This window comes from Ylistrum balloti, unplaced genomic scaffold (assembly GCF_031769215.1).
Source record: "Ylistrum balloti isolate Yb309-2 unplaced genomic scaffold, AGI_CSIRO_Ybal_v1 Utg370292, whole genome shotgun sequence".
NCBI classification, from domain to species: domain Eukaryota; kingdom Metazoa; phylum Mollusca; class Bivalvia; order Pectinida; family Pectinidae; genus Ylistrum; species Ylistrum balloti.
Genome location: NW_026782221.1, coordinates 1,472,091 through 1,579,293, shown reverse-complemented (window position 1 = coordinate 1,579,293; position 107,203 = coordinate 1,472,091). Strand labels below are relative to the sequence as shown.

Here is a 107,203-nt window from a genome sequence, read left to right as displayed (position 1 = left end):
GATTTTTCGGTTGATTTGGATCAAATACCTATACGTGCACGATAGTGTATGCTTATCACGTGATTACATTGTTCCGTACAAAACTATACCTACATGGTATATGATGATATACATTTTTCATGTGATTACATTATTTTTTGCTATGTTATCAAATCTATACTTGAACTAAGATGTTTTTTCAAATATCATTCAATTCCTTTATTCTGTAGCTATACGTGCACGATAGTGTATGCTTATCACGTGATTACATTGTTCCGTACAAAACTATACCTACATGGTATATGATGATATACATTTTTCATGTGACTACAGTATTTTTGCTATGTTATCGAATCTATACTTGAACTAAGATGTTTTTCAACTATCCCTCAATTCCTTTATTCTGTAGCTACACCTGCATGATGGTGTATGCTTATCACGTGATTACATTGTTCCGTACATAGATATACCTATATGGGTATATGTTCATCACGTAATCACATTACTCTGTCTTCACATGTATTCTTGTATGATGGTAGATATTTATTATAAGATTACATAATTCCGTCTCATGATCTTCACTAGTACATAAACTTGACAAAGCGTACGATTCTTCTCAATCTGTCAAGCGTCAACATTATTCTGTTATTTGATTTCCAATGGCACATATTCTTTACGTAATTATTGCATTTATACTGTACTTGTAATATGGTATGCAGTATATCTATCACGTGACTTCTGACGTGCTTTTGATATATACATAGACGTGATACTGCATGTATACTCGAGACGTGATGGTTTATTGTTACCACGGGTTTACATTAGTTTACAATGTGAAATAATCATGCTAGTCATGTGACCATATTATCCTGTACCTTTACTCGGATATTGGTATACATTTTTCACTGATTAGACAATTCAGTTTGTCTTATCGATATTGACACATACATAGATGTGAGAATCTTTAACTGGGTATTGCTACCACGAGGTTTACATGATCAATGGTACGTATTTATCACGTAATTACCTTATCCTACTTGTGATAGCCATCAAATCGCTTCTCTACCTGATGTACGATGGTGATTCTGGTATATCATGATTGATTCACTTTATTACATTAGTTTGTCTTACAATCTCTACATATAATATATATATATCTATCATGTGATCACATTATTTTGTACCTATGCATGACCAGATACATACATGTTTCTAAAGCATTATTACATTATGACGGTATTTATGGTACACCATAATGTACTCATCTACTCATGTCAGTATTGTAGCGTTACCTTATCATAATTGTATATACTTACATTTGTATATATATATTTTTTTTTCCTATTGTATGTCATCCTTCTCTCGTGCACCTGTATCCCCCCATGTCTCATGATGGAAGCTTTGTCCATCATTTATGTACATAGTATTATCTCGTTATTCTCCTCATCCCTATCTCCTCTCTTTCTGCACAATTACCTCCCCTGTCTCGTATTTCGCATGGAAACTGTTGAGCTTATGTCCTCCAATATTACCGATCGCGTCGTTTGCATCATTTCTTACTCTATCCCGACACTAAACACACTTTTATTCCTCTTAGGATCCTCATCCGTAATCTGAATGCCTATCTGTCATAGTCTTTATTGTGTCCGGATAGGTCTCTTTTACAATCGCGTATATCTCGCCTACTCCCGATCGTGTTATTATACTTACCTAACCAGGTCTCAACTTGTTGACATGTTACTTCTCTTATGTATGTTACAAGCTTTACGCTTTATAATCAACACACTACAAGTCTTAAGTAAATTGAATTGAAGTTTCAATCGTTCGTCAAAAGTATTGACGAGTGTCTTATCCTCTTCGTCCAACCTTTGTATATATTTATTACTTCTTCAACTCTTGCTCCTTCTCTGTGGCGATATTGAATGCAATCCCGGACCACGAGATTATGAGTCTGACTTAGCATCATTTTCTTCGTGTTCCTCTAATTTTTCAACATTGCTCAACGAAGCCAAGTACACTTTTGTTCACCTTAATGTACAGAGTATAAAGCAGAAATACGATATTCTATTTAGTGAATTATATAACCTTGATATCCTATCTTTTACTGAAACTTGGCTCAGTCCTGACGAAACTACATCAGATTCAGACTTTCCTGGTTTTTCTCCCCCTTATTGCTACTGTAGACCAGATAGACAAGGAGGAGGAGTGTCTGTATATGTTAGCAACAACTTATCTTCAAAGCGTAGGTCTGACCTTGAAATACCCACATTTGAGTGCGTATGGTTGCAAATAAGTATATCTGGCAAATCAATTTTATACGGGACGTTTTATAGACCTCCTAATGCACCTGTCTCCTGTTGGGATTATATTGCCCACTCCATTGAACTCGCTTTCAACACTGGAATTGCTAACATTATACTTACTGGCGATTTCAACGCCAACCTGTTAAGTGACAATAGTCACTCCATGCACCTACGCAACCTATTAAGTACTTTCGATCTTTCACAGAGCATCGCCAGTCCAACCTTCTACACAGAATCCTCTTCCTCCCTCCTTGATATAGTATGTGCAAATGACCCATCTTTAATCAGTAGCTGTCATGTTGGTGATAGTTTTCTCGATCAGCCCTTGAGATATCACTGTCCTACTTTTGGTAGCATTAATATATCTAAACCTACCCAGCCATGTTTCAAACGTAGTATTTGGCTATACGATCATGGTAATTACGACGACTATAGAGACAGACTTTCTCGAATCGACTGGGACTCTATCATAGACGGTAGTGACATAGACCGAAGCACTGACCGACTTACTGACATTATACTTAATACAGCCATATTATGTATACCGTTCAACACTATAACTGTTCGAAATAACTCTCCTGCATGGTTAACTAATACTGTTAGGAAAATGATGCGTAAAAGGAAATACTTACATCGTAAGGCTAAGCAATCTGGAAAAGTTGATGATTGGGCTAAATTTACAAAAATTAGAAATCTTTGTGTTAATGCTATTCGCCAATCCAAATGTAATTACTTCAACAAACGTTACAATAAATTAAATAACAGTACGAATACTAGTGCAAAGGATTGGTGGAAAATCGTTAATAGCTTCACGTCTAACTCTTCTTAAAAAAAAGACGATTCCTCCTCTTTCTGTAAATAATAAGATTTTAGACGACGATCTCGATAAAGCCAATGCTTTTAACACTTTCTTTTCTTCTCAATCTACTATCGACGATACTAATACCCACCCCCCTGACTTACCTCAATCTCTTCACAATCTCAATGACATAGTTATATCCCGACAAGACGTTCTTGACGCGATACACTCTCTTAACACTAGAAAGGCGGCTGGACCCGACATGATTAATCCTCGAATGATCAAGGAAGCCGCTGACATCCTAAGTTACCCGTTACAATTATTATTTAATTGCTCTCTCGTTTCTTGTACCTTTCCATTTTCGTGGAAAAAGGCCCATGTTACGCCAGTTTTCAAAAAAGAAGACCCCTCAATTATTAGTAACTATCGTCCGATTTCTCTGCTGTCTATTGTTGGCAAGCTGATGGAAAGATGTGTCTATAAACATGTCTATAACTTTCTCATAGATAAATCTCTTCTAACACCCTACCAATCCGGCTTTAGATCTGGCGATTCCACTATTAATCAACTTTTAACTATTACTCATGACATTTTTTCCAATCTTGACAAAGGTGTTGAAATAAGATTGGTATTCTGTGACATAAGCAAAGCATTTGACCGGGTCTGACACCGAGGTCTTCTATCCAAATTAAAATCTTTTGGTATAACTGGAAATCTCTTTACTTGGTTCTCGAATTATTTGCATAATCGTTGTCAATGTGTCGTAATCAATGGTAGACAATCCCATTTAACCAATATTTCAGCAGGTGTCCCCCAAGGGTCGATCCTAGGTCCGTTACTTTTCTTAATCTTTATTAGCGACATTGTTTGTAATACAAATTGCAATATTAAGTTGTTTGCTGACGATACATCTCTATATGTCATCGTAGAATCACCGCAAACGAGCGCTAACTTGTTAAATAATAACCTTAGTATAATCAATGAATGGTCTAACACTTGGCTTGTTAATTTTAACCCCTCTAAAACCGTAACAATGACAGTAAGTAAAAAAGCTAATAAACCGCTTCAACCCTCCTTATTTATTAATAATACTGCACTAACCGAAGTCACTTGTCACAAACATCTAGGTATCACTCTATCAGCTAACGCAAATTGGACTGAACATTTACAACAAATCACTAGTAAAGCCTATACAAAACTCAGTTTCCTCAGGTCACTCAAATTTAGCATTGACAGAAAATCTCTTCAAACTTTGTACTGTTCTTATATTAGACCTTTATTAGAATATGGAGATATTATCTGGGACAATATAACATTAGGCCAAAGTAAACTTCTAGAAAATACCAGCTTGAGGCAGCTAGAATCATGACTGGAGCTACAAAACTCACCAGTCATGACCTCTTATATTTAGAATCCGGCTTAGATACCCTCGTTAATAGAAGGAAAAAACATAAAATTATCAAATTTCATCAGATTGTTCATGGTCAGTGCCCTCCCTACCTAACCAGCATGCTTCCTGAACGTCACTCTAACATCCACTCTTATAACACAAGGAGAGCCGATTCTTTTTACCAACCTCCATGCCGAACTAATCTCTTTAAAGACTCTTTCCTACCTTCTTATGTTGATCTATGGAATGCACTCCCCGATGCCATAAAACGTAATCCGTCTACTACTACTCTAAAAAGATACCTAAATGCTGATATAACAACTGTTCCTAACTATTATTACTTCTGTAAATCTAGACACGGCCAGATTCACCATGCTCGACTTAGGATGCACTGTAGCTCACTAAACGCACACTTATATTCTCGTAATCTTGTTAACAATTCTCTATGTTCATGTAACCAGTCCGACGAAACTACTGAACACTTCCTCCTCCAGTGCCCTAACTACCATCATATCAGAATTCAATGCTTCAGTATTATACCCCCCGACATTAATGTTAATACCTTATTATATGGTAACCCTGATATGCCAGATCAGTACAATGAAAATATTTTTGACTGTGTCCAAAACTTTATTAACCGTTCTAAACGTTTTAATTAAGCTCTAGCGTATCTAGTGAGTTTGTGTATACTACGAAGTAATCTCAATTACAGTACTGACCTGGTTGTGGTATATTGTACTTTGTTGAGTGAACCACAATCAAATATAGATCTATAGCAGTCCTAAACTCTTGCTTCGTCATCCTACAACGGTTTCCTCCTTTGAACCCATGCACCCTTTCTTTTCCCCTTCCCTGTACTTATGCACCTACTTAATTACATTATGTTGTCAGTGCTGTCCATTGCTCATGTAATTAGATACGGAGACAGATTAATATAAGTACATTGTACTTGTTTCTGAATCCAAAATGCATATTTGCTTTTGTACTGTACTCATTTCACAAAATAAAATACAGTTTAAACTAAATACCTAGATTAAATTTTGACAAAAAAATTGTAAAACTTCAAGCACTTCTTACTTCTTGGTGGGCAAAATTAATGTTATTAAGTCTCTCTTGATTTCACAACTCAATTATTTATTTATTACCTTGCCAAACCCATCAGAAAAATATATTGCTACAATAAATTCTTTATTATTTGATTTTTTGTGGAATGGTAAGAGCAATAAGATTAAAACAGATGTCATTATTCAAAATAATGGTGGGCTAAATATGATTGACTTATATTCTTTCATTCATGAAAAAATTATTTATGTTATCAGGCAAATGGTATCTGATCCTTAAGTCAACTATAGATCTAAATAAGTTGTTTAAATGTGGAAAGGATTATGTATATTTATGTGGATCAAGATGCCGCAATCAATTCTGGAAAGATGTTTTCAAAGCATGGGATAAACTAAACAAATCTAAGGATATATCGCTAAATAGACAAAATTGTATTCTCAAAACACCCCTTTGGTATAACAATGATATTAAAGTTAATAATAAATTTGTCTTTTATCCAAACTGGTTTATGGCAGGTATCTTGACATTGAATGATCTGATGAAAAATTCTGAAAACTTAACATTTCTTTCTTTTGAAGAGTTTCTACAAAAGTTCAGAATTAACACTAACATTCTAGAATTTCATGGATTAATAGTTGCAATTAAACGCTATTTAAGAAATCTCGAGTTCAAATCAGAAAGACTTTCGCATCCTTTCATACCACAAATATTAGATATATTCTTCAAGAATAAAAAAGGTGTGAAAGATTTCTACAAGCATATCATAATTCCAGCGACTATGCCTACTGGCACCAAAAAATGGAATTTGCAGTTTAACTTTGATTTTGAAAAGTGGTCAAAAGTATATAATCTTCCCTTTACAGTCACCAAAAATCCTAAATTAATATAGTCGCAGGTCAGAATTATTCCTCAGATCTTAGTAACAAATTCTTTTCTTCATAAAATAAAGATAAACCCTAGCCCTATGTGTACTTTATGTAATATAGAAATAGAGACAATTGTGCTTTGCTTATGGGAATGTAGGGAGGTGCAAACTCTTCTTCAGAAATTTGAACTTTATTAGATCTACTTTTAATACCATTTGCTTGTAATAAGGAGTCATTTCTTTTTGGAATAGTTTCACAACAATGTAACTCAGTTGACAATGAAATTCTTATTATAAAACTATATATATATATAAAACCAGATGTATTAGTAACTCTTTGAATATAAATGCTCTCATTGATGTGATTAAAGATAATTTTGTAGTTCAAAAATATATAAATAATAGTCAAAAGAATCATATCAAAATGCAATTTGAGTTAGGTTGGAGAAAATGGAAGCCCTTATTAGACTTATAAGTTCTTAACCTTAATATTATTTCACTGGCTCTAATTATCTCTGTACATGTATATTTATTTTGTTGTAATTATTAATCATAACGCTAACTCCGCCGACGACTCTTGATTTGCTGTTATTATTTAAATATTCTTTATTTACATGTAGAATACATTATACAATACATATATGTGTGTGTGTATGAAGAGAACAGTACCTCCTCCTCTCTACCCTCCTTCCTCTTTCCTTTTTTCTACCCTTTCCTATTCTGTCTGTCTTGTTTGTCTATTTGTCTGATGAGCGAATGGTGTGTGTATGTCCATGTAAGTGTAGTATAGGGAATCAGTTTTGATCGATGATCGGATATTAACAGTAAACCTAACATCACTGGTTATTATTTTGAAACCGATCATCAAGGTTGAAATTTCATAATTGATTAGTTATAATAGGTTGTGTTTTCTGTTTAGACATTGATTATAATTAGGTAATCACCTGCACAACACTATGTAAGTGTATGTAAGTTTGTGCGAAAGTTTATGATAATGTTTATATATGTATATATTTGAAAACTTTCAAAAACAAAAAAAAATTAAAAAAATAAATAAATAAATAAATATACTTGTACTATTGTATTGTATTATGTGAACTTGGAAAAATAAAAAAAAAAAACAATGAAAAAAAATAATAAATTGGGTGGTCGATCTTAATTCTAAAACTCGTTTACAAAATTTCAAATGAATTTGTCCAACACTTTCCATATTTTCATGACCCCATGTTTCAGATCAGTATAGTACTATAGGTTTCACTAAGTCATTATATAGTCTCACTTTTGGGTTTGTTCACAAAGCTCCTGCTTGCATTACCGTTACAGCAGAGTCGGACAAAAGTAAGGTATCGCCAGTGCATATCAGGACGAAAAGATTCACTAAGTATTCTGCTCTGTCTGAAATTAAATTTTTAATTGTTCCAGCGGAAGGACCGTGACAACATCATGCTCTCTACATGATTTCCATTTGATCTATACGCTACTATTCTTACGACATTTGCTATCATAATTACATACATCATTAAATATACAAAAGCTAAATGCTATTCAACAATGAACATCAGATATTAATGGATCAAAATTCATTATTTATACTGGAACATATCCGACGACACCAATTAATAATCACTAAAGCTGACATCACTATATGTAGTTTTACCTATTAGTACATCCTTTTCCGACCCGACCATTAGCGATATACATATTTTGTTTACTAAAATAAAAGAATTCATAACTTTCGCTTTACATTGACTAGACCCACGTAAAGAAATAATACATAGTTTCAACTGTTCAAAATCATAGAGAGACGAGTTTAACTCTTCATTTCCATATAGGTTTAATGAGTGAATAAAGTTGTCATCTGGTTCTACAAAATCATCTCTAATTTGTGTTTTAGCATTAAAATCTCCAATTATATCGACCTTGTTACCATTTTGGGAGAATTCTATCATATCCCTTTCAATTTCGTTGCAAGCTTCGGGAGATGCATACTTTTCCAGCGGTATATATATATATTCGAGTAAAAAATCTCCATTACACTTCTGACACAGTTTTAGGAAAGATCAGCATGGACTTGAGAGGTTTCTTTTAGATAGGATTACTAAACCACCAGATGTTTTGTGTGCATTAGTTCTACATTTAGCATAATATTCATAGTCAGACGGTGATTGTAAATCTCAGCAAAAACAAGTACATCATGTGTTTATATGAAGTTTTCAAACTTGGGTAAAAGTATTTTAGACTTAATACCGCAAACATTAAAAAAAGAAAGCTTGAAAGTGCCTTTTGACCATAATGGAGCATCACGGTTACGGATTGACCTCATGTTGCGTCTCCCTATAAGGGGCAACTGTCACTGCGGAGGTCTGGCTCGTGACGAGAATCACAGAAATGATTTTTTTACACTAGTAGGCACGGCTGTTTGCGGTCCATTTACTGATGAATGCCATCCAGCTCCCCTGTGAGAGAAGGCAGTATGATATCGGCAGATGTGATGGTGACTGGGAGGCTGATGATGAGGTGGAACATAAAGACTATGTACAGCTTATCACCTTGCAGTCGAGCGTTCCTTCCATGCCTTCTTGCTTCCTTAAACACAGGATTTAACAAATGTCACCTGTCATTTATTTCAGGTGGGCACTGTTCGAATACAGAAAAATATCGTTTTCTCCTTTAATTCTAGCTTTGGACACTCCCACCATCCACCCTTTTGTGTAATTATTATACGTGTTGCATAAATCTGTCAGTGTGGGTATACACTCATTTGCATACATAGTACACAGTTTCACTTAAAATTCAATGCAATTAACAAAACCAACCATTCGAGAGGTATTCATGATTAGAATAACAAATCTAGTAGCAAACTTTTCACGAAAAAACTGAAATATGGTGAGATTTGAAGCTATTTAATTCATTTGCAACTGTATTTCTACGGGATGTCATCGGTTACGTCCGCTTAGCGCTAGTCGCGTCGCAGGCATGTGAGCACTCATGTAGAAAAGGGTCATGATTAGAAATTGATTCACCACGGCATTTTTAAAAAGATATTTTTTCACCTACTTTTGGCCATGCTTCTATTCAATATAAATAGTATAGAGCAACTCGTACAAATTATTTCTCATTAAGATTAATGATTTACATTTATTAATAGCAGTCAATAAGTCAATTAATCTATATAATTCATTTGCTTTGTTGTTGCAACATCAATCTATGTTCTTAAGCAACAAATCCGTGATTTTTTCGCAAGTCCAATATAATGTGTTCTTTCGTGTAGTTTTAAGTTGTTTCATTAAATATGTATTACTGTGTTTTGGCATCATTTTAATATTATTCTCTAATCGTCCAGAGTATTGTATTGTCGCGTCCGTTACACATGCTGCCGGAATTAGTATCGTCTGTATCTTATAGTAATGTATCTGTATTTAGTGCCGTTTCGTTTCGTCTGTATTGTACCAGTAATTGTAATGTCCAAGTGGTCGGTTTTTGTGGTGTTATGTTGTTTCATTGGTTGTTTTTATTGGGCGATTTGGCGGGATATTTCTTTGTTCAGGTTTTTGTCTCGTCAGACTGAGGCGTTCCTTTGAACAGACTGGACGTGTTTAACAAGCCTAATTGTATTGATATATATTGAACTAGACCGTCTCTTGGATTGGTGTAGCTCCATGGTCAGTTTAAGGACATGGGCTTTGAGCCATTATTCAGGTATATGTGTATATCGGTATGTGTATGATTATAATTTAACTTTTAACTCAATATGAATTGTAAAGATAAATGCATCTTTGCATTGTAACTATATATTTATTTGATCAATATAAATATTATCGATATAAAAGTCTATGATAATCGTTGTAAACGTCTAATTTGTAAATCGTAATACTAGTAGTATACGATTGATAAGTAATAATTTTATTAGTGCTGTGAGAGTTATTTCCTTTGTGTGTGAAAGTTAAGAAAGTATGGTTAGCTTGAATGTGTAGTTTAATATTATTTGTTAGAGAGCTTTTAAGATGTCCTGATAAATGTCGGAATAAATGTCGTACCTAACCCCCGTGACCTTGTCGTTATTTCACCACAAGAATATTACGATTACAAACATAATCAAATCTTCTTTTAACCAAGTCTTGAAAGTCAACGATGTCAGATAAAATCAGAAAGCTATTTCTACTTTTACTAGTTGTTTCCAAAGCTAGAAAATGCATGTTTGTATCTAATTTGATATCTGATATTATGATTATCTAGAAATGTGTTAATTATGACGTATAAAATGATATTTTCTGTACGCTGATTGTATTATGGAATATTTACTTAGTCTGACACTCGAGCTAAACAGAAACTCTCACTAGCCGAGAGGTATTTTGTGGCTAGTATCTTACCAGGATTACATGTTCCCTCTCTAGGAAATAACTCGTCCTCGAGTGTCCAGTGGTCACAGCGTTACTTGTGAAAACTTGTGAAAATGACTTTCCATTGGTTCGCTGATGCTGGTGGGGTATGGCTAAGTATTATTTCCGGGTTCCTACATAGGCGCCATTTGTGGCGGTATGATCATAACAAAACCGCTGGGTTCGATGTTTAACTTTTATTAAAAAAGAGAGACATTCTGAAACATATTAGATAAAATAAAATCAGTCTCTCACACACAAATGACATTTACTGACGAAGTCCGTCATGTGTCACATGTCCAGTCCGCAGCTGACCACAACACACGTACAGCACACATACATACGTACAAAGCGCAAACAAAGAAACGTACTCGCGCTATACCCGGTAAGCTCTTACCTGTATACATGGACAGGTAAAACGTAACGCCAGTTTTACGGAGAATACACCAGTAATTAAAAACTACCAATTCAGTATGTTGTACTAAACGTCCAATAAGTACATATATATCCAACAGAATTTGACAATCAATACTGGGACAAATAGCATTGCCACCTTTAGATTAAAGACACGCGTAGTGGAACTCGGTTCACTTAAACTTCAAATACGACTAGGACACGTGGATACAAATAATTAAAACGTTTTCATTTCAGTAATAATTACCATAACTTTAGTATGCATATCTCCCACTAATTTCCATTCATTCTAAAACCCTTTTCTATTTCCCATAGTTGACCTGGAAATTCCTAATTGCATTTCTTTTTCCTCTCAGTATACAAATGAATGGTGTAACTGGAAGATAGTTGACCACTCTGTCATCTACGAGAATTTCATTCGTGTACGTTAAGTAAACCTTACAAATTTGACGTTGATTCAAGAGTACCCCGCTCAATATGAAGTGCGTTCTGGACCCATCAATATCGTGTGTGCCCCCCGCGAGCTGCATTAACTGCACGAACTCTTTTGTGCATTGAATTGCCCGATCGACAGCTTTTGATTGACAGCACGGGCAGTATTCGCCTCTTTGTTTACGTTTCGCTACTCCGACATTCGGACTAAGACCACAATTAATTTCACTATACGTTTCCTTGTAACATTAAAATTCATAACTTAGTCCCAAAGTTTCATCTGCAAATTTCTATTTTGCCTGACCAAGATCAACATCTGAGAAGCAAAATGTAAAAGTTTCAACCCATCATGTTGGGCATTTTCTGGAGATATACCTCCATGTGTGTCACCAACGTCAATTATATACATTCGGGTCAGGGGTAAAGGTGATAACAGGACTTTTTACACCGGATCCTGCAGCACAAAATACATGTTCAATATGAATGATTTACACACTGACAGGTAGATTATCATCTCTATGACACATCTACATCAAATTTATAGGCAATCCTCCAATTCAAAGAGGCATATTATTTTTTTCCCTAATATACATACATTTTTTAGGGACTTCATTCGTGGGTACTGAACCCGGAAGTATTTAATTGTGGTCTTAGTCCATTCTCCGACAATGGTGAAACGTTGCTGCTGGAGAACTTGCAACACCGATCTCGCTACTCAGAGCGATTACAGGGAGGTGTTGTGTTCATACCGTTTCCCAAACCACAGACGAAGCCTGAGAAGTACAAATCGTGGCTCCGATTGTGCGGACGGCCTAAGTATCAACTTAACGAGGAGATCCTGCGGTTTCCTTCTAGAGGAAAGCATTTTTCTTTTTTAATTTTATGTCTACTCAAAAGTACGTAAATATTCAGACTTACTTGTACAATTTTTCAATGAATATCAGTATTTTTTTCACTCAAAATTTTGCTAGCATAAGTTTTATAATCCTCTCTCATGTGCTAATAAGCCGCATGTTAATGTGTGTATTTACAAACAAACTTTATTTCGGACGGACCATTTTCGGATATTTATTGACTAAAGGGAAATGAAATTACCTGGACATGTTTCTGCTCTTTTACAAAGTTTTACTTTGTGAATGGTCTGTGATAATATGAGTGTTTACTGTTTAACAGTTGAAATGAAATCTTAGTCTTCCAATAAAGTATTAATATTCTTGATGAAAAAAAAAAAAACATTAACATGATATACATTAAAAAAAACATTTTTAAGAATTTAATGCTAGCTAAGAAAATAACCATTATATCAGTGATGTATCTTGGTGGCCATTTTATAAAGACTTTATATGACTGTAAAAGCAAACTTGTTTTGTTTGTTTCTTTGTGGTTTACCACTTCATTCCCACTTGAAACAGAGGTTAAAGGTGAATTTTCACGGGAAAGAAATTGCTGCTGCCGGGATTCAAACCCACAACCCTCTGCACCCTTCTGGTCGTGAAGCCTATGCTCTACCAACTGAGCTAACCCTGCATGAAGACTGTTTTTATTTTTATTTCATTTATTCTGCTCCATAGAAAACTATCACACCACTTGAACTTTGTTTTGTTTTTTTATTTTTTTTAATTATTAGCGAAAATGTAAAAGGGATATAAACCTATACGTATTCAACATTGTGTGTTGTTTAAAGAGAATCTTCAGCGAAAAATATTTTTCTTTTATAGATATGAAAATATGGGTTACAGTGACCACTTTACAAAAAATCAAAATTTTCAAATTCCCTAACGACCGGTATATTTCTTTATTTAATGATTGCACTGCTACCACATATAAAGTTAGTTTAAAAAGTGAAAAAAAAACGTATCGGAGTAATGTGGCGACTTACTAGGTTCTGGCAATATGCGTCAAATGAAAAAGACCGTTTTTACTCCTTCAACAACGGAAAGGGCTGTTATCAATAGATACAAATTTAGTATTTTGAATTCCATATTGATTGGTGTATATATTGTCTTTGAATAAATGCAGTGATTTGCCATATTAACCTTATTTGTAAAGGAAAACCTCATAAATATTCGACTGAAAACGGGTCGTAGATGGTATATATCCCCAATTTTTTCCGCTGACTGGAGAAAACATGGCCACTAATTTCAACTGTATCATCGTCTCTTGTTTGGAAGGACACTCGTTGAAAGTATGACCCAGACACGAAACCTTTTAATTTTTTCTTCAACGATACGTTAGAAGTATAATTAAGTCCGATATCATCGGGAATGACGTTCAATGCTGACGACATTTTGTTTGTCGGAGATGGTGAGAGTAGCCTCCCTTGATTTTCGGTAGGCGTGGTTATTTTTGCGTTGCCGATCGGCCAATTGATCAGGATATTAACCCTCCTCATTGATATCCGATTCCGTTCCTCATCCAGCGTCAATGCCAACTGAGCGACGTTGATTGGAGGATTCGGCCTACGTCTTATCCCTCTGTCCAACTCGTCCCATAAATAATTTTCTATTAGGGAGAGGTCAGGGCTGTATGGGGGCCAGTCTAGGGTGGGGACGTTGTTTGCAGCGAGATAACCACAGCAAACCCTCGCTACATGCGGCCGGGCGTTGTCCTGCTGAAACGTCAGTTGACGCTGCTGTACTAGAGGAACAACATGCGGCGCTAGGACTTGATCTTTATAGCGGATGGCCGTGAGATTTCCCTTAATAACTTGATACCATGTGCAATCCCTCCCCATACCATGACCGATCCTCCTCCAAAGCGGTCATTCTCTATCACGCAAGCATCTGCATAGCGCTCGTGGGTACGTCTATAGACACGGTGTCGGCCGTCTGCCCGGTAAAGCGAAAACCTGGACTCATCTGAGAACAGGACCCTTCTCCAACATTGCACTGGGAAGCGTCTTACGGAATGTGCGTTCAGCCATTGCATTCGTCTCGCACGTCGCCGCGCATTAAGCTGTTGTCCAACATGTGGCCGCAGGGGTCTTAGACGGAAGCCACGCAGTCGAGTACGCACTGTCTTTGGATCAATTGGAACATGATGATTGCGTAGGTGCGAAAGTCGCATTGCCCTATCCTGCCGACGCGTCGTCACACGAGGGCAACCGCTTCGGGGACGGTCTGCAACCCTTCCGGTGGCATGTAGTCTTTGGATGAGACGGCAAATGTTCGATGGATGGACCCCAAATTGATTAGCGATCTGATTATGCGGGGTACCGAGCATAAGAAGTGCAATGGCACGACCTCTGTCAACTTCGGACAGTCGTGACATTTTTGACGGTGAACTGTTTATGCTTAAAATGTGGGAAATCAAGACGGATATGTCTGAAGATTCGCACACACAGATTTTGAACCAATCCTTTATACTGGGTTCGAGATATCGTGCTTATGTCTCTTATTCTTTTGTACAAGCGGTGTGCGCAGTTTAGTTATGCATCAGTGATATTTATATGGTACCATAGGGACCCAACTCAAATGCACACATTTGTCAAGTTTCAAGTGTGTACGTCATGGATTTAATTTACAATATTAACTTTCTGCTAATTGCGTGTTTTTCCCTCTCAGTATATATAACATAAAAGGAAAAAAAGAGACTCCAATAACATTTTCAAGTTTTATTATATTATTGTAATTAGTAACATAGCATGGACCCAATTATATTTCTTGATGGTAATAATGATCTTAATACTTGATGGCTTAGGTCCATCAACTGACCACATTAGTAGTGAGTATATAGTCAACAGTTATCACTAATAATTAAAAGTGAATATATTTCACATCCTAAATGTTTGTCACTTAATTGATCCTGTGATGATTAAACAATGAGATTGTCCATGCTGTGTATTTTGTATGTATATAAGGAAGTGCAGATCCTAGATTTGTCATATATTCCCCGTCAACCACCAACATGGCAAATGCGCAAATTCAAGTGAAGTTTCTCCGGAACAAGTTTGGTAGACAGAACATCGCCTACAATGGATACATTTATTGTGTGAAGAACAACAGAGGTGAACGTGTATATTGGAGATGTACCCCCAACTGCCCAGCTACCCTAAGTACCTGGAAAAACATCCCTATCAAATATGGCCGCCATCCCCACAACCACCTACAGGAGCATGCCAAGACCGTCGCAAGGGAGATTATGGAGACTGTTCATAAGCGCTGCGTGGATGAAGTTTAGCCCATCCCCAGAATCTATGAGGAGGTGGTAATCAAGCTTCGATCTGATGTTTGTAAGAGAACACAGTCAAACAACTACCCACATTCCAGGCCACTAAGAACGCTCGAGGTATCCAGACTCCTCAGCTACCCAGGACCATTCAGGACATCAGTATAGAGGGCAAGTGGCCCAAGACTTCTGGAGAGGAATTCCTACTAGTTGATGGTGACCAACCCAGGATTTTAACCTTTGCTACATCAGACAACTAGATTGATCTCTGTAATGCTGACAATCTTCTGTTATGAAACATTTTACACGTGCCAAACTCAGTTTCAGCAGATCTACACCATCCATGCTATGATCGGAGACCACATGTACCCACTTGTATACAGTCTACTTCGCAGCGACATTCAGGCAACATACCAGCGATTCTTTACACTACCCAGGACCAAGATGATGGAACTCCAACTCAATCCAACCACAGTTTTCCTAGACTTTGAGACTGCTGCCCAGAACGCCACCCGCGCAGTATTTCCAGCTGTGAATTTGAAGGGCTGTTTCTTCCATTATACTCGGTGTATTTGGAGGAAAGTCCAACAGACAGGACTTAAACAACTCTACGCAAACAACGATGATGTACGACAGCTTGTGCGACGAGCTGCTGTTCTCTTAGATCGTGTTGAAGATGTCTGGTTCAATGCGCTTGAGGACCTAGAAGATGCAGATATACAACAGGACACCACCGATTACGTGGTCGTACAGTGGATTGACCGAGATCGACAGCTATGGAACCACTTCGAGACCCAGGGACCCAGGACAACAAATCACATAGAGGGATGGCATAGTAAATTGAAGAAGAAAGTGAACACGCCCACCCAAACATCTACAACATCATCCGCGTCTTTCAGAAAATACAAGCAAGCAACGAGATAGCACGCATTCAACACACAACAGGAAGACAATTAAGACTAAGAGCCGAACGCTACCGAAACATTGACAATGTTGCATATGTAATTAATTCTGTCATGCATTGCTACCGTAGTTTAGTTCTATAGTCTATCCATGTAATTGTATAATAAAAAAGTAAATTTGCTAAATATCTATTCATTTCAGTAATAATTACCATAACTTTAGTATGCAAATATGGTACCTACATCCATCTTTGTATCCCAAAAACAAAAGATTAAAAAATCCCGCCCTCCCTACGACCATGAGCCTTCACGTCATGAACATAGAGTTATCTCTCTTCCTCTTATCTTTATGGCTACCGGAGCGGGCGGACGTGCTATAATCCAGCTAAGTGCCTTTCTTTCTTTATAGCTTAAGTTTCGTTTATAGCCGAGTAATTAGTTTCTCGTCTTTTTGCTTTAAACCCATCTGTACATTAACAGTCTTTTCAGACTTTTAATAGTTAATTATCCTGCTTTTTTAGGTCTTTATTCGGCCTGCTTTTTTAGGCCTTTGTTCGGCTATTGTTATGCTCCACGTACCGAGCGCGTGACCACGTGTTTTGCGCCGTTCGGTTTTTCGTGGAAGTTTTTTTCGCTATTTTTCGGTTGTATTGATTATCCGACCGCTTTTTTTGTTTAGCTATTTTACGTTTCGTTAGCTTTTACTTTCGTTCGTATTTGATTTTTTTCACTCCATTTAGTTTTTGTTACGTTTATTTGTGTTAATAACTGTTGTTATTTGCTTATCGTAACAATTATGGCTAGTTCAGGGCTGCGTCGTGGTTCGGCACATGGGTGTTCCTATTTCTTTGGAGAGCAGGACCCCCATGATGCCTGTTCCTTATGCCGGCCTTCTCGCCGGAAGAGGGATTCGTCCTCATCTTCCGGTAAGAGAAGTAAGTCATCCAGGTCATCTACCCCGGCCCTGAACCGGTGGGTGAGGTTGTTACTGCTGGGGGTGTTCTCGCTCTGAGCTCCGCCCTCGAGCATGGGTTGACTCCCCCTGTCCAGGCGTGTCCTGGTGTAGGGGGGGATGCAGCCCGACCCTGACTCGGCGCAGTCAGTGGCGACGGGGATTAGTGACACGGAGTTCACTAATCCTAGTGTCAGTGCGGGGTCTGGGTTCCTACCCTCACAGGTCTCTGGACACGGGGCTTTTTGCTCAAGTCCAGATTTTCAAGTGCATGCCACACATGACGGGCAACTGGCCCCTAAACTAGCACAGCTGGAGTCGAGAGAGCTGGCTGGTGCTCGAGGCCAGAGAGCACCACAGGATGGAGAGGTTGTTGCGCCTTTCCATCCAAGTTCTGTCGTATGTAGACTTCCTGACAGTGAGTCTATACAAGGTATCTGACTTGCCTATGGGTCGGGTACCAGAGACAGAACAGGCCGACATTCAGGACAGCTGCCATGAACGCGGCGTTGAGGGCATCGGCGGCCTTACAGGTCTCACTGCTCGCCAATGTCGTGTTGGCCAGGCGATTTTCAGTCTTGAAGAATCTCCCAGTCGATGAACCTTCTTTCCCGCCTGTTGACTGTCCTCTTCCCTGGCCCTACCCTGTTCGGGGGAGCTCTCCCTTCTGTTCAGAAGGATATGAAGGAGGACTCGGTCGCTCAGCTCTTTTGGTGAAGAGGTTTCGTTATGAGAAGGCCAGCGCTTCGCAAGAAGAGACTAAGTTTTCGGCTGGGCAGGCAACAGAGGAAAAGGTAAGAAGGTTAAGAAACCTCCTGATGGGAAGAAGGGCTCCTGACTCTTTCTTCTCCTTGGCCGTGACAGAACAGGGGCTTGGCGGGGTGGACGGCGGTCCTCCCGTTCAGGTCTCTTGTCCTTCTCCCGCAGGCTCAGGCTCCGGCTCCGGATAGGCGGACGATTCGCTGGTTTGGCAGGGACTCGATCTGCCCCATCCGGAACTTCCTGTGGGTGGGCGTCTCTCCGCTTTCCTGCCTCAGTTGCAGGATATTATGGAGGACGCTTGGGCGTTGTCGGTGGTCAAGGAGGTTCTAGGTATCCCCCTTCTTCGGGATCCGCCTCTTACCGCCCAGCCGATTTTCTTTCCTCCTCTGGGGGATTTGGAAAAGGCTCGGGCGATACAGGAGGAAGTAAGGACCATGCTTTCAAAGGGCGCGGTAGAGGAGATTCCTATGTCAGAAATTACTCCCGGTGCCTATTCCCGAATGTTTCTCGTTCGGAAGAAGTCCGGGGCGTGGCGTCCGATCATAGATCTCAGTGCCTTCAACAGGCACGTAGATTCTCCTCACTTCAAGATGGAGACCCCACGGGGCATCATGGCCTCCGTGAGGGACGGAATGTGGGCAACTTCGGTAGATCTGAAGGACGCCTATTTCCATATCCCCATCAAGAAGTCAGAACGGAAGTTCCTCCGTTTCACGTGCAACGGCAAGGTCTTCCAATTCCGGGTCATGTCCTTCGGGCTGACGACAGCTCCTTTGGTATTCACCAAGCTGCTGCAGGTAGTCGTGGGATTCCTTCACTCTCGCGGAATAGACGTCCGCATCTATTTCGACGACTCCCTCATGCTTCACAGGGTGAGGGAATCGCCAGTGAAGGATACCCGGCTGGCCCTAGAAGTCTTGCTCAGAGTCGGCTTCATTCCTTCCAGAGAGAAGTAAGAGGTTTCCCCATCTCAGGACTTCGTCTTCCTGGGGAACCGTTTCGATACGGTTCTGGGCATAGCCCTCCCACCGGTGGAGAAGTTCAAGAAGGCCAGGGCTCTAGCTCTGTCCCTCATCGAACGGTCGCAGGTCCAGGTGCGTTGGTTCCTCAGTTTTCTGGGGTATCTCAAAGGCCTGGCAGATGTGGTCACCCTCGGGAGGCTTCACAAGGGGGCACCTGGTCTCACGTCCTGTGTGCCCTCTCCATCCGCATCCTTCTCCTCTGTCAGGAGATGCAATTGTCCATTGCGGTCAAGCATCTTCCGGGCAGGCTGAATGTGTTGGCGATTACCCTTTCCAGGAGCCGCCAACCAGTGTTGACGGAATGGCAGCTGTGTCCTTCGGTGTTCCGGGGAATTTGTCAGGTGTGGGACAGGCCTTTGACAGATCTGTTTGCCACTTCTCTGAACAATCAGCTGCCAACCTTCGTCTCTCCGGTCCCAGATCCGAAGGCTTGGGCTGTGGACGCCCTTTCTCTGGACTGGGATGGGATGCATGACTATGCATTCCCTCCCTTCAACCTGGTGGGCAGGGTGCTTCAGAAGTTCAGGGAGCATTATTGCTCCCTACTTCTGATAGCCCCTCTGTGGCTGAGGCAGCCTTGGTTTCCGGAGCTCTTGTCGTTTCTCCTTCCGAATCTCCTTCGCCAGCCTCGGTCCAGGACGACACACTCTCGACCAGAGATCCTCCACCTTCACGCCAGGAGGTTATCTCTGAAAGCCTCGCCAAGGCAGGCTTTTCTCGAGAGGTGTCAGATCGCATCACGTGATCTATCAGGGCTTCCTCTTCTGCTGTCTACCAGTCATGATGGAAGATCTTCTGTGATTGGTGTGTCGGCAGGGAGGTTGATCCATTCGAAGCCTCTGTTCAGCTGATTGCGGATTTCCTACTCTCTCTGTTTAGGGACCGCAATCTGGCACCTGGCACTATTGCTGGCTATAGAACAGCAATTGCCGGTGTCTTGGCTTTATATGGCAGGAAGGAGATAGGTTCTTCCTCATCTCGTTCTGCCCTAATCAGAGGCTTCGCTCTGGATAGACCCAGAGTTTGGCAGCTGGCCCCGCAGTGGAATTTAGCCTTGGTGCTAGATTCCGTGACAAGGTCACCTTATGAGCCTATGGAGTCTGCCTCTTTGAAGTTTGTTACTTTCAAGACAGTCTTCCTTTTGGCTCTGGCCTCTAGACGTAGGAGGAGCACGCCTTGTTGTCACTTCCTTCTTGCCTTTGTTGGTCCATAGGCTACGCTGCCGTTACTCTCCTTACTGATCCTTCGTTCCTTGCGAAGAATCAGGTCCCGGGGTTCTCGCCCGATCCCATCAAGATTCCAGCTTAGACTAGCTCGGAGGAGAGAGATAGATTGCTTTGTCCCTGTAGGGCTCTAAGGTTTTATCTTGATAAAACCAGGGGGGGGGCTCCAGATCCCGTCTGCTTTTGCCCATCAAACGGGGACAGCGAGACATCTCCTCCCAGTCGGTGTCTAGGTGGGTATGCCAGGTCATTAAATATGCTTATGAGCACTCGGATGACCAGACTCGGGCGAGGGTGAGAGTGTGGGCTCATGAGGTAAGGGCCCTCGCTGCGTTGTGGGCCCTACTTAATGGGTCCTCCTTTCAGGAGGTCATGTCTGCTGCCTTCTGGCAGGGCAGGGATACGTTCACAGATTTTTATCTGCGATCCCTAGCTTCCCACTCAGAAGATTTGTATTTATTGGGGCCTCTGGTGGTTGCAGTCTGTGGCTGTGCCTCCCCGTTAGCCCCGGGGCTGGTCTTTTCCGTTCCGCAGCACGTGGGTTACCTGCTCGTTCGCAGGGAGGTTCCCCTCCTTCTTTTATGCACTCTGTCCCGCTCCCTACCATGTTCAGTTGTGCTAGATGGGCTGTTTGGCTGCTAGTCACCACTACGGTAAGACGAATTCGCATACTTAAGTTATGGTAATTATTACTGAAATGAAATTTAGGTTTTTTAATGTCAAACCAATTTTCATGAGGTAATACTTACTATAACTTTAGTATGCGAATTCGTCCCACCCTATCCTCCCCTCTTCCTATCTGCCCGGCTGCCCCTCTGCGGGTGCCCCATAAAGGCTAAGAGGAAGAGAGATAACTATGTTCATGACGTGAAGGCTCATGGTCGTAGAGAGTGCGGGATTTTTGAATCTATTGTTTTTGGGATACAAAGATGGGTGTAGGTACCATATTTCCATACTAAAGTTATGGTAAGTATTACCTCATGAAAATTGGTTTTACATTAAAAAACCTCAAGTTAGTATGAATAAAATTTTTAATTGATATACATCGTGTTGTTTTATAAGATGATAATGGAAATCTTTTTATTATTATTATTATTTTTAATCATAATTCCAAATTTAAAAAAAATACACTTGTTAGATATTACTTTACTTACACAATATTGCTTATTAGTGAACAGGTAAATACAGATAAATAATTAACCTGTACTACACAGGTACTAAAGAAGAACAGATTATAATGAGACCTCTATTGTTTTCCAATGTTTATATAATTCCTTTGATCTGGAAAAAGTGGGAGAAAGGAGAACAATCCCCTTCTTTATCCATGGCGTTGGGCTTAGCAGACGTGTTCCACTGTGTGCCGATTCTCATCGTTTACAGGGCGGTATTCCCCGTTCTGCTGGGAATTTTTGTTTATTTCAAAGCGGAGTTTATCGTTTTGTTTCTTTTCCCATTTGTTTATTAAGTTGGCCTGTTTATTTCGGCCTTCGTTTTTTCTCCGCTCGTGTTCAGACACGCGTCGGTGATTTTTCGTATTTTTTCGATTTGGGTTGCCTTTTGTTACGCGTTTTTTTCTGTTAATTTATATTCAGTTCATTCACGTTTTTGCTTATCCTGTTGTTGCTTTACAGCAATTAAATTAAACTTTCGAATTTTTATTTCTTTTGTTGTTGTTTAGTTCTGTGTAGCCGAGCGTCGTGGCCAGTAATGGTCTTCGCCGCTGTACCGTGAGTGGTCACTTTTATAGTGAATTCGACCCCAATTCCTCGTGACCCCAGTGCCGCACCTGCTCAGAGGAGACACCCTGTGACTCCTGTTTACTTGGTTCTCCCTCTGGCAGTGCGGCGGCTACCGTTAAACGTCCTTTCTCTGGCCAGAAGAGTAAATCTTCCGACCGGGGTAAGGGCAAGCGCAAGTCTACCGCTGAATAGTCTGAGGATGTTGCCTACCGCTGAATTGGTTGGTGTCCAGGGATGGCCCTCTATCCTAGCCTCGGTCTGGTTTTTGGGAGGAGCAGCCCGGCTCAGAGTGGGATCGCTCTGATGCCGAATTGGTTGGGACCCTCGTAAGCCTTTTCAGAGCTTGCCTTCGGGTAAGGGTGTGTCCCAATCATTGGTAACTAACACGTTTAGTGTCTCCGGTGTACCGGTAGCTTCTGGTCCTGGGGAGGGTCCATGTCCGGTTCCTGGGTTGTGTGTACCGAGTTCCACCCCTTTCCCGAATCATGATACGCCCCACTTTAGACTGGCGAGTTAAAAAAGGATCAAGCAACAGTTGCGACCAATCCTTACGGTGACATAAGTTCCCGTCCACGTGGGGTGCCAGAAATCTTGTTAATCCGTGTAGCGCAGATCACAAGCCGTCATCCTGTAATGGAAGCATTGCTTGATGAATACCGGGCAAGATTAGTGTGACGATACCTACGAGAGGTATACTCGAAAAGGATCGGTGCTACAGAGAGCACTGATCTGTCTAAAATAGCCAAATGCTTCGTCATCTAATTAGTGACGCGCAGAATGGATTAACGAAATTCCCACTGAAAAAGCTCACCAATGTTACCTATCGAATCCAGCAAACGCATCGTTTGGTAACTAACACGTTTAGTGCCTCCGGTGTACCGGTAGCTTCTGGTCCTGGGGAGGGTCCATGTCCGGTTCCTGGGTTGTGTGTACCGAGTTCCACCCCTTTCCCGAATCATGATACGCCCCACTTTAGACTGGCGAGTTAAAAAAGGATCAAGCAACAGTTGCGACCAATCCTTACGGTGATATAAGTTCCCGTCCACGTGGGGTGCCAGAAATCTTGTTAATCCGTGTAGCGCAGATCACAAGCCGTCATCCTGTAATGGAAGCATTGCTTGATGAATACCGGGCAAGATTAGTGTGACGATACCTACGAGAGGTATACTCGAAAAGGATCGGTGCTACAGAGAGCACTGATCTGTCTAAAATAGCCAAATGCTTCGTCATCTAATTAGTGACGCGCAAGAATGGATTAACGAAATTCCCACTGAAAAAGCTCACCAATGTTACCTATCGAATCCAGCAAACGCATCGTTTGGTAACTAACACGTTTAGTGCCTCCGGTGTACCGGTAGCTTCTGGTCCTGGGGAGGGTCCATGTCCGGTTCCTGGGTTGTGTGTACCGAGTTCCACCCCTTTCCCGAATCATGATACGCCCCACTTTAGACTGGCGAGTTAAAAAAGGATCAAGCAACAGTTGCGACCAATCCTTACGGTGATATAAGTTCCCGTCCACGTGGGGTGCCAGAAATCTTGTTAATCCGTGTAGCGCAGATCACAAGCCGTCATCCTGTAATGGAAGCATTGCTTGATGAATACCGGGCAAGATTAGTGTGACGATACCTACGAGAGGTATACTCGAAAAGGATCGGTGCTACAGAGAGCACTGATCTGTCTAAAACAGCCAAATGCTTCGTCATCTAATTAGTGACGCGCAAGAATGGATTAACGAAATTCCCACTGAAAAAGCTCACCAATGTTATCTATCGAATCCAACAAACGCATCGTTCCAAACCACGTATCGTTCATTTTAATCGTTTGAAACCATACATAGGGGACCAGAAACCCACTTGGTTCGACGATTTGAGGTACAGTAGAAACGACAGCAACGCCACTTCATTCCTCGATCCAGCGGAAGAATCTCTCTTAGTTCTACTGAACATAATACGGATGCGGCAGAACACGATGCAGAATCTGAGAATTCTGACGCTGGACGTTTGAAGGATGATTCGTCGGATTCTGTCTCCGACGGCCAAAACGTTGCAAGTATGCGTGGTAGACGTATTGTTAAGTCTGGATGGCATAAAAACTACGATATGTAAAGTTGATGTTCCCAGGTAACCTCGTGGAAGATGGCTCCAATGGATAATGTTCCATATACTAATTTTACTCTTTATGATTTGTATTCGATAGGACACAGTATTGAAAGGCGGTTCTAACCTCACGTATATGTACCACTTGATATTTGTCGTACGTCACAACTGTGTGTGGAAACACTCTTCTTATAGAAGAAGTAGGTACACCGTAGTTTTATTATATATTGTATATTAACGAATGTCATTAATTTAGTAATTTCATGTGATTCATTGTCAGATGTGAAACTGTTAAATTCTTTTGGATTATTAGAATTATGATAACAGTTAAATGTAACCTTTTTAATATTTTGTAATAGTTAATACGGCAGAACGTGTAAGCGTTAATTACGGCGAGAATATAAAGGTATTAATCCATGTATAAATTAAGTACACGTTTTAATTGGTATAATAGAATGGATTTAAATTATAATCAAATCCTTGGGAATATGTATATTGAAATTCTTATAATTTATTTTTAATTCCTTTCTATTTTTAATTTTTGTTTAATTCTAATAAGTAATTTCTAGGACTCCTTGCTTTCATATCGTAAATCCTCCACATAGCCAAGATTGATTGAGTTGTATATCTCTACCTCTAATTTCCCCATTCGCAATCAACTTCTTTGTCTAAATTAATGACCTAATATCCCATTTCTGAGTAAAATTGATTTTCGATAATATTAATATTATATCATGTACATTTACAACAATACTGTAATCCTATTGTATTGTGATATTTTGTTTTAACACTTTTGGACGAAGGCTCAATAAAGGAAAGATCCAACTAAAAAGCTGTCTCCATTATACTTTTACAGAAAAGTCCGATGAAAGACGTGTGCGTTGGATTCTCTTGTCTTCGGACACTGTACCGGAGAAGGTAAATGGAAGGCTGTCTAGTGTTGTGGATTTTTTATCATGAGGGAAAAGGCACTGGGCAGCTGATCGGGTTGACAAATCCCCTAGACCGGAACCTAGAGGAGGATGTCACACCTCTGGATTAGGTCGAGGCCCACCTGTGATTGGTACTCGAAGCCGCCGAGTGCGACTCCCATCCGTCCTTGACGATAGTGAGGTCAATTACGGAGGCACGGAGCACGCTCGGGATTTCCTTTGGCTAGTCTTCCTGGTTTTGTGTACCGAGTTCCACCCCTTTCCCGTATCACGATACGCCCCACTTTAGACTGGCGAGTTAAAAAAAGGATCAACCAACAGTTGCGACCAACCCTTACGGTGACATAAGTTCCCGTCCACGTGGGGTGCCAGAAATCTTGTTAATCCGTGTAGCGCAGATCACAAGCCGTCATCCTGTAATGGAAGCATTGCTTGATGAATACCGGGCAAGATTAGTGTGACGATACCTACGAGAGGTATACTCGAAAAGGATCGGTGCTACAGAGAGCACTGATCTGTCTAAAACAGCCAAATGCTTCGTCATCTAATTAGTGACGCGCAAGAATGGATTAACGAAATTCCCACTGAAAAAGCTCACCAATGTTATCTATCGAATCCAACAAACGCATCGTTCCAAACCACGTATCGTTCATTTTAATCGTTTGAAACCATACATAGGGGACCAGAAACCCACTTGGTTCGACGATTTGAGGTACAGTAGAAACGACAGCAACGCCACTTCATTCCTCGATCCAGCGGAAGAATCTCTCTTAGTTCTACTGAACATAATACGGATGCGGCAGAACACGATGCAGAATCTGAGAATTCTGACGCTGGACGTTTGAAGGATGATTCGTCGGATTCTGTCTCCGACGGCCAAAACGTTGCAAGTATGCGTGGTAGACGTATTGTTAAGTCTGGATGGCATAAAAACTACGATATGTAAAGTTGATGTTCCCACGTAACCTCGTGGAAGATGGCTCCAATGGATAATGTTCCATATACTAATTTTACTTTTTATGATTTGTATTCGATAGGACACAGTATTGAAAGGCGGTTCTAACCTCACGTATATGTACCACTTGATATTTGTCGTACGTCACAACTGTGTGTGGAAACACTCTTCTTATAGAAGAAGTAGGTACACCGTAGTTTTATTATATATTGTATATTAACGAATGTCATTAATTTAGTAATTTCATGTGATTCATTGTCAGATGTGAAACTGTTAAATTCTTTTGGATTATTAGAATTATGATAACAGTTAAATGTAACCTTTTTAATATTTTGTAATAGTTAATACGGCAGAACGTGTAAGCGTTAATTACGGCGAGAATATAAAGGTATTAATCCATGTATAAATTAAGTACACGTTTTAATTGGTATAATAGAATGGATTTAAATTATAATCAAATCCTTGGGAATATGTATATTGAAATTCTTATAATTTATTTTTAATTCCTTTCTATTTTTAATTTTTGTTTAATTCTAATAAGTAATTTCTAGGACTCCTTGCTTTCATATCGTAAATCCTCCACATAGCCAAGATTGATTGAGTTGTATATCTCTACCTCTAATTTCCCCATTCGCAATCAACTTCTTTGTATAAATTAATGACCTAATATCCCATTTCTGAGTAAAATTGATTTTCGATAATATTAGTATTATATCATGTACATTTACAACAATACTGTAATCCTATTGTATTGTGATATTTTGTTTTAACACTTTTGGACGAAGGCTCAATAAAGGAAAGATCCAACTAAAAAGCTGTCTCCATTATACTTTTACAGAAAAGTCCGATGAAAGACGTGTGCGTTGGATTCTCTTGTCTTCGGACACTGTACCGGAGAAGGTAAATGGAAGGCTGTCTAGTGTTGTGGATTTTTTATCATGAGGGAAAAGGCACTGGGCAGCTGATCGGGTTGACAAATCCCCTAGACCGGAACCTAGAGGAGGATGTCACACCTCTGGATTAGGTCGAGGCCCACCTGTGATTGGTACTCGAAGCCGCCGAGTGCGACTCCCATCCGTCCTTGACGATAGTGAGGTCAATTACGGAGGCACGGAGCACGCTCGGGATTTCCTTTGGCTAGTCTTCCTGGTTTTGTGTACCGAGTTCCACCCCTTTCCCGAATCACGATACGCCCCACTTTAGACTGGCGAGTTAAAAAAGGATCAACCAACAGTTGCGACCAACCCTTACGGTGACATAAGTTCCCGTCCACGTGGGGTGCCAGAAATCTTGTTAATCCGTGTAGCGCAGATCACAAGCCGTCATCCTGTAATGGAAGCATTGCTTGATGAATACCGGGCAAGATTAGTGTGACGATACCTACGAGAGGTATACTCGAAAAGGATCGGTGCTACAGAGAGCACTGATCTGTCTAAAACAGCCAAATGCTTCGTCATCTAATTAGTGACGCGCAAGAATGGATTAACGAAATTCCCACTGAAAAAAGCTCACCAATGTTACCTATCGAATCCAGCAAACGCATCGTTCCAAACCCCGTATCGTTCATTTTAATCGTTTGAAACCATACAAAGGGGACCAGAAACCCACTTGGTTCGACGATTTGAGGTACAGTAGAAACGACAGCAACGCCACTTCATTCCTCGATCCAGCGGAAGAATCTCTCTTAGTTCTACTGAACATAATACGGATGCGGCAGAACACGATGCAGAATCTGAGAATTCTGAAGCTGGACGTTTGAAGGATGATTCGTCGGATTCTGTCTCCGACGGCCAAAACGTTGCAAGTATGCGTGGTAGACGTATTGTTAAGTCTGGATGGCATAAAAACTACGATATGTAAAGTTGATGTTCCCACGTAACCTCGTGGAAGATGGCTCCAATGGATAATGTTCCATATACTAATTTTACTTTTTATGATTTGTATTCGATAGGACACAGTATTGAAAGGCGGTTCTAACCTCACGTATATGTACCACTTGATATTTGTCGTACGTCACAACTGTGTGTGGAAACCCTCTTCTTATAGAAGAAGTAGGTACACCGTAGTTTTATTATATATTGTATATTAACGAATGTCATTAATTTAGTAATTTCATGTGATTCATTGTCAGATGTGAAACTGTTAAATTCTTTTGGATTATTAGAATTATGATAACAGTTAAATGTAACCTTTTTAATATTTTGTAATAGTTAATACGGCAGAACGTGTAAGCGTTAATTACGGCGAGAATATAAAGGTATTAATCCATGTATAAATTAAGTACACGTTTTAATTGGTATAATAGAATGGATTTAAATTATAATCAAATCCTTGGGAATATGTATATTGAAATTCTTATAATTTATTTTTAATTCCTTTCTATTTTGAATAAGTAATTTCTAGGACTCCTTGCTTTCATATCGTAAATCCTCCACATAGCCAAGATTGATTGAGTTGTATATCTCTACCTCTAATTTCCCCATTCGCAATCAACTTCTTTGTCTAAATTAATGACCTAATATCCCATTTCTGAGTAAAATTGATTTTCGATAATATTAATATTATATCATGTACATTTACAACAATACTGTAATCCTATTGTTTTGTGATATTTTGTTTTAACACTTTTGGACGAAGGCTCAATAAAGGAAAGATCCAACTAAAAAGCTGTCTCCATTATACTTTTACAGAAAAGTCCGATGAAAGACGTGTGCGTTGGATTCTCTTGTCTTCGGACACTGTACCGGAGAAGGTAAATGGAAGGCTGTCTAGTGTTGTGGATTTTTTATCATGAGGGAAAAGGCACTGGGCAGCTGATCGGGTTGACAAATCCCCTAGACCGGAACCTAGAGGAGGATGTCACACCTCTGGATTAGGTCGAGGCCCACCTGTGATTGGTACTCGAAGCCGCCGAGTGCGACTCCCATCCGTCCTTGACGATAGTGAGGTCAATTACGGAGGCACGGAGCACGCTCGGGATTTCCTTTGGCTAGTCTTCCTGGTTTTGTGTACCGAGTTCCACCCCTTTCCCGAATCACGATACGCCCCACTTTAGACTGGCGAGTTAAAAAAGGATCAACCAACAGTTGCGACCAACCCTTACGGTGACATAAGTTCCCGTCCACGTGGGGTGCCAGAAATCTTGTTAATCCGTGTAGCGCAGATCACAAGCCGTCATCCTGTAATGGAAGCATTGCTTGATGAATACCGGGCAAGATTAGTGTGACGATACCTACGAGAGGTATAACTCGAAAAGGATCGGTGCTACAGAGAGCACTGATCTGTCTAAAACAGCCAAATGCTTCGTCATCTAATTAGTGACGCGCAAGAATGGATTAACGAAATTCCCACTGAAAAAGCTCACCAATGTTATCTATCGAATCCAGCAAACGCATCGTTCCAAACCCCGTATCGTTCATTTTAATCGTTTGAAACCATACATAGGGGACCAGAAATCCACTTGGTTCGACGATTTGAGGTACAGTAGAAACGACAGCAACGCCACTTCATTCCTCGATCCAGCGGAAGAATCTGTCTTAGTTCTACTGAACATAATACGGATGCGGCAGAACACGATGCAGAATCTGAGAATTCTGACGCTGGACATTTGAAGGATGATTCGTCGGATTCTGTCTCCGACGGCCAAAACGTTGCAAGTATGCGTGGTAGACGTATTGTTAAGTCTGGATGGCATAAAAACTACGATATGTAAAGTTGATGTTCCCACGTAACCTCGTGGAAGATGGCTCCAATGGATAATGTTCCATATACTAATTTTACTTTTTATGATTTGTATTCGATAGGACACAGTATTGAAAGGCGGTTCTAACCTCACGTATATGTACCACTTGATATTTGTCGTACGTCACAACTGTGTGTGGAAACCCTCTTCTTATAGAAGAGGTAGGTACACCGTAGTTTTATTATATATTGTATATTAACGAATGTCATTAATTTAGTAATTTCATGTGATTCATTGTCAGATGTGAAACTGTTAAATTCTTTTGGATTATTAGAATTATGATAACAGTTAAATGTAACCTTTTTAATATTTTGTAATAGTTAATACGGCAGAACGTGTAAGCGTTAATTACGGCGAGAATATAAAGGTATTAATCCATGTATAAGTTATTATGGAATTGTACTTTAATCCTATGTAATATGTTTCATTTTTTAGGGTTTTCTATCCCTTCGCTAAATAAACATGATATGATTGAGAACCCTGAGTTGTGTGGTTGATCCCCCCGGAAACACGACTTTTATGTCTGGATTGACTTCTGTCTGCTTCGGGTTGTTATGTCGGCCATCTTGTGAGATGGGCCGTAGTCATTAGTATCACGTAATGTGATTGGTCAGGGCTTCAGCGGCGGAGCCAGTCGCTGAGAGTCTGTTATTAGTTTCTACATCCACCGGATGTTTTTCCACTAGGGTCAAAGGGTATAAAACGGCGATACACGTGCAGTGCCGGGACCTTTTCTGGCCGGAGTTAGGCGAGTTCAGTGGGTTTGCCGCAGTATTACTGATGCTTTGAAACCAGAGCACTGGGGAATTAGACTTAGGCCTTTACGCTTCGAAACCGAAGTGATAGTTAAATGTAATTAAGCCTTCTTAGACAGTTGACACTCTGAAAAAAGAGGAATACCTTTACTTTTTATAGTAATGTCGTAAGGCTGTCACCTTAGTCAGTAAGCTGCGGGGCACGCTCCGAAACCGGAGTGAGGGCTGGAATTCACGTGGTATTAGACTAGTATACAGTTGAATTATGTAGACCGCTCTGAAATCAGAGTGAAAGGGTTTATTTGCTCTCCATTAGTGTAGTGTCAAATTCTGACCATGTAGCTTATAGTTAGTAGCTATTATGTAGGTTTCTACGGGAGGGGGTTGGTTTTTAGCCCGTCTCGTAGGCAGACCAGTGTACTTTAAAAGTTTGGAGTTCAGTAGATAGGTTTGGGCTATTTAATGTAGCCAGTTTTGTTCTAAAAGCAGCAGTATCTGTGGGGGGCGCACTGGACCCCAGTTTATTTCACGTTGTCAGGTTTTGTTGTTTTGCTGCTTAGTTTATTTTTTTTGTCGCTAATTTACATTTTTGTTAAGATTTTCTGCTGGCTTTTTACACCTTGGTTGACCGATTTTTACTGATGTTAAATTGTTTATTTTTGTTTATACTTTGTTATTGCTCCGGCACTATTCGCTGATATTCCATTGACAATTAAATAGCGGAACTTGAATCTTGGCGTTGTTGTGGGTCTTTCCTAACACTTCGACTAATCAGGAGAAAAGAACCGGAAGGTGTGCTTGGGAGTTGACTGTTGGCCACTGTTTAGTAACTCGATTTTGGCCTTGTACATTTGTACACTTTAAAAACACACAACGCGAAGTCATTTGTGTGGCAAACTCATCTCCTGAGCCCGCCTACTACAATAGGAACTAATGCCGAGGAAACTTCTAACTTCTTTGATGCACTTTAGTGTAGGCCAATCCCGGACTGCTGAAACCTTCTCAGGATCTGTCTCATAACCCTGACCAGAAATCAGATGACCTAGAAAGCTAACTTTCCGTCGAAAGATACAACTTTTTGGGACTTAGCTTAAGACCGGCAGAACGTACGCGATTCAACACCTGTGTGATATGATCTAGTCCTTGTTCGAAGGTCTTGGCAAAGACTACATCATCCAAGCACACTAGACAAAGCTTCCAAGTTAAACCTGTAAGGAATTGCTTCATCAAACGCTCGAATGTCCAGAGTATCATCGATGCGGGGCAATGGATGACTGTCCTTAATAACTGATGTCATTCAGCTTACGGTAGTCAATACAAAACCATGTTGAACCATCTTTCTTTTTCAATAAAATAATGGGTGATGCCCACGGACCATTTGAGTTCTCAATCACACTCATTTCTAACATTTCCTTTACTTCCCTCTCCGCTTTTTTTGTTTGGAAAATGAAATTCTGCGGGGGCGCTGATGTATTGGTTTTGCATCACCTGTGTCGATTGCATGGGTAACTACATTTGTATTGCCGATGTCTGATTGGCTGTTGGAAAATGTGTCGCTGTACCGTATAAGGAAGTCTGCAACCTGTTGCTGCTGATATTCCGTCAGATTTTCCTTCAAGCGCTCAAAAAGGTCAAGAAGGTGCTCATGGACAGATTTAACAGTCTTAACTACAGAATTGTTCAGATCCTCACCCTCAAGCTGCGAGACAGCACATACTGGTTCACAGAATGCAGCAACAGTGCCCTTTTTTACAGTAAGGGGTCTTTCTGTTACATTCATGCATCTAAGAGGAATGAATGACCCGTTTGGTTTTACAACAGCTTTAGCAAGAAAAATGTGGCTACGGTCTATGAAGCGCAAGGTTGGTTCAACGACACAAGTTTGACTATTTAATTTCAACTACAGGTTTTCCACGGACAAGAATCTCACTTCTAGGGGATATTGTTATCGTCTCTCCTATAGTCACGCAACAGCAGGTGGCACTCTCTTCCGAGAGAGACAGATGCAGTGGTACGTTGAGCCCCTCGATTTCAAGAGCAAGCGAGTCTAGACGGATGCTGCATCCATTTCTGGTGAGAAAGTCTGCACCAAGGATTCCGTCGTTCTTTATATCAGCAAACTAAACTATATGATTGACGACCTTTTCGCCCTGTTTTACAGCTGCACTTAAACGACCTTGTAGTGGTGCAACCTCACCAGTAGCAGTAAGCAGAGACTTACTGACCCTCTGAACTTCTTGTACCACAAACTCAGGTAATTCCCTTAACAACTTTGTCCGCAGCAACGTAATTGAAGCACCAGTATCAACCAAACATTTAACAGATAATCCCTCCACATTAGCCATTATAAACACGCCCTCGTCATTGGTCCATGTATTATGTACGGACTACTATGAGGTTCGGCCTCGATAATTCATCTACTGTCGGGATGCAGCCCCCCGAGTCCGGCTTCATGCAGTTTTTCGAATTTCCATCAGTTTTTGATTTGGTGGTACCTTTTTGTTTATTGGGATCACTCTTGTGATTCGACCATTTCGGTTTGAAATTGCCCTGATTGTGCACAGGACTGGACTGGTTCTGGGCCTTACGATTGGTATCGGGTAACTTGTTTTCAATTGTATTCTTTGGGGCATCAGTCTCGTGTCTTAAAGACTCGGCCAACTGATCATTTGGTCAGTTGCCCTGATTGTGCACAGGACTGGACTGGTTCTGGGCCTTACGATTGGTATCGGGTAACTTGTTTTCAATTGTATTCTTTGGGGCATCAGTCTCGTGTCTTAAAGACTCGGCCAACTGATCATTTGGTAAAGATTGGAAGGGGTACTGGAATTTTGAAGAGGGACTTCAGCCTTTCCATCGACCGCACGTACTGGCCTATTTCTATATTTGTCGGCTGGCTTATGAGACTCAAGTCTCACGGCCAGGGTCTCAGCTTGGGTTAGGTTCTGTAATTGAGCTTCCCGCAAGCGTAGACGGATGTCCGAGTCTACAATGGCATCTATGAAGAAATCGACAGACAGTTTCAAGAACCGACTACTGTGCCTTTGGGTAAGCTTGACGGGTTAAGTTTACGTATAGACCTTGACAAATCAGACAATGACTCATCCTTGCCCTTAATCTTAGTCTGCAGCTTCACACGGTACATTTCTGATTTACTTTCACTGCCAAACCTCCGCTGCAATGAGGTGAGTTGAGAGAAATCACGGCGACCAGCACTATCAAGATCACTTAGTACTGCCCTAGCAGCATCAGACAGACTCTCCACCAAATAAAGGCCCTTCTCCCCATCATCCCATTTATCGATGTCTGTCACAATTTCAAACTGGGACAGATATTCCTCCCAGTCTTCCTTGCCATCATAAATGACTGGTTTCAAGAGAACTCTTTTAAAGAAAGGTCCCGTAGACTGTACAGTATTAGGATCAACACTTGAATCAGGACAAGTCGGCATTTTAGTACAAGCACGATCTGACGGAGTAGTACTGAAATCAACGCATGTTTGGGTACTAACAGGAGCAGCAGGTTTGTCTACTTGAGTGCTGCTAGCCAAACGGACACCTGTGTTAAACGAACTTGACCCGTTTGCCACGATTTATTGGAACCGTTTTGTGAGCAAGTAGGGTGTCTCCTAGTATATCTGAGGCTAGACATTTGTCAGTATGACTATCAGTTTGACAACATCTGTCGGACATAGAAACACGTGTACAGGGTATCAATTCACTTTGAATCTTGTTCAAATTGTCCTTTAAATTGAAGGTTTGTTCATTGAGTAACTGCACTTCTTTCCTAGTGTTGACTAATTCGCTTAGAAGATAAGTAGATGTTTCAAGGACGTTATTAAAAACAGTTCTCATTTCACCCTGAAAATCTTCAATTAAACACGAAATGAGTTCATTTTCTTTTTCAAACATGTCCAGAACAACTTCCGGAGCCAAAGCGGTAGTATGGGGTACCAACGGAGAACGCGTGGGAGTGAGAGAAAAAGTAGCCATGTAGCGAAACGGTTCAAGAAAATTTCTTATGGTTATGCCCATGGAATATAAAATTAACTAAGCGACACTAACATGGCATCACGTTGGGCGCTAATGTGACAAATAGCATTGTCACCTTTAGATTAAGAGCACGCGTAGTGGAACTCGGTTCACTTCAACTTCAAATACGACTAGGACACGTGGATATATATATAATTAAAACGATGTATTCGGCATGTTTAAAATTATCATAAGTACATGTAGATAAAGTACAAACAGATATATAAGTTCATGGGGAAGAGACAAAGTCAATAAAATCAGAGTGTCGTAAACACGTCTGCACTCTTGGGAGTCCACGCTCTGTCTGCTAACACAAAGGAACACTACTCCCGAAGTCAACTTTCATACCAGTGGCCACTTGACTTACACACTCTAAAACCCATTACAAAACACGATATAAGTCCACTCGTCACACACATACGACCTACAAAGGACGACTCGTCACACGCAGGTACACGGACCGGTTGTACAGGTGACGTAGCTAAAAATAGATCACCTACGTGGACAACGGCACGAGTACGAATACTACAATAAATATCAGCATTCACTCACGCGTGCATGCTCGAACATCATTCGCACCACATAATCATAGGTCCGTGACAATACAATAACTAAATAGTTTTGACCCTGTTACACTGTGTTTTACATCGGTCTGCCTGAAATATGAGTAAAATGGACCCAAATATTTCAAAGTAGCTATTTTGCCAAAATGTTAAAAAAATGTATTAGCTAAAAAACTTGGGATGGTCGGGAAATAAGAAACATGAATTGTTACATTTATCTTAAGCGTAATCAGTGACTTAAAAATAACAAGGCCACGAAAGTAATCCAACTCGTCATTGCTTTTCAACTGGAAAATACAACAGTCTTTTCAAATATCATCATAGAATCTAGTTATATAGTTATGCAGCATCTCTGACTTTCTGTTCAACAAAACTTGTCGTATTTCTCGTAAGAGTTAGCTCCCTTGATACGGACAAAATTAAAATTGGCAATGATTTATTTTTAGCTCCTTTATTCTATATCTTTGGTATATTTTCGTATATCTAATGTAGATTAATACTGATGGAATTCGGGAAACATATTTGGTCTGTGTAAAATGCAGGCCTCCATTCTTCTTAAGTTGAATCGATTAAAATCGGAACTCTTCAATGCGTCGAGTTGCCATGAAACAGTTCGTAAACAGCAATGGCGGAAAACTAAGCCGACAAGTGCCTGTTTATGTAAGTAATTCGGCTATAGATGCCGTTCATTTGTTAAATGATGATATCTAACAAGGTACAACTAGTGTACGTGATTTGTCAATCGAAAGAACAAAATTTTGTATTAGCAGATGTTAATCACATTAGAAGTAGGTAATACTGTACATGTGAACAGAATATACATGTAGTTCGTAATACTACATTGTATGACCATGGCTGATTATCACGGCTGTCAGTGAAAAACCGAATGTGTCATGTATATATATTGCATTTCATAATCTATCTTTGACGAACAAACGTCTTCTTGGTTATTATTAAGAATAATATGATAATGATATGGCATACAATATAATAATGTTAAACCCAAACCCCCAACATTACTCATAGTCCTATAAATATTTTTTTCAATAAAGTATCCAACTAGAAAAGGTAACAACTACAGTGGAATCCGTTCTGCAGAAACTGGATTTTCGAATTATTATCTGTTGTCACCTAATCCACTGGTACTGTTTGCAATGTATTCCCTATAACATCTGTACGTACAGGTGCCAGTCTGTTAACACCCATAACAATGAATCAAATTCTTGATGATAAACCATTTGTTCTGTGTACTGTTTACGTAACCAGATATAGATTTGACATAGTTTAGATTTCAATTAGTCACAGATTTATTTTCAATTAGTCAAACATCAAATGGAATTACCCAATTGGTTGAAATTACTGCATGCTGTTTTGCTTTGTAATATTTCGTGATTCATTTAAATCAAATCACTCAATAAGCATCATGCATCAGTTCGATCCATATTACCTTTTTTATGTAGTTGACATGGTACATCACACACTCAAGTGTTTAAGCCCAACTGAGCATATGCATTACATCACATAAAGGTGTTTTTTATCAATATTGATTTTGTATATCTGACATATTACAACAATTAAAAATATCTATTTATTTTTCCAGAATTTGATTTATCTAGATTACATGACATGAGGATGGAGAGAAGGATAGGCTTAGCAGCATTAGATGTGGAACGGTATTCCAAACAAGGAACAGCTGATCTACAAGTTGGACATATAGATAAAGCCCTTGATGCATTTAAGTATGCCTACAAACGCTCTCGCGATGTGGATGATGGCTATACTGAAAGAGCTTGTGCTTTCAATCTTGGTGCTGCATATGTCGCTGCAAATCAAGCCAGAAAAGGGTTGGATGTTCTTCAGCAAGCAATTCCTCCCGACAACAAAAAGGAGGGGCGATCCAATGGTGACCTCTATTTCAATTTTGGTTTAGGATTTGAAAGCCTTGGAAATTTAGAGGAGGCCATAAGATACTACACAAAGTCATACGAAGAGTATAAGTCAGAGAGAGATAACCTCCAGATGGAAGCAGAATCGTTGGAAAAACTTGGAAATTTACAGGTGAAAACTGACAACATTTTTGCAGAAGATTCATACGGAAAATTGGCGGAAGTTTATGCTCTCATGAATCAACCTGTTAAACAGTTAGAAGCCTTGAACCTTAAAGCCAACCAACAACATAAACACAATAAATCTGCTGAATGTGAGGTTACTGCTGATGAATGTCTCAAGCTTACAGAGCAATGCGGCAGTATAACCCAAGTCGGTAAGTCATTGTATCACATCATCAGATTACCTGTATTTAGAGTTAATGATACTTTAAAGACAGGTATGAAAATCAAGTGAAATATTAACATACTTTGTTTTTATGGTTTTAACGTTCTTCTGATTTTCTGAGGATTTTTTTCATCCCTTTTTTTAGGAAATGTTCTAAATGACCTTGGATTGATCTACACCCAAATGCAGAAGTATGATCGAGCTATTTCCTGTTTCGAGCAAGCATTGCCATTGGTCCGTGGTAGGTCAGGTGACAAGAAGCAAGAAGCGGTTATCCTTCAAAACCTTGGTGCAACCTACAACTTTGTTGGTGACTACCAGAGAGCTGTTGGTTTTCATGAATCTGCTTCAAATTTATATGGTAAGGTTTTAGAGTATCTTATATTTGTGTTAAAACAACCTTTTGAAAATTGCTTACCAAAATAATGTGTCTTTAATATGTACCAGCTATATCCCCAGATAAACACCTGTGCACAAATAGCCACCCCCCTCCATTCCCATGTCTTTCTTTCTTTTTGGAGAATCATCTATTTTAAGATAATAAGCTAAAAGTGGTTAAAAACTAAACCCTCCCTAAACTTTAATACTTAATTTTTACACCAGGAGTCGGGGTTTATTTGAGGGAAAATACACAGAACTAATTAATGCACTACACCCTGCTAAAAATGGTACATATCCTTACTGTTATACTTTTTGTTTGCGCTATTTTAAAATGGCATAATAAAAAAAAATATTCAAAAAATCAGCATCAGAGATTATGAACATTAGACAACAAAAAGTTATGTTTTAGAGACTGAAATATTATAGTCAATACAGGAATTTGTTGTGTGTATGCAGATTAGATTAACTGAATGATCATAGATATGTAATTTGCTAGAGCATGTTTAAATCTAAAGTTATTTCAAAGAGAGGTCATTGTGAAATATTGTTGATATGACAATACAAGCTGACAACTTTTATTGACAGCTGAGCTGAAAAATCGGAACAGTCAGGGACAATGTTTTGCTAATCTGGCCTTTGCACTGAGTCAGTTGGGAGACAAAGAGGGAGCCGGAGAAGCTTTTCTACATGCTCATCAAGCTGCCAAAGACACCGGTGAGTACAAATGTACTATATAAGTCAGTCATCCCCGATTTCCCACTAAAGCCTATCGACTTATAAGTACATCTGATATAAGTTACAACTGCCATCTCTGCCTCGGCACAGCTTGTCTATCAGATGTGAGTACAGATAATTGCCACTAACACGTGCCTGCATTGGGTTCAGAAAGTCAAAGACATAGAAATAATTTCTTCTGGAGTAATAACAGACTTTTGTTCAATTTATCAAAACCTAAAATTATCTGTTATTTTCAAGATCATAGGTAATTTTTTTCAACATTTTAGATTGGGGTTGACATTCTTTTTGCATTTCTCTTTGAGTTGAAAGTTCCATTGAATTTACTACAGAGTATATAGACTTTTTTGTTTCATTTTCCTGCATGTTCATGAATAAAAGAAACCAGTTAACTCATTCAGCTGTCAATGTATCATTTGGCAGGGGACACCCGCACACAGTGGCAGGTGTTGGAGGGCCTCGGAGCAGTTGCGTTTAACAACGGTAACATCCCCCGGGCCATTGACTGTTTTAAACGAGCCCTAGCTGTCATAGCAGCCTCCGAATCTAACACAACAGTACAAGACAGGATTGTAGGGAAACTAACCAACGCCCTCCAAGAACAGATTATAAGGAAATCTGTAGGCACCAGCAAGCATGATGCTCCTGTACGATTTATCAACTTTAGCTGACATTTGACTAATTCATATATATTGTTGTACATCTTGAAGCATCTGAACTTAATCTATTTAGTCAGCAGGTTTTCTGGAATTATTTGCAATAACACTTCATTAATTTCAGTTTAACACAATGATGATAGAATTTAGGAACTCCTTTCAATCAAAGTTCATAATGAAAGTGTCACTGTGGACACTAGAAAAAATTGTTATATTTTGAATATGATGTTTCAGGTAAAGACTGAACAGCGACATCTGACAATGGCCAATATTCTCTCTGGTCGGTCTGTCCAGGCTGCTAATCCAGTGTCTGAACAACCCATCAAAATGGAAACTGCTGATCCAGTACAGTCCTCAAGTAAACCAGACAATCCGAGGTAAACACTGTATTATTGCCTAAAATGTTCCTTCTGTAGTGAATATATTAGTTTCAGAATACAAATGTAGAATCCTTCATGGAGATTTTTGAAAAGGCACAGAAAAACTACATTTGTTTCTTTTAGAAAAATTACATAAGTGAATAATAAAATGACTATTATTGCTTTCAAAAAGTAATTGTCTGGTTTTCATAATGTACAACATTTTGTAACTTTATATTCTCAAAAGACAAGAAGAAAAAAATAGAAAGAGAGACTTTGGCTATAAAATTTAGATGTAGAGAATATCAACTTTTTATTACAATATTAATATAGTGAAAATACATATGTATGTTTATATCACGGAGCGCATCCAACTAAGAATTAATTTAAATCTCTGGGCTCTCTTGATAAACAGCTGATCCCTTTACAGGTTTGTCCCAGTGAACAGACCTGGGTCCCGCAGAGAATTCCAGAAAGTGGCTCGGGGCCTGAGTTCGCTGGGATCAGGCTCATTGAGCATGGATGGTAGTGAGACACTGAGACCTGGCACTCTGATAGTCAACTCGTCTTCTTCAGCATCTTCCTCCTCCTCTTCGTCTTCATCATCCTCATCTGAGGAGGATAGCCAGGATGAAAAGTAAGTTTGGTTTGGTTGTCTTGTGACTTGAAAGTCTCTTTAGATATATATAGATAATATAACAGCTATTGTAGAAAAAATACATGGTATGTATTTTATCTTTTATGTTTTAAAATCTGTTGTAGTTTCAGTCATGGTTTTATTTATTGATAAATGTGTAAATATTCAGACTGTTGAGTGATACTGATACAGGACTTTGGGTCTATTCTTTGTGACACTGTTGGTATAATTTACTGACCATCAATGCACATGATACTTGTATTAATTGTTGTCAGTCATCCATGATGAAAATATTGTTCATCCACATCCAATATTATTTTATTTGTGGATGAAATTGAACAAAGCTTTGCATATTTATTAAGTTATTAATTGCTTTCTTGCATGCATAGTTTAATCTCTCAAGACATTTTAACTTATACAATTTGTTGTGGGTTCATTACTTCTCAGCAGTATTTTATAACAATATTTGTTATCTTTGAGATCTTATAATCTAGTTGGTATATTTAACCATCTTATTTATTGAAGTCCAAAATATTTAACAAACTATATCTTGCTTCTGATATACTGTAACCATATATTTCTGCACATGTTAACACATAGTTTTGTATATCAAAGAGAATATTTAAGTGGTTTTTGTTGCTGTGAAGTACCATTACACAGTGTAACTTAGAATTCAGTGATTTGCATTGAAGTAAATATTGCTTATAATTTTGTTATTTAAAATGGGCACATAAACTATTGAAAAGTATGATAACCTCAAAAAGCCATGTTTAAGTATAATAAATATAGCATGTTTGTAATGAGTGTTATCTAAATCACAGACGAGACATGCTTATAAAGTTTTTAACTGATTACACAGACGAGACACGTTTATCAAGTGTTTAACTGATTACACAGACGAGACACATTTATCAAGTGTTTAACTGATTACACAGACGAGACACGTTTATAAAGTGTTAAACTGATTACACAGACGAAACACGTTTATAAAGTGTTAAACTGATTACACAGACGAGACACATTTATAAAGTGTTAAACTGATTACACAGACGAGACACGTTTATAAAGTGTTAAACTGATTACACAGACGAGACACATTTATAAAGTGTTTAACTGATTACACAGACGAGACACGTTTATAAAGTGTTTAACTGATTACACAGACGAGACACGTTTATCAAGTGTTTAACTGATTACACAGACGAGACACGTTTATCAAGTGTTTAACTGATTACACAGACGAGACACGTTTATCAAGTGTTTAACTGATTACACAGACGAGACACGTTTATCAAGTGTTTAACTGATTACACGTTTATCAAGTGTTTAACTGATTACACAGACGAGACACGTTTATCAAGTGTTTAACTGATTACACAGACGAGACACGTTTATCAAGTGTTTAACTGATTACACAGACGAGACACGTTTATCAAGTGTTTAACTGATTACACAGACGAGACACGTTTATCATGTGTTTAACTGATTACACAGACGAGACACGTTTATAAAGTGTTTAACTGATTACACAGACGAGACACGTTTATAATGTGTTTAACTGATTACAAGCTTGTCAGTGTTTTAGTGCTGATGGTGGTGGTCTATACAATTTAACACTAATTTCCCTGTTGTGGAAATCTACTAAAACATGGTTTATCAAAAGCATTGTAGAAATTGAATTGAAATGTTTTAAGAACAGGAATTCAACATCTAAGTCCAAATTGATATGATTAAAATTGTTATTAATAAATTGTTTCAATTATCAAAGATTTAGAAATTTTAGGTAACACAACTATGATATTTATTATCAGTAATTCCACAACAGTGTTATTATCTTCTAATTTCCTTTTTTTTATTTCCTTTTTAACATTTAATACTTTTCATTGTTTCTGTATGAAAAGATGAAAATGCCTTCTTTATTGTCCTGTTTCTTAAGCTTATGTTTTCAATACCATCATGTCTGGTGTCATTAACAAGTCATTTATGTTTTGTGTTGATTTGTACATGTTTGTCAAAGTGGAAAGACAAAACAGACTAAGTTGTAGCGGCAGGGTATGTTGAGTGTACTTATATGATACTATAGATACAGGTGCTGCCCACTTCGGAAATTACAGATGTGAGGATTACTGGTTTTTTGTTGTAGAAGGAAGTCAAAAGTACATGTAGAAGTAAAACCGGGGGGAAGTCTCCATCCTACCTCTAAATATGGAAGGTACTACATAATAGTATCATCACATCAGCAGGATATATCATTGAATATCTAAATTTCATAGACTTTGATGCTACAATATTGTAGTGATCTAAATGATATTAAGTCAGTAGAAGATAAAATCAATGTATTTATTTCAATGATTGAGGTGAAACTTTTACATGTTTATACTGTTGTGTGATACACACACATGGACTGTGTATCACGAATTTAAATAAAGTGCACAAAATTAATCTCCGTCTAATAATCACATTTTCTTCTCTTATCTAATCTTACAATCCATTCAAAATAATATTTTATCATGTGTACTTAGAGTAGTTATTTGTATAATTGTTGCACAATAACACAACAGCTTCATTTATTAATCAACACCTTATTTAGTGCAGACAGACTTAATATGAAATAACATACCAAAACTCACAAATTCAGTTTTGTTTTCTCGTTTGAGCACACCACCTATTGAAACTATTTGTAATATGACTAATTTATGCTTCATTTTGACTGTTTCAATTATCCTGCCATTTTAGCTTGACATCTTCCAAACGAATTGACACAAAGGCTTCCACCATTCAAAGGAAGCCTTTATTGTCAACAGCATCAGAGAAAACATCATCATCATCGTCATCTGACTCCTCGTCATCAGAGGAGGAAGGAGGGAAAGAGGATGATGAAGAACACATTGATACACAGGCTGTCAAGGCAGAGATGAAAAAACAACTGGCTCAAATCAGAGAAAGTAAGGAAGTTTGACCTACATGGACTATAGAGATACAAACAATTATTGGTACAAATCAGAGAAAGTAAGGAAGGCTGACCTACATGGACTATAGAGATACAAACAATTATTGGTACAAATCAGAGAAAGTAAGGAAGGCTGACCTACATGGACTATAGAGATTATTATTGGTACAAATCAGAGAAAGTAAGGAAGGCTGACCTACATGGACTATAGAGATACAAACAATTATTGGTACAAATCAGAGAAAGTAAGGAAGGCTGACCTACATGGACTATAGAGATACAAACAATTATTGGTACAAATCAGAGAAAGTAAGGAAGGCTGACCTACATGGACTATAGAGATACAAACAATTATTGGTACAAATCAGAGAAAGTAAGGAAGGCTGACCTACATGGACTATAGAGATTATTATTGGTACAAATCAGAGAAAGTAAGGAAGGCTGACCTACATGGACTATAGAGATACAAACAATTATTGGTACAAATCAGAGAAAGTAAGGAAGGCTGACCTACATGGACTATAGAGATACAAACAATTATTGGTACAAATCAGAGAAAGTAAGGAAGGCTGACCTACATGAACTATAGAGATTATTATTGGTACAAATCAGAGACAGGAAACCCATACCTGAGCCACATAACGCACGTCAGAGAAAAATGTTCACAGTTAAATAAAACAAAGAACACAGCAGAGACAGAAATGTTCACAGTTAACAAAAACAAAGTACACAGCAGAGACAGAAATGTTCACAGTTAACAAAAACAAAGTGCACAGCAGAGACAGAAATGTTCACAGTTAACAGAGACAGAAATGTTCACAGTTAACAAAAACAAAGTGCAAGCAGAGACAGAAATGTTCACAGTTAACAAAAACAAAGTGCAAGCAGAGACAGAAATGTTCACAGTTAACAAAAACAAAGTGCACAGCAGAGACAGAAATGTTCACAGTTAACAAAAACAAAGTGCACAGCAGAGACAGAAATGTTCACAGTTAAAAAAAACAAAGTACACAGCAGAGACAGAAATGTTCACAGTTAACAAAAACAAAGTGCACAGCAGAGACAGAAATGTTCACACTCCATGATCAAATTAAATGACATGCCAAAATCAATGTAACTAATTCTGTAAAACCAGTGTACTTGTATTAGAAATAAAAGGCTGACACTTAATTTTCAATGTTATGATGTTAATTGCAGGCTCTAGCTCAAGTTCTGAAGAAGAGGAGGAAAACCAAGCGGAGAAAAAGAAAGTGAGTTTTTTTTATTTATTTAATGGTTAATCTATCAAATGGATACAATTATATGTCAATTTCAAACAGTATTAGATTAAATATTTACTAAATATTTGTGGTAACATATTTGTTTTTGCAGATAACTATACTTGATCAATTTATAATATGTTTAATGTATGTCGAATACCAAAGTTATACCGGAATTTGTTTAATTGGTCCATATCTCATGCTGTTCTGAAGAATCATCAATAAAATGATATTTTATCCTGAAATAAGCCAACCTCCTGAATCAAAGGTAGTGTGTTACTTCTGTAGTATGGCAATACAAACATCGGATTTAGTCATTTTTGTTACGATGGGATTAAACAATAATTGTTTAACAATCAGTTATTTGTAACACAGAGGTGATAATGTTGCTATCACTGTCTTATAATGTCTGTTGTCTATATTTATACAAGAACTTGTTCTAATTTTTTATGCAGGGTACACATGCCTTGGGGACAGTAGATGAGAAGAGCAATGAATCAACATCTTCATCCTCTTCCTCTAGTTCTGATGAAGATGAGTAAGTCTTACATTTGAAGAGATTACCTAACAGTAATGATAAAAACATTGAATTATTTCTCTATTCAATTTAGATTTTAGTCAAGCAGTAATATAAAGACTATAAAACAATTTCCACATTTTTTGTACCTAGTAAATCTGTGGAAACAAAACAAAGACATATGCTTGAGAAAATGAGGACACTTAATACTTGGTTTGTAATAGTATATCTGCGAAAATATTGGATTTACAACTGAGTGACTTTGTCACAGAAAATCTTAAGTAAGGAAAATAACTAATGAACAAAAGACTGAATTTAAAACCTTGAATTTGTAGGTCTGCACCCCAACTGCCCACCTCCCCTCCTTTACTGTCAGGGAAAATGAACACATACGAAGACCCAAGCGTTAACTACAAACAGATCGACTTTGTAAACAAGCAAAAAGGTGAGGTACCATCTACAACTTCAAGCACACAAGACCATCCCAACTATTTAAGTGGGCAGTCTGACCTCTCAAAAGAAGATGATGACGATGAAAGTGACGATGAATTTGATTTTGAGATTTCGGGAAAATATGAAAATATTGAGAAATTAAGGACGCATGACAGCTCTGTTACTGCCCCATCGTCTAGCCAGACAGGTATACAGATGTCAACACTTTAATTTGGTTTCTTTACTTCAAATGTCTGTAGGAATAGCTTTTAGCTAATATAACCAGACCTCAGGAGGGAAATATATATACTACCCAGACATCTGTAAACAAACCATCATAGCTTTTTGTTGAAATATATATATAACCACGACATCTGTAAACAAACAATTATAGCTTTTTGTTGAAATATATATATAACCACGACATCTGTAAACAAACAATCATAGCTTTAAGTTGGTATGTATGATAGACCTCAGGAGGGAAATATATTTATATATAACTAGGACATCTGTAAACAAACAATCATGGCTTTTTGTTGGTATGTCTAATAGACCTCAGGAGGGATATATATATACTACCCAGACATCTGTAAACAAACATAGATTTTTGTTGGTATGTCTGATAGACCTCAGGAGGGAAACATATATACTACCCGGACATCTGTAAACAAACAATCATAGCTTTTAGTTGAAAGTTACTTCTGGTAAAATCTCATCAAAATGTGAACTGATTATAAGGTAGATATTTGTTACTTCATGTAAAATCTGTATGAGAATGATGAATTAAGTAAAAGATAGATATATGTTAGTGCAAGTAAATCTCCTTTAGAAGAATGAATTAAGTACAAAGTAGATATATGGTGCTGTAAGGGATATTTCCTTTGACAAAAGTATAATATGGTAAGTTTTTCAAGATGTTTATGAATTAAAAAGGTATGAGATATCAGTAATGTTATTGTTTAGTGGGTTCTAGTGTAATTCCTCTTTCAATTAAATATTCACAACAAATTCTACTTTATTCCTATATCCTTACAATACCCATTGTATTGTTGCTCTGTATAGAACCTCTTTCTATCAGTATGTATACATCATCATATTTACTCTCCTAAGGTCTGTTGCTAGGCATTAGAAACTTGCACAGATTAAATTATTAACTCAAAAGTGTCATTAATCTGCTTAATACTTACAGCTGCTGGTGAAATGATTTACCTTTTTTTTTCTTCATTATTCGATCTATTAAGACTAACACCGTAAATAGTCCTGTCATATATCATAAACACAGAAACCTGTCACAGTCAAAGCTTTTGACATCTAATGTCAACCAACAGCATAAAAGTTACCAGTTTACCACAGGTTCTGTTTATAAGGAATGTACAAAAATGCAAACTTGAGACATACCTTTCAAAACAAATGTAACAGTACTAAAACAGACATGAATGTGGTAGTTTTAAGTTTCTAGGGCTCTAATGTCATTGGGCACTGAAAATTAGGAAAACCAGTTGGCTGTATGACATTATTTTTAAACCTGATAAATTTACAGCAGAAATAGAAAAAACATAATGTTTCCTCCATTTTAATTTGATAAGAAATAAGCAATAAAGATATCATTTGATATTCTCTACTTAGACTTAAAGATTTTGTTTAATCCCACACAAAATCTAATGTTATGGATAGAATACTATGGATAGCCAATCTAAATGTCTCTGTCTGCAAAAATAGACTTACAGCTGTGTCGTAGAAAAATGGCCCTAATTGGGTCCTATCCGTTGGTATACTGATTTGATATCAGAAAATAAAGAGATCTGTATACAACGAGGTTATGTATATATCTATATATATATATACAGGTTTCAGGAAGTATCTATGGCTATGACAGGTTCAACTGCATGGACTTGTACACTCTGTAGTTATGTATGTGAGGTCATTTTCATTTATTGTGTCATACTGTAAAAGCATTCATTTTCGTGGAGTATTCATTTCTGCTGCTGCTCGTAGATACTCATAATCCACCAATTTATAATGTCCACAAACTAGTAGAAAAGTTATTACAAGTACATTCATTGAGTCTTTTTATATCAACAAACTCAAGTGTTCAAGAAATATCATATTTTTGAAAAACTACAAAAATTGAACTCCACAAAAATATCAGATTTTTCAGTAACTTTGATGTTTAAATGTTATCCTTACTGACAGTTTTGATAATGGTTGTGCTATATTGAAAATGCATGAACTATGATCATGGCTTTAAATGTGTTAACTTTCCTCTATACTAAATGGAAATGAAATTAGAAAACAAAAATCTCTTAAAAGATGTATGTTCATGAAGTATTAAAATTATGTATATTTTTCTGTTACTCACTAACAGTTTGATCATTGATTAAACCTTAAGATTTAAATCTCAAAAAAATCCTTAAATTTTTTTTTAAAAATGATTTTTGTATTTGTTTGAGCTGTTAATTTATGAAATATTAGCTTGATTTATGCCTACAAGTGTGGTTTGATATTAAATCAGTTATGATGAAAAATATTGAACCAATTTGATCAAAAACAATTTATGTAAGAAAGAAAGCAAAAAATGTTGTCATTAGCCAGTAATTGACTGGAAATTATAAATAAGTTCAATAAGAATTATTCGATTCACAATTTGCGTTAAACGTGAAGTAATAAGATTGTTTTGTGATCAGTTTGATCAGAAAGTTTCAAAATATGCAATATGGTTATGTGATAAATCTATGTTGGATAAATATATTTATAATAATTGTAAGTTACAAAATGGAATACCAATAACACAGATAACTGTAGTATACTTTTAGAAGATAAACATTATCGACTGTACAGAAACCGGTAAATGAAGAATGTAAAATGTTATAAGTTGAACAATATTGCTGAAAGTGCTAATCAAGCGTTGTTTGATAAACAGATACTGTTCCTAAGGATGAGGAAAGAGGTATGATACTTGTGTTATGATTTGGTTTGACCATCAAGCTGTGTATTGCTTTCATTAACATCTTAGAATAGCCAGGAAATTATTCAGTTTGTCCTCTTTATTTAAATTCTGCTGTGTATAGAATACATGAGAAACGTTGCTATGATACTTTAGTATTTTTGTGTGTTATAGAATGATGCATTATTTTTGGCTTTCGTGAAAATCTGGGATTGAAATCGATAATTATACTTGAACCACTGTAAACTACACTGTGACTAAATTTAGAATAAGATACTTCATTGCCTTGGCCACTTTGATGGCAGACAACATTAACTTTTAAAGTTTAAACTTTTAAACTAACACTAATATTTGTTTTTTTTATTTTAAAATATTTTTTACTAGATCTTAATGAACACATCAATAGAACCCCTTCACATGTCAATAGAGATATTACATTGTAGTTTAATTGTCCTCTTAAGTAATTAGCTACAGATTCAATAATACCCTAAAACTGAATACAGGTAAAACAAATCATAGCCAGAATATTGTTGAGACAAAATTTAATCTTTAAAAATGTTTCGTGAGAAGTTTTCATTCTAAAAATAATTTGTGTTTGAATTAAGGTTTTGTTAATATATTGATGTTTTTGAATGACGTGTCATTGTGATTCTTAGGATTTTATTGTTTCACAAGGCCTCTGTATTTCTATTCTTCCTGAAGGGAGAGCATATACTTCCTGCATTGTCCGTTTGTTCATCCATCCATCAACAGATTGTCTGAAGTATATAACAAAAACTAAAAGAGTAATCAACATGGAACTGGACACATAGATCTTGATAAGAAGAAGTGCAGTGTACAAGAATCTTACCTCTCTTTTTCAAAATTTAGGAGTTATCGCCCTTTGTTATTTTTCATTCTTAAACACAAAATCTATAGGAGATATCAACATGAAACTTCTAGCGTTTATTCGGGAAGTATCCATCAGTTCTACCGATTCTCTTGTCTATTTGATACGATTAGACTGTAAATAATACTTTGTGTTGGAGACATTCTGTTAGCATGTTTGATGTGAAAATATTGTTTTCTGGTAGTGTTTTGATTTGAAAAGTGTTTTCTGTGAGCATCATGATTTGAGAATATTGTTTTCTGGTAGTGTTTTGATTTGAAAAGTGTTTTCTGTGAGCATCATGATTTGAGAATATTGTTTTCTGGTAGTGTTTTGATTTGAAAAGTGTTTTCTGTGAGCATCATGATTTGAGAATATTGTTTTCTGGTAGTGTTTTGATTTGAAAAGTGTTTTCTGTGAGCATCATGATTTGAGAATATTGTTTTCTGGTAGTGTTTTGATTTGAAAAGTGTTTTCTGTGAGCATCATGATTTGAGAATATTGTTTTCTGGTAGTGTTTTGATTTGAAAAGTGTTTTCTGTGAGCATCATGATTTGAGAATATTGTTTTCTGGTAGTGTTTTGATTTGAAAAGTGTTTTCTGTGAGCATCATGATTTGAGAATATTGTTTTCTGGTAGTGTTTTGATTTGAAAAGTGTTTTCTGTGAGCATCATGATTTGAGAATATTGTTTTCTGGTAGTGTTTTGATTTGAAAAGTGTTTTCTGTGAGCATCATGATTTGAGAATATTGTTTTCTGGTAGTGTTTTGATTTGAAAAGTGTTTTCTGTGAGCATCATGATTTGAGAATATTGTTTTCTGGTAGTGTTTTGATTTGAAAATATTATAAAAATAGTGTCTTTATTTAAGAATGACATTTAGACATTGGAGTGAATAATCTTCATTGTTTGTCACTGCTGAAGGAGTGACGACACGGAGTTATATCTTTACAATAGGTTATTCTATTTTGGAGGTTACTGATCGGGACTATCGTTTACCAGTTTTTGTGATATTTCTAAAGAACATGTGATAAAAGTCTTGTTAGCTTTGTATTTTGCTTTCACTATGCAAAGAAAAAATTCTAAATATTTTTGTTTTTATTATCAATTATATGGTATCAATTTATATCAATTAAGGTTAAATGTTATCATTCACTTTCTGAACTAAAAAAATTGAGAAACAATATTGATATCATGTTGATACGGGGATGTTACTTTCAATGTCTATATAAAGTAGTTTTCTGTCATCTTAGATACAGGAGTATTCTTGAAAGTTTATGTTGCTTGTTTTATAAAAGAGCATGGCATTTTCATTCTCATTTCTTATGTGTAAAATGTAGATTTATAGATTTTAGCCAGTTTATTATAAATTTAAGAGACGGTACATGAATGTTCTTCATTAACTGTTTGTAAATATCATTACAATTCACGCATTCAGTACTTAAAATCTGTTTATTGGAAACTTAAAAAAATTATTTAAACCTTTACAAACCTGAAATCAGCAAATCTAAATGAGAGAAAAAATTTGATATGTTGACATATATATTTTGTAAAATTGGTTTTGGTGTAAATTGATCAAGCTTATGAAATGATTGTATACTTTAACACCGAGAAAAAACTGTAAGAGTAATATATCAGCAAACTTTGGTATCTTCCTATCTTTTTTAATTTTATAAAGTAAATGAACAAGACATTACCTTTGATCTTTAGCTGCTGCAGCAGCACGTGCTTCTGGTAATTGGGAGGACCACCGCGAGGACGACCCCACCTATCAGAGCATCGACTTCCGCACACAGCAAGGAGGGTTTGCTAACACTCCACTAGGAGATAATGAGGACCACAAACATGTGTCAGACCTACCAAGAGGAGAAAGGTAAATAACCCAATATATTTTAGTTTCCAAATGTAGATGCTTTTTTCGATGTGTCAGCATTATCCATCTCTGTGACAATGTTTTACTCTTCCCAGTAGATTACATTTCTTCGCCATTGTAAACCATTTAACAAATAAATGTTAATGTTGTAGAAAAGATAATAATTCATTATAGATAGTCTTATATAAATACTAACACTCTGTTACTCACAGCTTCAGTTATCACATGTATAACATTAACATGTATGTTTTTCCCTGTAATATATATTTAATTGCATATTTCTCTGCTGTTGATGCCCTCAGTAGACACGAATCTCCATAAAATTTCTTCTGTTCTTATAATGCATGGTAAATAACACAGAAATAGATTGGATTTAGCAGATTAACAGCATGCTGTTGTCTTTTTTCCTTATGTCTTTGTATAACGATGATATATCTGCACCTGTGCAATTGTATATACTTTTGGACTTTTGTATATACTACATTAATTCAATCATTCATATTTATAAACGATAACATAAAATACTTCAGTATAGTAGTCGTTCATGTAGATTTTCTAAATTCTATTTGAAATGGCCTGTACTAGGTTGAGCTTGAAACAAAAGTTACAATGTTATCAATGGCATTCGTTTTTTTTAACTAAAAGCATGCATTAATGTCAATATGTAAATGTTTCGTTAGATACAATGTTTTTTTCATCAGTTAGATGTGAAGTCACATCTTCACCTTAGATATATTATGATTCACCAAACTGCCACTTAGAATGAAAATTAACCATTACTTACTGTTAATGTTTATTTATAATGAATACCAACGTCCTTAGATATTTATTCACACAATAACAATGAAACATTTTTATTCAGTAATTAATGATATACCAATAAATACCATGTTGAACCATTATACCAGAACATATCCACTAATACTTTAATATCAGTGTTACTCTGAATGTACTAGGTTTATCTGTAAATATAGCAGTCACTTATATATACCCTAATGTCGATATGATTTATCAAACAGCTCTGTTGTAGGTGATATTGAGAGGTCCTCTGTTGTAGGTGATATTGAGAGGTCCTCTGTTGTAGGAGTTATTTGAGATAGTCAATAGGTGCCGTTTATTACCGTGTATATATTGTTTGGTTGTTATGTCTATATGTATTATTACCTCGTTACTTGCTTTCCAGCCTCGCTGACCAGTATGTATACACCAGTAACTGCTTATCTGAAGCTTATGTGTCAATGTGAATGATTAGTGCTTTTTATCATCACTATTATTATAACACAAGTTACATGTTTCCTAGATGTTGAGAGTGATGTTTTTGTAGATATGTTGTACACACTTCGATTTCTATGATATTTCTTAAGAACTCTCACCAAACAATCAATGGTAAGTAAATATGTGTGTACACTAAAATCACTTACATTACAACCGTCATTCCCGGCCCACATCGACTGTCAAGTTTTTCATGTAACAATCAGAGTGAAATGAAGGGAAGTTACTGTGAGAGATCAAAATACGTTAACAATGGAGGTAGTGAGTCTTTTTTACTGAAAAAAAGAAAATACCCACATGTCAACATAATCGTAATCCAATCAATTTATAATACTAATGAAAGGAATAAAAGGAAGATGTAAACGGAGAATCTTGAAAAAGTACAAGGAGAATAAGATCAGGTGTTCCAGAAGAGTAAGCATCTCCTGCTCCACCAAATAAACCTTGGTCAGTCCAAGTAAGTGATGTCACATTGTCAATTGACAACAAGGTAAACAACAAGGAACCAGCAGGCAAACTTACAAGCATCAAACATGTCCAGTGCCATATCACACTATTGGAATATTTCTCAATGAGATCATTATGACGATCGTAAAACTTCCCTATTATGTTCATCAGCTTTCATCTTTTGAAATCTAGTGTTACGAGTTTGTCCGTCAGCTGACGACTGTTTGAACAAAAGTTATGATAACTGCAACAGGCCCTTGAATATCGAATCACACTACTTTCTCTCGAGGAAACAATGCAAATCATTATAAGATATTGATGGATTCGAGTATTAACTTCTTAGTAATGAAACCTCGGGTTTGTAACATAACATTTCTTGTTAGAAATGCAATAGATTAATACTAGAAGGGCTATAACTGTGTTATAACATAAGTATGGTTGAGTATAATGATATTGTACCAACACTGACGCTGTATTGTCTATTGTTACACACTGTTGTCGTGTCTTGACCGGCAGATGGACACATCTTTTGTTTGTATCGCTTCATGTTTCATGTTGTTTCTGAAAGTAAAATTTCGTATAAATGTGAATATATTTTGTTTGGACTGTAAGTGACTCGTTGGTCTAATTGTTATAAAACTTCAAACTGATCTGTAATTAAAGAAAGGTCATATGTAATTAAAGAAAGGTCATATGTAATTAAAGAAAGGTCATATGACCTATATTGGTATTGAAGATTTGTTGCCATACTATTGTACTTAGTTGAAGACTCCAGAATTTTACATATATAGCTACATATTTTATTTGTTAATTTCATTTTCATATTTTCAAGCATACTTACTGCTTAGAAGATATATAAATATATATATATATATATATATATATAGTAATATTTCAGGACTTCATCCAAAACTAATCACTATTAAAAGTTAATTAACAATGAAATAGAAAATGACATTTGAATTCAGAATTTTCTATTTTGGCTTTCTTTTCTATAAAAAATGATTTTATTTAGAGTAGACTGTTAGTAGTAGCTGATTTATCTGTTTAACCTGAACACTAACTTGCTTGCATCAGTTAAAAGAGAAATAGTTAGATTGTCACTTTTGATAGATTTATATGAAAGTAACAATTAGAATGAAGAAGCTGTTTAAGATTTATGCTCTACGTGTATTTGTCATAAAAACACGGCATTTTGTTCACAAGCCAATAAGACACCCTTAAAAGCCCAACAGGAATAATATGTAGACAACCTCTCCATTTTAAGTGATGTTTGGGTTTTATTTCCATCTTTCACCTCACATAACTTACATTAAGCTGTGTCCTTAAGCATAGTTGATCTTCACCTTTCTCCGATACATTGTCACGATTAATGGTTTCTACATTGTATGGATTCTTTAGCTCCGAATATTCATTTAAATCTCAGAAATAGATACATAACGTGTTTTAACAGAATCATCCCAGTTCTTGTGTTTCCTTATGTTTAAATGATTTCATATACAGATACGTTACCTAAACACATTAAGTGCTATGAGGATGCTAAGGTTCAATTTCCATTATGAGTAATGTTCGGCACATTGTTTATATGATATAAGGTCAAACGAAAATAGTTGTGTTAAAAAGATTATTTCATGGAATATATTTCACGTTCTTGGGCAAAACAGATTTATTGAAATAGAAGGGGAGACAACTGCTACATAATATACATGCAGAGTTATTTAACTTATACCATGGGTTCCACTGTTTAGTTTAGAACTTGGTAACAGTGAGATTATTGATTATATGATACAGCCTCAGATAACTGTAGAATTAACATCAAAATGGTGACGTACAAAAGACAATACCTGCAGCTGTTGTTTCCATCACACAATGATTACATGATGGAGAAATACCCAGTGATGTAATGTAGGCAATGGAGTGTTGTATGGATTATCATATCACTGTAGTCAAGTAGGGATAATGTTGTTATATGTAGGGCTGTCACTGACTAAACACATTGTGTAGGGCTGTCACTGACTAAACACATTGTGTAGGGCTGTCACTGACTAAACACATTGTATAGGGCTGTCACTAACTAAACACATTGTGTAGGGCTGTCACTGACTAAACACATTGTATAGGGCTGTCACTAACTAAACACATTGCATAGGGCTGTCTCTGACTAAATGCATTGTGTAGGGCTGTCTCTGACTAAACACATTGTGTAGGACTGTAGTGTCACTGACTAAACACATTGTGTAGGGCTGTCACTGACTAAACACATTGTATAGGGCTGTAGTGTCACTGACTAAATGCATTGTGTAGGGCTGTCACTGACTAAACACATTGTATAGGGCTGTCACTGACTAAACACATTGTATAGGGCTGTAGTGTCACTGACTAAACGCATTGTGAAGGGCTGTAGTGTCGCTGACTTAACACATTGTATAGGGCTGTAGTGTCACTGACTAAACTACATGTGCACAAATTCAGAGATGTTTTGTGTAGGGCTGTAATGTCACTGATTAAACTACATGTGGACAAATTCAGAGATGTTTTATGTAGGGCTGTAGTGTCACTGACTTAACTACACGTGGACAAATTCAGAGATGTTTTATGTAGGGCTGTAGTGTCACTGACTTAACTACACAGGACAAATTCAGAGATGTTTTATGTAGGGCTGTAGTGTCACTGACTTAACTACACTGGACAAATTCAGAGATGTTTTATGTAGGGCTGTAGTGTCACTGACTTAACTACACAGGACGAATTCAGAGATGTTATGTGTAGGGCTGTAGTGTCACTGACTTAACTACACAGGACAAATTCAGAGATGTTTTATGTAGGGCTGTAGTGTCACTTTTGATGTTACTAACTAAACAAAATCATGACAAAGAATTTGATGATAATTATGGGCCGTAGTGTCATTGATTAAGCAAGATTCAATCACAAAGTGGGAGAAATTATGTGTAGGGCTCTAGTCACTGGCTAAAACCAACTCTGTACAAAGGGAAATATGTAAAGCATTTGTGTCACTTTTAGACAGTGAGAGATGGTATGTGTAAGGTTGTAGTGTCACTGACTATAAACAACACTTTGACACAGTAGGAGATGATATGTGTAAGATTGTAGTGTCACTGACTATAAACAACACTTGATGGTAGGCGTCAGGTTGAAGTGTCACTGACTTTACATAACTCTTTGATAGAGTGAGATATGATATGTGTAAGTTTGTAGTGTCACAGACTTAGACACAAGTGGGAGATAGTATGAATAAAACAGTGTGTCAAAGATGGGATGGTACGTGTGGGAATCAAGTGTGACTAAATATATAACTGTGGCAAACAGATATAAATTTGTGTATACAATCCTTTTTCTTGTTGACACCTTACAGTATTTTGTTCTATAATTGTATTTAAATCATAACGTAGGCATCACTGACGAGGCCTTGCGATATCGCTGTCTGAAATTCAAAAGTTAATTAAGATGTATTAGACTCTAGATTGATATTGAAAGGTGCTAATTACTTTTGTGTCTTTTGTGCAGTCTTCAATACTTAAGCTTGAAGATGCTGTCGTCGAATGTTGCTTCCCGAGGTTTAACCTAACCTGCATACTTTGTTTTAATTCGTTGAGAAGTGGAACGTTCATAATATACCTGTACCCATGTACCATATACTTGACTTTCTTTTGAAATTATTCAGTATTTAAAATTATGAAATGCAATTCATTAATATCTAGGCACTTTCCTATCTGGATTTTGACATCGGCTTTGACATTTGACCAGTGATTTTGACATCGGTGTGGACATTTGACCAGTGAGTTTGACATTGGTTTGGACATTTGACCAGTGATCTTGACATCGGTTTGGACATTTGACCAGTGATCTTGACATTGGTGTGGACATTTGGCCAGTGAGTTTGACATCGGTATGGACATTTGACAAGTGATCTTGACATCGGTATTGACATTTGGCCAGTGAGTTTGACATCAGTTTGGACATTTGACCAGTGATTTTGACATCGGTTTGGACATTTGACCCGTGATTTTGACATCAGTTTGGACATTTGGTCAGTGATTTTGACATCGCTCTCGACATTTGACCAGTGAGTTTGACATAGGTTTGGACATTTGGCCCGTGATTTTGACATCGGTTTGGACATTTGACCAATGAGTTTGACATCAGTTTGGACATTTGACCAGTGAATTTGACATCGGTGTGGACATTTGGTCAGTGAGTTTGACATTGGTTTGGACATTTGACCAGTGATTTTGACATCGCTCTCGACATTTGGAAAGTGAGTTTGACATCGTTCTCGACATTTGGCCAGTGAGTTTGACATCGGTTTAGACATTTGGCCCGTGATTTTGACATCGGTTTGGACATTTGGTCAGTGATTTTGACTACAGTTTCGACATTTGACCAGTGAGTTTGACATCGGTTTGGACATTTGACCAGTGATTTTGACATCGGTTTGGACATCTGGCCAGTGAGTTTGACATCGGTTTGGACATTTGGCCAGTGATTTTGACATCGGTTTGGACATTTGACAAGTGATTTTGACATCGGTTTTGACATTTGACCAGTGATTTTGACATCAGTGTGGACATTTGACCCGTGATTTTGACATCGGTTTGGACATTTGACCCGTGATTTTGACATCAGTTTGGACATTTGGTCAGTGATTTTGACATCGCTCTCGACATTTGACCAGTGAGTTTGACATAGGTTTGGACATTTGGCCCGTGATTTTGACATCGGTTTGGACATTTGACCAATGAGTTTGACATCAGTTTGGACATTTGACCAGTGAGTTTGACATCGGTGTGGACATTTGGTCAGTGAGTTTGACATTGGTTTGGACATTTGACCAGTGATTTTGACATCGCTCTCGACATTTGGAAAGTGAGTTTGACATCGCTCTCGACATTTGGCCAGTGAGTTTGGCATCGGTTTAGACATTTGGCCCGTTATTTTGACATCGGTTTTGACATTTGGTCAGTGATTTTGACTACAGTTTCGACATTTGACCAGTGAGTTTGACATCGGTTTGGACATTTGACCAGTGATTTTGACATCGGTTTGGACATCTGGCCAGTGAGTTTGACATCGGTTTGGACATTTGGCCAGTGATTTTGACATCGGTTTGGACATTTGACAAGTGATTTTGACATCGGTTTTGACATTTGACCAGTGATTTTGACATCGGTGTGGACATTTGGTCAGTGAGTTTGACATCGGTTTGGACATTTGGTCAGTGATTTTGACATCAGTTTGGACATTTGGTCAGTGATTTTGACATCGCTCTCGACATTTGACCAGTGAGTTTGACATAGGTTTGGACATTTGGCCCGTGATTTTGACATCGGTTTGGACATTTGACCAATGAGTTTGACATCAGTTTGGACATTTGACCAGTGAGTTTGACATCGGTTTGGACATTTGGCCAGTGATTTTGACATCGGTTTGGACATTTGACCAGTGATTTTGACGTCAGTTTGGACATTTGACCAGTGATTTTGACATCAGTTTGGACATTTGACCAGTGAGTTTGACATCGGTGTGGACATTTGACCAGTGATTTTGACATCGGTTTGGACATTTGGTTAGTGAGTTTGACATCAGTTTGGACATTTGACCAGTGAGTTTGACATCAGTTTGGACATTTGACCAGTGAGTTTGACATCAGTTTGGACATTTGGTCAGTGATTTTGACATCGGTTTGGACATTTGACCAATGAGTTTGACATCAGTTTGGACATTTGACCAGTGAGTTTGACATCGGTTTGGACATTTGGCCAGTGATTTTGACATTGGTTTGGACATTTGACCAGTGATTTTGACGTCAGTTTTGACATTTGACCAGTGATTTTGACATCAGTTTGGACATTTGACCAGTGAGTTTGACATCGGTGTGGACATTTGACCAGTGATTTTGACATCGGTTTGGACATTTGGATAGTGAGTTTGACATCAGTTTGGACATTTGACCAGTGAGTTTGACATCAGGTTGGACATTTGACCAGTGAGATTGACATCAGTTTGGACATTTGGTCAGTGATTTTGACATCGGTTTGGACATTTGACCAATGAGTTTGACATCAGTTTCGACATTTGACCCGTGATTTTGACAAAGCGTCTGTAAGATGCAGTTATTTTACAAGACAATGCCAACATGTGAACATAATTATAATCCAAACCCAAATTCAATAACACTGAGCAAAGTATAACCGAAATAAGGATTCACACGAAGAAAGAAGTACAAGGAGAATTAGACCAGGTGTTCCGGAACAGTATACGTCTTCTGCTTCATTGAAGACATCCGCTATGTAAATCTTGGTCAATCTAAGTAAGTAATGTCACGTTCTCAAATAAAAACAAGGAATATAACAACGGAACAATGATATCACGGTGACGATTGTGAAACTTCCCCATAATGTTCATCAACCTACATCTTTTTACAACCGAGTGTTGCGTAAAATTGGATTTTGGGAACAGGCCGTTGATTTTCGAACCAACTTAGTCATGTAAACGCCATATATATTTGGGATGTATGAATGTTGCTATCCAGAAATGGAAATTTCACAACAGGAAGATTGAAATCATCACTCGTATCATATAGCATGTTGGAAAACTGTCTATGTTGGTTTTGTTATAGGAAAAGATAAAGGCTACGCGGCTGTTGTAGAAAAGTCTGGCGTGCCCTTAATTGCCAATTTTGTGGGTATTTAAGACTGACGTGGGCAATAAATGTCGTGTTATTTAAAGCCAAGCCGTCATCAATATATCTGAGAGTGAAATCGAAGGACTTTGCAAGATAATTGTGACCTGTTATGATAAGCTCTTCAGCCTCGTATAAAAACAATAACAACTAGACCATTAAAGAGGCATAGTTAGTTCTCATAGGTTAGTCAATGGTCTTTTGGAAGATTTTACCACCAATCTCCACGATGATGTTGTCAACCATTTACTTGTCTTAAATCTTAAATTTGAACACATATTTCAGAGTGAAATATTCACTTTCTGTTAAGTAGTGTTTCCTCGAAATCCAATTATCACGACTACACGCCCTTCACGTTTTCATTCCACAGGCAGAACAGTAACAGCATGCCATTCCGTTTTCATGTCCATGAACTTCTCTTAACATACCGACATGATATCCACGGTACAGTGTAACATCCAGACATTCAATCTGAACACTGGACAGTTTTACATGCTGTGCTTTTTCTGCGTTCACATCCTTATGTTGCTTTCTCTTATGTTGGTCAAATTGATCACAACAATTTGTCCCTGTAAAGATTTCCTGGTGGAGTCTATCTGGACTGGTTTATATTGTTGACTTTAATTTGAGCGATCAGTCTGTGTATATATACAATCTTTTGACTCCATCATTGTTAAATAAGTAATAACTATTCATTGACAACATATAACAATATAAATATATTCTACAGCGTGTTTGGTTGACTTCTTCCTCTTATCCGCTCAATTCCGACCTCTTTTATCGAACACTTTGATTTTGGACTTTTGATAAACACAATACATTTGCCAACTCCATTTTTCAATTCCCTGTTTAGCCAATCTTCAATTGTTTGTAAAATATATATTCCTACTCTGTGTCAGTTACTGGAAAGTCTATGGAATCGAAGATGATCGGTCAGATCAGCTTGATAGTCCGTGTCGGTAGATATGATCTGAACACCGAGTCCGTGTCGGTAGATATGTTCCGAACACCGAGCCCGTGTCGGTAGATATGTTCCGAACACCGAGCCCGTGTCGTGTAGATATGTTCCGAACACCAAGTCCGTGTTGGTAGATATGTTCCGAACACCAAGTCCGTGTTGGTAGATATGTTCCGAACACCGATCTTAGTTTCCTTGTCACTTATAAGGTGATGTCTTCCGTCCTACGATGCTTCTCAGGATATTTTTCGCTATGTTTTATACTTGTTTTCGGCAGACGGGGAAATTACTAAAGGACAATATTAGCTTAATCAGATACTGAACATGGAAATGTATCTATATTGTAAACATCATAAGGATTTCAAAGTTTTTCAAACATGTGTTCTTTTTCCTTTTATTGTTTACATTCCTTAGCTAAGGGGGTGTCCGTATTCGGCTTGTATTAATTGTCTCATACGTCAAACATTTTCTGAAAACAATAATAATTGGTTTTATTTTAGATTTGGAAATACGTTGATGTCAGCGTGAATAATATAGAGAATACATTAATCTCGTACATGACTCACTAGCACTACCGAAAAATTGAAAGGACGTAAAACTATATCTATATATATACAAAAGTGGTATAACAATTGTGTTAATGATAATGTATGAAGATATAAATATAAACTTATAATCTTATCTCACAGTATGCCACAAAATAACAAGCACGTTCTGATATGGCGTAGGAGTTTCTAAGACGTACTAGGGACTGGAAATACTGAGTACGATACTAGCATCGGATATGTTTTACTGGAACATCGTTAGTTTTAGAGCGGAACATCCGTGTGCGTGTGCGCGTGCATGCATGTGGGAAATACCAACGAAGTTTAGTTGTCATTATAATTGTCAAAATTGCTTGCCTTGGTTAAAGTTTCTTAAACAGTATTTGTGCGAAACGATGTTTACTTTCCAAACGGATGGTTATGGTTGAGTGAAAATATCGTGACACAATTAATGATATACCGACACCTAATGACTTTTGTTGTGTGAGTGTTACACACTTCACACCATATTCTTACACATTTCAGTAGATACTAAGTCTCGTTTGTGGTGATTGATGTACTTCCGGTATGTATTTCCGGTATAAATGATTTGGCTTTTCTAGGGCGGAAGTAAGAATAAAGGACAGTTGTATGGATCCTTCACATTACAGACGATCACACATTCATAGAAACGCAGAGTTGCTATTGATTTCTGAGTAATTGGCACTCTCTGTTGTAGATGATAAACATATATAGTGTGTCAGGTAAACACTGCTGCACGCGCTCTTTGTTCTCAGCGTATTAGTGGTACATGTTTTAAATGGTCAAATGTGTGTGACGTAAAAAGAAACAATGGATAGTGTAATTTAAATCTAACCACTGATTAACAGGGTCGCATTATAGCCAGTGATACTCTACTAGATTTTTTTTTTAGATAACAATATCGTTGATAACGAGGATACCTGTCAGATATAGATGTGTACGACTCCATGATTACACGGATTTACTGCTCAGCTGTCACAATTTACTATTCACTTTGTGTCTTTCGTAAAACCCTCGAAATTGCATGTATATACTCTACTGGTGGACTTTTAGTCGTCGAGATTTGCCGTAACATGTGTTTGAATTCATTCGGAAGGTGACTTGATACAGAATATACAATGTACACAATTCTAAAATTGGCTGATATTTCAAAATCACGAAATTCATTCAATTATGAGTCTCTAAATTTCGGCATTTTGTTCGATCACTTTGGATTCTTCTCAGTCGCCTCCTGATTTTCAAAACTTAGACATCATTGACGAGTCCTAGAAGGACGAAATAGCTGCGTGATGTAACATCATTGACGAGTCCTAGAAGGACGAAATAGCTGCGTGATGTAACATCATTGACGAGTCCTAGAAGGACGAAATAGCTGCGTGATGTAACATCATTGACGAGTCCTAGAAGGACGACATAGCTGCGTGATGTAACATCATTGACGAGTCCTAGAAGGACGAAATAGCTGCGTGATGTAACATCATTGACGAGTCCTAGAAGGACGAAATAGCTGCGTGATGTAACATCATTGACGAGTCCTAGAAGGACGAAATAGCTGCGTGATGTAACATCATTGACGAGTCCTAGAAGGACGAAATAGCTGCGTGATCTAACATCATTGACGAGTCCTAGAAGGACGAAATAGCTGCGTGATGTAACATCATTGACGAGTCCTAGAAGGACGAAATAGCTGCGTGATGTAACATCATTGACGAGTCCTAGAAGGAACGAAATAGCTGCGTGATGTAACATCATTGACGAGTCCTAGAAGGACGAAATAGCTGCGTGATGTAACATCATTGACGAGTCCTAGAAGGACGAAATAGCTGCGTGATCTAACATCATTGACGAGTCCTAGAAGGACGAAATAGCTGCGTGATGTAACATCATTGACGAGTCCTAGAAGGACGAAATAGCTGCTTGATGTAACATCATTGACGAGTCCTAGAAGGACGAAAAAGCTGCGTGATGTAACATCATTGACGAGTCCTAGAAGGACGAAATAGCTGCGTGATGTAACATCATTGACGAGTCCTAGAAGGACGAAATAGCTGCGTGAGGCAGTTTGATACTACTGTAAAGATGTATTTCACCAATGTGCCATTTGCTAAATCTAGTGACGTCAGATCATGTTGAGCTGTTGAGAGATCTTACTAATGTATTGAGACCCGGTGTCAAGTGACGTCAGGTCTTGCTTATCTATTGAAAAGTCTACGTGACGTACAAATCTGGCTTATCTGTGTCAAATGACGTCAGATCCGGCTAATCTGTTGAAACCTGGTGTAAATGACGTGATCTCTAGCTAAACAGTTGAGACTTGGTGTAAAGTGACGTCATGTCTCGCTAATGTATTGAGACTGTGTAATGTGATGTCATATCTTGCTAATGTATTGAGACCTGGCGTTAAGTGACGTCATATCTCGCTAATGTAGGCGACCTAGTGTAATGTGACGTCATATCTTGCTAATGTATTGAGACCTTGCGTTAAGTGACGTCATATCATACTAATGTATTGAGACCTGGTGTAAAGTGACGTCATATCATACCAATTTATTGAAACCTGGTGCAAAGTGACGTCATATCTCGCTTATATAGGCGACCTAGTGTAATGTGACGTCATATCTCGCTAATGTACGAGACCTGATGTAAAGTGACGTCAAATAACTCCTAGATTTCCGCACTCAAGGCCTCTACACGTAGAAAGACGAAACATCTGTATGATGTGAATTTAATCACCCTTTACTATACATTACTGATATTGTATCAGATACTATGTTATTGATCGGCGTTGTTCATTAATGTGTTTATTGTAGAACATTGTATAGTCGTCTATATCTCAGAAAAAGTACACAATTGGTTTACGGAACATTGACTTAGTGTTTATAAATATTGATTATGTATTATTAAGTAAGACACTTGTAGAGAATATTGACTAAATGTCGCCCATCGATAAGTACATATCATTATGTTTTTATTTATCAATCGGATTAAGTAGCCAATTCTACATAATTCACATCACAAACGAGAAGCAATTGATTATATTATACTGGTAGTTAAGAGAAAATGTCATCCATATATAATTGTGGAACATCGGGGTTATTTCATTGATTTCCCGTGTTACTGTAAAGTGTACGGACCAGTTAGATGTAGTATGTATATCGATAAAGGGTGTGTTTCCTACCAATACAGAAACGCTGATTTCAAACTTCGAATTCTGATGTAGGGTTCATCTGATGTTTCCTCTATATAATTGTCTAATTGCACTAACATATGCTGTGTTGTAAGATTGTTACGATAATCACGTGACAGAAAGTGTGTAGTTGGTCCAGAGATAAGGCCGATACGGTAAAATGTGACGACTGGTAACTCGTCATTTATCTCACTATCTTACTGTCAGTTGATCGTTTTGACAAAGGCCATTGTTGTTCTTCATTTCGACCAGAACCATTTACTACATTACGATCTAGGTAGTCGGTCTAACCTGGTTTCTCCGGCGCGTGACACACGCTTGTCACATATCTATTAGTCTCATGTTGATTGTCACAATTGCATCTGTTAGCATGTTTCAAATCGACACATACACAGAGCTAGTCAAGCCAGAAAATCGATAACAGAGAAATACTGTTAGATGACATTAGATTGGGCGACATTAACTTGCTACTGTCATTGGTATCACGTGACAACACGCTGGGACTACCGACGTTACCATCCATTATCACTGATGACGTCACATTTTCTAGGTGACACGGCCATTATCCTTTATCATATGAACCAAGAGGTGTGACGTGGTATGTCATTATCAATTATGACGTCATAGAATGAGAGGTACACCATTTTCATATGATGAATTTGAAGGCTTATACATTTAAATATGCACAGCCAATCATTTTAGCCTCAGCAACTCGAGGCATAGCCTTTGACATGCCACTCTCGCTGATGACGTCATAAATGAAGCCGGCAAAATTATCTTGCCAGTGTTAATAGTTTGACTGTATGATTTTTATTACATCAAATAACATGATAAAATAATAAGTACGAAAACAGTTTTTGTTCTTGACGTTCTCCTGAGGATAATACAGATATACAAAGTGCCTGGATATATATACATGTTAGTGTTTATAGCATAATTAGAAGTTAACCGGCATCAGTGACTGTGACTACAGGTAGATAATTAACATTTTCTAGATTAGGTAGTATCAACAATAAATTGTATGATATAAGTCATTCTATGTTTTAGACTTTGGTCTCTAAAATCAGTTACAAATATATTCGAAAGATTTTATAATATGTATGTATATTGGGGGAATGAATTGGGATACTACCACTGAGATTACACCAGCCATTGTAGACACAATACTGATTATAACTTGTGTTCTGTGTCTTCTCCTGAGAACTGTGTGGACTGATCATAGAAATGATGTGTTGTAGATATAGACCACAAGGCATATTTCAGGATTCATTTTTGGATAAAATATTTTTTGTAATATTTTCATCCTTGTACTCTGTACTTAAAATTGTTATTCATTAGTATGGCATTTTTACAAGTGTTATGAATGAAATGACTTGGATCGTTTAATGCTCTCGGCGTTGATGTTAGTATAACACTATAAAACATATATTGTTTACTTATTTTTTCCTTTGTGTTTCTCATCTACTTCAATAATATTATAATTTTCACCTGACATGTAGGTAGTGTACATGTCTGTCTTTAACTACAGGCTAGATACTCTCAGAATGTCTTTCTCCCTTTAAGGATCATTTAGCGTTTAGAAATATGTGTTTCAGAAGAGCTGAAGTCTTAACGCGAGCATCATAGCCGACATATGTGAAAGATATAAACCAGTTTTTGTTTGATTGCCGACTAAGTCGGTTACTCACTTTTTTTATCCAACGACAGAGTTATCAGCTTTGAAAGTGTCATTCCCTGTCGTTATAGTCACAGTTAAATAACATGGCATGGCATGTTATATAGATAGGCTTGTATCAAAATATTATTGAGTTCAACTCCCAACATATTAGTTTTGTTCAAACTATATTTATAATGTGATTTCCAGTTTATAATATACATATATATATTTACAGAGAAACTTTTCTACACAACGAACACATGAAACTTGTGGAGAAGAGGCAGGCGACTGACGAAACGGACCAACAGAAGGTGAAGGAATCCAAAACATGTGTTGTGATGTGATCAATGAACCGTGAAATCGGCTGAGGCACCACTAGTGATGATGGACATTTTACTAAAAATCATCTATTTTCTTACATACTTTTCCATGTAACTTGTATATTGTTTAATTATATTAATACTTTCCAATCAAAACTGTTAACACCTTGTTTTAAACCGTTAAGACTTGGCATTCAGATATTTTTTGTACCGAGAATTATCAGGATTCCAAACCTAGTTAGTATACAGGTAAGATCTGAAATAGTACTATCGCTTTCTTGTTTTATAATTGGCGTGGTCAGATGTTTTAACCAAGAATCTTTTTGAAAATGTGCCCGTCCACAAAAGTGCTTGACATATACATTTTAACAAAATAATGTTTTTTTCTTTTATCGATTTAAAGCAATTCTTGATTTTTTTCTGAAAACCGATCATATCAATTTTCGCCACTTTAATATTTTGTAGACGTGTAAGACTGATCGCTTGTCAGTAGATGTAGGTATTGAACTAATCAAAGAGAGGTTTATATCAATATTTTTATATATACATTAATGACCTGCTTTATTCAGTAGTGAATTTCTTAATGACCAGCTCAACCCTCTGGTTGTAGATATCTCCGGGTTTATTATTGAGAGTCCGGGGTGTCTTCCTGGATATAATATCTCCGGGTTTATTATTGAGAGTCCGGGGTGTCTTCCTGGATATAATATCTCCGGGTTTATTATTGAGAGTCCTGGGTGTCTTCCTGGATATGATATCTCCGGGGTGTCTTCCTAGATATAATATCTCCGGGTTTATTATCGAGAGTCCGGGATGTCTTCCTGGATATAATATCTCCGTGTTTATTATCGAGAGTCCGGGGTGTCATCCTGGATATAATATCTCCGGGTTTATTATTGAGAGTCCGGGGTGTCTTCCTGGATATAATATCTCCGGGTTTATTATTGAGAGTCCGGGATAACGTCCCAGATATGATATCTCCGAATTTGTTAATGATAGGCCTGGATAACTTCCCGGATATATCCCCGGATGTGTCAATGAGGGTCTATGCTGTCTTTCCGGATATGATTTTTCCGGTTTTATTATGGAGAGTCCGGACTATCTTCCCATATATTTCTTCTAATTTACTATCGAGAGTCTGGACTGTGTTTCAAGAATTTGATTCAAAATTTTACAAATCATCAAACAATCTAATTTAACTGTCACAATCAATATTTTACTGTCGATTCAAAATTCAAAATTCGAATGGATTGTTTGTGAATGGTGTTATATTAACAGTAAATATTATGGTTGAGATTGACGTTGGATTATTTTCTATCTTGTTTTGTATTGTATTGTTATACCGAGGTTACGACATAGGTTTTAACTACGAAACGTCATTATTTCTTGATTTCCTCCAAATTGAGATTGCAAAGAATATTAACAAGTTATAGCGTTCAATTAATGAAATGTTATAATTAGTCATATATAGTGAATTAAACAGCTGTTTATAGTTGTAGTATTTAAGACTTGTTGAAATACCTGATTATGTTATCGCTGTCTAATTATGTACACATTTTTCATAATCAAATGGATTTTATCTGTAATAGAGACTACCCTCTAGAAGTTCATACTTGAAATCAAAGCCAATATATAGAAAACCTAGAACTGTACATCAGATGTGACGAGTATGTTACGATATTGTAGTTTACCGATTGTATCGTGAATTGTATTGTTGATCGTTTACTTAAAATACAATTAGACCTAACAAGATAAACAAGAATAACTTGTTATTTTTTATATATATATATATATTCATTTAATTGTTTCAGTTTTAGTACATATACATTAGTAACCAGATATGTACAGTTTCTGTATGCTGCCCTAAAGCTTATGTGATACCTGGACATTCTTATCATCATAGACAGGAATGGGAGGCTTTCAACAATAAATCATGAATTAAATCTAACTTCATTTTGTTTTTTGTTGGTGATTCCAGTGAACATGGACTCAATTATCTACACAAATATGTAATATCCCAGAATGCTTATAAATGAACCACGTGACCTGTTTACATTATCGAGATGTAGATCGCGGGATTATTTCTTATGATACAGAAATTTTAACGTTTTTCTTCGAACGAAATTTGTGATTTTTAAAATGAATTCCTTAACGATATAGATATGTTAAAAATAATATCAATCAGCATATTAAGAAATGCTGACAATAAATGATGAGATTCCGTGTTTCGTCAACTTCCAACACTGGTATTACCCTAGATTTAAATGGAAGCATTGAATGATGGTAAGTTGAAGTTTATCGTATTTCATAACTTCTAATGTAAACAAAGCATCACAGCTACGAACAATTGTTAAAATTATTAAACCGTACTGATAATGATGTACATTAAATTTACAAACAATGTCACTATAAACAAGCGTATTCTCCATCAACGCGCACCTGGCACCCAGAAAAAAAACCGGAGAAAGAACCCGGAAAGCTGTGTCCAAAGGCCGGAAAAGCAATTTTATCGGAACAGGTGGACCTAGGAGTAACATTGGACCTGTGTTGTTTTGGAAAAAATATGGGTTGTTTTCACATGCGATCAAAAGACAGAGAAAGAAAAGAATTAAAAGTAACAAATAATGTAAGAACAAAAAACTAACAAACAAACATCAGTGTCCGGCTGCTGAGATGACAGCTAGAAAGTGACCATACAGCACGCGTTCCTGAGGTACGAACACGTGTTCCCGCCCGCACGGAACGTCCGAACACGATAGTCATGCGGTGTCGTTTAAGACAAATTCCCAATATAGTATCGAAACGTGGGATACGTCTGTATGCTATCAGCGCCAACAACAAATGTGGCTACTTTTCATCAGCTAAGATCATAAGACAATAGTATTAAGTCCTTATGACACGAATCATCCCAGTTCGTTTTTTCTTGTTACTTGATAATTTACCAGGGTTAAGAACAGTTTTGGCCGGAACCAAAGAAATACTTGAATTTCATTACGTTTTCGTGAGAACAGATGTCGAGACAAGTTAGACTGACAGTAAATAACAGCAGGTAACTGTTATGCTGAAATGAACAGATGCGATATCGTCAAATTTACTTAAAACCAAGTCTATCTCTATGATTAAGCACAAAGAAGGGAAAAAGCATGGATAAATGAAACACTAATTGAGGAGTTTCGATTTCCCTACATTAGCACGAAAACATAAACAGCTGTCTCTGTATAGAAAGGGTAATACTATTCACCTGTTTGTGTCTCGGTAAACCCAGACAAAGAGACGTTAAAATCACAGGGAGATCCGCTAGCTGGATATTATTTTATAATACAAATATAATGTTGCTTCACAGTGACAAATTATCTCGATATAATGTCACATAAAACCTGTCTGCTGCTTCATCGAATTCATGCGAAATTGCACTTTTATAGTATTGAAAACTTATCGTTATAGGAATTCAAGCAGATATTGATATTGACGTAAACAAAGAAAATATTTCAAGTATTTATTTCTTGTCTCTAATAAATCAGATAATAACACGTAACTCAATGTGTAACAAGTAATATATCAATTAGTCCTTAATTCGATTGGTGGATTTTAAACTACAGTAAATGTTATGTTGATTTGCAAGACCACGTTGGCAGAATAATTATACGTGCATACAATCCACTGATGAAACGTTATCGAATACAGACACCCTATATAATGTCATACACAAGTATAATATTGACACACACTATATAATGTAATACACAAGTATAATATTGACACACACTATATAATGTAATACACAAGTATAATATTGACACACACTATATAATGTAATACACTAATATTGACACACACTATATAATGTAATACACAAGTATAATATTGACACACATATAATGTAATACACTAATATTGACACACTATATAATGTAATACACAAGTATAATGTAATACACAAGTATAATATTGACACACACTATATAATGTAATACACAAATAATATTGACACACTATATAATGTAATACACAAGTATAATATTGACACACACTATATAATGTAATACACATGTATAATACTGACACACACTATATAATGTAATACACAAGTATAATATTGACACACACTATATAATGTAATACACATGTATGATACTGACACACTATATAATGTAATACACAAGTATAATATTGACACACTATATAATGTAATACAAAAGATATAATGTAATACACAAGTATAATATTGACACACACTATATAATGTAATACACAAGTATAATATTGACACACACTAATGCATAATGTAATACACACACTGTAATATTGACACACTATATAATGTAATACACATGTATAATACTGACACACTGTATGTAATACACAAGTATAATATTGACACACACTATATAATGTAATACACATGTATGATACTGACACACACTATATAATGTAATACACAAGTATAATATTGACACACACTATAATGTAATACACTAATATTGACACACTATATAATGTAATACACAAGTATAATATTGACACACTATATAATGTAATACACAAGTATAATATTGACACACACTATGTAATACACAAATATAATATTGACACACTATATAATGATATAATGTAAATACACACACTATATAATGTATAATATTGACACACTATATAATGTAATACACAAGTATAATATTGACACACTATATAATGTAATACTAATATTGACACACTACATAATGTAATACACAAGTATAATATTGACACACACTATATAATGTAATACACATGTATGATACTGACACACTGTATGTAATACACAAGTATAATATTGACGCAAAAGATATAATGTAATACACAAGTATAATATTGACACACACTATATAATGTAATACACAAGTATAATATTGACACACACTGCATAATGTAATACACTAATATTGACACACTATATAATGTAATACACAAGTATAATATTGACACACTGTATGTAATACACAAGTATAATATTGACACACACTATATAATGTAATACACAAATGTAATATTGACACACTATATAATGTAATACACGAGTATAATATTGTTACACACTATATAATGTAATACACAAGTATAATATTGACACACTGTATGTAATACACAAGTATAATATTGACACACACTATATAATGTAATACACAAATATAATATTGACACACTATATAATGTAATACACAAGTATAATATTGACACACTATATAATGTAATACACAGGTATAATATTGACACACACTATATAATGTAATACACAAGTGTGATATTGACACACACTATATAATGTAATACACAAGTATAATATTGACACACACTATATAATGTAATACACAAATATAATATTGACACACTGTATGTAATACACAAGTATAATATTGACACACACTATATAATGTAATACACAAATATGATATTGACACACTATATAATGTAATACACAAGTATAATATTGACACACTATATTATGTAATACACAGGTATAATATTGACACACACTATATAATGTAATACACAAGTATGATATTGACACACACTATATAATGTAATACACAAATATAATATTGACACACACTATATAAAAACACAAGTATAATATTGACACACACTATATAATGTCATACACAAGTATAATATTGACACACACTATATAATGTAATACACAAGTATAATATTGACACACACTATATAATGTAATACACAAGTATAATATTGACACACACTATATGATATAAAAGAAATTATATCTTCACATTACGGAATATGGAATTAGCAAAAAATAATATTATTTGGACTGAGCGATAATTTACATCCGTATTCTACCATACACTTCAATATCCTGCATCACTATCTGCCTACATGCCCGTCGCCGTTAATTTCAAACGCCTCCAGTTTCTTTCTACCCGATCCAAGTCTTTTACAAGCTGTCTGGATATTGTTGGTGTTCTAGCTTTCTTGTTTGTTTTATACCCCCATGGTGCACAACGTCATCGCTAGCAGATCCTGCCGATGTTTTAGTCCTTGTTATCCCACTCACATAATCTCTGCTCCCAGTTTGATTAACTTCATTGTTTGGCTTTGTGTTGTATTTGATCGTCACTTCGTGTTTAAGATGCGACACATGTGTCTACTTGTAAAGCCCCTGATTTGGCCTGCCAACATAGCTGTCGTCAATTACACTCATATTGCATTTTTATGAGAGGAAAAGTAGCATATGTACTTCTAAGTAAACCTGTTACAAAATTGAATGCGACAGTTAGTAAAGTAAAACTATTCCAAATATTATATCTGTGTCATCTTAAAGGAGACTGTAGAGAATTCTTGTTTCTAATACGTTTCATTTTCTTAACTTGTTACCTGTTTATCACCTCGCCAAATGCAAAGATCATTTTGAGGCGGGGTCTCCTTGTAGTAACTGGTCGCTACATCACTGAAAAGCAACCAGGGGTGGGGGGTAAGGATGGGGGCTCGCTTCATAGTAAGGTGTCTCGCCAGTAGACACAATCGATGTACATGAAGCAGAGGATGGTCAACCAAACCTCATGTCTTCTGAATGATGCACATTTCATCTTAATGGGACGGGTTTAATGTCAAATGCTCCAATTCAAATAATGATACATAATTATCTCTCTCCTAAACCAACGGGTATATTTGGTACAGACATATTATAGGAGAATAAAATATTGATTCTCCTACTTAAATGTTGTAAATATTCATGTTTAAGTGCGAAATATAGTTTTCTAATCGCATGTTATCCAGTAAAATCACTCTGATATATGTTTACATATGTCACTTGGGTAATATACCCTGAAGCGTTTTCTATTGGCTGTGCCAGTCAGAAATCGATTCTGATGTCAGCATATGGACAATGATGTTGATTGAAAATGGCGCAACAAAGTGACTGTCTTTTTGAATTTGCCCTCCACACTTAGACTTTGAAACCTTTCATATTGTATTTTTTCTGAGATGTGTGATAAAGGCGATCTTGTTCTATATGTGATTTTACGAAGTTCTTCTAGGAGATTTATTGTATACTCGCCAAGTCTCGCAGAAGAAAACACCAAAGATTCACATGAAATGGAGAATTCCCATAGGATTCTGTATGCATTTCTTCATGTGAGGAATTAAATGCAAATTTCATATTTAAGGCTGGAATATATCTGTCTACCCGTTCTATAAGTGATGAATTTATGCAAATTTCATATCTAAAGGTGAATATATTTGGCAATCCGTTAATTAAGAGACGAATTTTATGCAAATTTCATATTTAACGGTGAAATATATTTGTCTATCCGTTCTTTAAGTGACGAATTTAATATATATTCTCATATTTAGATAGTGAAATATGTTTTTCTACCATTTCTGAAAGCGACGGCTTTAAAGGGAAAATGTGTAATTGTCTCCCCTGTCTTAAAACGTCACTCTAATATACTCATTATACGTAAGAATGAAATATTAGTGCCTGCCTGTCCTTAAAGCGACGGGTTTATTACTACAAGCATTTCGTAAATCTTAAGAGCCCGTATATACGTGGCGGTGTTGCCTGTTATCCTCCTGTATTGGAGATAGTCCTTTGATCAAGTATACACGGAATGATAAGCTCTCACATTCATTTCATTACTATTCATCCCACATCCGATTTAACTCATTGCGACTTCAGATTATCTTTTCTCGCTAGAACGTGTGACAAATAAATGATTTGCCATCACCAACATCCCCCAGGTTGTCAGGCCTATCAACAGTCGGAATGCGACATGGAACCGGTGTTCACTGACGGAGGAAAATGGCGGCTAACTCTATGTGTAGTGTGTCCATAGATATTCCTAAGTGTCGCAGACTTTTTCTAACCTAGCTGCCGTTCAGTTTATATACATATTGCTGGCGTTTTTCAGCTATGTTATAAATAGGAAAAATATTGATTTATATATTGTTCTAGCCATCACTTTCCGTTGCAAGAAATACAGACTTTATGCTTGTAGGTTAAAATAATTTGTGAACAAGCTAGAATTAAACCTGTCTCGAGTCTACCATTGTAGCTTGGCACCCACTGTTGGCAATCCGCCACGGTTTACCTGGCTTACCGCCATTTTTCTGAACATCAAACATTCTGTGCCAACTTTGTAATTTTGCTTTGATTTCTATAAGTAGTAAACCGTTTTTATAGACCGAGTACGATAGTTATATGAACATACTGTTCCTGCACAAACATCCGTATTTACCATCCATACCGTAACGAGATCTAGTGAAGATCAGCGCCAATCGATGACGAATTTCATAAAAATACCAATTGACAACCAAACATGTAAATATATATGATATACTAAACGAATCCTTTTATTTAACAAACATGTTAATCTATGTGATATATTATCCTTTTATTTAACAAACATTTAAACCTCTATTATATATTATACAAATCCTTTTATTTTAACAAACATTTAAACCTCTATTATATATTATACAAATCCTTTTATTTTAACAAACATTTAAACCTCTATTATATATTATACAAATCCTTTTATTTAACAATGAGCTGCCTCTTGACATTTGTATTTGTGATTCTTTAATGATTGAAAAAAGACTTTAATGTAAAACCTGCTCCTAAAATAACAAAATAATACACCTTTTGGACCATAAACATTCGGTATCTTGATTATAATTCATATAGATTCTTGAACTGTTAATTAATCAAATGTCCTTTTACATTTTTTATCCAGTATTGCTTTAAAACAAAACTTGCTGAAAACCTTAACATTAGATTTGCTCCCCAAAATTCACATTTTATAAATTACTCCTGTTTGTTTAGATAAAACGAGGACATGAGAGGATCTAACACAAAAAGGGAAGACAGGGTACAGTAGGTAAAATCTAACGAGGTAGGGTAGATAAAAGACTGATTTCTCACATCAGATCGGGGAAAGTGACAATCGGATGCATCAGCTTTTCAAGAGAACTTTTCAGAATGTGTCATGTTGTTTGTTGACACAGATTTACAATGCTTCTTTTCTTCCTTCTTCATTTCGATTAATATGGATGAACAACACTTTACTAAATAATATTCAGCAATGTACGAGTCATTTGGAGAAGAGGATGTGACTTTTGGAATTAGCTGAAATTACGGAACACATGGTCTTCATCTTACAATTCATTAATCTATTATTAAACATGGCGAATATCACGTGCATGTGCCAAATATCAAGCTTAGTAACAAGTAAATAGTTTCATTCAAAGACAATGCATTTTGTGGTGTTAATTTGAAGGTGATTAGGAGATCTCATATTAAGGAATATCGATTGTAAGTTATTTGTGAAGAAAATTTGGATCTACAATCAGTTTCGATGTCGTCTGACCTGGCAGAACATAGGGAACATGTCACAGAATTCAACAGAAGCGGTAATGATGGGATGTTCTTAAACGGACACGAAACAAGATACAAGTAAATTACGGCAGGCTGCTGGTACCTAACGTTTATTGGCATCATTATAGGCTTCCATAAGTGTTAGAGCTATATCACTGGATGGGTGTCACGAGTATAGAAACGACTTCGCTCACCATTATACAGATACTAAAAGTAAGTCGACCTTGTCGGGGTTAGAGTGTATATGTTTGGCTCAGATGGTATGGAGTTGTTCTTCAGACGGTTTACTATAACACAAGCCCATAGGAATATTCATTGGGCAGTTATAAATACGGAAAAAACATTGGGAATGTCGTTTTGTAAATTAAAAGTAGAGAAACACATCGGAGGTGTCAGTTGGTGATTTAACGACTATGGGAACACAATTGGAAGTATACTGATGAATTACAAATTTAGAAATACATGGAGAAGGCCAAGGATGAGGAATTACTATGGAAACACAGTGGGGATGTCTAAAGGTGAATGATCACAATGGAAACATTATGGGAATGTTTTAAAGGTGGGGAATCACTATGGAAACAAAATGGGTATGTCTAAAGGTGGGGAATCACTATGGAAACACAATGGGGAGGTCTTAAAGTGACGAATCACTATGGAAACACAATGATGATGTCTAAAGGCAGGGAATTTCTATGGAAACACAGTGGGAATGTCTAAAGGAGGGGAATTTCTGTGGAAACACAATGGGGAGGTCTTAAAATGAAGAATCACTATGGAAACACAATGGGTATGTCTAAAGGTGGAGAATCACTATGGAAACACAATGGGGAGGTCTTAAAGTGACGAATCACTATGGAAACACAATGGTGATGTCTAAAGGTAGGGAATTTCTATGGAAACACAATGGGAATGTCTAAAGGAGGGGAATTTCTATGGAAACACAATGGGGAAGTCTTAAAGTGAAGAATCACAATGGAAACACAATAGTGATGTCTAAAGGTAGGGAATTTCTATGGAAACACAATGGGAATGTCTAAAGGTGGGGAATGTCTATGGAAACACAATGGGGAGGTCTTAAAGGTGGGGAATTTCTATGGAAACACAATGGGGAGGTCTTCAAGTGAAGAATCACTATGGAAACACAATCAGGTTGTTAAAAAGTGTGGGATCACTATGGAAACACAATGGGGAAATCTACAAGTAAGTTATAATTATGGAAATGCAACGGAACTATCTTTTGGTGAGATAAACATATAGAAATACAACGGAAGTGTCTATTGGTGAGTTATAACTATAGAAATACAACGGAAGTGTCTATTGGTGAGTTATAACTATAGAAATACAACGGAAGTGTCTATTGGTGAGTTATAACTATAGAAATACAACGGAAGTGTCTATTGGTGAGTTATAACTATAGAAATACAACGGAAGTGTCTATTGGTGAGTTATAACTATATAAATACAACGGAAGTGTCTATTGGTGAGATGTAACTATAGAAATACAACGGAAGTGTCTATTGGTGAGTTATAACTATAGAAATACAACGGAAGTGTCTATTGGTTAGATGTAACTATAGAAATACAACGGAAGTATGTATTGGTGGGTTATAACTATAGAAATACAACGGAAGTGTCTATTGGTGAGTTATAACTATAGAAATACAACGGAAGTGTCTATTGGTGAGTTATAACTATAGAAATACAACGGAAGTGTCTATTGGTGAGTTATAACTATAGAAATACAACGGAAGTGTCTATTGGTGAGTTATAACTATAGAAATACAACGGAAGTGTCTATTGGTGAGTTATAACTATAGAAATACAACGGAAGTATCAACTGGTGAGATATAAATATGGAGAAAATGTGATGTCTACTAATGAGTTATAAATAATGACAAAACGATGTCATCTCATGAAATAAAACCATATGTGTTGTCTACTGTTGTGTTACAATGTATTGCTATGGAAACACAATGGGAATGTCTACTGTTGTGTTACAATGTATTGCTATGGAAACACAATGGGAATGTCCACTGTTGAGTTACAATGTATTGCTATGGAAACACAATGGGAATGTCTACTGTTGAATTACAATGTGTTGCTATGGAAACACAATGGGAATGTCTACTGTTGTGTTACAATGTGTTGCTATGGAAACACAATGGGAATGTCTACTGTTGTGTTACAATGTATTGCTATGGAAACACAATGGGAATGTCTACTGTTGTGTTACAATGTATTGCTATGGAAACACAATTGGAATGTCTACTGTTGTGTTACAATGTGTTGCTATGGAAACAAAATGGGAATGTCTACTGTTGTGTTACAATGTATTGCTATGGAAACACAATGGGAATGTCTACTGTTGTGTTACAATGTATTGCTATGGAAACACAATGGGAATGTCTACTGTTGAGTTACAATGTATTGCTATGGAAACACAATGGGAATGTCTACTGTTGTGTTACAATGTATTGCTATGGAAACACAATGGGAATGTCTACTGTTGAGTTACAATGTATTGCTATGGAAACACAATGGGAATGTCTACTGTTGAATTACAATGTGTTGCTATGGAAACACAATGGGAATGTCTACTGTTGTGTTACAATGTGTTGCTATGGAAACACAATGGGAATGTCTACTGTTGTGTTACAATGTATTGCTATGGAAACACAATGGGAATGTCTACTGTTGTGTTACAATGTATTGCTATGGAAACACAATTGGAATGTCTACTGTTGTGTTACAATGTGTTGCTATGGAAACAAAATGGGAATGTCTACTGTTGTGTTACAATGTATTGCTATGGAAACACAATGGGAATGTCTACTGTTGTGTTACAATGTATTGCTATGGAAACACAATGGGAATGTCTACTGTTGAGTTACAATGTATTGCTATGGAAACACAATGGGAATGTCTACTGTTGTGTTACAATGTATTGCTATGGAAACACAATGGGAATGTCTACTGTTGAGTTACAATGTATTGCTATGGAAACACAATGGGAATGTCTACTGTTGTGTTACAATGTATTGCTATGGAAACACAATGGGAATGTCTACTGTTGAGTTACAATGTATTGCTATGGAAACACAATGGGAATGTCTACTGTTGTGTTACAATGTATTGCTATGGAAACACAATGGGAATGTCTACTGTTGAGTTACAATGTATTGCTATGGAAACACAATGGGAATGTCTACTGTTGTGTTACAATGTATTGCTATGGAAACACAATTGGAATGTCTACTGTTGAGTTACAATGTATTGCTATGGAAACACAATGGGAATGTCTACTGTTGTGTTACAATGTATTGCTATGGAAACACAATGGGAATGTCTACTGTTGAGTTACAATGTATTGCTATGGAAACACAATGGGAATGTCTACTGTTGTGTTACAATGTATTGCTATGGAAACACAATGGGAATGTCTACTGGTGTGTTACAATGTATTGCTATGGAAACACAATGGGAATGTCTACTGTTGTGTTACAATGTATTACTATGAAACACAATGGGAATGTCTACTGTTGTGTTACAATGTATTGCTATGTATTTTGTCTACTATATTTTGTCTACAGTTAGGTTAATGCTGTGGTGTATTTTGTCTACTTAGTTAATGCTGTGGTGTATTTTGTCTACTAAGTTAATGCTGTGGTGTATTTTGTCTACTTAGTTAATGTTGTGGTGTATTTTGTCTACTAAGTTAATGTTGTGGTGTATTTTGTCTACTTAGTTAATGTTGTGGTGTATTTTGTCTACTTAGTTAATGTTGTGGTGTATTTTGTCTACTTAGTTAATGCTGTGGTGTATTTTGTCTACTTAGTTAATGTTGTGGTGTATTTTGTCTACTAAGTTAATGTTGTGGTGTATTTTGTCTACTTAGTTAATGTTGTGGTGTATTTTGTCTACTTAGTTAATGCTGTGGTGTATTTTGTCTACTTAGTTAATGTTGTGGTGTATTTTGTCTACTTAGTTAATGCTGTGGTGTATTTTGTCTACTTAGTTAATGCTGTGGTGTATTTTGTCTACTTAGTTAATGCTGTGGTATATTTTGTCTACTAAGTTAATGTTGTGGTGTATTTTGTCTACTTAGTTAATGTTGTGGTGTATTTTGTCTACTAAGTTAATGCTGTGGTGTATTTTGTCTACTTAGTTAATGCTGTGGTGTATTTTGTCTACTTAGTTAATGCTGTGGTGTATTTTGTCTACTTAGTTAATGCTGTAGTGTATTTTGTCTACTTAGTTAATGCTGTGGTGTATTTTGTCTACTTAGTTAATGCTGTGGTGTATTTTGTCTACAAAGCTAATGCTGTGGTGTATTTTGTCTACTTAGTTAATGCTGTGGTGTATTTTGTCTACTTAGTTAATGCTGTGGTGTATTTTGTCTACTTAGTTAATGTTGTGGTGTATTTTGTCTACTTAGTTAATGCTGTGGTGTATTTTGTCTACTTAGTTAATGCTGTGGTGTATTTTGTCTACTTAGTTAATGTTGTGGTGTATTTTGTCTACTTAGTTAATGTTGTGGTGTATTTTGTCTACTTAGTTAATGTTGTGGTGTATTTTGTCTACTTAGTTAATGTTGTGGTGTATTTTGTCTACTTAGTTAATGTTGTGGTGTATTTTGTCTACTATTTTGTCTACTGTAGTTAATGTTGTGGTGTATTTTTGTCTACTTAGTTAATGTTGTGGTGTATTTTGTCTACTTAGTTAATGTTGTGGTGTATTTTGTCTACTTAGTTAATGTTGTGGTGTATTTTGTCTACTTAGTTAATGTTGTGGTGTATTTTGTATAGTTAGTTAATGCTGTGGTGTATTTTGCTGTGGTGTATTTTGTCTACTTAGTTAATGTTGTGGTGTATTTTGTCTACTTAGTTAATGTTGTGGTGTATTTTGTCTACTTAGTTAATGTTGTGGTGTATTTTGTCTACATAGTTAATGCTGTGTATTTTGTGTTAATTTTTTTGTCTACTTAATGTTGTGGTGTATTTTGTCTACTTAGTTACTTAGTTAATGTTGTGGTGTATTTTGTCTACTTAGTTAATGCTGTTGTGTATTTTGTCTACTTAGTTAATGTTGTGGTGTATTTTGTCTACTTAGTTAATGTTGTGGTGTATTTTGTCTACTTAGTTAATGTTGTGGTGTATTTTGTCTACTTAGTTAATGCTGTGGTGTATTTTGTCTACTAAGTTAATGTTGTGGTGTATTTTGTCTACTTAGTTAATGTTGTGGTGTATTTTGTCTACCAAGTTAATGTTGTGGTGTATTTTGTCTACCAAGTTAATGTTGTGGTATATTTTGACTATGTTAGTGTTGACGTTGTGATATATTCTGTCGTGGTGTGTTAACGTTGTGATATATTCTGTCCTGGTGTGTTGACGTCCTGATATATTCCGTCCTGATGTTTTAATGTTTTGATATATTCTGTCCTTCTATGTTGACGTTGTGATATATTCTGTCCTAGTGTGTTAACGTTGTGATATATTCTGTCCTAGTGTGTTGACCTTGTGATTTATTCTGTCCTGGTTTGGTAACGTTGTGATATATTCTGTCCTGGTATGTTGACGTTGTTATATATTCTGTCCTTGTGTGTATGTTTTCTGTTACAATATGTTGACGTTGTTCAGCCTTCTGTTTGTCGTTTGGATTAAGACAGAAAGCTTTTTCGGACTGGAATTATATGCCTTTTCCCCGAATTTAAATATGTCATTATGCAAAATGCATTATTATACAACGCGGAAGTTCTTGCCTCGATTGCGTGAATTTCCCAAGCTGTTAACGTTGTGATATATTCTGTCCTGGTATGTTAACGTTGTGATATATTCAGTCCTGGTGTGTTGACGTTGTGATATATTCTGTCCTGGTATGTTGACGTTGTGATATATTCTGTCCTGGTTTGTTAACGTTGTGATATATTCTGTCCTGGTGTGTTAACGTTGTGATATATTCAGTCCTGGTGTGTTGACGTTGTGATATATTCTGTCCTTGTGAATATGTTTTCTGTTACAATATGTTGACGTTGTTCAGCCTTCTGTTTGTCGTTTGGATTAAGACAGAAAGCTTTTTCGGACTGGAATTATATGCCTTTTGCCCGGATTTAAATATGTCATTATGCAAAATACATTATTATACAACGCGGAAGTTCTTGCCTCGATTGCGTGAATTTCCCAAGCTTTGAAAATGCCACTGAAATATGATTTGTTATTTATACTGAAGGAAGGTGAGCGACGGGTGCACATGTCTGAATCAAGCGGATGGTAGTGAAGTAGAAACAAGCAGGTAACACGAACTCTGTACACAGTAGTCGGTTTCAATCAAAATCTACATGCCAAAACGTCACCAGCCTTTCTACAGAAATTAATGTGAACGAGGAGTACAGGGTATTGACAAGCACAAAAATCGATAGAAATGTAGATAAAGAGTAATAATTGGCCCACTATGACAGATTGTGCTATTGACACGCTGTTAAGAATGTAATGTTGATATAGATTCTCTCCTTCACTCAATTAGCACCCATCAACACTACTTCCTCAATATGTGATGGAAGCTATGATAAATTGGATGTTAATCCTTAATGAGTTAAGCGTGATACATCTCTAGCGACATCAGTAGTTATGTCATGCTTAAAAGGATTCTGAGAAAATATAAAATTTCGCTCATAGATGCAATAAATAATTAATTTGATTAATGTTTCTGAAAATGAAAATTATGTTTATAAATTATTTATTTTCGCTTTATGACATCAAAAATGTAAAAAAAAATGATAATAATAAAATCGGTATAGTTAATGGTCACAGCAACAGGAGACAGAAATCATAACCATAGAATCTAGGCCAATGTGTTTAATAGTGACGTTATAACTCGTCACGATAGAACAGTGTAGATGTTTCATGTTTTAGCAATTAACAAAACAGTGTGTTTAATAGAAACCAAAATGTACAGTGTGTTTAGGACAGGACCAGGTACGTGTGTTTAATAGATAACAATAGGACTCCAGGTACAGTGTGTTTAATAGGACGTTATAACAATAATTCAAGGTATCAGTGTGTGTTAAACAATAGCAGGGCATGTGTTTAATAGTCAATAACAATGGAGCTGTACAATAATAGTGACGTTATAACAATAGTTTAATAGCACTCCAGGTACAGTGTGTTTAATAGCGACGTTATAACAATAGGACTCCAGGCACAGTGTGTTTAATAGTGACGTTATAACAATAGGACGTGTGTTTAATAGCGACGTTAGGTGTGTTTAATAGTGACGTTATAACAATAGGACTGCAGGTACAGTGTGTTTAATAGTGACGTTATAACAATAAGACTGCAGGTACCGTGTGTTTAATAGCGACGTTATAACAATAGGACTCCAGGTACAGTGTGTTTAATAGCGACGTTATAACAATAGGATTCAAGGTAGTGTGTATTTAATAGCGACGTTTTAACAATAGGACTCCAGGTAAAGTGTTTTTAATAGCGACGTTATAACAATAGGACTCCAGGTACAGTGTGTTTAATAGCGACGTTATAACAATAGGACTCCAGGTACAGTGTGTTTAATAGTGACGTTATAACAATAGGACTCCAGGTACAGTGTGTTTAATAGTGACGTTATAACAATAGGACGGCAGTAACAGTGTGTTTAATAGCGACGTTATAACATTAGGACGGCAAGCACAGTGTGTTTAATAGCGACGTTATAACAATAAGACTCCAGGTACAGTGTGTTTAATAGCGACGTTATAACAATAGGACTGCAGGTACAGTGTGTTCAATAACGACGTTATAACAATAGGACTGCAGGTACAGTGTGTTTAATAGCGACGTTATAACAATAGGACTCCAGGTAGAGTGTGTTTAATAGCGATGTTATAACAATAGGACTCCAGGTACAGTGTGTTTAATAGCGACGTTATAACATTAGGACGGCAGGCACAGTGTGTTTAATAGCGACGTTATAACAATAAGACTCCAGGTACAGTGTGTTTAATAGCGACGTTATAACAATAAGACTCCAGGTACAGTGTGTTTAATACCGACGTTATAACAATAGGACTGCAGGTACAGTGTTTTTAATAGTGACGTTATAACAATAGGACTCCATGTACAATGTATTTAATAGTGACGTTATAACAATAGGACTTTAGGTACAGATGTGTGTTTAATAGCGACGTTATAACAATAAGACTCCAGGTACAGTGTGTTTAATAGCGACGTTATAACAATAGGACTCCAGGTACAGTGTGTTTAATAGTGACGTTATAACAATAGGACTCCAGGTACAGTGTGTTTAATAGCGAAATTATAACAATAAGACTCCAGGTAAAGTGTTTTTAATAGTGACGTTATAACAGTAGGACTCCAGGTACAGTGTGTTCAATAACGACGTTATAACAATAGGACTCCAGGTCCAGTGTTATTAATAGCAAAGTTATAACAAAAGAACTCCAGGTACAGTTTGTTTAATAGCGACGTTATAACAATAGGACTCCAGGTACCGTGTGTTTAATAGCGACGTTATAACAATAGGACTCCAGGTACAGTGTTTTTAATAGCGAAGTTATAAAAATAGGACGGCAGGTACAGTGTGTTTAATAGCGACGTCATCACAATAGGACTGCAGGTACAGTGTGTTTAATAGTGACATTATAACAATAGGACTGCAGGTACTGTGTGTTTAATAGCGACGTTATAACAATAGGACTCCAGGTAGAGTGTGTTTAATAGCGACGTTATAACAATAGGACTCCAGGTAAAGTGTGTTTAATAGCGACGTTATAACAATAGGAGTCCAGGTACAGTGTGTTTAATATCGACGTTATAACAATAGGACTCTAGGTACTGTGTGTTTAATAGCGACGTTATAACAATAGGACTCCAGGTAGAGTGTGTTTAATAGCGAAGTTATAACAATAGAACTCCAGGTACAGTGTGTTTAATAGTGACGTTATAACAATAGGACTCCAGGTACAGTGTGTTTAATAGCGACGTTATAACAATAGGACGTCAGGTACAATGTGTTTAATAGTGACGTTATAACATTAGGACTCCATGTACAGTGTGTTTAATAGCGACGTTATAACAATAGGATACAAGGTACTGTGTATTTAATAGCGACGTTATAACAATATGACTCAAGGTACAGTGTGTTTAATAGCAAAGTTATAACATTGGACTCTGAGTACAGTGTGTTTAATATCGACATTATAACAATAGCATTCCAGGTACTGTGTGTTTAATAGCGACGTTATAACAATAGGACTTCAGGTACAGTGTGTTTAATAGTGACGTTATAACAATAGGACTCCAGGTAGAGTGTGTTTAATAGCGACGTTATAACAATAGGACTGCAGGTACAGTGTGTTTAATAGCGACGTTATAACAATAGGACTCCAGGTACAGTGTGTTTAATAGCGACGTTATAACAATAAGACTCCAGGTAGAGTGTGTTTAATAGCGACGTTATAACAATAAGACTCCAGGTACACTGTGTTTAATAGCGAAGTTATAACAATAGGACTCCAGGTACAGTGTGTTTAATACCGACGTTATAACAATAAGACTCCAGATAAAGTGACGTTATAACAATAGGACTCCAGGTACAGTGTGTTTAATAGCGACGTTATAACAATAGGACGGCAGGTACAGTGTGTTTAATAGCGACGTTATAACATTAGGACGGCAGGTACAGTGTGTTTAATAGCGACGTTATAACAATAAGACTCCAGGTACAGTGTGTTTAATACCGACGTTATAACAATAGGACTCCAGGTACAGTGTATTTAATAGTGACGTTATAACAATAAGACTCCAGGTACAGTGTGTTTAATAGCGACGTTATAACAATAAGACTCCAGGTACAGTGTGTTTAATAGCGACGTTATAACAATAGGACTCCAGGTACAGTGTGTTTAATAGCGACGTTATAACAATAGGACGGCAGGTACAGTGTGTTTAATAGCGACGTTATAACAATAGGACTCCAGGTACAGTGTGTTTAATAGCGACGTTATAACAATAGGACTCCAGGTACAGTGTGTTTAATAGCGACGTTATAACAATAGGACTCCAGGTACAGTGTGTTTAATAGCGACGTTATAACAATAGGACTCCAGGTAGAGTGTGTTTAATAGCGACGTTATAACAATAGGACTCGAGATAGATGGTGGTTAATAGTGACGTTATAACAATAGGATTCCAGGTAAAGTGTGTTTAATAGTGACGTTATAACAATAGGACTCCAGGTAAAGTGTGTTTAATAGTGACGTTATAACAATAGGACTCCAGGTACAGTGTGTTTAATAGTGACGTTATAACAATAGGACTCCAGGTACAATGTATTTAATAGTGACGTTATAACAATAGGACGGCAGGTACAGTGTGTTTAATAGCAACGTTATAACATTAGGACTCCAGGTACAGTGTGTTTAATAGCGACGTTATAACAATAGGACTCCAGGTACAGTGTGTTTAATAGTGACGTTATAACAATAGGACTCCAGGTAGAGTGTTTAATAGCGACTTTATAACAATAGGATTCCAGGTACAGTGTGTTTAATACCGACGTTATAACAATAAGACTCCAGATAAAGTGTGTTTAATAGGGAAATTATAACAATAGGACTCCAGGTACAGTGTGTTTAATAGCGACGTTATAACAATAGGACTGCAGGTACAGTGTGTTTAATAGTGACGTTATAACAATAGGACTCCAGGTACAGTGTGTTTAATAGCGACGTTATAACAATAGGATAACAATAGGACTGCAGGTACAGTGTGTTTAATAGTGACTTTATAACAATAGGACTCCAGGTACAGTGTGTTTAATAGCGAAGTTATAACAATAGGACTGCAGGTACAGTGTGTTTAATAGCGACGTTATAACAATACGACTCCAGGTACAGTGTGTTTAATAGCGACGTTATAACAATAGGACTCCAGGTACAGTGTGTTTAATAGCGACGTTATAACAATAGGACTCCAGGTACAGTGTGTTTAATAGCGACGTTATAACAATAGGACTCCAGGTACAGTGTGTTTAATAGCGACGTTATAACAATAGGACTCCAGGTACAGTGTGTTTAATAGCGACGTTATAACAATAGGACTCCAGGTACAGTGTGTTTAATAGCGACGTTATAACAATAAGACTCCAGGTACAGTGTGTTTAATAGCGATGTTGTAACAATAGGACTCCAGGTACAGTGTTTAATAGCGACGTTATAACAATAGGACTCCAGGTACAGTGTGTTTAATAGCGACGTTATAACAATAGGACTCCAGGTACAATGTATTTAATAGTGACGTTATAACAATAAGACTCCAGGTACAGTGTGTTTAATAGCAAAGTGATAATAATAGGATTCCAGGTACTGTGTGTTTAATAGTGACGTTATAACATTAGGACGTCATGTACCATGTGTTTAATAGTGACGTTATAACAATATGACTCAAGGTACAGTGTGTTTAATAGCAAAGTTATAACATTGGACTCTGAGTACAGTGTGTTTAATGTAAAGCCACTGTTATAACAATAGGACTTACAGTGTGTTTAATAGTCCTATAACAATAGGACTACGACTTTATAACAATAGGATTCCAGGTACAGTGTGTTTAATAGTGACGTTATAACATTTGGACGTCATGTACAATGTGTTTAATAGTGACGTTATAACATTAGGACTCCATGTACAGTGTGTTTAATAGCGACGTTATAATATTGGACTCCAAGTACAGTGTGTTTAATATCGACGTTATAACAATAGGACTCTAGGTACTGTGTGTTTAATAGCGACGTTATAACAATAGGACTCCAGGTAGAGTGTGTTTAATAGTGACGTTATAACAATAGGACTCCAGGTACAGTGTGTTTAATAGTGACGTTATAACAATAGGACTCCAGGTAAAGTGTGTTTAATAGTGACGTTATAACAATAGGACTCCAGGTACAGTATGTTTAATAGTGACGTTACAACAATAGGACTACAGGTAGAGTGTGTTCAATAGCGATGTTATAACAATACGACTCCAGGTACAGTGTGTTTAATAGCGACGTTATAACAATAGGATACAAGGTACTGTGTATTTAATAGCGACGTTATAACAATAGGACTCCAGGTAAAGTGTTTTTAATATTAACGTTATAACAATAGGACTGCAGGTACAGTGTGTTTAATAGCGACGTTATAACAATAGGACTCCAGGTAGAGTGTTTAATAGCGACTTTATAACAATAGGATTCCAGGTACAGTGTGTTTAATAGTGACGTTATAACATTAGGACGTCATGTACAATGTGTTTAATAGTGACGTTATAACAATAGTGAAGGTGTTTAAGGTACAGTCTGTGTTAATAGCGACGTTATAACAATAGGACTCCAAGGTACAGTGTGTTTAATAGCGACATGGCCCGGGTGTTTAATAGCTAAACAATAGGAGGCCCAGCCACTGTTATAACAATAGGACCCAGGTACAGTGTGTTTAATACAGGCCTTCTGAGTGGGAAGCTAGGGATCACAGATAAAAATCTGTTAAGGTATCCCTGCCCTGCCAGAATACTGCAGACATGACCTCCTGAAAGGAGGACTCATTGAGAGAAGGGCCCAGGATGAAGCAAGGGCCCTGACCTCGTGAGACCGCGCTTTCGCTCTCGCCCGAGCCAGATCATCAAAATGCTCGTAAGCATACTAAATCACCTGGCAAACCCACCTGGAAACCGACTGGGAGGAGATATCTCGTTGCCCCTGTTTAATGGGCAAAACAGACGGGATCGAGAGCCCCGCCCCCCCCCCCCCCCCCTGGTTTTATCAAGATAAAACCTAAGAGCCCGACAAGGACAAAGCAACCTATCTCGCTCCTCCGAGCTAGTCACAGCCAGGATCCTGATGGGATCGTGCGAGAACCCCGGAACCTGATTCTTCGCTAAAAACAACTCTATTCATAGCAAAGCCTCTGATTAGGGCAGAAAGAGAGGAGGACTAACCGATCTCCTTCCTGCCATAACAAGCAAGAACTCTGGCAATAGCTGTACGATAGCCAGCAATAGTGCCAGGTGGCAGATAGCGGTACCTAAACAGAGAGATTAGGAATTCCGCAATCAAATGCAGAGGCTTCGAATGAATAAGCTTCCTTGCCGACACACCAATCACAGAAGATCTGACACCTCTTGAGAAAAGCCTGCCTTGGCGTGGCTTCCAGAGATAGCCTCAGCGCGTGAAGGTGGAGGATCTCTGGTCAAGAGTGTGTCGTTCTGGGCCAAGGCTGGCGAAGGAGATTCGGTCTGGTGGGGAGAGCCAAGGGCTCCTCCACCAGAAACGACAAGAGCTCCTGAAACCAAGCTTGCCTCGGCCACAGAGGGGCTCTCAGAAGTAAGGAGCAGTGATGCTCCCAGAACTTCTGTAGAACCCTGCCCACCAGGTTGAAGGGAGGGAATGCATATGCATACGTCCCTTCCTATTCCAGAGAAAGGGCGTCCACAGCCCACGCCTTACGGTCTGGGACCGGGGAGACGAAGGTTAGCAGCTGGTTGTTCAGGGAAGAGGCAAACAGGTCTATAATAGGTCTGTCCCACGCCTGACAATTCCCCTTGAAAATCCAGGGACACAGCTGCCATTCCGTCAACACCGGCTGGTGGCGCCTGGAGAGTGGCCACCAACACACTCAGCCTGCCAGAAAGATGCTTGACCGCTATGGTCAACTGCATGTCCTGGCAGAGAAGATGGATGTGGATGGAGAGGGCACACAGGACATGAGACCTGGTGGCCCCTGTCTCTCCAGATACGCGACAACTGTTGTTGGTAGCCACACTTTGGACTGCAGGATACCCCTAAAGGACTGCAGAGCCAAATGAACAGTCTCATCTCGAGTACACTGATGTGCTCCGAGAGTTGTTCGCCAGACCACTCCCCCAAGCGGCATTGGCCATCGAGGTAAGCTCACATTCCTGTCATGAACGCGTCCATGAACAGGATCATAGAGGGGATAGGCTTGGTCAGAGGTACCCCGTGGAAAATGTTCTCCTGAATGGTCCACCAGCAAGAGAACTCCCTGACCGACTGGGTAAGCGGGATCCAGGCCTCCTGGATGACGGAACCCAGTCAGACAGGAGGAACATCTGGAGAGGTCCGATGTGAATCCTCCCTAGGGGGACCACATATGCCAAGGATTTGAGATACCCCAGAAAACTGAGGAACCAATGTACCTGGACAAGCGACCAAGTGATGAAAGTCAGAGCCAGAGCCCTGACCTTCTCAAACTTCTCCAGAGGTGGAAGGGCTAAGCCCCGAACCATGTCAAAATGGTTCCCCAGGAAGAAGAAGTCCTAATATGAAGGAACCTCTGACTTCTCTCTGGAAGGAATGAAGCCGACTCTGAGCAAGAGTTTCAGGACCAGACGAGTGTCCTTCACTAACGATTCCCACACCAAAAGAGGCATGAGGGAGTCGTAGAAATAGATGTGGACGTCTATTCTGCAGGAGTGAAGGAAACACCAGCAGCAACTTGGTGAACACCAAAGGAGCTGTCGTGAGCCCCAAGGGCATCTCTGCCTTGGCAGCATGGTCCCTACTTCCTCCTGGAGCACCCGTGCCCTTTCTGAATCCCCGGGAGGAGGAAAGAAACAAAAACGGCCAGGAGGCGAGGGACGAATCCTGAAGAAGGGGAATACCTAGACCCTCCCTGACCACCGACAAAAGCCCAAGCGTCCTCTGTAATATCCTGCCACTAGGAAAGGAAAGCAGAGAGACGTCCGCCCACAGGGAGTTCCGGATGGGGCAGATCGAGCCCCTGCCAGACCAGAGAATCGTCTGCCCAACCGGAGCCTGAGCCTGCAGGAGAAGGACATGAGCCCGGGAAAGGAGAACCACCGTCCACCCGGCCATACCCTTCGCCTTTCGCGGCCAAGAAGCAGAAATAGTCAGGAACCCTTCTTCTTGCCCCCAGGAGGTTTCTTACCCTTCCTACCCTTCCCCTTGTTGCCGTTGAAGTGAGGTTGGGACTTGGGCTGTGCAGAAAACTGAGCAGCCGAAGACTTCGCCTTCTTCTTAGGAGGCACTGACCCCTGCGAGGCACTGGCCTTCTCAGCCTGAAACCTCTTCACCAGAAGTGCTGAGGCGACCGAGTCCTCCTTCATATCCTTCTGAACCCAAGGAAGAGCTCCCCTGAACAGGGTAGAGCCCTAGAAGGGGGCATTCAACAAGCGGAAACGGTAGGGTTACTGGACTGGGCGGGATTTCAGAACTGAAAACTGCCTAGCCAACACGGCATTGACGAGCAGAGAACCTGGAAGGCTGCCGTGTCCTGTATGTCGGCTGTTCTGTCTCGGATAACCGACACTCAGGCAAATCGGATACCCTGTATAGACAAACTGTCAGGAAGTCTATGTATGACAGAACTTGGATGGAGAGGTGCAACATTCTCTCCATCCTGTGGTGCTCTTTGGGATCGAGCACCACCTGGTCCACTGATTTGCCGGGCCAGGCAGCCAGCTGTCTCAACTCCAGCTGTGCTGGTTGAGAGGCCAGCTGCCCATCATGTGTGGCATAGTCGGAAGCTGAAGCCTCCGACAATTCACCAACACTGAGCTGCAGACCGACAAACGCGGGAGCACGGGTAGAGAAGGAGTCCTTCTCTAAAACCGGAGCCCGGGCCGTGGCCAGAACCGAAGACATGATATTGCCTTCTGGCAGAGACCGATCTGAGCGAACGGAAGCCCGAGGAGCCACCAGGGAACCCAGAAGGATGGTGGATTCAGGCGCCGACGATGCTGAGGCGGTGGGCAAACCTCCGCCCTGAGAATCCGGGAGATGTTGGCCCGGAGGACCCGCATCCCAGAAAGCACATGCTGAGCCTCAGCTTCAGCAGTCTCAGGGCCATCTTCCCCTTGTGAACCCTCTTGGCCCAGGAGAAAGATGAATGACATCGTCTTCCTCTGCCGAGCCCGCACCCTCGATGTCCATCTCCTCCTCGATAGAGACCGAAGTCCCCTTGGGAGGAACAGGGGCCGCCAGAGGAGCCATCTCCGCAGAGGGGAACTCCTCTTTATGGCATTTGGACGCAGCGCGACCAACAGCTGTAGCTGTAGGCTTGGGTCGGAGACCCGAAGCCGACCCCTGGGAACAGGAGACCGACGGGTCCGCGCTGGAGGCGGAAGTCCTTAAGGTCTGGCAAACCTTTATAGGACCGGCCAACAAGGCCCCCTAAGTAGCAGAACATTGGGGGGATTCCGCACTGCTATAACATCTCCTAGAGGAGAGACCAACCCCTATGGGTTCCACGAGTGAAGACCCATGGGGTAAAAACCCAAACCCCTGAGGGAATGGGAACGGTCCAGCGGGCCGGGAGTGACCCCAGAACTGGCCAAGATGGCCTGCCTGAGTCTGGGGCTGGACATCCTGTCCAAAGGACCAGGATGAACCGCCACTCCCACCAGGTGGAAACCCAGACATGTACGGGCTAAGCCCGTAACTGCTGAGTAACTGTTGGTACCCAAAACCATCCGCAGGTTGGCCTGGGCGACCCAGGAATAAGTGCCCGCAGGCACCCCTACTCCCTGAGCCCGGGGGAAAGGGAGACCGGAAACCGGACTCCTGGCCTGAAGCCCCAAACCCTTGGAGGAAAACCCCCTGGGAAACCCTGCACTGCGAAATCTGGATTGGGACGGAAGGGCTGACACCAGGATTAGTGAACTCAAGTGTAGCCACAGACAATCCTGACAAAAAGTCTGTGGCCCCTGAACCTATACCCGAAGGCACAGTTCCGGAGTCAAAGCGGCCCCCAAAAACGACGCCACCTGGCGTGCCGAGGTCCCTGAAGGAATCAGAGACCTCGACCGGAAGTCCCTTTCCGACGGTAACACCGCCGCCTATCGAGAGCTACCGGCCAATTCGACCCTTGACTGCGCCGAGTCAGGGTCGGGCTGCCCCCCCCCCTACTCCAGGACGCACCTGGACAGGGGGAGCCACCCCCTGCTGAAGGGCGGAGCTCGGTGGAACGAGAGCACCCCCAGCAGGAACGCTCTGGTTCAGAACTTCAGGAGGGAGGTCTTAAAAAGCTTACTTCCCTTACCGGAAGAAGAGGACGAATCCCTCTTCCGGCGGAAAGTTAGCTGGAAAGGCATGGGAGCCTAAGCAGCAGACTCCATGTGCAAACAAAGTTCACATAGTGAGGTCTGGCTGTAATGTCGGCAAATGGGACAGGTATCATGGGGTTCCCATTATCTATAGAAATAGGAACATCCATGCGCTGACCCCCGACGTAAACCCGGCACCTTTATCCAGCATCGAAACAATAAAAAATTGTAACAATGAAAACAAGGATAAAAAGTTTTCTAACAATCAAAAAACTACGAACGAGATCATAAAACCTACCGTACGCAGCAAGATTGTACTGCAAAAAAAAGAAAACGGTAGTACAAAACGGCCGACAAAGCAGCAAGAAAACAATTTCAACTTCACGAAAATCCGAGTGACGAGACAAGTAGTCACTCACTCGAACACGCGGAGGAAAAACACGGCCGGAAACGAAGTTCTCGAACAATCAAAAAACTACGAACGAGAGCACAAAGCCTACCGTACGCAGCAAGATTGCACTGCATAAATAAAACGGCCGTACAACACGGCCGACAAAGCAGCAAGAAAACAAATTCCAACTTCACGCAAATCCGAGCAACGCGACAAGTAGTCACGCACTCGAATGCGTGGAGGAAAAAACGGCCGGAAATACGGTCAAAATAAACAAATGACAATACTTAATTTCACAATATAAGTTGGGAGATGGGTTTATAGACTACTAATAGAGTAACAATATACTCAAACGACAATGGCAGTACGAAGAGAAGGAGTAAGAAAAGCACTTAGCTCAGACACCTCCGCACTCGTCGGCAGCCATAAAGGTAAGAGGAAGGGAGATCACTCTGCGTTCCTGCCGTGATGGCTCATGGATCGTAGGGAGGGCGGGATTGTTTTTCTTTTGAATCTTTTGTTGTTGGGATACAAAGATGGGTGTAGGTACTGTATTTGCATACTAAAGTTATGGTAATTATTACTGAAATGAAATTGTATCTTCGCTTGAATTTCATAAACATTCAAACTGACAACTGTTCCTTAGATCCTTAGGACTTAGAAATCACCGAATCTTGCTGTCTATCAACTTGATCATTATGCCCCGGCTGTCACAAGTACAGAGAGAAAGGGCTGTAGGTATGATCAAGACTGGGGAGTCTCGCCGTCGAGTTGCACGGCATTTTGGTTGCAGTGTTAGGACAATTTGCCAGTTGGAGGGGAGCGTTTTGCAAACTGCTGCGTCGCAGAACGGGACCGCTTTGGCGGCGGAAGTGTAATGGTTTGGGGTGGTATTTGTGGGGGGACTCGTACCAGGCTTGTTGTATAAATGGCAATTTAACCGGCATTCGATATCGGGTCGAAATTTTAAGACCAGTGGTTCTGCCATTCTTAAGACGCCATGGCGTTGGCGCCATTTTTCAACAGGATAACGCACCAGCGCACACCGGTCGTGTCAGCAGAGCTTTCTTGCAGCAGAATAACGCACAGGTGTTAGATTGGCCATCTAAATCACCTGATTTGTCACCGATTGAGCATGTCTGGGACGTTTTTGGGCGACGCGTGAGAGAACGTCAAAATCAGCCGTCAAACTTGCAGGAGCTGGCCCAAGCCTTGATCGCTGAATGGAACAAACCTCTCCTCGAATTATCCGCCGGTTTACGAGTTCCATGCGACGACGCTGCGACGCTGTAATGCGATGGCCATACCCGTTACTAATGGTGTTACCTTTGAAATTGACCCCAACGTCCTTTACAGTCGAATAAAATCAACTGAACGCAAAGTTTTATAATGAACCATGACTGCAGTTTTATCAGAATTGATCAATTACTTTATTCGTACATGATTGGTAAGGATTTATGAAGGGGTTAATTAATTAATCACAGAATAAAGTAGTGTTACCTTTCTTTTTTTGTTTAGTATATATATATATAGCAATAGTGGAGAGGAATGTCATTTGTTGACACATGTTTCTAACAATGAGCAGAGAGTGTTCGTGACAATAAACAAAAGGCGATCCTAATAATAAACAGAATGTATTCCTGACAATAAACAGAATGTTTTTTCGGATAATAAACAGAAGGTGTTCCTGACAATAAACAGAAGGTGTTTCTGATAATAAACAGATGGTGTTCCTTATAATAAACAGAACGTGTTCATGACAATAAACACAGGGTGTTTTTGACAATACCAGAAAGTGTTTCTGATAATAGACAAAAGTGTTCCTAACAATAAACAGAAGGTGTTCCTGATAATAAACAGAAGGTGTTCCTGACAATAAACAGAAGGTGCTCATGACAAAAAATAGAAGGTGATCCAGACCATAACCAGAGGGTGTTCTTGACAATAACCAGAAGGTGTTCCGGATTTCTGATAATAAACCGAAGGTGTTCCTGACAATACCCAGAAGGTGTTCCTGACAATAAACCGAAGGTGTTTCTGATAATAAACAGAAGGTGTTCTTGACAGTAGACAGAGGTTGTTCTTGACAATAACCAGAAGGTGTTCTTGACAATAGACAGAGGTTGTTCTTGACAATAACCAGAAGGTGTTCTTGACAATAAACAGAGGTTGTTCCTGACAATAACCAGAAGGTGTTCCTGACAATAACCACAAGGTGTTCCTGACAATACCCAGAAGGTGTTCCTGACAATAAACCGAAGGTGTTCTTGACAATAACCAGAGGTTGTTCTTGACAATAAACAGAACGTGTTCATGACAATAAACAGAGGGTGTTCCTGACAATAACAGAAAGTGTTTCTGATAATAGACAAAAGGTGATCCTGACAATAAACAGAAGGTATTGATGATAATGAACAGACGGTGTTCCAGATTATAGACGAAAGATGATCCTGACAAAAAAACAGAAGGTGTTCCTGACAATAACCAGAGGGTGTTCCGGATTTCTGATAATAACCAGAAGGTGATCCTGACAATAGACAGAGGTTGTTCCTGACAATAAACAGAAGGTGTTCCTGACAATAAACAGAGGTTGTTCCAGACAATAACCAGAAGGTGTTCCTGACAATAAACAGAAGTTGTTCCTGACAATAGACAGAGGTTGTTCCTGACAATAAACAAAAGGTGTTCCTGACAATAAACAGAAGATGTTCCAGACAATGAACAGAAGGTGTTCCTGACAATAGACAGGTGTTTTTGACAAAAAAACAGAGGGAGGTTCTGACAATAATCAGGAGTTTACGACAATAAACAATGTTCTGAAGCAGGAAACATTCTGATGAATTGTACGATGATTAATGTACGAGAGAAAGCGAGATTAAGGACACAGTACAAGATGTGTTGAGATTTCATGCACTATTAATGGTGGGCCATTCCGCTTAATATGGTAAATAACACCGTTATCTGCCTGAACCTGACAAAACACCACCCCATCCTGGCCACGACAATATCCTAACGACGGCACATCAAATCACTGGCGCAGATCAGTAAAGTCACGATGTACGTCGTGAAAAGGACTGCATTGCTATGTTTGATGGACACCGGACATGCAATTTTATATAGTGTTTGACTTAATGAAAAACAGACAATGTTAACTGATATTGTACGGACCGTATTTTCCAGACCAGGCAGGCAATTACGTCAATGTTGAATCGATGCGAGATGATTTCCTACTGATACAGACTCGTCTACCTAATTTACAGTCCTTTTGTTGTTATAACTGATACACTAGATTATCCAGTCAGGACGGAGTCTACTTTTTTAACTGTAGTTAGAGAGACAGACTTACTGAAAATTATTCTCTATAATTGGTGAAACAAATGCCTAACACCCATTTTATTTTCTACATTAGAAGAAAGTTTTTGTAACTTGAGTGAAACTTTCCTTATCATTGTAACAACACTATCATTTTGACCACTCAAAGCAATCCACAAACTAGTTAGATTATACTATAATCGTTATGTAATATTTTGTTGATGGTTTTACAAAGAAATCAGTACGGGACGGAGCCATCATGCTACGGAAACATTTTGACTTGTATAAGAATATTAAGGATCGTTTGTAGAAGTGAGGGTATAAAAAATCTCGTGTACTGATTGTACTTCTTTGTCAGATTAAAGTTGAATTTTACACAGGGGTGTTCATACACCATAGACAAGGGATTTTATAATGAGGTTCATGGCCTCACTAACTCTCCACGACAAGGGAATTAGAGACTTATAGGCTCGATAATTTGTGATGTTAATTTGTTCTAAATATCTCAGCACAAAACAACTCATTATATTTCACTGTTCAAAAAAAGATCAGCCAGGTCGTCAGACTATGATTCACACTTAAAGTATGTGTTTTTTCATGGAGTCGTCACCGGCATCTCAACAATGGGGAAAATCGATAGATATATAATCATTCTTATCAATGTCGACCGTGGCCCATAACTATATATATATATATAGACACATATTGTCTACAACCAAATAAGCAAGAGCACAACACTAGAAATAATATCATACTTAGAGGTTATATAGTTCCCTACAGAATGATCATGTTATCGATGTGATTGAAGACAATTATATTTTGATACGGAGGAGACACAAAAAATCGTAGACAAATTCCTTCTGGCAAGGACGGAGGAAAACAAGTGAACGGTCCTTTGTACAAGGAGGGAGGAGACAGGTCATAAGTCCTTTGTACAAGGAGGGGAGGGGCAAACGGGTCATAAGTCCTTTGTACAAGGAGAGAGGAAAAAAGATTATAAGTCCTTTGTACAAGGAGGGGGGGAACAGGTCATAAGTCCTTTGTACAAGGAGGGAGGAAAAGAGGTCATAAGTCCTTTGTACAAGGAAGGAAGAAAACAGGTCACAAGTCCTTTATACAAGGAGGGAGGAAAAAAGATTAGAAGTCCTTTGTACAAGGAGGGGGGGAACAGGTCATAAGTCCTTTGTACAAGGAGAGAGGAAAAAAGATTATAAGTCCTTTGTACAAGGAGGGGGGGAACAGGTCATAAGTCCTTTGTACAAGGAAGGAAGAAAACAGGTCACAAGTCCTTTATACAAGGAGGGAGGAAAACAGGTCATAAGTCCTTTGTACAAGGAGGGAGGAAAAGAAGTCATAAGTCCTTTGTACAAGGAAGGAAGAAAACAGGTCACAAGTCCTTTATACAAGGAGGGAGGAAAACAGGTCATAAGTCCTTTGTACAAGGAGGGAGGAAAACAGGTCACGAGTCCTTTATACAAGGAGAGAGGAAAACAGGTCATAAGTCCTTTGTACAAGGAAGGAGGAAAACAGGTCATGAGTCCTTTGTACAAGGAGGGAGGAAAACAGGTCATAAGTCCTTTATACAATGAGAGAGGAAAACAGGTCATGAGTCCTTTGTACAAGGAGGGAGGAAAACAGGTCATGAGTCCTTTGTAGAAGGAGAGAGGAAAACAGGTCATAAGTACTTTGTGCAAGGAAGGAGGAAAACAGGTCATAAGTCCTTTGTACTGTATTCAATCTTGACTTTTACATTACTTGTGACAGGTATTAAACATGCAATCATATATTATAATTCGTTGTAGAAGATACAGATCAAAATCAAGCCCGAGTTATCGTTCCTTGCACTAATTAACACCTCGTCCAGCTGAAAAGTAGTCAATGTTAGGAGTCCGGCCTTTGACTGGGGATGGGGTGGGGAGGGGGTGGGCATTGGTTTATTTTATTTTTACTCCTACAATCTAAAACTCTTATATTTTCTTAGACTCCTATTTCATATCAAATGGAAGAAATTTACGGCAAACTTTCTTGTTCATCTTGTATCAGACCTGTATTAACAAACCTGGTTTTTTATAATTTACATGACGGGTATGCTATTGTGTATGCAGATAAGGTGTCCAATTATTTTATCATTGTCTGCAAACATTATTACATTCCATGTATAAAAAAATTATGCTTTTTTGACAATGAGGGAAACCCAACCTATACAGTATGCAATCTTTCAAAAAAAGAAATGTTTGCTAATTATGCTTAAGTATTACAATCATTTAACAATGATAAGGATACGGACCTCCCCCTTTTATACTAGATTCTTAAACATAAAGAACGTTCTATCGCTGACTCAACAAGTCTTTTAACCGACCATAGTCCAAATTTCTCATTGTCGATCTTAGCACTATCCAAGCTGGGTTTCAGTCTCATTGTGATACTGTTTACTCAAAAAACCATTTGATTTCTCCACTCTGTACCCTATTGGAATTCCGGCCACGTTGTCTTTTATTTTATATCGATTTTTCGCTTCCGTAGTACCCCACTGTACCACATTCTAAACTGAAGGAACACGTTTGTTCTCTTGTTATGAGAGCTTTCTCTTCCAAGAACGGTGAACGGCGGTATAAATATATATTTGTGAGCTATACTGAAGGGTACCTCGTAATAAAAAGGTCCAAATCATTGAAATATACGGAGGAGTTTCTGGTTTTCCTCGTCGATTTTGATGGCATAAGATCTTCCAACAGACTGTTAGCATACCTAACTAACTGTTCCCCTCTGTTGGCTGGCTTGTTTTTTTTTTTTGCATACGAGGCTGAACTTATCGAAGAGCTTACCAAAACAGATCACAAAAACCTTGCAAAGTCGTTTAATTACCCTTTCAGATATATTGATGACGTCTATGACAAGAAATATGTCGATCGTATATACCCACCAGAAATGGAAATACACGACAGACTCTCCTACATCAGCCCCTTAACTCGATTTTTTCCTATAACGAAACCAACCTGAACAGCTTTTCACTTCGCTGTTCGATAAACATTAGGATTTCAATTTCCTTATTGTTAATATTCCATTTGAACGTCATTTGCATCCCCAAACAATGGTGTTTACATGTCGCAGTTGAATCGATATTCAAGGGTCTGTTCCCATTATCACGATTTTTCGTGCGCAAGAAGTCGTCAACTTGTTAAACAGGGATTCATAAGATGCAAATTGATCAAAAATTAAGACGAAGTTTTACGGTCGCCATTGTAATCTCGTTGCAAAACATTCCATTTCTTTCTGCGATATGAACAAGACGTGTTTGATGCTCATTGGTATGCCTGTTGGTTCCTTTGTTATATACATTGTTCTCATTAAGAACGCTGACCAATATCTATATGGTGGGTGTCGTCGATGAAGCAAAAGACACTTCCGGAACATCTGGATTTTACTTCTTGCGTATTTCAGGCGTCTCCATGTAAATCTTTCTTGTGTTCATATTTTGCCCTAGTATTATTGAATTTGACTTTGGATTATGATTATGTTGACATAATGGTATTTTCTTGTTTTTCCTTTCACGTAACTATGCTGATCGTAGGTTCCCGTGGCTTTAAACAAAGCCATGCTACACCCAGAACTGTTGTTGTCAATGTCTTTGTTGGGTCGGTCTAGCCTTAATTCTGCTTAAGTCTACTAGTCAATGTCAACACCGGAGAGCAATTTCTTGAAGTGGTTGCGATGTCGATTTTTTTAATTCTGATAACCGTTTTAGTACTAATGACAGCCTCTAGTAAATTGATGTATACGTCAGTTGTATGTGGAAATGTTTCCGGATATCACTCTCCTTGTGTCATATTTCTCTCGTTAGTTACAGTAACCTCTCGCATTGTTGTTTGCAAACGTAGAATATCACATATGTTAACATCTTTTGGTTGATATTGAGCAGTAATTAAATTGCGGGTGATCCCTTACCTTTTCATGTCCGTTCGGGGAATCAAAGGTTTTTATAATATGTTCTCTCTATCATAAACTGTACGTTTCATCGGCATCAATGAAATCATATTAGTTAGAATCCGAACACGAGATTTTACCAAGGGGCTATAGGTTTGTTAATAACGGCCTACTGACCCTGAATCAAGTTCACTATATAGCATCTTCGTGTAACTGAAGTACACAGCGAGTTTCATAACATTTGCTTAACCATAGCCAAAGTTATGCTCCAGACACGCAAATAATGGACGACATGCGGACAAAGCAAAAAACTGTGTCGTCTCCGAAAATTTACGAGTAACAAAAATGTCATGATCACTTACAGATATATCGGTTCTCGAGCGAATACAATGTTTACTTTAACGAGTAACATGAAATATCATGATCACTCACAGATATATCGGTTCTCGAGCGAATACAATGTTTACTTTAACGAGTAACATGAAATGTCATGATCACTCACAGATATATCGGTTCTCGAGCGAATACAATGTTTACTTTAACGAGTAACATAAAATGTCATGATCACTCACAGATATATCGGTTCTCGAGCGAATACAATGTTTACTTTAACGAGTAACATAAAATGTCATGATCACTCACAGATATATCGGTTCTCGAGCGAATACAATGTTTACTTTAACAGATGATATGTAACAATGTAATTAAATCTACGTTGGAAGATGTTAAGGTGTTAGACAAACATCTGCCCTGAAATCTTTGACAGGATTCTTGGCACTAGATAAATGTATAGGTTGTTATAAACAGGTCATGCCACAGTTCCTGACCTTGACCCTCACTCTAGCTACCTTTGATCTAATGTCCAAGGCAACTTGTAGACCCCAATACGTTCGAAATGATAAAATATTCATGTCGGCCACATTACTTTCAGGTCTATAACCGGCCGAGTTATTACCTAGAATCCAGGCTACAGCAAGTACTTGGAACACTGTATGGTATGGACAATTTTCGCTGCTGAGTTGTAATATGTATGGAAAGGGAAAAATGATGTAAGATACAGGAAAGTAAAGCATAAACCTCAACAGCACGGAATTGTACGTACAAAACAATATACTTCTCTAACTTTCTTAGTAATAAGTATCAGGAATATGCTATTAAAGCAAACTATGTTAAAGATAAACATAGTTCTGATAACTATGTCAGGATTAACAAGCCCTTCTCTAGTTCTGATAACTATGTCAGGATTAACAAGCCCTTCTCTAGTTCTGGTAACTATGTCAGGATTAACAAGCCCTTCTCTAGTTCTGGTAACTATGTCAGGATTAACAGTCCCTTCTCTAGTTCTGATAACTTTGTCAGGATTAACAGTCCCTTCTCTAGTTCTGGTAACTATGTCAGGATTAACAAGTCCTTCTCTAGTTCTGATAACTTTGTCAGGATTTACAGGCCCTGCTCTAGTTCTGATAACTATGTCAGGATTAACAGTCCCTTCTCTAGTTCTGGCAACTATGTCAGGATTAACAGGCCCTGCTCTAGTTCTGGTAACTATGTCGGGAATAACAGTCCCTTCTCTAGTTCTGGTAACTATGTCATGATTAACAAGCCCTGCGCTAGTTCTGGTAACTATGTCAGGATTAACAAGTCCTTCTCTAGTTCTGATAACTTTGTCAGGATTTACAGGCCCTGTTCTAGTTCTGATAACTATGTCAGGATTAACAGTCCCTTCTCTAGTTCTGGTAACTATGTCAGGATTAACAGGCCCTGCTCTAGTTCTGATAACTATGTCAGGATTAACAGTCCCTTCTCTAGTTGTGGTAACTATGTCAGGATTAACAAGTCCTTCTCTAGTTCTGGTAACTATGTCAGGATTAACAAGCCCTGCTCTAGTTCTGGTAACTATGTCAGGATTAACAGGCCCTGCTCTAGTTCTGGTAACTATGTCGGGAATAACAGTCCCTTCTCTAGTTCTGGTAACTATGTCATGATTAACAAGCCCTGCGCTAGTTCTGGTAACTATGTCAGGATTAACAAGCCCTTCTCTAGTTCTGATAACTTTGTCAGGATTTACAGGCTCTTCTCTAGTTCTGATAACTATGTCAGGATTTAGAGGCCCTTTTTTATGTTCTGGTAACTATGTCAGGATTAACAGGCCCTTCTCTAGTTGTGGTAACTATGTCGTCATTAACAGGCCGGTAGAATATCGTGTATCTCCGGTAGAATATCATGTTTCTCCGGTAGAATATCTTGTATCTCCGGTAGAATATCGTGTATCTCCGGTAGAATATCTTGTATCTCCGGTAGAATATCATGTATCTAGGGTATAATATCTTGTATCTCCGGTAGAATATCGTGTATCTCCGGTAGAATATCGTGTATCTCCGGTAGAATTTCTTGTATCTCCGGTAAAATATCTTGTATCTCCGGTAGAATATCATGTATATCCGGTAGAATATCTTGTATCTCTGGTAAAATATCATGTAGCTCCGGTAAAATATCGTGTATCTCCGGTAAAATATCATGTATCTCCGGTAAAATATCTTGTATCTCCGGTATCTCCGGTAGAAAATCTTGTATATCCGGTAAAATATCGTGTATCTCCGGTAAAATATCATGTATCTCCGGTAAAATATCATGTATCTCCGGTAGAATATCTTGTATCTCTGGTAAAATATCATGTATCTCCGGTATCTCCGGTAGAATATCTTGTATATCCGGTAAAATATCGTGTATCTCCGGTAAAATATCATGTATCTCCGGTAAAATATCATGTTTCTCCGGTAGAATATCTTGTATCTCTGGTAAAATATCATGTATCTCCGGTAAAATATCATGTATCTCCGGTAAAATATCGTGTATCTCCGGTATCTCCGGTAGAATATCTTGTATATCCGGTAAAATATCGTGTATCTCCGGTATCTCCGGTAGAATATCTTGTATATCCGGTAAAATATCATGTATCTCCGGTAGAATATCTTGTATCTCCGGTAGAATATCTTGTATATCCGGTAAAATATCGTGTATCTCCGGTAGAATATCTTGGAATGCAACACACGATATATACTAGATTCACATACACATACACACCCTGTATATCCGGTAAAATATCGTGTATCTCCGGTATTCACAAGCCCCAATAATAATACAAACTCAATGACTGCTGTCAAATATCATCATCATCATCATCATCATCATCATCATCATCATCATCATCATCATCATCATCATCACTATCATATCATCATCAGCAGTAATACATATTCAGCATCGTAATCATCATGTCATCATCACCACTTCATCATCAACCTTTCATCCTCATTATCACATCATACACTGATCAGCAACAGAGCTGTTTATTATTATTAGTGTTTTGCCTCATCATCATCTATTCACACCTAATCCCCAATAGAATATCATGTATCTCCGGTAAAATATCGTGTATCTCCGGTAAAATATCGTGTATCTCCGGTAGAATATCTTGTATCTCTGGTAAAATATTATGTATCTCCGGTAAAATATCATGTATCTCCGGTAAAATATCATGTATCTCCGGTAAAATATCGTGTATCTCCGGTAGAATATCGTGTATCTCCGGTAGAATATCGTGTATCTCCGGTAGAATATCGTGTATCTCCGGTAGAATATCGTGTATCTCCGGTAGAATATCATGTATCTCCTGTAGGATATTTGGTATCTCCGGTAGAATATCGTGCTTTTCCAGTAGAATATCATGTAATTGAAAATGATGATTAAAATTTGCCGGTAATAATTACCTCGTTTTTAAGTACTGTGCATGTATTTAAATACAAAAACGTAACGGTTTCAATGAAACAGTGTGATCTGAAGCGGGAAGTCTCGCTAGGACGATAGTGACAATTGATCCTGCTATAGAACATCGCCATACTTGGCCACTTCGTCACAACCAGTGCTCTGAGCTCGGAATTCCATAGGGAGCCCTCACTTTGACATGATAACGCTAGTACTACCGCGGTGCTGATGTAGAACTAATGCTCCCATAATAAATTTGATAGCTCCTTTTCCTTCTTAAACGACCATGAATGATGGACGTGGTGCGGGTCGGCTGTTTAACGTTGTTTTATAAGGACAGATGCTGACTTGCCTAACTCAGCGTACGGGATCATACAGTATAATTGCCATCAACAGTATTCGCCGTTGAGGAACTGTACATTGAGTTCGGGACATGCATTTTAACAACGGTAGGAGCTACTGTAGGAAATGTCAATAATTACCCACTAAATGTCATAACTTTGACAAAAAAAGTATCTGTCATCGACAACAGGAAGCTTTTCAGGCTTACGTTTTTCGTCCTTGCACAGCAATGAAAGCTAGAGTTAACCACAGTAAACTTCAATGTCATCAGTAGCAAAGCATCAGCCTAAACGGCAGCAAACGTCAAGGCTAACAATAGAAAACGTCAGCCTCAACAGCATCAAACGTCAACGTTAACACCAGCAAACGTCAGCCTCAAAGGCAGCAAATGTCAGCCTCAACAGCATCAAACGTCAGCTTCAACAGCAGGAAACGTTAGTCTCAACAGCATCAAACGTCAGCCTCAACAGCAGCAAACATCAGCCTCAAAGGCAGCAAACATCAACCTCAAAGGCAGCAAACATCAGCCTCAAAGGCAGCAAATGTCAGCCTCAACAGCAGCAAACGTCAGTCTCAACAGCAACAAACGTCAGCCTCAACAGCAGCAAACGTCAGCCTCAACAGCAGCAAACGTCAGCCTCAAGAACAGCAAATGTCAGCTTCAACAGCAGCAAACGTCAGCTTCAACACCAGCAAACGTCAGCTTCAACACCAGCAAACTTCAGCCTCAACAGCAGCAAACGTCAGCGTCAACAACAGAAAATACCAAGTGCAACAGCAAAATAAATGTCAGTCAACAACAGAAAACGCAACGTGCAACAGCAGAAAAAGTCAGCGTCAACAACAGAAAACGTCACCTGCAACCACAGAAAATGCAATGTGCGACAGCAGAAAAAGTCAGTCAACAACAGAAAACGTCAGCGCCAACAACAGAAAACATCAGCGCCAACAGAAAATGCAATGTGCAACAGCAGAAAAAGTCAGTCAACAACAGAAAACGTCAGCGCCAACAACAGAAAACGCAACGTGCAACAGCAGAAAACGCAACGTGCAACAGCAGAAAACGCAACGTGCAACAACAGAAAAGGCCAAGATCAACACAAGCAAGCGAGTAGAAACGTTTTCTTATTATCGATAATTCTTTTGTTGTCTACTGATCCTACAGTACACCAATCCATCTTCATTGACGATGTACTAAGCGACCTTTGTCCCTATTATTAATGTCATCTCACATATGGCGCATGTGCAGATTATGGATGGATCGTAAATCCGACTCCCATCTGACTTATCGCTTCAGCAGACATTCTCAATTCTTTACCATTCAAAAATGGTATTTTTCTTCACTTCATTGAATTAATATTAATCTAGTTCGCGTTTTGTTTTATGTATAGTCAGATTTCTAAAGCAAGATCTGCTGTTTTCGTGGTACTTTGTAGTGATGCTAGAATGCATTAAGCTGGATTAGGGCTTGTTTTTCCCAAATTAAATATGGTTTTATCGATCTGACAGGACCAGATTTAGCCGTGACTAGAGAAATTAGTCTCGGGTACATGTAGCAAACGTTGTGTGTGGTATTTGTATTAAAATTCCCATTAATATTTTCCCCACTGTTTGTAGTTACATATACTGACCAGGAAGAAAAGTTCCAGGAACTACACGGGGGACATAAGTCTGTTATAAACATATCCGTAATACGTCTGTGTTGTCCGTTACATATCCGTTATACGTCTGTGTTGTCAGTTACATATCCGCAATACGTCTGTGTTGTCACTTACATATTCGTTATAGGTCTGTGTTGTCAGTTACATATCCGTTATACGTCCGTGTTGTCATTTACATATCCGTTATACGTCTGTGTTGTCAGTTACATGTCCGTTATATGTCTGTGTTGTCAGTTACATGTCTGTTATACGTCTGTATTGTCATTTACATATCCGAAATACGTCTGTGTTGTCAGTTAAATATCTGTTATAGGTCTGTGTTGTCAGTTACATATCCGTTATACGTCTGTGTTGTCAGTTACATATCCGCAATACGTCTGTGTTGTCACTTACATATTCGTTATAGGTCTGTGTTGTCAGTTACATATCCGTTATACGTCCGTGTTGTCAGTTAAATATCTATTATAGGTCTGTGTTGTCAGTTACATGTCCGTTATATGTCTGTGTTGTCAGTTACATATCCGAAATACGTCTGTGTTGTTAGTTAAATATCCGTTATACGTCTGTGTTGTCAGTTACATATCTGTTATAGGACTGTGTTGTCAGTTACATATCCGCAATACGTCTGTGTTGTCAGTTACATATCCGTTATACGTCTGTGTTGTCAGTTACATATCCGTTATACGTCTGTGTTGTCAGTTACATATCTGTTATACGTCTGTGTTGTCAGTTAAATATCCGTTATACGTCTGTGTTGTCAGTTACATATCCGCAATACGTCTGTGTTGTCACTTACATATTCGTTATAGGTCTGTGTTGTCAGTTACATATCCGTTATACGTCCGTGTTGTCAGTTAAATATCTATTATAGGTCTGTGTTGTCAGTTACATGTCCGTTATATGTCTGTG

General features: G+C 38.0%; 2 protein-coding genes across 2 annotated transcripts; both read left to right on the top strand.

Annotated features, from left to right (window-relative positions):
* Positions 1-36,070: 36,070 nt before the first annotated feature.
* LOC132553019 (uncharacterized) lies at positions 36,071-66,663 on the top strand. Its single transcript, XM_060217222.1, has 16 exons — positions 36,071-36,124; positions 37,065-37,727; positions 37,884-38,099; positions 38,705-38,833; positions 39,278-39,501; positions 39,745-39,887; positions 40,300-40,506; positions 42,650-42,718; positions 43,243-43,451; positions 44,654-44,706; positions 45,171-45,253; positions 45,568-45,872; positions 48,585-48,611; positions 51,185-51,347; positions 52,531-52,542; positions 66,370-66,663. Exons 2-16 carry the CDS (start codon positions 37,091-37,093, stop codon positions 66,476-66,478), a joined length of 2,586 nt encoding a protein of 861 aa, XP_060073205.1. The 5' UTR covers positions 36,071-36,124; positions 37,065-37,090; the 3' UTR covers positions 66,479-66,663.
* Positions 66,664-77,011: 10,348 nt separating this feature from the next.
* Positions 77,012-105,748, top strand: LOC132553018 (GATA zinc finger domain-containing protein 7-like). The gene is made up of 3 exons (XM_060217221.1): positions 77,012-77,027; positions 101,687-102,535; positions 104,931-105,748. The coding sequence occupies exons 1-3, from the start codon at positions 77,012-77,014 to the stop codon at positions 105,746-105,748; spliced, it is 1,683 nt and encodes a 560-aa protein (XP_060073204.1).
* Positions 105,749-107,203: the final 1,455 nt, after the last annotated feature.

Excerpts from the sequence above, each read along its gene's own strand:
- LOC132553019 (XM_060217222.1), top strand. The coding sequence starts at position 37,091 with ATGAGGATGGAGAGAAGGATAGGCTTAGCAGCATTAGATGTGGAACGG. Across the intron at positions 43,452-44,653 it reads ACTGGCTCAAATCAGAGAAA|GCTCTAGCTCAAGTTCTGAA; the intron begins GTAAGGAAGTTT and ends TGTTAATTGCAG. Across the intron at positions 44,707-45,170 it reads ACCAAGCGGAGAAAAAGAAA|GGTACACATGCCTTGGGGAC; the intron begins GTGAGTTTTTTT and ends TTTTTTATGCAG.
- LOC132553018 (XM_060217221.1), top strand. Across the intron at positions 102,536-104,930 it reads CAAGCCCTGCGCTAGTTCTG|CAAACGTCAAGGCTAACAAT; the intron begins GTAACTATGTCA and ends CCTAAACGGCAG.